The sequence below is a fragment of the Polypterus senegalus genome, chromosome 8 (genome assembly GCF_016835505.1).
Source record: "Polypterus senegalus isolate Bchr_013 chromosome 8, ASM1683550v1, whole genome shotgun sequence".
NCBI lineage: Eukaryota > Metazoa > Chordata > Cladistia > Polypteriformes > Polypteridae > Polypterus > Polypterus senegalus.
In genome coordinates, this window is record NC_053161.1 from 141,242,475 (window position 1) to 141,386,653 (window position 144,179).

General features: G+C 39.3%; 2 protein-coding genes across 5 annotated transcripts; one reads left to right on the plus strand and one right to left on the minus strand.

Annotated features, from left to right (window-relative positions):
* Nucleotides 1-51,214: 51,214 nt before the first annotated feature.
* On the plus strand, nt 51,215-104,964 carry amn1 (antagonist of mitotic exit network 1 homolog (S. cerevisiae)). Of its 4 annotated transcripts, none has more exons than XM_039761836.1 (7): nt 51,215-51,482; nt 63,434-63,566; nt 65,440-65,584; nt 66,596-66,813; nt 78,979-79,035; nt 96,308-96,419; nt 103,788-104,964. In XM_039761836.1, exons 1-7 carry the CDS (start codon nt 51,460-51,462, stop codon nt 103,859-103,861), a joined length of 762 nt encoding a protein of 253 aa, XP_039617770.1. In that variant the 5' UTR covers nt 51,215-51,459; the 3' UTR covers nt 103,862-104,964. The 4 variants fall into 4 exon arrangements, with proteins under 4 accessions (XP_039617770.1, XP_039617769.1, XP_039617772.1 ...); XM_039761835.1 differs by lacking the exon at nt 51,215-51,482 and adding an exon at nt 51,547-51,678; XM_039761838.1 differs by lacking the exon at nt 51,215-51,482 and adding an exon at nt 56,379-56,443.
* A 1-nt stretch (nt 104,965) lies between these two features.
* Nucleotides 104,966-119,765, minus strand: etfbkmt (electron transfer flavoprotein subunit beta lysine methyltransferase). Its single transcript, XM_039761839.1, has 3 exons — nt 119,020-119,765; nt 109,383-109,513; nt 104,966-105,687 (listed from the first exon to the last, which is right to left on the minus strand). The coding sequence occupies exons 1-3, from the start codon at nt 119,331-119,333 to the stop codon at nt 105,344-105,346; spliced, it is 789 nt and encodes a 262-aa protein (XP_039617773.1). The 5' UTR covers nt 119,334-119,765; the 3' UTR covers nt 104,966-105,343.
* Nucleotides 119,766-144,179: the final 24,414 nt, after the last annotated feature.

Genomic DNA, 144,179 nt, shown 5'->3' on the forward strand with positions numbered 1-144,179 from the left:
TATTCTGTTCACATTGCTGCACAGTTGTAGTCTTTTTATCATAATAAAATGGAATTAAATTGTATTTAGGTCTGAAAAGAACTTTAAATGGTCCAATGGTATTCTACTAAACATTATGTGTGGTAAAGCCTTTCCTGACATTTTAAAAGGGAATTTTGGTGTAGCCTGATATGTCTGCAAGATCTTTGCATTGAATGTATTGTGTTTCTGATATATACAGTATATAGGTTGTAACTGCGTTTGTCGAGGATTGTTCAAATTCACCTACCAGACAAGCATTCCAGCACTAGTATAATTCAAGCATACATAAAAAACTCCACAGTCCAGGTGTCTTCCTTTTAAATATCCATCCATCCAATATACAACCCGCTATATCCTAACTACAGGGTCACGGGGGTCCGCTGGATGCCTGCCTTATACACACGGTTTCTGGGATAAACTCTGGCTCTCTGCAATTCTGTAATGGATTAAATATGTTCAGAAAATGGACTGTTATGTTGATGGAGGAGCTGTATAATATTCTGAAAAATGGAAGAATGTTTAAGATCTCTTGTGACAGCTGAAAGTAAGGGTATATTTCTGATTTATACAATCTGACCCAGAAGAAAATTAAACAACATTCCACCAGTAAGTACCTCACACTTGTTCTGTAAAGCCTTTGAAGCCTGGAATGCACCCTCCTTGTTCATATCTCGTGCACAGGTGAAAGGCCAGTCCATTTTTTTAAAAATAACCAGATGGGAGTGCTGCTGCACACTCGGGCTCTGCTGATCAATGACAGTATCTTCAGATTGATCACTCAACAATAGCTGCTTTAAAAACACTCAAATGGCCACATTTGTCAGACAGTGGTATTAGCAGTGCAAAATGCAGAGTATGCTAGAGTGAAACATGGGTATTTTGTATAATTTTTAAAAACAAAAAATAAATAGATCAGTAAATAAATCAGTAAGTTGAGTTTCTATTCCTGTGTGACCCTGGTTACAGGAAAGCTATGGCTGCAGTAGACCTGCTCCCACTCCTTTACCCAAGAATGGGTTGCTTGACTTATCCTGGGCAATCCAATTTAAGAAATAAAACATTTTTCATTAAGTTGGCATTATGATTTTGGAGAAAACTCACTTTAACACCACATGAGGATTTCAACTCAGTACAGAAGGCTAGAATTTGAACCATTCTACACACCATCATGCCATCATCTGTTGTACAAACAGATGGAAATTAATTTATTTGTTATGCAGAATCCATCAAATTGCACTATGTGATGAATAATAAAGCAGTGAGTTCTTAGGGATATATTTATTTTCTCATGCATTTATATTGGGTATATCAGATCCAAGATTTAAGACATTGCACAATTGTTTGTCTTTTCATAGAAATGCATAAATATGTTATTGGGTTTTTAATGTGAGCACCATTTGCAGCTATAACATCCACTCATGAGTGAGTTCACATGCAGATACAATGAAACAGGTTTATCTTGGTCAATCTTGTTAGGGCGTCCGTTTGTCTCTAGTGAACAGTGTATCTGGGTGCAGGAATGACATGGAAGAGAAAAGAATGAAATGAAATTCCAAAAGAAATCCATGCTGTTTGGCATCTGTACAAGCATCCCTTTGGGTAAATAATAACTAAAGTATTCAGCTCTTCACAGAAGAATTCGGGGTCATTTACTGGAGCTACATATAGCGAGTGCTTCTGATTACAACAGACACCTCCTTCCAGGCAGCCAGGCTTCTTATATAGCACAAACTGATAGATAGATAGATAGATAGATAGATAGATAGATAGATAGATAGATAGATAGATAGATAGATAGATAGATAGATAGATAGATAGATACTTTATTAATCCCAAGGGGAAATTCACATAATCCAGCAGCAGTATACTGATACAAAGAAACAATATTAAATTAAATAGTAATTAAAAATGAAAAAAATAAAAATAAAATTACTACGTGCTCTCACTGGGTGATTTTTTGGAGCTGTGGCTGGTTATCACATACCTCGGTTGGGCTTGATTGAGATGCTCTGATGCACAAACTCAAAAACTGTAGTCCATGATTTTTATACAACCCAACATAAAAAAATTCTAATAATGTAAAATCAGAGATTTTTAGAGTAAAGGCTATTGCTCTTCCTATTCAGTTTTTAAATTTTCCTTTCCTTTTGTCAATAAATGAATTGATTCCTTGTTTTTTGACATTGTGTGTGTGGCGTTTTGAGATATAAAGCTTTGGTTTATCAGACCAGATAATCTTATGTAACTTAATCTCTTCTTTCTTTCATATGAACATCAGGCTTGGTATTATCAAGCTGCTTCCATCTAGCCATTTTCCATTGATGCTATACATGTTGCAGGGATAGCTCTGACCTTAACAGATTCTCTGATGTCATATGTCTACCCTATGCTCTTGGTTCTAATTGGTCCTTGGCCTTTGGTCCTTAAACTTTTCAGGAATTTTGATTTCATTTTGACATTGTAATGGTCTCCAATTATTTAGGATTATGTTTGGCTTTTAAAATGTTATTTTTATTTATATTTTTTCTTTGTTGCATCTTTGATCCCACCATCCATTGTTTGCATTCCACTGGTTACCACAGTATGGATGCCTTCCCATAGTAGTGTCAATTAGCATCACTAATGGGCAAGGAGTTTTAGTTGTTTCTCATCTCAACTTTACCATAAAAAATAAATGAAATAGTATATTTAATTAAACAATAAAGTATGTATTGCTAAGAATATCAGATTCATAATAAAACAACTCTCAATTACAATTCTTGTTTTGCCCCATTACAGAATTTAACATACGTATAAAAGAGAAGTAATTAGTCACAAGAATGGACCGCATTCACCACTGGGAAAAGGCTGTCCTGCTTATAGCGATGCATTTAATATTTATTGAACTTCACTGCTCCCTACAATATGATTTTAGAACCCTTAACCTACTATATAAAGCATAATCTGTTTGACTTTGGATGTCTCTTTTTGGTATGCACCCAGCAAAATGTAATCAACAATAATACGTTTTTAATTGAAAGACATTCTTGTTGTTCACAGGTATTATAAGGTTAAGTTAGTAGATTTCTTGGCTTTACAGATTATTGCAGTGTACCACCATAATTTTCCTTCTTAGGGGAATCAGTTTGTATTTTGCTGTTGTGGCAGACGGCCGGGGGCCTTGCCCAGTTGGGACACCCTTCTGAGCAGAGGAGTGGGAAGGAGGACATGTCGACAGCAGTACCTCCCCTGGAATACGAGAGGACAACCCCCCTGGTTTGCATCAGGGCCACATACTTGGAGCTTGCTGGGGCCCATGGCCACTGGCAGGGGGCACCTGAACAGATCCGGAGCCTTAGTCTGCAGCATTTCCGCCACATCTGAAAGTGCTGCCAGAAGAGGACCTCAGTTCCCATGCAGCTCTTCCGCCACACCCAGGAGTGCTGCTGGAAGATGATCAGGGTGCAATAGAAAAGAGACCACCTCACTCCATTCAAGGAGCCAGAGCCAGGAGGAGGAAGACAGAGCTTGTGCGAGAGGAGTGGAGGCGACGAAAGAGAAAGAGATATAGAAAGGAAGAGGAAAGAAAAGAAAAGAGAAGCAGGGACTGAGCCATATTGGGAAGAAGTGTGTGTATTGCATGATGTAAAGTAAAGAAAAAAGATTAAAGGGCATGTTGTGCTTGGATTTATTTCTCTCTGTGTTTGTCTGTGGGCAGGCTGATCTCCCACACTGTTTACTTTTTTAGCTTGCCCTGAATGTAAGGTGTAATATTTATATTTATGACCAATAAAGCTGAAAGCTGTCAACAAAGCAAAAGTAATGAATAAAGTGATCTTAAAATGGAAATTAGATTATTACAGCCAGTCTGAAAATAAACATCAGCCAAAGATCCTTGATGAGTAAAGAATGATAATTAGATTTGAATAACTTTTGACATTTATAATCCAGTATTATTAACAATTTTGAGATGTTCATAGCAAGGATCGTTTAATTTCATTTGTTTTTCCACAGAACTCTGCATAATGTGCAGGCTTAGGGCACTTGCACAAATTTGCAAATCTAATTCAGTAGCAGTAAATTATTATACCTTAAAATATGAACATACGTGAATATGTATGTATGCTAAATATGTATTGTGGAACAATGTTTTATTTCATGTATTATTTAATATTAGTTTAAACCTGTAAGTAACTGCAAATAGAAAGGTATTGCAGTTATGCAAAGAAGTAAAGTAATAAAATAAGTAATACATCACAATATAGTTTTCAGTATAAGTTTCTGAGTCATCTATTTGTCTATTTGTAAGGTCAGTATGTACTTGTGCTCTAGGCAGGAATGCATTTACATCAGGTATTTGCTTATATTGAAAGTTAAAGCCTTGTAATTAATTTTGGCATTGCTTTCTTCTGTTATAAAAATGTTAGCAGGGAGACACCCATTTGCTGGAGTGACTTGAGTTCTCCATATAAGAGAAATAAAGAGTTCATGGATAAACTGGTACAGACCTGGATGTTCACTGGCAAACTTAAGATGGGCCTGCCTAACTTTGATGTAATGTGTTTTTTCTGGATTTTTAGTTGATATACATACACACATTGACTTTTATATATATAGATAAACTCAATGAGCTGCCTTTTCTCTTCAGAGCTCAACCCTTTATCAGAGCAAAATACCAAAATTGCACCTTAGCATTTAAGGATAAGCTCAGAAGAGTGAGAAACTCAGCACAAACCCAGCAAGCAATGTAGCTGGTTTCCTTTACACAGCTCACCTACATTGGATGCTAGGTGCATACCGAACCAGGGTTCAAATTCAAATTCTACAAATGTCAGCATGTGTTCTTATTTGACTAGATACTTTTAAACAGCAAGACTATTCTTTTTTTTTTTTTTTTATTAATTTTATTACAATCCATACATAGCAATCAAGTTTTTACAAAAAGAAGAATTATGTTAAGAACAGATCGATCCCCACCCCTGAGAGAGAGAGCAAGCCAAACGGTGTAAAATTTAAGGCTTTTAAAAATACCTAAATCAACAAATTCTCTGTGCTTTATATAATCATTTCAAAATATTACTGATTAGATCCTGCCATGTTTTGAAAAAAGTCTGCACAGATCCTCTAACTGAGTATTTGATTTTTTCCAATTTTAAATAATATAACACATCAGTTTCCCACTGACTTAAAAGAGGAGAGTTTGGGTTCTTCCAGTTTATCAGAATAAGTCTGCGTGCTAAAAGTGTAGTGAATGCAATCACAATTTGTTTGTCTTTCTCCACTTTAAGCCCTCTGGAAGAACCCCAAACACAGCTGTTAATGGGTTAGGAGGGATTGTGAGTCCAAGGCTGTCTGAGAGGTAATTAAAAATTTTTGTCCAGAATAATGTTAATTTGGTGCAGGCCCAGAACATGTGACCCAGTGAGGCTGGGGCTTGGTTGCAACGTTAGGTTGGATCATGCCCTGGAAACATTTTGGAGAGTTTTAGTCGAGACAGATGTGCTCGATATATAATTTTGAGTTGTATAATTGTATGCTTTAGCATATGGAGCTCAGTGAATTCTCTGCATTGCTACTTTCCACTCCTTTTCTGATATATTAATTGAGAGGTCTTTTTCCCAGTGTCCTCTTGGATCTTTGAAAGGGAGGGATTGTAAAATGATTTTATATATTGTAGAGATGGAGTCTAATTCCTTAAAATTGAGCAATATTTTTTCCAGCGTGGATGAGGGTGCAAGATGAGGAAAATTTGGAAGGTTCTGTTTAACAAAGTTCCTGATTTGAAGATAGTGAAAGAAATGTGTAGCTGGAATGTTAAATTTGGAATGTAATTGTTCATAGGATGTAAAGACGTTGTCTATATAAAGATCTCTAAGCAAGTTAATTCCTAATTTTTTCTACATTGGTTCCAGATTCTAAGTGAGTGGAGCACAATTGGGTTTTAGTGTATTGCCAATAACGTGTGTTTATTGGAGCGCAGAGCAGGGAATACAAAGAAGTACTGCAGGATTTTACTTCTATTGTGGTCCATGCCTGTGTATGTTCTTCTATTTGTGTCCAGGTTCTTATCGCCTGTATATTTGCCGCCCAGTAATAAAACTGGAAGTTAGGTAGAGCCATGCTGCCTTCTGCCTTTTGTCTTTGTAGGGTCGCTCTTTTGATGCGTGGATGTTTTGAATTCCAAATAAATGAGGTTATTGTTGAATCTAATTGCTTAAAGAATGATTTATTAATGTATATTGGGATGTTTTGAAATAAAAAAAGGATCTTAGGAAGAATATTCATCTTAACAGTGTTAATTCTTCCAGCTAGTGTGAGATGAAGGGTTGACCATCTATGCAAGTCTTGTTTAATTTTTTCCATGCAGACGACGAAATTTTGTTGATAAAGAGCTTTATGTTTACTTGTGATGTTTACCCCTAGGTATTTAAACTGTTCTGCAATGATAAAAGGTAGGGTGTCTAATCTAATATTATATGCTTGAGAATTCACTGGAAAAAGTACACTTTTATTCAGATTAATTCTGAGACCAGAGAGCTTTTGAAATTCTGTGAGTGCTGCTAAGACTGCAGGCACAGAATTTTCTAGGTCTGAAATATACAGTACCATATCATCTGCATATAATGAGATTTTCTGTTCCAGTCCTTCTCTGCTAATCCCCTTTATCTGATCAGTATTTCAACAATGTATTGCCAGTGGTTCAATGGCAATGCAAACAGCAGCGGTGACAAGGGGCATCCTTGTCTGGTGCCACGTTCTAGTTTAAAGTAGTCTGAGCAAATGTTGTTGATGCAAACTGAAGCTTCTGGGTTAGTATACAGTAATTTAATCCATGCACAAATGTTCGGGCCAAACCCAAACTTCTCCAATGTAGTAAAAAGGTATTTCCATTCAATCATGTCGAATGCTTTTTCTGCATCCAATGATAATAATATTTCTGGGGTGTTTGATTTAGTTGGTGAGTATATTACATTAAACAGGCGTTGAAGATTTGAAGATAAGTGTCGGCCCCTAATAAATCCAGTTTGGTCTTGTGATATTACGAGGGGAGCACTTTCTCCATCCTTCTAGCTATGATTTTAGAGAGTATTTTAACATCGTTATTCAAAAGTGAAATTGGTCTGTATGATGCACATTGTAATAAGTCCTTATTTTGTTTTGGAAAGACAGTGATTAATGCTTGGCGAAAGGTTTGTGGAAGAAATTGGTTATCTCTGGCTTCTGTAAATGTTGCTAATAGGAGGGGAGCTAGCTGAGCGGAGAATTTCTTGTAAAACTCTGCAGGGTAGCCGTCAGGGCCTGCTGCTTTTCCACCTTGGAGTGACTTTATAGCATCTAGTAATTCTGATAATGCCAGAGGTTTATCAAGTTCCTCCACACTAAAAGCGTCAATTTGTGGTATCTGTAATGTATCCAGAAATGCATTAGATTGTATATTGTCTTCTTTAAACTCAGTAGTATATAGGGATTTATAGTAGTCTATGAAAGTGTACATTATATTTTTGTGTTCGATGATTTTATCTCCGTTCATGTTAGTGATTACCAAGTTTGCGTTGCGTACATCTTTCTTGTGAATTTGTTGCGCTAAAAGCTTATTAGCTTTCTCTCCATGTTCATAGTAATGATGTCTGGATTTGTAAATTAGTTGTTCAGTTTCTTTAGTTGTCAAGAGGCTTGGTAGTCTGGCATGTTCTTCATCTATTTTAGTAATTTCGCTTTTTATCTCTGCTACTTTCTTCGCTTCGGATTTATTTCTGTGGGAAAGATATGAGATAATCTGTCCTCTTAAGAAGGCCTTAAGAGTTTCCCAGAGTATTCCTGCAGAGATCTCAGGGGATGTATTTGTCTCTAGAAAGAATTTGATTTGTTTGGATATAAATTCAGTACAATTCTCGTCAGCTAATTTGAGGCGCCATCTGCGGGGTGAGTGTATGGGGCTTAGTAATTTCAGCTCCAAGATCATCGGAGCATGGTCCGAAATAACAATAGCATCATATTTACAAGATTTAATCTAAGGCAAGAAGTTATTATCTATAAAGAAGTAATTAATCCTTGAGTAGCACTGATGTACTGGTGAGTAGAAATAATATGTTCTTGAATTTGGGTTTAAAAACCTCCAGGGATCTGATAAGTTGTGATCAGTTATAAACTTTGTAATTATCTTTGCGGTGTTAGTTGCCGTTCCCCTATCTAAAAGTGGATTTAAAACACAATTAAAGTCTCCAGCCATTATAACTTTATGAGTGTTCAGATTGGGAATTGATGCAAATAAATTTTGTATAAATTCCTTATCATCAACATTAGGTGCATAAACATTTATCAAAATCATTTTACAGTTAGATAAGTCTCCCATGACCATTACATATCTCCCTTCAGGATCCAATACTACATCTGATGCTACAAATGGTACTGTTCTATGTATGAGAATTCCCACCCTCTAGTTTTCTTTGTAAAACTAGAATGGAACATTTGGCCAGTCCAGTCTTTTTGCAGCCGGAACTGATCCTTGATTAGTAAGTGGGTTTCCTGTAAAAAATACTATTTTAGCATTTAGACCTGTTAGGTGAAAAAGTACTTTCTTTCGCTTTGATTCATGATTCAGGCCTTTAACATTCCAGCTTACGAAGTTAATTGCCCCATCATGGAGACACTGATTCTAAGTTTTTTAATGTCATTTTATAGTCTTAACTGGAAGTGAAATAGTTTAGGTCTTAATTTCCTATTTCCCCAAGAGTTGTTGCCATGCAGCTTATTATTACCTTGATAGTTATAATTATAAAGATTGAGATGATAGATTAGGTATAGATCAAGCCTGCTCTCTTTCTCTCCCCCCACCCTCCCTTTTTGCCTCCCCAAGTGAGGCTAAAACCCACTTCACGCAGTCCCAGTCCTCTGACATACCAGAGACAGAGCACGTCCAAAGCACATCAAGCCCCCATGCAGTGGCGCTTTAAGGTTAAAAGATAAGAGATATCTGTTACCAATATAGTCTTTAAAAGAGAAAAAAAAGAATTTTGCACTTAATATATATATATAATCTTCAGCAATTTTAGTGCATTAAGATGATACCCCCAGATAATAAACCCAGGTGATGGTGTTAAATATGTGTCCAAAATAAGCATAACAAGTCTTAATGCAGTAATAGCAATAACAGTAAACCAAGGGTATGATATTGAACAGTCTCATTTAGGGTACACATGAAATAATTAGAAAAGAAAAAGAGACAATAAAACATAAACATATAGCGCCCTAGTAATACTAAGTAATAATAAGAATATATTAGAATATATGCTGATAAAAAACCCGTATTTTAAAACGAATAGATCAGACAGTAGATTATTAATCCTAGCATTATCATTTACCGCCATGACTCACTATTATGTATCAGAATAGTCCCGGGATCAGCTTTCTTAATTCATTTTCTGCTTCTTCCTTGCTAGCGAAGACATAGAAATGACCTTGCCATTCCACTTTCAGTTTGGCCGGATACAGGAGGCTGTATTTGGCACTGGCTTGCCGTAGCCGCTGTTAGCAAGACTATTCTAAAATAGCACAACTTACTTAGTCAGTCATTGAAGTCTTCCTATTGATGGATGGATGGATGGATGGATGACATCCCCTGATGTCTGTGCCTAAGAGAATGTTATTGAATCCTCTGAAGATAGCCATACAAATGTCAAACCCCACCAAAAAATCATAAGACAATGGTCCTATTGGTTTAATCAGTTGTTTTGTATATAGGACCAAATACAGCATTTAGAAGCAAGGTAAATATATCATTTCTTTTGCACCATACCTTTCTTGTCTTAATATCAACCTCTATGATTATTGAGGAGGAATATTGTCTGTCAAATATGATTTCTGAAAAAAACATATTCCTAGTGAGTATGTGCCACCTGCTGTATGAATGGAGGATGATGTCTTATGTAGTAATTTAGTCAACAGAAAGTATTCTTATTTGGTCCAATACTTTTTGTCTGAAAGGTCTAATGTAAAAATAATTTTAATATTCCCATGAAACATAAAACTTACCTATGAACTAACTGAAGGCACCTTTTCTTCCTATGCCTCCAATTCCCCTGAAGTGAACAAAGATGCTCATCACAGACCACACTACAGCAACATACTCATGAGTTCATGAGCTGCCTTAAGCTGTTTTCATTTGGGAGTATCAATGTTAAAAAGTAATTTATGTGTACCCTTTCTTTAGTGTTTTATGTCCAAGTTAAAATATCCACATTATAGGCTTTAGGAAGGAATATTTATTAGTTTTTCTTGGGCTGGGTCAGTGTGGGTTTGTCCGTGGGCTTACCAAAGCCATTGTCTTTAGCTTAACAACTGATTCTAAACTGGCACTGTGTTCATGCAGGGACCTTCTCACTGATTGGCACCCCGTGAAAAACTGGTTCTGACAGGATAGGCTCCAAACTAACCAAATTCAAATTCCACAAATGTCAGCATGTGTTCTCACCCACCATCCCAATCCAGAAATGCATTAAGTGGGTTTGAAAATGACAGATTAGTTTCTTTACAGATGCCTAGTTTGCCTAAGCAGCAATCCCGTCTCTTTAATAGAATGAATATACCTTGTGCGAAATCACAAGCCTGTTTTTTGGGAGGACGAGGGGTGTGTGTGGAGAGACTTGCTAGCATTATCCTTTAAAATTCCAAATTCTCTTAGTTTGACTCTTCGGTTAAGCCAATGAGCCATCCTTTCCTTTGGCAATCGACTAACAGAGAGTTATCACATTATTATGGTTTGAAATTATTGAATCTCTTTCTATCTCATTTTGTAATCATATTGAAAAGGCTGGTTTCTAGATTCAGGGTACAGGCATGTAAGTATTACAAAGTGTCAGAAAGGAAATAAATAAAGGAAATCAGAATAATAGCAGGAAACTATGCTAAATGCGAGCAAATGGAAAAGGAAATGACAACAAAAGCATGCAAAGGAAACAGAAGTAAATATAGATAATACAAACTGCATGTAGAGTCGAATTCAAATACTAGATACTCTAATGGTACAAATGGCTATACCAGTGTGTCAGCCTGTTTGACTAAATATCTGGCTTAAGCAAATAATTCTTACAGTTATCTGTAAAATTAAAGTTGTTAGTATTGAACTGTGCTGTCTTAGAGAGAGAGAAAGAGATAGCTAATTTGAGAGGACCAGGAGATAAACATAGTTAAATATTGGGCCAAAGCTATAACCAGGAAGTCTAACAGCACTGTTGTCAAAGCCAGATAGGAAAGTCAATAAATCACAAAAGTCGTAACTAGAATTAATAAACAAATGCAAAGTTTATCAAGTTACACATAATTACAGGATGCGCTAACTTTTATATTAGCTCATCCCAGGGTCCTTCCTGAAATGGTCACCATGATAACAACTTACATGAAAGTACACAAAATGGTGGCGCCCACAAAAAAAAAAGTCTTTACAAAGATGATCTACAACAAAATACATATTAACGTCAAATTCCTGCATTTCAGCTTACATATTAGACAGTGTGGCCTGCAGGAGGGCGCTCCAGCTCCCCATCCCAATACAGACAGACACAAACACAAGCTTAGAAGCACAATACAGGCTTTATTAAGCTGTGGAAAATGCTTTAAAACCATTGCCCACCTGTATAGCACAGTACAGCCAAGCTCAATGATAAAAGCAGTAGCACATTGTCTTTTCTCCGTCTCTGTGTCTTTTTCTCTCTTTCTCTCTGTCCTTCTCTCTGCTTCCACCTCCACTCCTCCTCCAGCAAGCTTTGTCTTCTCCCTGACGATTCTTGCTCTTGGAGCAGTGGCAGCAGGCTTCTTTTATCCTGTTTCTGGGAGTACTTCTGGTAGCCCATTATCGTGGTCTGGATGCACTTCCGGGTGAGGTGAAAGCCCGACCATGTAGGGTTCTGCAGTCCCTGTAGCACTCCAACTCCCATGAAGCCCTGTGAGAGTCTGAGGCACCACTGCAACCCATGGGGGCTGCCATCTACCAAGATAGGAGAGGTAATGCCCTGTGTTTATTTTCTCCCCCCACCCTTTCATTATTAAGGAGTCCTGGCCATCCACCACAACAGATACAAAAAATTAACTAGGGAAAGACAGGGAGAAAGAAAAAGAAACTGAACAGAAGTCCTGACTCTGAGAGAAAATAGAAACATAAAATTGCAATTGACATTTAGGAGCTGAGTAGCACAAGATTTTGGAAGCTTAATTGTAAATTTGTACATTGTAATGAGTACAGCAACAAAAAAAATTAACACACACACACGTAGATCACTGCAGGTTTCAGACATCGGAGAAGTGGTTACCAGTTTAGCAAGAAAGTACTGTTCACTTTTACCACTAGTTCATTAATGTCTTTGAATGCCAATGTATTAGTCTTATTTTACAGAAGGTTTTTCCCTAACTAGTTATGTTTATTTTTGAAAACATGCAGAGTGTTCTCCACACGTGCCACACATTTATATGTCTGAAAAGAGTCTTTTTAGGAGACTTTTCAGTTGTATATATAGCCCACCAACTCGGACACGACGACACAGAAAAAATGGTTTCATTTATATTCGTCTGTCGTAGAGGCCACATGCAGTGCAGGTCAGGTTAATGTCATGTGCATGTCATGCACCTCCGAGCTACGTTGACTGTTCATAGAGGCATGTTTCTCGCGGAGGTGAATCGCCATAGGCAGCGTGTGTTTGCGATGGGTTTCCCATGGGATCCTTAAAACAATCCTTTACAACTGAGGTTAAAGCACAATGAAGTAGGCAGTCTGTAAAAACCGACTTTTCTGTTACGACGCACGACCGCGTGCACCATAGCAAACTGTTTTACACGCTACATACAGCTATCCGCATCCGCGACAGACATGCGTCTTCTTAGATGCTCCTGCAGGAACACGGAAGACGTTTTCCTGCCCCCCAACACTCCTTTTTCAACGGCCGGCGTCTACCCTCGCTAAGAGTCCACATGCAGGTCTGAGCCACGCGGCATTTGTTATGCCGCAGGTTCACTTTTGTGTTGTATTTTGCTCTCTCCAGAGTTCCATCTTTTCATTCACTTACTGTTGTATTCTCACACCAACCCGTTTTAGACATTCGTGTCTTTCCAGAAATGTTTAGCATTCAATAAATAATTATGCATGAGATTGACCGTGTGTCTACCAGGCGCAGAGAGGCGTGGGTAAGCCGTTGAACCCCATTCGGGCTGCAAGCCGTGGAATTCCCACTAAGTGTGACTCATATGCTCCCACTCATTACGTCCCTACCTTTTGTGCACACCCCCCTCCTACTGTGGTCAGGTATCTTGGTGGATTATATATAGAAAAGCAGCCAAAACCGAGGGGTATCCCATGGGGTCCTTAAAACATTCCTTTACAACTGAGGTTAAAACACAATGAAGTAAGCAGTCTTTAAAAACCGAGTTTTCGGTTACGACGCACGACCGTGTGCACCATATCAAACTGTTTTACACGCTACATACAGCAATTCGCATCCGCTACAAACATGCATCTTCTTAGATGCTCCTGCACTTTGTTCACACACCCCTCCCACCTCGCTACTACCGTGATCAGGTGTCTTGGTGGATTATATATAGAAAGGCAGCCAAAAACACAGAGCAATGAAAAGTCTAGAGTTCCATCTTTTCATTCTCTTTCTGTTTTATCCTCGAACCCTCCCTTTTTAGACTAATGTGTCTTTCCAGAAGTGTTCAACCATCAATAAATAATTATGCGGCGTTTGTTATGCCTTGGGTTCACTATTGTGTTGTATTTTGATCTCTCCAGCGTTCCATCTTTTCATTCATTACTGTTGCATTCTCACACCAACCCGTTTTAGACAACCGTGTCTTTCCAGAAGTATGCATGACATGCATGAGCGTGTCTTCCCGGCGTGGGTAAGCCGTTGAACCCCATTCGGGCTGCAAACCGTGGAATTCCCACTAAGTGCGACTCATACGCTCCCACGGGTTGCGTCCCAACCCTTTGTACACACCCCCACCCACCTTGCTACTACCGTGGTCGGGTGTCATGATGGATTATATATAGAAAAGCAGCCAAAACCGCACAGAGCAATGAAAAGTCTACGTCAGTCACAGGTACATCTGAACTGTGTAAAGACAACGACTCAAGTGTCGAGGTGGAGGTGGGCACATGAGCGGGCAGTGCATACTGAACGAAAAATCAGCAGACTAGCATGACGGACGGAGCTGAATGGATGTCCTTCTCTCCTCCTGTTCCACACTCCACGCCATGCACCCCCATCCCTCCGTCTGGCAGGAGAAGGCGCCAGGACGGTCCGCCAGTTTTCAGTCATGGACGATTGTGTGTTGGTTCGTTCTGTGCATTGTTACAATGTTGCTTTTCTTGCTGATTTATTACATTACCAATTTTTCAAATGTTAATTTTCTCCCTGTGCTTAAAATAATTAAAAAACCGGCCTGATTATGCGACGTATGGTATGCCGCGTGTTGGCTAGTATTATTATAATATTTAAATTAGAAATTTTTAAGTAGAATCTATACTTTTGATAGATAGATAGATAGATAGATAGATAGATAGATAGATAGATAGATAGATAGATAGATAGATAGATAGATAGATAGATAGATAGATAGATAGACTGTCCAGCTCTGTGCCTACAATAGAGCCTGCCTTCCTCACCAGTTTGTCCAGGCGTGAGGCGTCCCTCTTCTTTATGCTGCCTCCCCATCACACCACCGCTTAGAAGAGGGCGCTCGCCATAACCGCCTGATAGAACATCTGCAGCATCTTATTGCAGATGTTGAAAGATGCCAGCCTTCTAAGGAAGTATAGCCGGCTCTGTCCTTTCTTACACAGCGCATCAGTATGTGAAATCAGTATTTGGGAAGGTATGAGTCCATGATTTTTAGAATAGTAATTGAGGCACAATAAAAGTATATCTCTGTCTCCACATTTTCTCAAAGTTATACTTATTATTATAAAGTAAGCCTGAAAAGTTTTTGTTTTTTTTTTTTAAATGAAAATTGCTTTAGTTATTTTATTATTTTATTATTATTACCATGCTTATTTTAACTTCAGTTGTTTGTTGTCTGGTACAAATCTTGTAATAGATATTTAACCCACTTCCTATTGTCCAAATAACTTGCACACTTACTCACTTCTGATGACAATACATGATTCAACAATCAGTTTTACTAATTAATCAATTAATACATGTTAATTAAGAAATTACATTTCCATATGAAGAATAATTAAAGATTTCACCAATAGATTGCGCTAGTAACAGATAGAAATATTAAAGGAAGTGTTAAAATATTGATTGCAAAATTATACTAAAACAAACCCAAGTCTAAAATGTTGAAAATAATATATATATATAAAAAATACTTTTTGAATACCATGCTTATATTAAGTTAAAAAATAAGTCTCTCATACATCACTCATAAAATAAAAGTGTGGGACTTATTTTTTACTTTTTTAGTAAACTATTTAACTTAATATAAGTGTGGTTTTTTAAAAGTATTTTTTTATATATATAAATTATTTTACTGACATCTGTGGTTTCAAAAATAATTCATTAAATGCTTCAGTAGCTCTTTACATAAGGGAAGTTTGTATTCAGGTATCCAAGTACCGTATTCAAACATAAAGTGAATATTTCATTTTCAATTTGGGAGCATAATAATATTGTGGTTAGCACTTCTTCCTTACAACTCTAGGAAGCTGTATTTTAAGTTGGTCATTGTCATGTGTAGGGTCTATATACCACCCCGTGTCCATGTGGGTTTGTCAAGGTACTTAATTTCCTCACACATCCCAAAGATGAGCCAGTTAGGTTCATTGGCAATTCCAAGTTGTTCTCAGTGTGATTGTGTGTGTATGGGTGGGCAATGGGATGGATTGGTACCTTGTCCTGAGTTGTTTCCTGCCTTGTGCCCAGTGTTTTTGGAGCAGTGATTGTCTGGGAGCTTGAGTTGAGAATTCAGGTTCAGGTTTGAGAATGTTATGAGTCCTTTATCAAAGCCTACTGTGGGAAACAAAAGCCTTTTAGGGGAGTTTTAGGTGTAATTGCTTAACTGGTCCACAGTGATCATATGTTGATGGATATGTAGAGCCACCTCTACATATGTTTTTCGTTGCTTATTTATTTATTTCATTTCATTTACGGCTTGAAATAAAACTGTCACTCTAGTTACCGATTGGTGAATCTATAGCACAAGAATTAATTAGAAAAATGCTTATTCCTGCAAGATTTATCGGAAGAAATTACGAAATGTTTTTCTGTTCCATCCTTTATTTATTTCATTTTGTCCGTAACATTCCTGCAAACTAATATTTTAACTGAGTGTTTGACCCTTGTTTTACGAGTACAAAGTCAGGTGCATAATAGCAGCTACTTTTTCACAAAACTCTACAGCTCTGATAACTGACAAAGTTGTTTAGTTCAAAATATTAGTTGGAGCTGCTTTGGGCATTCCATGTTAAAGTACCTAAACTAATACAGCCGTTGCAGCTTACCGTATATCAAATTGGCTCATTCGCCTTGTGATCGTCTTCCCCGATACACCATATAGATCTGCAATCTGTCGTACTTTTAAACCGCATAACAAGAAGGTGTTCTATTGACTCAGCTGGAATGTCAAAGGATGGATGTCCAGAGCAGGGAACTGCGTCACCTGAACTGGAGTGTAGTAGAGTCCGTTCCACCTGTTCTTTGACAATTTCAAAAATAGTTTCATCTACTGTATATCGGAATCTAAAAGGGCCAATAACATTGTAATTTCTTCTGATAAATCTTCAATTCTCTCTCTGAAATACGTAATATCTTCGGCAGAATCCATTTCATCGACAGTAGTAAGCATTTTTCTAATTAATTCTTGTGCTATAGATTCACCAATCGGTAACTAGAGGGCGTGTTAGAGCCCATCCTCTCAACTTTGACGAGTGAAAGTGACAGTTTTATTTCAAGCCGTAGTTCATGACGGTTTGCAGGAATGTTACGGACAAAATGAAATAAATAAATAAGCAACGAAAAACATTTCGTGACACATTTATTTATTTATGCTCTCATTTCATGACATATTTATTTATTTAGGCTCTTATTCATGACATATTTATTTATTTATGCTCACATTTCACAGTACTTTTATTTATTTACGCATTTATTTATTTACTTATTTAATTTTGTCCGAAATATTCCTCCATAACTCCAGGTCATATACATTTTAATTAAATTAATAAAGTAAATTGAAAAACTTAATATTACCACAAAATTCAATGAAATTAAAGTATAATGATTATCTTTAAACAGTCACACAAAATTCCTAATAATTGTATCCTTGCATAACTAAATAATTGAATATAAGTAGCTAACTAAATCTATGCATAAATTCAGACAGTTTTTCCAGTTAGAGATGGCCAATAGAGAACATTTTTAGCAAGGTGAGAGCAAAGCTCATAGATAGAGGTGAACAACAAAGAGCTGTATTTCACAAGTTTTAATGTAGACAATTTAGGAGAAGATTATAGTTTGAATGAACTCAGCTTTAGCAATACATTCAAAAGCTGCAGTCCTGTTGCCATTTTGATTCTTTCATTTTATTTATCTATCTATCTATTTATTTTGCTCTGTCTGTGACTTCTATACTATGCCGATTTGAGAATCATTATTGTTATTGTTGGATTATGATCTATGTTGTAAACACTTGATCATTTATGACAAGTCAATGTGCACGAAAGCAAAGCTAAAACTAAAAACCTGAATCTGAAGAAAATAAAGAAACATACTATGGTGCATCCTAGAATTTGGAAGACTACATATAGGTTGTCAGACCTTAAGACCAATAATTTGCGCAAGTAATATAAAACAATTTTATGGAACAGTCCGAGTATTCATAAGTTACAGTTTGTATTGTCTAAAGTAATGCTGCCCTCCCACACACATTCTGTTCCCCAAGATGTCCGCTTACTTCACCTAAATGTTAGAGCTGGTCCCGTGGATATGTATGTGCATCTTCACCAGCAACGAACTGGCATTTTGTCAGGTGCTAGTGTCTTTTTTTGTGAGTGCAGAAAATAAATTAATTTTTGTAATACAATACACACTAGTAAAGCCTAGTTGTCTAAACCATTCAAAAACTGCTCATCCAGGACTTCTGTGTGAATATGATCACTACAATCACTCAATGTACACAATGATACACAATAATTAGAAATATACTATGAAAATGAAGTACTTAACCCAGTTTTGAGCAGATGGGATAACTGAGACATAAACAGGACTGTGCCATCTGGTACCACTGGTCAAGAAAACTAAGTACACTAAAAGGCAACAAGTTTGTGGATACCAGGCCATCACAGTCATATGGTCTTGTTAGACATCCTATTCCAAAACCATGTGCATTAATATGGAGTTAGCTCCTTTTGCACCTATAACAGCCTCCACTCTTCAAAGGAAGATTTTCCACAAGATTTTAGATTGTGTCTGTAGGGATTTGTGTTCATTCAGCAAAAAAGAACATTTATGAGGTACTGATGTTGGATAAGAAGACCTGGCTCGCAATCAACATCAAAAACATGTTCAACAGGATTGAGGTTGTGGAATACAAATTACATATCCTCCTGTACTGAAAGGATTAACACATGGTCTGTCATATACTGGGCTGTTGAGCAAGAATATACTATGTGCTTAAAGTGCAAAATGCTCCCTAAGGACTTCTGTTTTTTGTACTAAAATAACAATATGACTTTTGCTAGATAAAAGAGGAACTTCTTTTTAAGAAGTAAACAAGCTCACAATATAAGGAGCTTCTCTCTGGCTTGCAAGCAGAGAACTCACAGCTACTCACCTATTCCTAATAAAGATTACTGACTGATTGATGAAGCTCCTGTCTTCCTTGGTGTATTTCTTTGACAAGGTCCGGGCTCTGTGCAGGCCACTCAAGTTCCTCCACACCAAACTCGTCAAGCCATGTCTTCATGGACCTGGCTTTGTGAACAAGTGCACACTCAAGCTTGAACAGAAAAGGGCTATCCCAGACTGTTTACACAAAGTTGGAAGTGCACAATTGCCTAAAATGTCCTTGTATGCTGTTAACAGATCCCCTACAGTAATCCCTCCTCGATCGCGGGGGTTGCGTTCCAGAACCCCCCGCGATAGACGAAAATCCGCGAAGTAGAAACCATATGTTTGTGTAGTTATTTTTATATATTTTAAGCCCTTATAAACTCTCCCACACTGTTAACATTATTAGAGCCCTCTAGACATGAAATAACACCCTTTAGTCAAAAGTTTAAACTGTCCTCTATGACAAGACAGAGATGACAGTTCTTTCTCACAATTAAAAGAATGCAAATAGATCTTCTTCTCTTCAGGAGTAGAGAATTTCAGAGGGAGAGAGAGAGAGAGCTCGCAAAGAAAAGCAAACAATCAAAAAATCAATACTTGTGCTTTTAAGTTTGCGCGGCATTTTAGAGGAGCGTTAATATCTTCTAAGCAAACAGCCTCTGTGCAAACAGCCCCTCTGATCACATCTCCTCCGTCAGGCGCAGAGAACGTCAGAGAGAGAGAGCGAGATTAAAGCAACAATCAAAAAATCAATATGTGTGCTTTTGTGCTTTTAAATATGCCGAGCACCGCAATTAAGCAGCATTTTTTTAGAGGAGCGTCAGTATCTTTTAAGCAATCAGCACCTCTGCTCACACCCCCTCCGTCAGGCGCAGAGAATATCAGAAAGGGTGAGAGAGAGGCAGAGACAAGCAAACAATCAAGCTCCGCGCGGGATGCATATCTTATAGCATTGAGGAGTTTTAGTAAATATGTAATACATGCTCTGATTGGGTAGCTTCTAAGCCATCCGCCAATAGCATCCCTTGTATGAAATCAACTGGGCAAACAAACTGAGGAAGCGTGTAGCAGAAATTAAAAGACTCACTGTCTGCAGAAATCCGCGAACCAGCGAAAAATCTGTGATATATATTTAGATGTGCTTACATTTAAAATCCGCGATAGAGTGAAACCGCGAAAGTCAAAGCGCGATATAGCGAGGGATTACTGTATACTGGAACCATGGGGCCTAGCCCAAACCGTGAAAAATAGCCCAACCATTATCCCCACTCCACCAAACTTTACAGCAGGCACTATGCATTCCAGAATGGATTGTTCTGCTAGCATCCTGGCAAATCCAGGTCCATCCATCAGACTGCTAGATAGTGACACCTCATTCATCAAACCAGTAAAGATGTTTCCACTGCTCCAGTTGAATGCTACACACCAATTCATTAGATGATTGGCATTGCACATAATGATCTTAGGCCTGTGTGCAGCTGCTTGACCATGGAAATCCATTTTATGAAGTACAGTTCTTATCAGTCATGTTGTACGATATGTGACAGAGGATAGGTGATTTATACATGTTATGAGCTCCCGCACTTAGCAGCCCTACTCTGCGAGTTTCTGTGATCTACTGCTTCATGACTGAGTTATTGTCAGGCCTGAGAAGAGGGGGCTGCAGCCGGTACATCGCACTGGGGCCTATGAAGCTCAAGGGGGCCCATGAAGCCCAATGTATCCCATAATTTTTATTATAATTTGAACATTTATTTATTTAATTCACTTAATTTTTATTGTATTTTTTAAAATTTTGCAAGTCTGATTAGTTTCAAAATTAAAAAGGCACGTGGGTCATAGGGTACTTAGCAGCGGTCAACAGTTTACAACTTAAGAGACATTCATGAAGGCCGCCCTGGGAGAGAAGTCATGTGGTCTACAAGGGTATTCCCCACTCGGTGGGAAGTGACGAGGAGGAGGGGGTTCCAGGCACAGCGAGAAAAAAGTCATCAGCCGGCAAACAAGTACATCATGTAGTCACCGCGTTCTGAGACACGAGGGCCCACACACCTTCTTTGCACCGAGCCCCAGATTTTTTCTCAGCGGCCCTAGTAGTCTTTGAGGCTAGCATGGCATGAACTACACAGATCCCTCTTTGAACCCGCCCCTGCACCTGATTGATTAAGCAAACTGTCAAGGGCAGTTTGATGGATGTCTGCCCCCTCCTTGAACCCACTCCCACCCCATGCCCCCTCCTTGGACCCGCCCCCACCCACCTGATTGGTTAAGCAAACTGTCAAGGGCCGTTTAATGGATGTCTGCCCCCTCCTTGAATCCACCCCACCCACCTGATTGGTTAAACAAACTGTCAAGGGCCGTTTGATGGATGTCTGCCCCCTCCTTGAATCCACCACCCCCACCCACTTCCTCATCCCCCTCTCCTGAAAACATGCCCAGACATGCCCAGGGTCTGCCTTAGCCCCCCATTTCCCAGCCCCCCTCGCCCGAACACGTCCGAGCACGTTCCTATCCATACCCTGCCGGTCCGCCCTACATGTCCCCGGCCTGAAGGACCTTCCTCGGCCCCCGGTCAGGCAACACCTGATGGCTGGCCTCCCCACACTTCCCAGTCCCCTCTCTGGAGGATGTGTTCCCCCTTCTGAAAGCCCTTCTGAAAGTGCTGTATAAAAAAGCGAAGCATTTTCTTTGGTTCAAAAGACTCTGAGAAGGAAATGGAATTTATTGCCGAGGCCCCAGTGTTACTGCCGGGCCGAGCTACCTTATAGCCGCTCCTGCCTATACTGCTTTGGGTAAGAACCCCTGTATCTATTATTTAAAATATCTATCTAACCTTTGCTTTATCACTTACAGGTCCAGTCTTTTTCCATCTCAAAGAAAGACAAGCAGCCCCGCTTTTAGCAACCTCCTGCAAGCATGCCTGTGTGCCTGGTCTGTCTCTCTCTCTCACTGTACACATTTGCTGCTGCAAGCTGACAAGCTCTCAGAGCGCAAACACGGGCTGTGCGCGAGTGAGTGAGCTGCGCTCTCCAGTGCCTGGGTTCAGACAGCATGTGCGCAGGGTGGGGGGTGTGAGAATACACACAACTGTTGAAGAGTATGCTCGGAACCTTTCACACAGTTGTAATCTCCCTCGCCCACGATGTCTCAGGAATACTTTGCGGTCCTTCTGGTGATAGAGAAAGGCACTTTAAAACACAAGGGTCGATTCACCCTTCAGCTGTGCAACTCAGGGCCTGACACTAAAATGTTCAGACCCTCGTTCACTGCTCTTAGGTTATGTACTAACCTCCACTTTGATTTATCACCTTTCAAGACATGGAGCAGTCTCGTGTTACAAACGCTTTGTGTCTCTTTTAACACTCCTGCCTGTAAAAGCCCTGTTATCATGCTCTCTATTCCTTCTTCTGCCTCATGTTTACATGTTGAGATGCCAGCCCATGCCTGTCGTCCCTTACACTATATAACATGTTTGGTTACTCTTTTTGTAAGTATAATATAATTAAGTTATTTTTAAAAGAAACACCACACTGCTCAAGAGAGACAGATTCCACGTGTGTTTTTGGATTTGCTGTGGCCAGTGATGATTTTTAATTTCTTGCTTAGCTCATTTCTATAACATACAGTAGGAGCCTTTTGACAAAGGAAAACTCTGTAAATACACTTGTACATTTAAACGGAGATTTATAAGAAAGCAGGTTTCTACCTTAGCCTGGTTACTCACCTCATCCCAGTTTTGTACGGGCATGTAAAAGCACTCACTGTTACACTAGCACAAAATTTAGATATTTTCTGTCTACTCAAAAAACTAAAATTATTTCTATTAACACAGGTGATAATTAGAAATCATGTTACTATTTTTAATTAAAAAGTTAAAAATAGAAAAGCCCAATTATGATTTTTGTTTTGTCATGGGAGGGTCCTAGGGTGACACTTTTCTCCTTTATACTCTTACTTATGTAGACCTTAACACATATTCTTACCAAAATAGCTCATCACTTCCCAATTCCTATAACTTCAGGTAATTAGACAGAGCCCCATAACGGGCATGAGAAAATTATAGGTCAAATGCACAGTGCCATAAAACAAAAGCAAAATAAAGTGTGAACACCACACAACCTGGTATTGCTAGATGTTTTGTTTTTACCAGTTGACTCATTTTTTGCGTTGCTTGAGGTATCAGCCATAAGTCAAGATCTTTCTTTTATTCTTTTTTGATCAGCTTTTATACTGATTTTATAAAGTAATCTAGGTATGATGTGGTCATCCTCTCTCCAAGACAACTTTTCCTTTATTACATTTAAATTTCTTGTTTCTGAAAATTTGTTCATAGCTCATACGCTTCTGCTCTTAGAGCCAGGAGGCTATAGTGAGGTGTGCTTGTTTAACTAGAGGCAGGGTTTAAAAGCACAGGCAGGTTGTGCATTAGCTCTGGCATAGTTAAGAGGTCAGTATTCTGAACTACATGCAGAAGGGCCCCATTTGTAAAATGCGTACTCTTTCGATTCCCACTGTAACTGGTTGTTTTCTGTACGGATCCGCCTGTTTTAAAAAGTCTTAGGTAACGAAACATTTTTACTTTATAAGCTCGCATGTGGATAACTAGTTGGAGACAGCCTCCAAGAGTGAACAGGATCCATGAGCATATATCGAAGTGAATGCTTAATAGACATAACTCAACTGTGTTTTCATTCATTTCGCTAAATGAAATGTAATTATTTTAATACAAAAAAGAGACTCCCACCCCACCCGCCTGATTGGGCCTCCTTTGTGTCAAAAGCATTTTGATGAATGTCTCCCATTCGGGTCAGTGAAATGTACTTCTGCATAAAAAACCTAAGGTCTCAGGAGTATGGTCACTGTGAATAGTTAATACAGAAAAGAGAATACAGAACACATGCCGCACTTGTCCTATCTCTTTTGAAAAACCCTAGGTGAATTTTGAACATCATGTCCTATGACTGGTTAACACTGCGGACACAGGCGCTAGATCTCCGTCATATTGACCTTTACAGAGTAAATATTATAGAATCTTTTGCAGTCTCCATTACATGATCCATAGCACCCGCAGGAAGTTTGACAATTAAGTGAAGACCCTTTAGTTTGTCAGAATCATGGGGGTAGCACTCAGGTCCATATTCTAAAATATCTTAGATTATATCTATTCAGTTAGCATGTCGGCACTGTTCATTTTCAATATATGTGAGTAGTATAATGTCAGGCGGCTTCTGTCAAAATTTAATCCAAATTTGATTGATGAGATTAAACCCCGCCCCTTTTTAATCGAAGACCGGAAGTCCCGCCCCTCACCCACCGGATGTTTTGTTGACCTTTGATGACCTTTATTCGGGTCCCTGTTGATTGATGACAGGAAGTCCCCTCCCCCAAACACCTGTTGTTTGTTGACCTTTAGCCCTGCCATCTGTTTTCCCCAGGAAACTGTCAAGGGCAATTTGATGGATGCCCCCACCCTCCTTGAACCCCCCACCACCACCCAGCCCCCTTTGAACCCATCACCACCCCACAACCATTTCCCAGCCCCCCTCTTCCGAAGACAAGTTCAGGCATGTTCCTATCCATACCCAGACAGCAGCACATGATGTCTGGCCCCCCTTCTTCCGAGGACATACACACACATGCTCCGGTCGGACCGATCTAACTTGTCGCCATTCCTGCCAATATTGCTTTAGGTAAGAATCCTTGTATCTATGTAACAATTATTTTTAAAATATCTATCTAATCGTTGCTATATCATTTGTAAACCCCCTTGTATTTTATCAAAGCCAAAACTGCCTTTTCTTCCCATCTCAGTGAAAATCCTTTCACAGAACAACAACTGACATCCAACTCACAGACTTGACATGTCAGGACACCTCTACGCAACCGGCTTTGTGCAACCGGCTTTTAGAAACCCCTGCGCGTGCCTGCGAGCTGGTCAGTCCCAAAGCTCTACGAGGCCCCGAACAGATACATAGCTGTAAGCTGCAACCTGTATGCCCCTGGAGCGCTGCTAAGTCATATGCTCGGGCGCTGACACGGGTTTAGTCAGACCCTACTGACGCTGTGAAGCGCAACTGCCTTAACACAGTGCTGTACTTTGAAAACCCATTACCCCTCCCTCCCGGCCAGCTCTGCGCTGATTCAGTCCAGGCGCGCGCATGCTTGTCAACAGCTGAGCGTAATACCCCCCTTCTACTATCCCCATGCGTTGGGCACACAGTTAACTTTTACAGATCCATCCGTCTTTGGAAAAGCTAAAGGTTTTCATGATAATGTGCAAAACACGAGATAACTAGTTCGCTATAAGCCCTTTAAAAATCACACAGTTAAATAAGATGCAGCAGTTCCCTTTTAAATCACGTTGGAGACGTCTAAATGCTAAATGAATTAATATATTTATAATTTGTATTTAAATCGATCTAAAACAATCCCTTGTTCTACCCATGTTAATCCTCCCATCATGAAGAAATGCGTTTAGTTTTTCTAAAAGTTTGAATGCCTTAATCAGATCGGATATCTCGGGCTAGAGAAAGGAACTTTAAAATACTCTTTGTCAAATCCGATCTTTCCAAAGCACATAGCCCCTCATATATACATACACACACACACACAGTTAAATAAGATGCAGCAGAACCCTTTTAAATCACGTTTGAGACGTCTAAATGCTATATTAATTAATATATTTATAATTTGTATTTAAATCGATCTAAAACAATCCCTTGTTCTATCCATTAACACCCCTGTTAATCCTCCCCTCATGAAGAAAAGCGTTTAGTTTTTCTAAAAGTTTGATTGCCTTAATCAGATCGGATATCTCGGGCTAGAGAAAGGAACTTTAAAATACTCTTTGGCAAAACAGCTCTTTCCAAAGCCCTCACCCCTCACCCTCACCCTCACCCTCACCTCCAAACCTAACCCCACCTCACCCCACCTCCGGCCGTCTGGAGTTGATAGGGGTCGCTGGTGATTCGGTGTCGATTCATACTTCCGCTGTTAGGACCCTAGCATGACAAAACAAAAATCATAATTGGGCTTTTCTGTTTTTAACTTTTTAATTAAAAATAGTGAAAATGTTTTCCAGTTATAACCTGTGTTAATAGAAATAATTTTAGTTTTTTGAGTAGACAGAAAATATCAATTTTGTGCTAGTGTAACAGCAGTGAGTGCTTTTACATGCACGTCCAAAACTGGGATAAGGTGAGTAATCTGTCTAAGGTAGAAAGTTCTGTTTGAATTTTCAGACACCGAGACAAAAACTACTTGATTGTAAAGCCCTTTTCAGTATGAAAAAGCTAATATTGTTTGCTTCAGTCCTATGAATTTGTACATTAATCGTCATACAGGCAGATAGATGGATATAAATGCTACATCTTATATTATACGCACACATGCGCGCGCTCATGCGCCATACACCATGCACGCACGCACGCACTTGAGAATAAACTTGGAAATTATTCATAGTAAGGATAAAATATAAGGGTTCATCCAGCCGTTTCTAAAAACGTACTTGTTTGGCGCATATAATAATCAAAATATGCCATACCGCGATCCTTGATGTTTCCGGCTTAGATTGGTGTCCTCTTTCAGTATTAACGGCATGCTGAGTAATGGACCGGTCTGAACACTTTTATATACCCAAAAAAGCTGTGTTTTTTGGAATGTGCCCCTGTGATCTGTAATATCAGGTGTTTTGCCATCATTTTGGCCGGACATCCGTGTAATGTCTGTTGTCCGGTGTTTAAAAACAACACCTTTGGATGGGTGATGAAAAGTCCAGAATTTGTTTAATAGATTCCATTGTAACCCAGTAGATTTGTTTAATCATCTACACGCATTTCCGTAAGACCTTTTTCACCTTTCGGCCACGAGGTTAAGGGTCATCAACGGCCTGACCCCAGTCCTAACAGCGGAAGTATGAATCGACACCGAATCACCAGCGACCCCTATCAACTCCAGACGGCCGGAGGTGGGGTGAGGTGGGGTTAGGTTTGGAGGTGAGGGTGAGGGTGAGGGGTGAGGGCTTTGGAAAGAGCTGTTTTGCCAAAGAGTATTTTAAAGTTCCTTTCTCTAGCCCGAGATATCCGATCTGATTAAGGCAATCAAACTTTTAGAAAAACTAAACGCTTTTCTTCATGAGGGGAGGATTAACAGGGGTGTTAATGGATAGAACAAGTGATTGTTTTAGATCGATTTAAATACAAATTATAAATATATTAATTAATATAGTATTTAGACGTCTCAAACGTGATTTAAAAGGGTTCTGCTGCATCTTATTTAACTGTGTGTGTGTGTGTATGTATATATGAGGGGCTATGTGCTTTGGAAAGATCGGATTTGACAAAGAGTATTTTAAAGTTCCTTTCTCTAGCCCGAGATATCCGATCTGATTAAGGCATTCAAACTTTTAGAAAAACTAAACGCATTTCTTCATGATGGGAGGATTAACATGGGTAGAACAAGGGATTGTTTTAGATCGATTTAAATACAAATTATAAATATATTAATTCATTTAGCATTTAGACGTCTCCAACGTGATTTAAAAGGGAACTGCTGCATCTTATTTAACTGTGTGATTTTTAAAGGGCTTATAGCGAACTAGTTATCTCGTGTTTTGCACATTATCATGAAAACCTTTAGCTTTTCCAAAGACGGATGGATCTGTAAAAGTTAACTGTGTGCCCAACGCATGGGGATAGTAGAAGGGGGGTATTACGCTCAGCTGTTGACAAGCATGCGCGCGCCTGGACTGAATCAGCGCAGAGCTGGCAGGGAGGGAGGGGTAATGGGTTTTCAAAGCACAGCACGGTGTTAAGGCAGTTGCGCTTCACAGCGTCAGTAGGGTCTGACTAAACCCGTGTCAGCGCTCCGAGCATATGACTTAGCAGCGCTCCAGGGGCATACAGGTTGCAGCTTACAGCTATGTATCTGTTCGGGGCCTCGTAGAGCTTTGGGACTGACCAGCTCGCAGGCACGTGCAGGGGTTTCTAAAAGCCGGTTGCACAAAGCGGTTGCGTAGAGGTGTCCTGACATGTCAAGTCTGTGAGTTGGATGTCAGTTGTTGTTCTGTGAAAGGATTTTCACTGAGATGGGAAGAAAAGGCAGTTTTGGCTTTGATAAAATACAAGGGGGTTTACAAATGATATAGCAACGATTAGATAGATATTTTAAAAATAATTGTTACATAGATACAAGGATTCTTACCTAAAGCAATATTGGCAGGAATGGCGACAAGTTAGATCGGTCCGACCGGAGCATGTGTGTGTATGTCCTCGAAGAAGGGGGGCCAGACATCATGTGCTGCTGTCTGGGTATGGATAGGAACATGCCTGAACTTGTCTTCGGAAGAGGGGGGCTGGGAAATGGTTGTGGGGTGGTGATGGGTTCAAAGGGGCTGGGTGGTGGTGGGGTTCAAGGAGGCAGGGGGTATCCATCAAATTGCCCTTTGACAGTTTCCTGGGGAAAACAGATGGCAGGGCTAAAGGTCAACAAACAACAGGTGGTTGGGGGAGGGGACTTCCTGTCATCAATCAACAGGGACCCGGATAAAGGTCATCAAAGGTCAACAAAACATCCAGGGATGTGGGAGGGACTTCCTGAAAGGTCATCAAAGGTCAACAAAACATCCGGTGGGTGAGGGGCGGGACTTCCGGTCTTCGATTAAAAAGGGGCGGGGTTTAATCTCATCAATCAAATTTGGATTAAATTTTGACAGAAGCCGCCTGACATTATACTACTTATGTGGTAAATTTCCCTGACCAGGGGCTTCTTGTCAAAAGGTTAAAATAAACCAGAGCTCCAAGATAGACTTATTGGAACAGCAACATTTGTTATATAGTGTAGAGGTTTGTCTTGCATTCTAATTCTTAAAGCTCTATCAAACTATCAATCATTTTGTTTATAACTAAATTAAATAAACCTTATAAATAGATCCCGGTGCTTGATAATACTTAACACTAATTAATATCATTAAATGATACTTCTGTGTTTTATTTAAAAATGAACTCTTTAAGACATATTCATATTTACTTCATAATTAACTTTATTTAATTAATTTGGCACAAATGTCCTTACCATCAAGACTACCAGTCGTTTTCCTCCTCTTTTTTTTTCTTTTCTAATTATTTCATGTGTACCCTAAATGAGACTGTTCAATATCATACCCTTTGGTTTGCTGTTATTAAGTATTACTGCATTAAGACTTGTTATGCTTTGTTTTGGACACATCTTTAACACCATCACCTGGGTTTATTATCTGGGGATATCATCTTAATGCACTAAAATTGATGAAGATTATATGTATATGTGTATGTGTATATGTATGTTGTAAGAAGAGGAGACCAGAGACGTAGAAAGGTTTGGGGCAGCCACCCGTTTAATTCGGTTTCCCGGCTGCAAAAGTCTTTGAGGCATATTTAAACAGTTGTTACACAACAGAGTCCAAAACAGAACTGCCTGCCTAAGCAAAGGCAGTGAGCTTTATAGCTCAGAGGGCGGAAATGATGTCGTCCTCTGGGCCGAACTGGAAGTGACATCACCCTTGGGGCCGGAACCGAAGTGACCTCATTCTTGGGGCCGGAACCGAGGTGGTGTGTCCTTCCTGGAAATGGCGGCTCCTGGTGGGATTTCCGGTAAGACCTGCAGAGAACTCAGAAAGAGCGCCAGCGCACCCCTGGGCAGATGTATAAACAGTATTGTCTAAGCCCTTCAGCTGCTTCCCATGCACACGCAGGTGACAAGACTCCCCTCAGCCCAGACCCGCCGGGTCGGGCGACCTGCACCGAGAGGTCGTGGGCCCGGAGAGGGCATCGGCGCTGGCATGAAGGGACCCCTGTCGATGAACGAGCGATATTTTTACTGCTGCAGGTCAAGAAACCACCTCGTGACCCGCGGATTGGACTCCCTGTGAAGGGCCATCCACTTTAAAGGCGCATGATCCGTCACCAGAGTGAACACGCCACCCAAGAGGTAGTACCGCAGCTGCGCCACCGCCCATTTGATCGCCAGAGCCTCCTTCTCCACCCGCGCACCTGGTCTCCCGTCCAACAGTTTCCGCTCAGGTACATAACGGGTGTTCAACACCGCCGACGCTTTGGCTCAACACGGCTCCCAAGCCTGTGTCCAAGCGTCCGCCTGGAGGACAAAAGGGAGAGAGAAGTTAGGGAGATTAAGATAGGTGCTGAAGTCAGAGCCCTTTTAAGTCACTGAATGCAGCCCCGCTTATCAGACCATACCACCGTATTAGGAGCTCTTTTCTTTGTCAAGTCGGTCAAGGGCGCGCTCTCTCGAGAAGCGAGGCACAAACCGGCGGTAGTACCCGCCAAACCGAGAAAGGATTGGACTTGCCGCTTGGTTTGGGACGGGCCAGGCCATTATGGCTTGCAACTTGGAACACTGTGGCCTCACAGTACCCCGGCCCACTAGGTAGCCCAAATATTTGGCTTCTCTCAACCCGAAGTAACATTTCTTGGGGTTGATGCGAGCCCGCCTCCCAATGTCCGTAATACTGCTGTGACCTGCTGTATGTGCTCCTTCCAGGTGCTGGAATAGATGACAACGCCATCCAGATAGGCAGCACAGAACGAAGTTATGGGGCCGGAGCACTTTGTCCACCAGACGCTGAAAAGTCGCAGGCCCGTGTAACCCGAATGGAAGGACACGATACTGCCAGTGTCCGCTAGGAGTGCTAAACGCGTTTTTCCTTCGGACTCCGCTAAAGGAACCTGCCAGTACCCCTTTGTCATGTCAAGTGTAGTCAAGAATTTGGCTGGTCCCAGTCTCGAGGAGGTCGCCCCGCGAGGCATGGGATAAGCATCAAATCGGAAACTTGGTTGAGCCGACGGAAGTCATTGCAAAACCTCCAACTGCCGTCAGGCTTAGCAATCAAGACGATGGGGCTGGACCAGGGACTACTACTTTCCTCGATCACTCCTAGTGCCAGCATTCGCTTGATTTCCAGTTCCACTTCTACTTTCTTTGCCTCCGGGAGTCTGTAGGGTCGCCACGGACGATCACCCCGGTCAGTCACTATGTCGCGCGCAATCAGAGAGGTCCGACCTGGTTGTTCACTTACCACCTCTGGGACCGAGCGGATAGCTGCTTCGAGCTCCTGTCTCTGTCTGGGAGATAGCTGTTCACGAAATTAAGGGCACTTACTTCCGCAAGAGAGAGCAGGGTTGTCCGGAGGAGGGATCGATCCTCTCCTTCCACGGTTTCAGCAGGTTTACATGATATATTCGCCAGCTGGTCGGCGATTGGGCTGTTTCACCAAATAGTCGACCAATCCCTTCCTCTCCTTAATTTCAGAGGGGCCTAGCCAATGTGCGAGCAGTTTAGAGTGTGAAGTAGGAACCAATACCATGACGCCATCCCCGGTTGGAACTCCCGGAGAGTCGTACACGGTCATACAGGCGGCCTGTGCTGATTGTGCCTCCTCGATATGACTTTTAGTATAGGTCTTATTACATCAAATCTATCGCGCAACTGGGCGATATACTCCAAAATGTTAGTGGAGGGCTGTGCCTCCCCTTCCCAGCCCTCTTTAAAATATCTAATAAGCCCCGGGCTGTCTTCCGTATAGTAATTCAAAGGGAGAGAACCCGTAGAGGCTTGAGGGACTTCCCGTAGGCAAAGAGGACAAGGGGAGGAGTTGGTCCCAATTCCTCCCATCCTTGCTGACTACCTTACGTAGCATTTGCTTGAGAGTTTGATTGAATCTCTCCACTAGCCCATCGGTTTGAGGATGATACACCGAGGTTTTTAAATGCTTTATTTTCAGTAACTTGGCAGTCTCCTTGAACGTTTCCGAGGTGAAAGGCGTTCCTTGGTCCGTCAGGACTTCTAGGAATGCCCACGCGTGAAAAGACTCCTACTAGTTCCCGCGCAATATTTTTAGTGGTAGCCGCGCAATGGAACGGCTTCAGGGAATCGGGTTGCATAATCCACGAGGACGAGTATATATTTATATCCTCGGCTGAGGGCTCCAGGGTCCTACTATATCCACCCCAATCCTGTCAAAGGAACGCCAATAAGGGAAGGGGAATCAGAGGAGCACGGTCCTTCCTAGGAATTTGCCGCAGTTGACACTCCGGCAGGAAATGCAAAAGCGCTAACCTCCTCATTAATCCCGGCCAAAAAACGGAGCTTAATGCGCTCTAATGTTTTATCGGAGCCGAGATGGCCTCCAAGAAGGTGAGAGTGGCTAACTCGCAAACCTGCCGTAGGTCCGCTGGACTAGCAACAACTTCCGACCTTCCCTCATGTTCAGCAACCCGATACAATAATTCATTATCCATGACAAAGTGAGGTCCCTGTGGCATGGGCAAATGCGTCGTTGGCGCTAACGAGAACCACTGCATTCTTTATGTGCTTCAGAGAGTCGCCATTCCACTGTTCTCTTGAAAGAAGCCGGAGTCGCTCTAAACTGAAAGTGCAACTCAGAGAGCGGGTCCGTCTGACCTCAAGGGGCGAGAATCCTCCTCGCTGCCGGGCGCTAGTGGATGACGTAGTAGCCCGCGACGTCCGGGAGTATCTTCGTCACTCTCTTGGCCTACCGCCCCACTCCCTGTCGGCTGATTACACGGTGTGGAAGCAGCTTGAGATGAGTCTTTATCATCTATAACGAGGCCAAAAGCTTTTCGGGGAATGCTTTCTAAACTACCGCGGTTACTGTCAGACCAGTCCCGCCCGAGGATTACGGGAAACGGAGGATCCGGTGTACCGCTACGTAAGCGCCAAGGGTTCCTCCGAGACATACGTAACACCGGGCGGTATTGTACGAGCGGATATCTCCGTATACATTTTAGACTGGTCTTTTTTAATCCATTGTTGCGGTAGAATAAAACGGCGAAAGCAACGACAGACACGCTACTGCCGGAATCAAACAGCGCTGTTATTATGTCCATTAATAAGAAGCTCCCCCGTATGTCTATCCGCCAGGGGATTGCTAAGGGCACACAAACAACCCCGCCATTGTCCCCTACGGTCCGCCTTGTTCCTCGACAGGTCAGCAAGCCAGACGGCCCGCACTTGAACAGGCTCTGGATTGCGTGGAAGGGACTGCTTTAGTAGGACATAGCTCCCGGTAGTCCACAGAGCGGCTGTTCTGCCTCCCAGGTTTCACAGCCGGCCTCTGGGTTTGCAAGGCTGTAGCAGCTCGTCCATAGAATGGAATTCCCCAGGCCGGCTGGGCAAATTCCTGGGGTAGCTTTTAGCAGCAAAAACAGGCCACTTGCTGCACTATTTGTAAGGGGTCAACTCAAATGGCGTAGCCACTCACCCACCTTTTGCCAGAGAGCCATAGCCTGCTCTGACAGCCCTTTGTTTGGGTTAAACTCCCAGTTTATTATTTCTTTCACCTGCCAGCCTGGGGACAACCCATCGTTAACAGGGACCTTGGTCCCGATGGGCAGCTCGGCTTTCCTGCCAAGGAGAGCATACTGAGCCACTCGTGTGTTCCCAGAAGCCAGCCCACGCCTGTGGGTCCCCTCTACCTTCTCCACGAGATGGGTGGTCAGCCCGGGTTATGCTCATGGAGCAGAGCCTGCACCGCCCTTCCTGACCCTCCGGCGCACTCCCTGCCCTGAAACTCGCCCCGTACTCACCCACCTGGTTCCATGAAGTTCGTGTCCCGGTTCATCGGGACACCATCCTGCCGACTACGCCACTGTAAGAAGAGGAGACCAGAGACGAAAAGGTTTGGGGCAGCCACCCGCTTAATCGGTTTCCGCTGCAAAAGTCTTTGAGGCATTTTAAACAGTTGTTACACAACAGAGTCCAAACAGAACTGCCTGCCTAAGCAAAGGCAGTGAGCTTTATAGCTCAGAGGGCGGAAATGATGTCGCCCTCTGGGCCGAACTGGAAGTGACATCACCCTTGGGGCCGGAACCGAAGTGACCTCATTCTTGGGGCCGGAACCGAGGTGGTGTGTCCTTCCTGGAAATGGCGGCTCCTGGTGGGATTTCCCGGTAAGACCTGCAGAGAACTCAGAAAGAGTCAGCGCCCCCCCCCTGGGCAGATGTATAAACAGTATTGTCTAAGCCCTTCAGCTGCTTCCCATGCACACGTGTGTGACAATGTATATGTGTATGTATATATATATATGTATATATGTATGTATATATATATATATATATATATATATATATATATATTAAGTGCAAAATTCTTTTCTTTTTTTTTTTTTTTTTCCTCTTTTAAAGACTATATTGGTAACAGATATCTCTATCTTTTAACCTTAAAGCGCCACTGCATGGGGGCTTGATGTGCTTTGGACGTGCTCTGTCTCTGGGTATGTCAGAGGACTGGGACTGCATGAAGTGGGTTTTAGCCTCACCTGGGGAGGCAAAAAGGGAGGGTGGGGGTTAAGGGGAAGAGAAAGAGAGCAGGCTTGATCTATATCTAATCTATCATCTCAATCTTTATAATTATAACTATCAACGTAATAATAAGCTGCATGGCAACAACTCTTGGGGGAATAGGAAATTAAGACCTAAACTATTTCACTTCCAGTTAAGACTATAATATGACACCAAAAACTCAGAATCAGTGTCTCCATGATGGGACAGTTAACTTCGTAAGCTGGAATGTTAAAGGCCTGAATCACGAATTAAAGAGAAAGAAAGTACTTTCTCACCTAACAGGTCTAAATGCTAAAATAGTATTTTTACAGGAAACCCACTTACTAAGTAAGGATCAGTTCCGCTGCAAAAGACTGGACTGGCCAAATGTTCCATTCTAGTTTTACAAAGAAAACTAGAGGGGTGGGAATTCTCATACATAGAACAGTACCATTTGTAGCATCAGATGTAGTATTGGATCCTGAAGGGAGATATGTGATGGTCATGGGAGACTTATCTAACTGTAAAATGATTTTGATAAATGTTTATGCACCTAATGTTGATGATAAGGAATTTATACAAAATTTATTTGCATCCATTCCCAATCTGAACACTCATAAACTTATAATGGCTGGGGACTTTAATTGTGTTCTAAATCCACTTTTAGATAAGACTTCCTCCACAGGGGAACGCAACTAACACCGCAAAGATAATTACAAAGTTTATAACTGATCACAACTTATCAGATCCCTGGAGGTTTTAAACCCAAATTCAAGAACATATTCTTTCTACTCACCAGTACATCATTGCTACTCAAGGATTGATTACTTCTTTATAGATAATAACTTCTTGCCTAAGATTAAATCTTGTAAATACGATGCTATTGTTATTTCAGACCATGCTCCGATGATCTTGGAGCTGAAATTACTAAGCCCCATACACTCACCCCAGATGGCGTCTCAATCCGCTTCTATTAGCTGACGAGAATTGTACTGAATTTATATCCAAACAAATTGAATTCTTTCTAGAGACAAATACATCCCCTGAGATCTCTGCAGGAATACTCTGGGAAACTCTTAAGGCCTTCTTAAGAGGACAGATTATCTCATATCTTTCCCACAGAAATAAATCCGCGAAGAAAGTAGCAGAGATAAAAAGCGAAATTACTAAAATAGATGAAGAACATGCCAGACTACCAAGCGAGACTCTACATAAGAGGAGGCAGGCTCTACATTCAGAATTAAACCTCTTGACAACTAAAGAAACCGAACAACTAATTTACAAATCCAGACATCATTATTATGAACATGGAGAGAAAGCTAATAAGCTTTTAGCAACAAATTCACAAGCAAGATGTATGCAACGCAATCTCGTAATTACTAACACTAACGGAGATAAAATCATCGAACACAAAAATATAATGTACACTTTTAGAGACTACTATAAATCCCTATATACTACTGAGTTTAAAGAAGACAATATACAATCTAATGCATTTCTGGATAAATTACAGATACCACAAATTGACGCTATTAGTGTGGAGGAGCTCGATAAACCTCTGTCATTATCAGAATTACTGGATGCTATAAAGTCACTCCAAGGTGGAAAAGCAGCAGGCCCTGACGGCTACCCTGCAGAGTTTTACAAGAAATTCTCGCTCAGCTAGCTCCCTCCTATTAGCAACATTTACAGAAGCCAGAGATAACCAATCTCTTCCACAAACCTTTCGCCAAGCACTAATCACTGTCTTCCAAAACAAAATAAGGACTTATTACAATGTGCATCATACAGACCAATTTCACTTCTGAATAACGACGTTAAAATACTCTCTAAAATCATAGCTAGAAGGATGGAGAAAGTGCTCCCTCAGTAATATCACAAGACCAAACTGGATTTATTAGGGGCCGACACTTATCTTCAAATCTTCGACGCCTGTTTAATGTAATATACTCACCAACTAAATCAAACACCCCAGAAATATTATTATCATTGGATGCAGAAAAAGCATTCGACATGATTGAATGGAAATACCTTTTACTATTTTGGAGAAGTTTGGGTTTGGCCCAACATTTGTGCATGGATTAAATTACTGTATACTAACCCAGAAGCTTCAGTTTGCATCAATAACATTTGCTCAGACTACTTTAAACTAGAACGTGGCACAAGACAAGGATGCCCTTTGTCACCACTGCTGTTTGCAATTGCCATTGAACCACTGGCAATACATTGTCGAAATACTGATCAGATAAAGGGGATTAGCAGAGAAGGACTGGAACAGAAAATCTCATTATATGCAGATGACATGGTACTGTATATATCGGACCCAGAAAATTCTGTGCCTGCAGTCTTAGCAGCACTCACAGAATTTCAAAAGCTCTCTGGTCTCAGAATTAATCTGAATAAAAGTGTACTCTTTCCGTGAATTCGCAAGCATATAATATTAGATTAGACACCCTTCCTTTTATCATTGCAGAACAGTTTAAATACCTCGTAAACATCACAAGTAAACATAAAGCTCTTTATCAACAAAATTTCGTGTCTGCATGGAAAAAATTAAACAAGACTTGCATAGATGGTCAACCCTTCATCTCACACTAGCTGGAAGAATTAACACTGTTAAGATGAATATTCTTCCTAAGCTCCTTTTTATTTCAAAACATACCAATATACATTAATAAATCGTTCTTTAAGCAATTAGATTCAACAATAACCTCATTTATTTGGAATTCTAAACATCCACGCATCAAAAGAGCGACCTACAAAGACAAAAGGCAGAAGGCGGCATGGCTCTACCTAACTTCCAGTTTTATTACTGGGCGCAAATATACAGTCGATAAGAACCTGGACACAAATAGAAGAACATACACAGGCATGGACCGCAATAGAAGTAAAATCCTGCAGTACTTCTTTGTATTCCTTGCTTTGTGCTCCAATAAACACACGCTATCGGCAATACACTAATAACCCAATTGTGCTCCACTCACTTAGAATCTGGAACCAATGTAGAAAGCATTTTAAGACGGAGAAGCTTCTTTCTGTGGCACCCTGCAAAAGAACCACCTCTTTCAACCCTCACAAACATATGCAGTTTTAATATCTGGAAAAATTTGGAATTAACTTGCTTAGAGATCTTTATATAGACAACGTCTTTGCATCCTATGAACAATTACATTCCAAATTTAACATTCCAGCTACAAATTTCTTTCACTATCTTCAAATCAGGAACTTTGTTAAACAGAACCTTCCAGATTTTCCTCATCTTGCACCCTCATCCACGCTGGAAAAATTATTGCTCAATTTCAAGGAGTTAGACTCCATCTCTACAATATATAAAATCCTTTTACAATCCCTTCCTTTCAAAGATCCAAGAGGACACTGGGAAAATGACCTCTCAATTAATATATCAGAAAAGGAGTGGAAAGTAGCAATGCAGAGAATTCACTCAAGCTCCATATGCAAAGCATACAATTATACAACTCAAAATTATATATCGAGCACATCTGTCTCGACTAAAACTCTCAAAATGTTTCCAGGGCATGATCCAACCTGTGAACGCTGCAAAAGCCCCAGCCTCACTAGGTCACATGTTCTGGGCCTGCTCCAAATTAACATTATTCTGGACAAAAATTTTAATTACCTCTCAGACAGTCTTGGACTCACAATCCCTCCTAACCCATTAACAGCTGTGTTTGGGGTTCTTCCAGAGGGTCTTAAAGTGGAGAAAGACAAACAAATTGTGATTGCATTCACTACACTTTTGGCACGCAGACTTATTCTGATAAACTGGAAGAACCCAAACTCTCCTCTTTTAAGTCAGTGGGAAACTGATGTGTTATATTATTTAAAATTGGAAAAATCAAATACTCAGTTAGAGGATCTGTGCAGACTTTTTTCAAAACATGGCAGGATCTAATCAGTAATATTTTGAAATGATTTTATAAAGCACAGAGAATTTGTTGATTTAGGTATTTTTAAAAGCCTTAAATTTTACACCGTTTGGCTTGCTCTCTCTCTCAAGGGTGGGGATCGATCTGTTCTTAGCATAATTCTTTTTTTTGTAAAAATGTGATTGCTATGTATTGATTGTAATAAAATTAAAAAAAAAAAAAAAAAAAAAGACTACCAGTCTAGTTCATATTCTAAACTCCAATATTTAATGTTCTTCCTGATTCAGGAGGAACACAAGCCTCACTTTTAGTTCCAGATAAGGTTCTAACAATAACCGGCTAATGTTAATTAGCATCATACTAGCAGATGTTAAATAATGTTTTCCCCAACTCTTTGCAACCCCTTGGAACTGGCTAAATAGATGACAGTTTAGCTGATAATATACAGTACCTCAGAACATGTAGGTTCTGTTGTAGTGTGCTATGAGCTTGGGGTGATCCCTTGTTGATCCGGTCTTAATATGTTTTTTTAATCTTCTTTGTGACTTAGTATTTGTAAATTTTACTTTTTACTATCTTATATATGATATGGGTGAGTCAATGTTTCATTTTGGAATAATAATGTCTAGCTTAACTCTGCCTCTGACTATGATTCCTGCACAAACCCTGGTCCTTTGACTCGTATTCAAGAAGATTGCAGACACTTGTTGACTCTTGGAATCACAGTTTAAACTTACATCCCCTTCATTCTGAATGCTACTAAAACCAAGGGTGATTTTTCACAAACAGAGGGAAAAGCAGTTTTCAACGATAGCTGTCCTATGTCACCTGTACCATGTACCTAAAAGAAAGAATAACCCTCACAATTTTAGTAAAATTATAATCCTTGTGCTAACGAATATAATAGATATGATGTAACTATTCACTGAAACATTTTCCATCCTGATTTGCGTAACGTGTCCAAAATAAGCCTAGTCATCAGCCCTGTAGTGTATAGGCTCCTATAACATACTTAACAATTTTTATTTTCAGGGGTTCATAACTGATGTAAAATGGAAGGCTATTACCAAGCATTAACAGAATTTCTAAAACTTTGTATTATACAAAGCACCCTGAGTTCCAAAGTGGTTATAGCCTGTTGATGAAAATGCTGTTTTAAATTAAAGCCTGAAGAAGATAACTGTTTTCTATTCAACATATAAAATGCTTAGTAAATAAAGAGACTAAACACAATTTATAACAAAAATGGAACACCGAGGGACAGCTGAATAACCAAGGAAATCTAATTTAGCTTGAAATGCCACAGAGTGTTTTACAAATAACCCCTTACAGCAGTTGTTGTCATACTGTGGGGCGGGGGCCCCTAGGGGGGTGCGAAGATGTGAAAAAAAGAAAACAAGAATCGAAAATATAAAAAATACATCTATTGAAAATAAAACAAATTAACTTAAACTACATTCTGATACTAGAAAAGTAAATATAGAGTTAGATAAATGTCGATAAAAGTTAAGTAGGTATAATAAAATATGCATCTATGATATATCATTTATTTAAAAAGGACATATTGGTATTAGTGGGGTACTTTCAAAAAACGTTAGGGGGTGCGATTAAAATTTTTATGAAAACTCGGCTCGCAAATACATAAAGGTTGAGAAACGCTGCCCTACAACCCCCTACAAAGAGAAAGGTCCAGTTGCAGTGGTGAGATGGATCCAAAGCTGACACATTGGTTGAATTGGTAAATTCAGAGCAGAGCTTTTAAAAGTGAGTAGTCTGGATTTTTGCACCATATGTTTAAGTTACTACTTACTACTGTCACAGAAACATTTTCAAAGGACTACTGAAGCTTACAAATATGTAGGGTATAACAGTTAAAAACCTTAAAGAGAATAATAAATGAACTGTAAGCAAAATGTTCTGGCCCACCAAAAATAAGGTTTACTGAACAATGCACAAGATGGAAAAAGGAGGTACCAGATTTAAAAAAGAAAGTGAAATCCTGATCCTCAATAGACCCTGACTAGTACTGTGTTAATATATTGGATACTCTGTGCCTGGTGAAGTAGCTTAAAACATACCCCAGTAACACACGCACTCAACCCTCTGCTGAAGAAGGCTCGTTGCACCGTTAAAAAAACTCAGCGATAGAAAATTATCGTTAAAAAGAAAAAACCTTTTAAATCAGAATGGTGGGCCTCTCGGAGCCCTATTAAGCTCGGTCATTCCTGCAAAATTCGATGGAAAATGAATACTTTATACGTCTGTCTTGCAAAGACCCCTGACCTTTGTGAAAAAAGCAAATAAAGAAACTGGTACCACAGAAAAATGCATGAAGTCACATACTTTTTAAAATCAGACAATGTAATCTCAGAACTGCTATGTATTAAGATACTAGCAAAATACCCATGCTTCGCAGCGGAGAAGTAGTGTGTTAAAGAATGTATGAAAAAGAAAAGGAAAGATTTTAAAAATAATGTAACATGATTGTCAATGTAATTGTTTTGTGACTGTTATGAGTGTTGCTGTCATCAAGGATTTGATTATCATTATTTCTTTCAATGAGGTTCGTATTTGGAGGATGTGTTGTGTTCAAGTTATATTCCGTGTTTGTCAACCGTTGTTAAGATAACAGGTTTCATTCATTGAAGTGTTCACTACCCAAATCGGTACTCGTGAATCTAAGATGTTTAACAGGCATTCCCGGTATTAAGTTTTGGATTTGCCTGAGAATATTTAGCAGCAGCGTGTCTATGAATTTAATTTAAACTTAAGCTTTACACCTTGCTTTCCTATTGATACTGTATGTCTACAAAGGCTTGTTCAGATTCAGAGGGTTGTTCCTTTCTTGCTGCATCAATAAACAGTTTGTCTTCCTCTTTATCTGAGACATCACACACTGCATGCATAGGTTTACCTTTCCCAGTCCTGCAAACTTTAGCGAAGTGGTTCAATTTACCACATTTTTTACACTGTCTTCCTTTAGCTGGACATTGACTTTTTCCACCGTGTGCTTTGTTTCCGCAGTACCTGCACTTATGAAAATGCCTGTATGCGTGACACGCTACATATTCTTTTGCTGCCTTCTCAATTGTGTAATGCATTTTTTGTTCAGCGCTCTTTGGAGGTCTTGCTTTTTGTGTGTGTACTGTGTTCACAGTCAGTTCACGTGAGCCACTCGGAGTACATGAAGGTTCTCAGCTTAGATTGTGCTATCTCGTGCGATTTTGCTTAAGGTTTACACCGTGCTTTGTTTCCGCAGTAGCTGCACTTATGAATATGCTTGTATGCGTCACTTGCTTCATATTCTTTTGCTGCCTTCTCAATTGTGTAATGCTGACGGACGGCCTTATATGGGCAGGAACTCAATTACATGGGAGGCGTGATGATGAGGGACGCAACTCCGCCTCACACGGCGACCAAGCTGCAGGCTATGGCCGTATATATGTACGTAAGTAGGTTCCAGTTATGACCGTTATGCGGTTTCGAAATGAAACCTGCCTAACTTTTGTAGGTAAGCTGTAAGGAATGAGCCTGCCAAATTTCAGCCTTCTACCTACACGAGAAGTTGAAGAATTAGTGATGAGTCAGTGAGTCAGTCAGTCAGTGAGGGCATTGCCTTTTATTAGTATGGATAATCTCCTATGCACATGTACATATTTATAATATTCATTTACCCCATGATTCAACAATATACTTGGTATGTCTAAAATCATCCGGACTTTGGGGCTACTAGTTTGTATTAAAATAATTACATTTCAATTAGAGAAATGAATGAAAACACAGTTGAGCTATGTCTATTAAGCATTCACTTCGATATATGCTCCTGGATCCTGTTCACTCTTGGAGGCTGTCTCCAACCGGTTATCCACATGAGAGCTTATGAAGTAAAAATGTTTCGTTACCTCAGACGTTTAAAAACAGGCGGATCCGTACAGAAAACAATCAGTTACAGCAGGATTCGAAAGAGTACGCATTTCACAAACGAGGCTCTTCTGCATGTACTTCAGAATACTGACCTCTTAACTATGCCAGAGCTAATGCACAACCTGCCTGCTTTTAAACCCTGCCTCTAGTTAAACAAGCACACCTCACTATAGCCTCCTGGCTCTAAGAGCAGAAGCGTATGAGCTATGAATGAATTTTGAAAGACAAGAAATCTAAATGTAATAAAGGAAAAGTTGTCTTGGAGAGAAGATGACCACATCATACCTAGATTACCTTTATAAAATCAGTATAAAAGCTGATCAAAAAAGAATAAAAGAAAGATCTTGACTTATGACTGATACCTCAAGCAACGCAAAAAATGGGTCACCTGGAAAAAACAAAACATCTAACAATACCAGGTTGTGTGGTGGTTTATTTTGCTTTTGTTTTATGGCACTGTGCATTTGACCTATAATTTTCTCATGCCCGTTATGGAGCTCTGTCTAATTACCTGAAGTTACAGGAATTGGGAAGTGATGAGCTATTTTGGTAGGAATATGTGTTAAGGTCTACATAAGTAAGAGTATAAAGGAGAAAAGTGTCACCCCAGGACCCTCCCATGACAAAACAAAAATAATAATTGGGCTTTTCTGTTTTTAACTTTTTAATTAAAAATAGTAACATTTCTAATTATCACCTGTGTTAATAGAAATAATTTTAGTTTTTGAGTAGACAGAAAATATCAAAATTTTGTGCTAGCTTAACAGTGAGTGCTTTTACATGCACATACAAAACTGGGATGAGGTGAGTAACCAGGCTAAGGCAGAAATGTGCTTTCTTATAAATCTTCGTTTAAATGTACAAGTGTATTTACAGAGTTTTCCTTTGTCAAAAGGCTCCTATGTTATAGAAATGAGCTAAGCAAAAAATTAAAAATCGTCACTGGCCACAGCAAATCCAAAAACACGCATGGAATCTGTCTCTCTTGAGCAGTGTGGTGTTACTTTTAAAAATAATTTAATTATATTATACTTACAAAAAGAGTAACCAAACATGTTATATAGTATAAGGGACAACAGGCATGGGCTGGCATCTAAACATGTAAACATGAGGCAGAAGAAGGAATAGAGAGCATGATAACAGGGCTTTTACAGGCAGAAGTGTTAAAAGAGACACAAAGCGTTTGTAACACGAGACTGCTCCATGTCTTGAAAGGTGATAAATCAAAGTGGAGGTTAGTACATAACCTAAGAGCAGTGAACGAGGGTCTGAACATTTTAGTGTCAGGCCCTGAGTTGCACAGCTGAAGGGTGAATCGACCCTTGTGTTTTAAAGTGCCTTTCTCTATCACCAGAAGGACCGTAAAGAATTCCTGAGACAGCATGGGGAAGGGAAATTACAACTGTGTGAAAGGTTCCGAGCATACTCTTCAACAGTTGTGTGTATTCTCACACAAACCCACCCTGACCACATGCTGTCTGAACCCAGGCACTGGAGTGCGCAGCTCACTCACTCGCGCACAGCCCGTGTTTGCGCTCTGAGAGCTTGTCAGCTTGCAGCAGCAAATGTGTACAGCGAGAGAGAGAGACAGACCAGGCACACAGGCATGCGCAGGGGGCTGCTAAAACTGGAGCTGCTTGTCTTTCTGTGAGATGGAAAAAGACTGGACCTGTAAGTGATAAAGCAAAGGTTAGATAGATATTTTAAATAATAGATACAGGGGTTCTTACCCAAAGCAGTATAGGCAGGAGCGGCTATAAGGTAGCTCAGCCCGGCTGGAACTCTGGGGCCTCAGTAATAGATTCCATTTCCTTCTCAGAGTCTTTAGAACCAAAGAAAATGCTTTGCTTTTTTATACAGCACTTTAAGAAGGGCTTTCAGAAGGGAGAACACGTCCTCTGGAGAGGGGACTGGGAAGTGTAAGGAGGCCAGCCATCAGGTGTTGCCTGACCGGGGGCCGAGGCAGGTCTTCCAGGCCGGGGACATGTAGGGCGGGTTGGCAGGGTATGGATAGGAACGTGCTCAGACCTTTGCTCGGGAGAGGGGGGATGGGAAGAGGGGGGCCAAGGCAGACCCTGGGCATGCCTGGACTTGTCGAGGGCCAAGGCAGCAACATGCCTGGGCTTGTGCTCGGGAGAGGGGCGTTGGGAAGTGGGTGGGGTTGGTGGTGATTTCAAGGAGGGGGCAGACATCCATCAAACGGCTCTTGACAGAAAGGAGGACCAAACAGGTGGGTGGGGGTAGGAGTGGGTTCAAGGAGGAGGCAGACATCCATCAAAATGCCCTTGACAGTTTGCTTAACCAATCAGGTGGAGGGGCAGGTTCAAGGAGGGGGCATGGGGTGGGAGTGGGTTTAAGGAGGGGGCAGACATCTATCAAACTGCCCTTGACAGAAAGGAGAACCAATCAGGTGGAGGGGTGGGGTGGGATTAAGGTGGAGTCTGGGAGGGGACAGGTTGTCATTCACCGATCCACCGCCAGGGGGCGGGGACTACCTTCACATCCACCAATCACGTGGAAGTGGTGAGGCCAGTATGCAAACCCACCCATCACATGGAGGGGCGGGGTTTAAGACCATTAATCAAATTATCATTAATCATTTTGATTGACAGTTTGACAGAAGGTGCCTGGCTAATACTACTCACTTGGAGCAAGGTCATGAGCAGAGTTCCTCATGAGTCACTGTACCATTACTTTGTATGATTTATATTGATGGCATTGATTCTAGTATAGGAGTTAATAAACTTGTGAAATTTACAGATGACATTAAATTTGGAGGAATGGCAGGTACTGAGGAGGCAGCAAAAAGAATTCAAAAAGACACCGACAATCTTCAGATATGGGTGAGCACCTGGAAAATGCAGTTTAATGTAGAAAAGTGCAAAGTGCTACATGTGAGCAAAATGAATATCAATTATAAATACAGAATGGGTGGAGAAGGACAAATTGACTGTAATTGACTTTACCACACTACTACCTTGGCTCAACTGGAAGAACCTGAGCCCACATGTTATAAGTCAGTGGGTAACTTATTGTATGTTACATTCTATTTGAAACTGAAAAAAATAAATTCTCACTTAGAGAATCTGTTCAAAACTTTTTAAAAATATTGCAAGATCTTATTAATCAAATCTTAGAATAAGCGTTTATATCAGGGGAAAATTACATTCTCGTTTCTTTGCTGTTTTTAAAGATTTGTTCTTGCTGTTGGCTTTCCTCTTTTTCTCTCAGTTGGAAGCTGAATTCTCATTTGTTAAATTTGACTTAAGGGTATGAAATATTGTTTTCTTCAAATAAATTCAATAAAATAAAAAATAAATACAGGATAGGAGACACGGTCTTACATACCTCTGAAAAGGATTTAGGGGTTTATGACACAACATTTTCATCTATTAAGCAATGGGCAGAAGCAATTTAAAAGGCAAATAAAATAGGTTATATCATAAAAATGGTTGAATTTAACTCAACTCATTATGCTCAAAATATACAATGCACTAGTAAGACCACATCTGGAGTATTATATGTAGTTATGGTCAACACGGTACATGAAAGACATAGCAGCACTTGAAGCTGTGCAGAGGATAGCAGCCGAGTGCATCCTCGGACTTAAGGACATGTGAAACTGTGACAGACTCAAGAATTAAACCTGTTTTGTGTCGAGCAGAGAAGACTGCTTGGGGACCTATTCCAGGTATTTAAAATCCTCAAAGGCATTGATAAAGTAGATCCAGCAACATTCTTTTGGCTAAAGGATGAATATGTACTCAAAGACATCAGTGGAAATTAAGGGGAAGTGCATTTAAAACTGAAGCTAGGAAGCAACTCTTTATCCAAAGAGTTGTGGGAGTCTGGAAGAAACTATTGAAACATGCAGTTGAAGTAGAAACCTTGACAAGCTTTAAGCCACCTAAGCAATAGACCTAAGTGTCACTCAGGCAATGGTATAGACGCGTCTCATATAAGACACGAGGTTTACTCGTGCAGTAAAAGTGCCAACAGCATTAGTGCTGAACATTACTTGGGCAACAGTGTAGGCATGTCTTGTATAACTGTCAGGCCCAAGCATTACCCAGGCAACACGTCTTCTCCTACCCTCATAATGGCGTCTCGTAACAAACACCTTTCATTAGCAGTGATTGACGAAGTGAATCTGTTTTCAGGCAGTGAAATTGAAACAATCAGTGAAACAGAAAGTGATGCTCGCGTACATATTATTATTAATATTATTATTAGTAGTAGTAGTATTAGTATCTATACTAATAAAAGGCAAAGCCCTCACTGACTGACTGACTGACTCACTCACTGACTGACTGACTCACTCATCACTAATTCTCTAACTTCCCGTGTAGGTAGAAGGCTGAAATTTGGCAGGCTCATTCCTTACAGCTTACTTACAAAAGTTGGGCAGGTTTCATTTCAAAATTCTACACATAATGGTCATAACTGGAACCTATTTTCGTCCATATACTGTAATAGACTGCAGCTTGATGGCCATGGGAGGCGTGATTGTAATTGAGTAATTGAGTGCCTGCCCATATAAGGTAAATATTCACGTGTTAAGGACTGTGTTTAGCATTTTCATACGTAAAAATATCTGAATCACAAACTGATGTTAATTATATTTTGTCCATGAATACTAATAAAATAATTCCAAATAGTCGGTCCGCTTCCTTTCATAGCTTTCCCGATGGTTGTGCTGCTTCCAGGCATGCATTTTTGTATTAAAGCATTTAACCAATCACATTTCAACAACAACAACAACAACATTTATTTATATAGCATATTTTCATACAAAAAAATGTAGCTCAAAGTGCTACCATCAGCCATCATTTGTTGCCAGGCAGAGAGGCCTTCGTTATCCGTTGTGCAGGCACTTTAACACAGAATAAATGTCGATTAACCTGTTGCTTCATACAATCAGATTTTGAATTGGTGTCAGTGGGGCTCTCTAGCAGGCGTACGGCAACGTCACCATATTCAGACCCATTGATTGGATAGAAGCCAATATGAGGAACTCTACGAGGCCACTGAACGCACCGCAAGCACTCTGAGTGCAAGATCCTCGCGCGCACTACTGCCAACTCCATGGCAGGATTCTGGACAATATTATTTGCCAGACACAGACCAGATTTCAAGACCACGAAAACCTGATGTTTGTCACACTCCTCAAGCCCCAGAAGTTTCGGGAATACAGGAAAAATTTCACGCATGCAGCCTTCTCCAGTTTAACACAAGAGCCACGGAGCGGTTTTTGATCTGTCTCGGCTAAAAACAGAACTAACTGTAATGTATGCCATGGATGATTTTGCAGGAAAATCTCCCACTGATCTCCTTGACTTCCTTCATCAGAAAAATCTGAATGAGAGCATGGGGCAGCTGTTCACATTGGTATATTTGGCGTTGACCATTCCAGTGTACACTGCTTCTGTCGAGCAGACATTTTCAGCCCTAAAGCGAATTAAAACTTATGCCAGAAATACAACAGGGCAGGTTCGACTTTCAGCATTAGCTAAGATGGCGATAGAAAGGGACTTTTTGATGGAACTGAAGTGCAAGGATAATCCGTATGACAGAGTAATTGAACTGTTTTTGAGGAAAGAGAGGAGGATGGATTTTGTTTACAAATAATCGGAATTTTTGGTGAGTAAAATGTTGCATTTTCCTAAATAATATTGCAAGTTTATGAGTTATTATTGATGTTTTTTATGTATGTCGCGGCTGTGGCTGCAGTAGAAAGGATCTTGCTCACCCCTGGTTTGTCTATTCAATAAAGGCATTTATTGTGGCTACAGGAGTTATCATATATATGTATATATCCCGATCTACATACTGTTAAATAAATGAACCACACGCCGTGGTACAACACAAGAGGCTTCGCCTATGGAGCCGAGGTTCGATTCCCGAGAGGGGGTGCAGTGAGTGTGTACACCTGATGAGCCCAGAATTAGGGCGAAACATGTTCCGCGTACTCTTTGCATTATTTCAGAATATATATTGTGAACTTGGACCCAGACACAGACAGACAGACATCTTTGTTTCCACCACACACTGTTTATTTACAATAATATTTACAATAATCACGTGCACATACCCCAGTGCCTCCAGCACCGATTCCCCCAATGTCCAGGCCACACAGTCCTCTGCCTCTTTTCCTCCTGGCCGCCTCCAGTCCTCACTCCAGCTCCGTCCTCTTCCACCGGACTTCCACTGCTGACTGGAGGGAGGTGGCCCCTTTTATAGGAACCCGGATGGGCTCCAGTTGCTTCCCGGCAATCTGTCGTCTTCCCCGACACTTCCCCGGTGTGGCGGAAGTGCTGGGCTCCCAGGATAATAAGGCACTGGGGCGCCTGGCGGTGGCCACGGGTCCCTACAGGGCTGGGCTTCCAAGCCCTTTACCCGAGGCCCCCAACATAACCAGGACGGACGCCCCCTCGCGGTCTGGAGGAGGCACAAGGCCTCCTCTCGTCCTCCTGGGCGTCCCGGCCAGGCTCCAGCCCCAACCGGGGACCACAATATATATATATATAGATATATATATATATATATAGATATATATATATATATACACACATATACATATATATCAGCGCTTCCCGATTCCTTTTACACTCGCACCCCCTGTGACGGACGATCCCGATTTCGCACCCCCTTGGTTTGAGAAGAAGTATGAAAAAATATGAGGTTAACGCAGAAAAACAGATCACCAATTGAAGTTTTATGAATAATGGATACTTTATTCGCCATCAATAATTGTTTTGGTAAAGCCATAATCAGTGTAATCCTCCTTCCATTTTCTAATTTTTTCGCGACTAGCCATGATTAAATGAACGGTAAAAAAGTAAGAGCTCGATGTAGTGTATGTCAAGTCGATCTAAAATGTGCGATCAGATTCGAAAAAATATATCTTTTCAAGTTCTATTTGGATATTTCGACAGAAATATCTTTGGTAGGAATGTAAGTTGAATTTAGTCTTTAAATTTCTATGATGAAGAAAAATTTATGCAATGATGACTACATTTAACTCACATTCTTACCAAATATATTACTGTCAACTAAATAAAAATTACTTATATTTAAAATTTAAATAGAACTTGAACAGATACGATAGTTCATAATACCCACGTAGCACTAAGTGCACGTACGAGCGGGAGACATCCGTTTTAACAAGCAGCGTATTGCACTGATACGAAATAGACTGCCCATTTAATTATTTAGCAATGGACAGATAAATTAAGATTTTGTACAAATAATGTTTTTCATTTTTCTTCCTCAATGGATTCTGGCACCCCCAGCAACAGCTGCCCGCACCCCAAAGGGTATATATATATATATATATATATATATATATATATATATATATATATATATATATACTGTATATATATGTGTGTGTATATGTATGTGTGTATATATGTATATGTGTATATGTATATATGTACAGTATATGTGTATATGTATATATATGTTTATACAGTATGTGTGTGTATATGTATATATATATCATTATTATTTATTCTACACTAACTTTGTACTTTTAGTGTTTTGCACATTTTACAGTAGAAAGATGAGATTTAATAAAAACGTAATTTTTCAAGCCAAACAATGCAGTGCTTTTTACATGTTTTTTGAGAAAAAAATGTAACCCAGAAGAAGCTGAGAAAAATCTGGATGAGATAGTGGGACAACTTAGCTATTAGCTAAACAAATGGGCTTCATGTACTGAATAGCCTCCTCTCGTTTGTCAGATTTCTGATGTTCAACGTTCTTATGTTCTTGATGCCAACTGAAAGTAATCTGGCTTGAGAACAGGATTTTTAGTGATTTAAGTGATCAAGGAGTTTGCTGCAAAAAATCTAGAAAAGCATTTGTCTGTGTTAATATACAGAATGTCCTATGCAGAATTTGATATTCCTGCTTTTGTAGGCATTTGCAGTATGCTTCTATAGTTGAGTTTTCAAATCTTGGTGCATGGTGGTTACTTGCCATTTCTGCAGCAATTGATGATTAAAGTTATAAGCTTTGATATAGCATAGTTTGTCTCTCATAAATTCAAAGAGTAAGCTCATTTTTTTCTGCTCTCTTCAGAGTCATTTCTGTTTTTCATTCATTTTAAAGCTACGGCTTTGTAGTAGACATTTACTGTATATCCCTCTATAAACCCTGGTTCGGTGTGCACCTAGCTTATGTTGAAAGGCTGAGCTGTTATTTTGGTATTATTATAAAGGTTTGATCTATTAAGAGAAAGGCAGAAACAACAAGGCGTCAAGGTATAGAGGAAATAATGTTAAGAAAAAGGGTATCAATTAAATTGTGCTTGCTGCATCTTGATGTCCTAAGGCTATGTTTGCTGTTGACAGACTGCCCGGACTAAAAAGGAAGCATGTGATAACTGTAAGGGCTCAGGACGGGGTGGACGTGCTGGGGCAACATGCATTAGTGCACTCTTAACACCTAAGGCGTGTAATCTTAGGTCAATAGAGCTGAGACTGTTAGTGCGCCTAGTGGATCAGATAAATTGTGACCATTCAAGGTATCAGTGTTCTGCCATGTCACAATGGGGCCAAATATTTAATTATTCCTCTTACATTTTTAAAGGCCGTGCATCGGGTTAGACCCATATAATGACTATAAGGATAAAGTGAATTGAACTGCATTCGATGTTCTGGTTCACATCGAAATAATATTACGTTACCAGTTAATATAACAAATCTTCCAATTCTGAAGTGACTAGTTTGCCGATAAACTTGCAGAGATGTAGCATCCACAGACTCGCATCATTAAGTTTCAGACACGAACCTCCTAATGATTCTGGTGGTCAGGTCGCTTAATATTCACAGATCTGGGCTAGTCGGCCTTTCTAAATAGATTAAAACGCACCACTTTAGAACAAACAGTATCAACTCCAGACAGAGGAGCAGCTTCAGCGACAGACTGCTGTCACTGTCCTGCTCCACTGACAGACTGAGAAGATCATTCCTCCCCCACACTATATGACTCTTAAATTCCACATGGGGGAGTAAACGTTAACATTATACAAAGTTATTGTCTGTTTTTACCTGCATTTTTATCACTCTTTAATTTAATACTGTTTATTTTTATCAGTATGCTGCTGCTGGAGTATGTGAATTTCCCCTTGGGATTAATAAAGTACCTATCTATCAAAGGCAGACCGGCCCCTATCCTGTCATCAGCTGAGCTCGTTGCCTAGAAATGATGTAAACGTTCGGAGGCCCGTCTATGAAAATCAAGCGCATGCGTGTCACAGATGGACATACAAGCCCCCAAAAATGTACAGTATAATGTAAACGAAAAAGTTCGTGGCTTTAGCGAAGTGAATAGAGTAGTGGTAAACAGTGACACCGTTTTTTGTTTTATTAACTGTAAGGGCTGCAATTCTCTTCGTCTCACAACTTATTTAACAGTACGTGATAAGTGTTGAAAGCTGTGAATTTTAAGACGGTCCCTTGAAGTCCTAAAGCATAAACAAGCAAGATGCCCAAGACCCTCCTGACGCTGTAAGTGCCTGCGTTCGCGTATAAGTGCACCCATTCTCTCCGGTGGCATTTGTAGCCCATTTGTGACACGGTGGTGAATTCGTTTTTCATGCTGAGAAAGGTGTATGTTCTCGAAGGAAGCTAAAATGGAAACGCAAGGCCGAGCAGGCTTCATTAAGGAAGCAGCGTGGCTGTCGTTCAGGGACAGCGGGAGCAGGTAGATTGTTAGGGCAACCAACCGACGATAAACCTATCGGAGACTCACTCACAGCTGCAGGGCAGTTTTCTCTTTGGGCTATTTTTTTTTTTTTAAACGCCCCATAAATGAAATGCATCTCCATCGTGTCCGTGAGCTGCGGAGTCGAGTCGGGTGGGCGTGCCGGGTGTATATATTAGGAGGCCGACCCTCTTTGGACGTTTTGTATTGCTATGGCAATGGACCGACTGGGTTATTAGACGAAAATGCTGTGCTTAACGCTGTATCGTCACACGTATCTCAAAAACAGTGACTTTTGGAGAAGCCTTTGTTAGAGCGTTGAGCAAATAAGGCCACGAATACTCGTGCGCTGGCACGGGGTGTGTCATTTGAAAGGTCCGTCCACGTAAAGTCATTTGAGGCCTCCCTCCTGACTGATCAGCTCCGATTTGCATCACACTTTATGGAAATCGCGTTGTCATATCCAAAAACTACTGTGCACAATTTGAGCCTTGTATCTTCATTAGTTTCTGAGATATGGAGGCTTTAACAATGGGATGGTGTTTTTTTTCTTTTTCAAGAAAGAGTGCTCCTTATGAAGTGAATGTTGCAGAAGTCAGAATTTTTGAACTGTTAATGTTAGCTGTACAAAGTTTACAGCGATTGTTATTTAGTTATTTGCCCATTTAAGACTAGCTAAAAACATAATTTTGTGCTGTAGATCAAATTTGGGCCTCTGTATTTCCACACTAAACCACAAGAGATCTTTCAAGTTTTGGTAGATATTGCTCATGTATGTTTTTCATGTCCACATTTCAAATGCATATTGCCCATGTTGGACAAATTCTCATTGAAACATCAGAATATTATATCCACACTAATTGAAATGAAAATGTTCATTTACATTACTGCTCTTACGTATCTGTCCTCAAATCAATTACCAAGCTTAACCAAGAACTATACCAGTGGTTCCCAAACTCACTGTGGTTGCAGATTTTTGTTCCAACCAACTTCCATTTTTCATTGGACTCTTAGCCTAATTAAGTGAGTCCTTTGAGTCAATGTAGAATTTACAAAACTAAGTGTGGTAGATTTTTATTAAAATATAATAAGCTGTTATATGGGGAATAGGTAGGTTTTTTTAAGTCATTAACAGTAACTCTTGTCCAGAGCACATTGCTGCAGGAGATACGGTCTTTTGATTAGATGCTCAATGGCAAACTGTAGTCTTGCACTGTTTTGTTTGGACAGCAAAGACTCTCTCCTGGCATGCTTTGCATCAAAGTCTAATTTGTGAAATCTCTTTCTGATTGTAGATGCATGCATTTTGAAACCAAATTTTACAAGATTTACCTGCAGATCTTGCAATGATGTATTGGTGTTCTTGGAAATTTTCTTGGGCTAAATTTGTGGAGCTGGCCAGACCTAGACAAACTTAACAATCTTTTAAAATGAATACTATTTGTAGATGATTTTCTTTACAGTAGAAAGATTGACTTCAAATAATTTTGCAGTTTTTTAAATCATTTGTCAGACTTTTCAGCATCCAAAACTTTCTTTCTGATAGCTCTTTTAGCTCTGATAGCTATACTTTTGATAGCTCTTTTGATCTTAGCATGATGACAGTGCACATGCCAGTAGAAAAGCTACACCGTACCCTAGACAACTGTGGTTTAAATAAGACTGGTTCTACCTACATACTCCCTAAAGAGGTTCTGATCATTAGCACCCAATCTGGAACGCCTGATTCTAAGTTAGAAATGGGGATAAATGTAGGGGTATACATACAGTGGCATGCAAGTTTGTGGACACCCTTTCTTCGTAGCTAAGTGAATAGTTAAGTTAACAGAAGATGAACTGATCACCAAAACGCATAAAGTTAATGACACATTTCTTTTCAGCATTTTATGCAAGATTAGTATATTGTTCACAGTCTTCATTAGGAAACCCCAGGTGATGCAAATTACAAAGCTGTATAAATTCTCGGACTCCTCAAACCTTGTCCCAACAATCAGCAGCCATGGGCTCCTCTGAGCAGCTGCCTAGCACTCTGCAAAATAAAAGAATTAATGCTCACAAAGCAGGAGAAGGCTTCAACAAGATTGCAAAGCATTTTCAGATAGCTTTCTCCTCAGTTCTTAATGTTATTAAGAAACCGTAGTTAACAGGAACTATTGAGGTCCAGGAAGACCAAGAAACATTTGTGAAAGAACTACTCGTTGGATTTCTAGAAAGGAGACTTAAAACCCCTGTTTGACTGCAAAAGACTTTCAGAAAGATTTCACAGAATCTGGAGTGGTGGTGCACTGTTCTACTGTGCAGCGACACCTGAACAAATATGACCTTCATGGTAGGGTCAGCAGAAGAAAACCTTTTCTGCGTCCTAGCCACAAAATTCAGCACCTGAAGTTTGTAAATGCATAAACACTCCTGATGCATTTTGGAAACAAGTCCTGTGGACTGATGAAGTCAAAATAGAACTTTATGGCTACAATGTGCAAAGGTGTTTTTGAAGGAAAAAAGGTGCTGAACGCCAGGAAAAGAACACCTCTCCACCTATTAAGCATGAGAGTGGATTGATTAGGTTTTGGGCTTTCTGTTGCAGCCACTGGTACAAGGAACATATTATTCATTGGTAGAGGAAAGAATGGGTTTAAATAAACACCAGAACACCAGCAAATTCTGGAAGCAAACATCACATTATCTGTAAAAATGTTGAAGTTAAAAAGAGGATGGGTCCTATAGCAAAGTAATAATCCAAAACACACCTCAAAATCTACAATGGAATACCTCAAGAGGAGCAAGCTGATGATTTTGCCATGGCCCTCACAGTCTCCTGACCTAAACATCATTGGAAATCTGTAGATAGGCCTCAAAAGAGCAGTGCATGTAAAATGGCCAAAGAATCTCACTCAATTAGAAGCCTTTTGCAAGGAAGATTGGTCAAAAATACCCCAAGTCAAAAGTGAAAGACTCTTAGCTGGCTACAAAAAGCATTTACAAGCTCTGATGCGTGCCAGTGGAGGTCTTACTAAGTAATGACCATGACGGGTGCCCAAACTGTTACTTCAGGCCCTTTTCATTTTTTGGAGTATTTTGTACCTGTGAATGATGGAAATAAAAATGTGATCTTGCTAAAAATATAAAGAAATGCGTTGTGCCTTTTGGTGAACTGTTCATCTTCTGCTTACTTAACTATTCACAGTAATACACCTTTTAAGCAAGGGTGCCAAAACTTTTGCATGCCACCATATTTTGCCATGTGGTAAATATGCACTTTTGATAATTCAACTTATGAGAATGAATACTAAAGATGAGTGAAAAAATGCTTAAACATTTGAGCAACTGGTTAGTGAAAAAAAATTGTATGTAAGCCCCACCCCTTTCTACCTGCATCTCAAATCACAATGCATTTTATGAAGAAAACAAAGTTTCAACATAGTCTCCTTGTCAAATTGTCGATCAATTCTATAAATCAGATGTGCTTGGATGAATCAAATGAAGTGTAACAACAAAGAAACTTCTGACAGAGTTTGATTAAATAGGTTTTGCAACCCTTCCTGGCTGGTCCCTATTAGGGATGCTCTGATCAGGTATTTTTTAAGGCTGATACCGATTTCTTGTTTCTTGATCAGCCGATTCTGATTTTTTTTTCCCCTTTAGAAAACTTTTTACACTAAGTGTCTGCATAACCAGGCACGTAGAAGTCTTATGTCTTATATCAAAGTATATTTTTATAGTTAAACTATAGACTACAGGTGTTAACTGTTCATTTTTAATTAACAAAATGAAATTCTGTAGGCTTATTGTTCAGTAACCATAAAAATATTAAAATATATAAAATTTTCTTAAAATGCTAACATTAAGTAATAATTACGTACAAAAATATGTATCCATAATATATATGGCATAAAATAAAATGCTTCTCATAATTACAAGCTGTCATACTGTTTAATTTTTTCTGTAATGTACCTATCTGAAACAAGGCTCACACAATTAATTGATATTGGCAATACAACACTACTTAAATGTAAATATACATTCATTTATAGGTTTTAATCATTTTAAATCATTAATTGTACTGTAGCTTTTTTGCTGTTAAAATTTACATTTCCTATATTTATACAGGTGTTTTTTTTTCCTTTCAGTATATCAGCTAGACATTTGTAATTCTTGAAGTGTAATTGTAAATACTGATTATCATTTTAATTATGTAGTACTTGTTTCTTACCAAATCGTTTGCTGTATTACACACAGTGTCAAATAATAAACACAGTATAAATCTTTAAAAATGATGCAAATGTATCAAACGTTCAAAAGTTGTTCATCAAGAAGACACAAGACTAACATGCTTAACAGGTTTATAAGTAAAAATGCATTTGCTCTTAAGCTAATAAGCCTATAGTTTACTAAACAACAATTTCAAATTTGTCTTTATTACTTTTCCAATTAAAAATATAAGCTGCCTCATTTTAAAAAAGCTCGCTGTCTAAATTCAGAGGTGTCCGTTTTAATTTAAAGGGCAAAATAAAAAGGTCTGAATTAATTTACTGTATGTAACTTTTTGCAATTTTTTTTTATTGCACAGGACAACCCCTTCAAATCTGTTTACTCAGTTTATTGCTCCACTTTCTGAAATGTAAAGGGTCTCATGTAAAATAAGCCATGACTTGCTGGTCTTTGTTTATGCTGTAGGGAAAAAAAAAGAAGTGTGCTGGTTCAACTACCGTAATACCTTGTGTAAAGGAGCACTACAACTAAATTACCAGAAAGCTTGGAAAAGCAGGTACTAAAAAGATTTTTTTTGTGATTGTCCAATTTACAGATCACAGATTACAGTCTTTTTATAGTGTAAATTGGCTGATTAGATTGGCAGCCGATCGATCTGAGCATCCCTAGTCCCTTCCTGTTTTGCATGCTCTAATGACACACATGATCAGAACGTATTAATCCAGTAAGTGCTCTTCTCCACTGGCAGTTGCACCCTTTATAACACAGGCAAAGAAGTGTTATTGAGGTTATTGTCAAGTAGTGAACACAGAAATTAGAGAGAAAGTGTAACTTAGTGAGACTGAGATGCTGACGTATAGTATGAGTCTTCAGACTAAGAGAAAAAAGTGTCAGAACTTTCTCGGGTAAAGGACAGAATATTATGAGCAAATGAGCAGTGTCAACCATCATTTATAGCAGATATTAAAGTCAGTGAGCATTTGGTGCTTTAACCATTTTAAGCACTGATAGTGTTACTTGCAGCTGGGCTGTATATTCTGCTATTCGGCACATCAGTAAGCTGGTTCTGTGGAATGGTATATTGTTCAACATTAAAATTTTCATACAAGCAGATTATGTGTGTTTTTAAAGCGTGTTTAAAACCAAAGGACTTTTGCTGAAGTTTTTTTTTTTTTTTTCCTTTCTCTTGTTTCCTACAGGAATGTCAACATGGCTTTTTGTGCTGTTTTAGTTGCCTCCATTTTAGAGTATGTAGAATCCCTCTGCAAAGGAGTGATAAAGTTGTAAGGTACTCTTTGTTCTAGCACAGTGGGAGCAAGAAAGCATGCATAAATAGACCCTATCGAACGGAGTAAAGTTCACCCCATCCACAGTTAAAAGTCCTTTTACTTTATTCACATTTCTGCCTTTTGAAGTAGAGAAAAGCCAAGCAAGATGACACCTTTTATTGGCTAACTAAAAAGATTACAGTATGCAAGCTTTCGAGGCAACTCAGGCCCCTTCTTCAGGCAAGATGTAATCAAGAAGGGGCCTGAGTTGCCTCGAAAGCTTGCATACTGTAATCTTTTTAGTTAGCCAATAAAAGGTGTCATTTTGCTTGGCTTTTCTCTACATTCATAATGGCTAACACGGTACAACAACCTAGTACTACAGACATGCCTTTTGAAGTGAAAGGGCTAAAAGCAAACAGAAGCAGTCAGAATCAAGCTACTTTATCAGTCACTTCATGTCTGCGTTAGCGTAGAACAAGCTAGAGAGAGAGAGAAGGAGAATGCAGAGCATTTGGCCAAGAGTATTAAAAACTGCTGGTAATGCTAAAGAAGAACACATGCTCCCATTGTTTAAGCAACAGCCACCGACATTATGTTTTTGTGACATGCTAGTAGACATTCTAGAGGCACAGTGTGGTCCTTGTGACCTTCCTGTACTTAATTACTCAATTAAGAGGTCAAGAATGGACGTGTATGTTATTTGGAACAACAAACTACAGTGTTCTGAGCAACTGAGGCCACTGCACCCTGAGTTTGTTTATAGTCCATAAATGATAAAGTCTGTTTGGGATCACCCTGTCTACCTTACTCAAAAAAGCCACAAAGTGCCTCTCCTTCTGCTCCGGGACAATGTTCTCACCTGAAAAGGCCAGACAACATGATCCAATTCCAGCAACCGGGGTACTGCCCTCTATCAATTAGGATCTACCCTCCAACCAATCTGCTTATCTCAACAAGGAGTAGCGGGCATTTTGGTTGCCCTTACATAAGGCATCCTAAGGAAACAGTAGATGTTTCATCCCAGATTACAGTGTACTCTGTCCTGCTTGTTGCCCTTCCAGGACAACCAGCATAATTACTGAACTTAGTGGTCCGTAGCAGTGCCCGTCCTTCTGCACTAGTATAATGACATACATCTCCTCTGCCACTGTGTGTTTTATTCTCTTTCTTGTGTATATACTAAGGCTTGTCCCATGATTTTTTTTCCTGCCTGGCGACCATTTATCCCTGAATATGTTATCCTCCTATATATTGACTTTCTAAGCCAAAGCATTTTTTATCAGTTTTTTCTATTAAATTCCAATGTCTGCTAAAGCATTTCAACCAGATGTTGTTTAGGAACATTTTGTTCTTTGACCTGCTGTTTTGTCTCCCAGTTTAGTACAGATGTTTAGTAATGCCTTAGCACAATGATGGCAAACCTTTTAGAGACCGGGTGCCCAAACTGCAACCCAAAACCCACTTATTTATCGCAAAGTGCCAACACAGCAATTTAACTCTTTGAGAGCTGAATATTTTTTCCAAAAAACTCAGTTTTCTGAAACGCACACATAGCAATGGTTTCACACATAAGTGAACATAAAACATCTGTTGCTATGTGCTGTGGCAGCTGTTAACATATGTTTGGCATCTCTGGCGGCAGTGGCTGCGTGGGGGCACGTCGATGGTCAGCAGGAATGCACGGTGGGCCAGCTGCGTGGCTGTCTTTGCACAGCAGGTGGGTGGTGGTGATCGCAGTGTGACGCAATCTGGTTTGTACCTCTTGACATCATAAGTGGTAGTCCTACCAGGCAAATGCTTCTGCAGGCGCATCAGCTGCAAAAAAGTGTTTAGCACCACAATCAGCTGGGGACCGATTAGATGATTCTGGTACCTCACTTTCACTTTTGATATCCATGTCCAGATCACTTGCATCATACTCGGAGTCCAACAAGTCAGAGTCCTTTTCAACGAAATTACGTAAAACGTCCATGGATTATTTTGCTTTGCACATTCCCTTTGGTCTCTCGCCAGATGTCAGTACCATTTTAGAGGTTGTTTGCTCTTCGCTACTTAATGCATGCTTAGGGAATCGAGGTTCAATCAGCAAAGCTATGTAACTTTTCTTCTAGCAAAGAGAGTCAAACTAAAATGTAAATGTGAGTTTTGTTTCAGTTTACAACTGATTTACCGTCCTCTGCTCCTGAATTTTGACAAATGTCGACATCAGCCCTGAAAGAGTTAACCTGAATACTGAGGTTTTAGTTTAGAAAAAAACAGTTCATACATTAACATCATTTGTCTTAAAAGAAAAACACAATAACAGAGTTTTCAATGATACAAACAACTTTTTATTGAAAGGTAAAACTTTGCATTTGGTGTGCTTTTGAACAATTAATGTGATTTTTGCTGTTGTATACATGCTGATAATTTGTCTAACCTTGGCTCATACTTAGTCAGTTTGAGAGCAACACATGCAGCACTCAGGTTATCTGTTAGTCTGTTTCTGGTGTCAGATTTGATATAATTCAAAGCTGAAAACAGCTGCTCACAAGCATAAGATGATCCAAACAAAGTAAGTAAAACAATCCCAAGTGCTTTCATTGACTTAAAATTATTTGGCAGAAAATTCCACACTTCAAAGATTTCATTTTCAGAACTAACAGTGCTGTCCTTTGTCATCCCTTCTATCTTCTCAAGTGTTTCACGCAGGTCTGCCCCATTAACCTCCATTCCTGTTCTTCTTTCTCATTCTCCTTTCCATCCGCCTCGCGCTTCTATTATTTATTACGGGGACGTTGATCAGGTGTGGCGATTAGCAGCTCCCGGCAACAATTACAGATGCAGATGACTCCTCACCTGTGCACTTAAGCGATGACCACCCGCATCACAAAGCTTCCGGGAACCGCTCTGGCCACACTACCATGCCCCCCTCTAAGCCGCGAGTGCAGCAATTATCTATTAAAACTGGCCTTTTCAATTTTGAGCTGTGGATCTGCTATACCAAATCCCTATCCAACCTAGCTCCTCTCCAACCCCATCACGGGAATCACCTTTGCCACAGACTCAATAGGCTGCCGTCGGCACCGCACCCTCATACAACATGTGAGCTGCCCGACATGAGAGGGAGGAAGCGCTCCCATTGGGCTTCTGGGCAGAGGGGTGGGTGATGTGAGAAATGTCCTGAGGTGCATGTGAAGAGGGGGAGGGGAGCAGACATGCTTTCTAGTAACAAACTCTGTGCTGGAGCGACAGAGTGCGTGCCATAGATTTGCCACCACTGCCTTAGCAGAAGACAGCCACCGGTGAGAAGTTTAAATTAATTAACATGATTTACAAATATTAAACATATTTTATACCTCTCTTGGCCTTGACCAGTGAAACTTGGCTACAATATACTGTAACTACAAAAAGTTATATTAAATGTGATTTTAACACCTTTAACACTATATCACATTGTATGTTTTCAGACTTAAAACTTTACAAAAAAGTGGATGTTTGAACCATTGGTTTAGTGATAAAAATCTCTACTGTATAGTAGATTCAAGTGGATTGTTTTTACTTACATATGAAATGTGACAAACAAGAGGAGACCATTCAGTCCATCAAGCTAATTTGTGTAGCGAAGAGCTAAGCTCACACAAGCTCATGTCCATTTTGACATGATGGCATCACACAGTTGCTGCATATTTGTCGGGTGCACATCTATGATGCAAATCTCCTGTTCCAAGACATTCCAAAGGTTATCTATTGGATTGAGTTCTGGTGACTGTGGTGGCCCTTTGAGGACAGTGAACTCATTGTCATTTCAAGAAACCAGATCGATACGGTGATTTGAGCTTTGTGACGTGGCATGTTATTCTGCTGGAAGTAGCCATCAGAAGATGGATACATTGCGGTCATAAGGGGATGGACACAGTCATCAACAACACTCAGGTATTTCTATGACATTTAAGCGATCCGCAGTTGGTACTAAGGGGCCCAGTGTGCCAAAACATATTCCCAACACCAGTACCCCACCACCATCAGCCTGAACCATTGATATAAGGCAGCATAGATCCATGCATTCATGTTGTTGATGCCAAATTCTGACCCTACCATCCAAGTGTCACAAAAGAAGTTGAGACCAGGCAGTGTTTTTCAAACCTTCTATTGTCCAATTCTGGTGAACTGTGCAAATTGTACCCTCAGTTCTTAGCTATCAAGAGTATCACCCGGTGTGGTCTCCTGCTGCTGTAGCCCATCTGCTTCAGGGTTTGACATGTTGTGCATTCAAAGATGCTCTTCTGTATACCTCGATTGCAACAAGTGTTTATTTGAGTTACTGTTGCCTTTCTATCAGCTCAAACCAGTCTAGCCATTTTCCTCTGACCTCTGGCATCAGCAAGGCATTTTAAGCCTATAGAACTGCCACTCACTAGATATTTTCCCTTTTTCAGACCATTCTTTGTAAACCCTAGAGATGGTTGTGTGTGAAAATCCCAGTACATGAACAGTTTCTTAAATACTTAGACCAGCCTGTCTTGCACCAGTAACAATGCCATGTTCACAGTCACTTAAATCACCTTTCTTCCCCATTCTGATTCTCTGTTTGAACTTAAGCAGGTCATCTTGAGAATGTCAGTCAGTCATTATCCAACCCTCTATATCCTAACACAGGGTCACAGAGGTCTGCTGGAGCCAATCCCAGCCAGCACAGGGCGCAAGGCAGGAACAAATCCCTGGGCAGGGCGCCAGCCCACCGTAGCGCACACACCCACACACCAAGCACACACTAGGGACAATTTAGGATCGCCAGTGCACCTAACCTGCATGTCTTTGAACTGTGGGAGGAAACCGGAGCACCCGGAGGAAACCCACGCAGACACGAGGAGAACATGCAAACTCCACGCAGGGAGAACACAGGAAGTGAACCCAGGTCTCCTTACTGCGAAGCATGTCTACATGCCTAAATGCATTGAGTTGCTGCCATGTGATTGAGTTATTAGGTATTTGTTTTAACAAGCAGTTGAATACGTGTACCTAATATAAAGTGGTCAGTGAGTGTACTGTAAAACCACTAAAGGCTAATTAATTATACTTTGCTTTCCAAGGATCGTCATGCTTAGGGAAGCATCTTTAAATCTTAAGCATACCAATCTTATTGAATTAATGCAGAAAAAAATTTCAAATAATAAGCAAATAGTGTCTACATTTAAATGTCTATAGAGTTACAATGAACTGAAGGTGAGTATACAATGTTGTGTTAGTAAGGTTTACACAATGAATAAATGGATAGGCCAGTTTTTGAGGAATGCATTTCTCGACAATTTTATTTGCTTTGTATATTTGTTGTTGTCACTATCTTTATATTTGGTACTGCTGTCTTTTTACACACTTATTTATTGCAGTACAGGTAAGGAGGAGTCAGGAGGCATTACTGCAACATTAAGCACCGCAAGACGCATCTCTAGAAGGGGTACCAGTTTACAGGGCAAATGCTTACTCAACACAGGCCAGTTTAGTGTCAGCAATCAACCCTATTGTGTACACCTTTCGTATGTGAGAGAAAGCCCAAAAGAACCAAGAGATCTTTGTTAACTATATACTCTTAGTCAGTCGCATGACTCTACTTAAAAACATTTATGTTAGGCAGAACGCCCAGTGAGGGCTGAGTGGTCTTTTGGCTAAACTGGAGTGTTTTTGTCCACCCTGGCCAACTAACCTTATCATTAGGCCATCATTTAGAGACTTAATTTTAAAAAAAAATTCTATGCTTGCAGTAGTTTATAAGGAAGGAGTGGATATTCTGCCATTGGTTTCTTGGGTATGCACAACTCAAAACGTTTGGTTGCCAGTGGTTCAGCTATGCCTCTATGTTCATTGACCACATGTAGAAAATACTATCACACCAAGACATCTCAGGATGTCACTTGCTTGTGTTTGAACAGTCTTTATCAGATTAGAACCAAACAGTGTAGTCCAGCGAGAGGCCCAGTAAGGGAAACTTTAACTAAAGTTTATTAAAAGAAAGGGCCTTGTAGTTTAAGTAGAAAACTAGAATGTCAGAGTAAAGCAAAAATGGACAGTGCCAGTCTTTCCTGCAAAAATATAGTGTAATGCATGTTTTCTGGAGAAGCAAAATAGGGAACACATAGAGGAATCTCATACTTACTAAACAATCTTCTTTAATCCTCACCAGGAAATGTGGATGGGCAAATAAGAAAAACAGATAAACATATGTGTTTTTAGACTTTCTTTATGTTAATGCATACTGGGCTAATTAAGTAATATGCTATTTTGTTTATTTGTTGCAGATGCCTGTGTTATATGGAAAGTTTAATGTCCAAGTACCATTTTGATATAAAGACACTACCAGCTAATGTCAAGGACAAGCTGATAAAAATAATGAGCACAAAAGGGACCATCAATGACAAAAATATAAGTCAGGTAAAAAAAAAAGTATTTGTCATGACAAAGAGACTAGCATTCAAATGTACAGAATACTTCAATTCTTTGCTTTGAGAAGACAGTGTGAACTTTGGATTTTTTCTTAAACACATTACCCATTCCCTCTTAAGACTGTAGTTAAATATTACTAGTAAAAATGTACACTGTAATGTTTTGGTAGTCATAGAGCACTTTTATTATTATGAAAGTGTTTATAACGTAAACTGAGCCATCTGCCCTTGGAATGGATCTGTTTCTAGGCAGGCAGCAATTTGTGTAAAGTGATAATAGTAGTAGGGTGATATACCATGTTAGCCATTCTGGATGTAATGAGACCTGAAGCAAAATGAAACCTTTTATTTGCTAACTGAAGAGATTGCAGTATGCAAGCTTTTAAGGCAGCTTAGGCCCCATCGTCATGCAAGTTTTATTTTAAGTTTTATTAGTTCCACTTGACCAAACTAACTCTGTCTGCTTTTCCTCATCTTCCTCGTTATATGACATATCACCCTCTTTTGATCAGTCACATCCATAATTGGCTGTTCTTCATCCTTCTTGTTGCCAAATTGGCTTCCTTACAGTACCCGGAGTCTTGAACCAAATTGGCTTCCTTACAGTACAGTCTTGAACCATCAGGTTTTGCTTGTTCTAATTATGTGATGTGGTTGAAATCCCCAATTTTCTGTTTATCAGGCTCATGTAGAGTGATAGCCACATGGCACTTACTGCTATATTCCAGTTATTTATTGTATTGCTTACTTTTCTGGCACTGGAGCAGAAGTACCATTCTACTCTTTGGTTAGCAGGCAAGATCAAAGCTCATAAAGATAAATAGACATCTAAGTAATCTGTTCTGATAGAGGAAGGTTAGACTTGCCTAGATTTATAGGTGAGTTATTTACAACTTGGAAAAGATAACAAGGATATCTGGTTACAGAACTTCACAAAAAACCTGTCATGAAAGTCACAAATTTGTATTTTTTTAAGTGTAGTGATTTACACACTCAAAGTATAAAGTTATCCATGGCTTAAAAAGTTAGCATGTGAGTAAAAGTGTTGTGTTTCCATTTTGTTTAGTTAGTACCACTATAATATGCTTTATGAACAGGGGAAACTCCACAGGATTTTCTAATAACCAGAAGATCTATGTAAGTAGCTAAGAAAGTTGGTGTCATTGGCACCTATGTTTAGTTTTAATTTTATGCCACACTTACTTTACAGTAAGTAATAAATACAATAAAAAATCTGAAGATGTAGATGTAGATTTTTTAGATTTTTAGACATATGAAAAGCTTAGGAAAAGTAGACAAAATGTAAAAGTAAAATAAAATTTTAAATATATTTTATATCACTATGGGTCCTGAGAATATATATCATTGTAATTGTATGTAGTATCTGTTAAAGGAAAAGCAAATTACAGAAGGCTGACAAGTCCAGTGTTTTGGATTCAGATCTGTGCTTGGGCACTTTTATATTGGAGTTTGTTTGTGCTGAGAGTATTAAAGCATACACACATATCCTTAAAATGTACAAACTCTAAAATGTCTCTGTTTGAACGTTTGTAAGTGAGGGCGTGCACTGAAATGGACTGGTGCCCCAGTATTGCACCCAGTGTTGGTAGGCTAGACTGGTGGCAACCATAGTCCAGTAATTTTCTCTTTACTTTTTAATATGTCTTTCTACAACATGAATTCATCTATTGTCTTTTCATAACGTAGCTCAAACATTTGGATATTCTGATCCAAGTTCTATCTTATTTCAGTACTCTTAAATAGTTAAGTAATGCTGAAAAGCATGCTAGTAACCACTGTTTGCAATGTAACAGCATAAAACATGTTTTAGTGTATACACCATTTACGGTATCTTTCTGTAGGTTTTACACTCTGGGATTCAGGAATTGCATCTTCAGAACTGCAAGTTATCCGACAGTGCTCTTAAGCAGCTTAGCAACTGCAAATTTCTTAAAGAAATACACCTGAATTCGAGGAAAGAAAATTGTTTCACTATATCTTCAGAAGGTAATTTTTTACTTTTTTTCCTCCATTGTCATTTCTACCTACCTCTGTAAATAGCTTCGTAGAAAGCTGCGACTAATAGAGTGCCAAAGTGTATAGGACTGTTACCTCACTTTTCTAGAGTCAGATTTTGGATCCCTGCCTTAGTGCTGGCTGTATGGAATGGTTTATTCTTCTTTCAGTACCCAAGGTTTACTAAAGACATGTGTGTTATTAATTTAAATAGCTACTTTATACTGGTTAGCAATAAGTATGGGTATGTGCATGATCCATGTTAGAATCCTGCCTTTTGCCCAATTTTGTCACCTGTTGCCGTGAAATGGAATGCTGTCAGTAATTCATCTTACGTTTCTTTGGTGAACTTTAACAAAATGTGATAACGTACTGTATTTTAATGCTGACATTCCTCAACTTCTTTTCTCTCATATTTTTAATGTTCATTTTTTCAGGTTGCTACTTTCTAATGAAAGTATGCCGGTGCAAAAATTATAATATAGCTGACAACCTTGAAATGAACCTCATAACCATCAAAACTGTGATAGACAAAATGAGACTATTCAGTCCACCAACGTTTTGTTTGTGTTAGTAACAGCTGAGATGTCCCCAAATCTCATCCAGACATTTTTAAACACTTAAGCAGCTTGAGTTTAATATTTTTTTTCTAATGCCATTCAAAGTCCAACTGTCTTCTGGCAAATTGTACATTGTCCTATAGAGCCTGTCATGGCAAAAATGTGTACAAAGTTTGAAGGAATATTGGATAGGAAGCCAGTTAATCACAGAGCAAGCACTCTTATGTACTATACATGTCCATTCTGGTTTGGACTCAGATCCTGGTCAACCTGTGTGCCTCACATCTCTATTATTTTTGTATATGTTAGGAATAAGTTTACAAATCTTTAAAAATAAAGACAATGTAGTTTTTATTTTCTTTATTTTCTTAAATGGTTTTGTCTACAAACTTATCGTCATACATTTTCTTTCTGATTCATCTATTTATACATTCCTTTGCAGGAATTAAAGCAATTGCCCTAGCATGTCCTTTTCTCTGTGTGATTTCTTTATGGAGGTGTTGTAAAGTATCAGATGAAGGAATCCTAGCTTTGGCTCACAATTGCAGACATCTACAGATAGTAACTTTGAGTGGCTGTTTGACCATCACAGATGCCTCTCTTTTAGCTTTGGGGCAGAACTGTCGTTTTTTGCATAGCATCGACTTTTCATCTACAAGGGTAAGTATGATTCAGTTTTATTATTTTGGCTGTGTCTCCATGCTCCTTTCAAAAAATCTAGAAGTGATTCAGTTGAGCAACAGCTTAATGTGGAGCCAGTTGCCAGTGATGTAGTGATGACATTCCTTTCATATTAAAGAGGACATAAGCCTTTTGGGCAAGAAGAATTAATTTTATAGAAGCAAGTTGTTTTTATAACATTTGTAGGAGTTGAGAATGCAATACTACAACTTTTGGTAACACTGCAATTTTTAGATCCTGGGCCCTGATGTTCAGAAATAATCTGATTCGATTTCAGATATTGGATTGAATCAAATCTTGAACACACATTGTGCAAAAGAAAAAAAGAATTCTGGATTATATCATGTAATCCAGTTTTGGTTTTGATCTAAATCAAACCATCAGTATATGTTGTTTAAAACTTTTCTGTAGGATTACATTGATTCCTTTGATCCAAACGATTAGGATTATCCAGATTCTAGCAGAAAAGTGAATTCGTGGGGGGGTGTATTTCAATCAAATAATGCAATATACAGTGGGTACGGAAAGTATTCAGACCCCCTTGAATTTGTTATATTGCAGCCATTTGCTAAAATCATTTAAATTAATTTTTTTCCTCATTAATGTACACACAGCACCCCATATTGACAGACAAAAAAAAGATTTTTTTGAAATTGTTGCAGATTTATTAAAAAGAAAACTGAAATATCACATGGTCCTAAGTATTCAGACCCTTTGCTGTGACACTCATCTATTTAACTCAGGTGCTTTCCATTTCTTCTGATCATCCTTGAGATCACCTTCATTTGAGTCCAGCTGTGTTTGATTATACTGATTGGACTTGATTAGGAAAGCCACACACCTGTCTATATAAGACCTTACAGCTCACAATGCATGTCAGAGCAAATGAGAATCATGAGGTCAAAGGAACTGCCTGAAGAGCTCAGAGACAGAATTGTGGCAAGGCACAGATCTGGCCAAGGTTACAAAAAAAGTTCTGCTGCACTTAAGGTTCCCAAGAGCACAGTGGCCTCCATAATCCTTAAATGGAAGACGTTTGGGACGACCAGAACCCTTCCTAGAGCTGGCTGTCCGGCCAAGCTGAGCTACTGGGGGAGAAGAACCTTGGTGAGAGAGGTAAAGAAGAACCCAAAGATCACTTTGGCTGAGCTCCAGAGATGCAGTCAGGAGATGGGAGAAAGTTGTAGAAAGTCAACCATCACTGCAGCCCTCCACCAGTCAGGGCTTTATGGCAGAGTGGCCTGTCAGAAGCCTCTCCTCAGTGCAAGACACATGACAGCCCGCATGGAGTTTGCTAAAAGACACCTGAAGGACTCTGAGATGGTGAAAAAATAAGATTCTCTGGTCTAATGAGACCAAGATAGAACTTTTTGGCCTTAATTCTAAGCGGTATGTGTGGAGACAACCAGGCACTGCTCATCACTTGTCCAATACAGTCCCCACAGTGAAGCATGGCAGTGGCAGCATCATGCTGTGGGGGTGTTTTTCAGCTGCAGGTACAGGACGACTGGTTGCAATCGATGGAAAGATGAATGCGGCCAAGTACAGGGATATCCTGGACAAAAATCTTCTCCAGAGTGCTAAGGACCTCAGACTGGGCCGAAGGTTTACCTTCCAACAAGACAATGACCCTAAGCACACAGCTAAAATAACGAAGGAGTGGCTTCACAACAACTCTGTGACTGTTCTTGAATGGCCCAGCCAGAGCCCTGACTTAAACCCAATTGAGCATCTCTGAGAGACCTAAAATGGCTGTCCACCAACGTTTACCATCCAACCTGACAGAACTGGAGAGGATCTGCAAGGAGGAATGGAAGAGGATCCCCAAATCCAGGTGTGAAAAACTTGTTGCATCTTTCCCAAGAAGACTCATGGCTGTATTAGCTCAAAAGGGTGCTTCTACTAATTACTGAGCAAAGGGTCTGAATACTTAGGACCATGTGATATTTCAGTTTTTCTTTTTTAATAAATCTGCAACAATTTCAAAAATTATTTTTTTTTGTCTGTCAATATGGGGTGCTGTGTGTACATTGAGGGAAAAAAATAATTTAAATGATTTTAGCAAATGGCTGCAATATAACAAAGAGTGAAAAATTCAAGGGGGTCTGAATACTTTCCACCCACTACCCACTATATATATATATATATATATATATATATATATATATATATATATATATATATATATATACATTTATTTATGTTTTGCACTTGATTTGTTTAAGCGTCGGAGTGATGAAGCAGACATATGGCTACCTATTAAGCCTTTCAGTGCAGTAAAGTTAAAAAAAAGATTTTATCCCCATAAAATAATCCCCCCAAGTAAAATTTAGATGGAAGAATCTGAAGGCCAGGAAAACAAAGGACCATGCTGAAGAAAGAATTACGCCAACAGACAAGCCCTTGTGAAGAATGGCCGGTATACTTACCTGACCAGGACATTCTTAAGAGGGAAGGGCAGGGTGAGACAGCTTACACAGGGCTTTATCTCCCCCAGGACACTAGATAGCAGTGAGCCCAGGCTCAGTTTCCCAAATGGGTGCTTGCATTGCATGCCAGGTATTGGGTCCCGTGGGGACCTCCAGAGGGAGCTGTAGGATTGGGGAGTCCCTGTATCATGGGGTTTCCGCCTCACCTGGAAGTGCAGACAGACCACATGTATGGAAGATCGGGAGCACTTCCCGGGGTGACTAAAATAAAAGGAACTGCCAGAGTCTGGAGGAAGAGAGACAAAGCTTGCCAATGGAGGATTGGAAGTGGAGTGAGAGAAAGTAGAAAAGAAACGTGCTTGTATTGTGCTTTGAACTGTGCCTTCTGTGAGGGGAATGAAAGAAAAGCATTTCCCCCTTGTAAATAAAAGGTATGTGTTGTGCTGAACTTTTGTCCACGTCTATCTTAATTCAGGTTTGGGGTGCTGGTACACCTGCTGGTCCTGGTGGCCACAACCTTTAGGAAAGAAAATTAAACAGAAGTGGTTGACATTACTGCAGGTGTAATCTCACAAGCTGTGTATGGGATTTAAAGTGTTTTAGGGGATGGTGAGCCCAAGATTGTGGAGTAAATCAAGCCAGTTCCTCCTAATGCAGAGGATATATTTATTCTCAATCTCCGCCCATTATTGATGAAAACATTGCATCCTCACTGGTAAAGCTAGTAGTTATTGGCATAGGAGCTCAGAAAAGAAGATTGAAGTGTTCTTTGCCCAACAAAGATGATGTGCCCATAAGTCACTTCTTAAACAAGATACCAAAAGAGGAACAATTCCCTATTACTATAGCAAACCAAAGCCAGACTTGAGATCCGCATATCTAAAAGCAGCAAAAAGCGGGTCTCTCCACAAATGACAAGAACTCTGAAAGTTCATTATTTTGTTTAAATTTTGACATTTAGCCTTTTTATGGTTTAAAACACATGTTCAAACACATGTTGTACTGTATTTGTGAATAATATATATTGGGTTATTTTTTTATTTATTTGTTGCATGTCAAATGAGGGGTCTGATTGTTTTAAAGAAATTGAAAAAAGAAGGTGATGTTTGCGTTATTTTATCACACTGTTCTCTGTGTCTTCAAATAAAAACACTTAAAGTGACCCCACACTGGCTATTCTGCTTGTTGTTTGTTACGCAGCCAGTAGCCTACATTGTGACATTTGGTCCCATTTAAAATATTGGTAAGCCGGATTTGATAATCTTAAAATGTGTGTATCTGGATCAGAGTGATCCAATCCAATGCTGCTTCAAAAACTGGCAAAAGAGTATGAAGGATTTCCTGATACTGGATAGTAAAACATGGGATTTTCAAATCAGGAACATTTAGATCCTGATTAAACTTTTTGAACATTGGGACCCTGGAGACTAAACAAGGAAATCTGACATGCCTTTGATTTAGTATACAGACCCTTCACAAGTAGAGCTTTAAGTAGATTTTCCTGTATTAGAATTCTGTTATGTCTCCCAGCTATAATTTTACAGCAAAGAAAAAAGCGGTAAGGACAAGGATGTTATCTGAAACAGCTATTGGCTTGGCTGATGCACATTATTGGGGACAAGAAATATTCTATGAAATGCAATAGTCTAGTGTCCCTTACTGCTAAAAGTAGTCCTGACATTCCTGAAACTTTTATGTATTTCTATGCACAGACAAGCATCCTCACATGAAAAAAGCATGGTGTCAAACAGACTTGAAGCATTTATAAAGAAGCTAGCACTAAACAATGCAAAACAAATGGCAACTGAAAACACAGAGTCTTTTAACATTAACCTTAACTGTCAGCTAACCAGAAACTGTATATTAAGTTCGTTGACATGATTTGACAGTCTAATGTTTTCAGAATGTATCCAGAAAAGTGCACACTCTCCCAGGGAATATGTACTTTTAAGAATTTCAGCCATGCTAAAACTAGTATATCCCTGCTGAGTAACCTCACTTGAGATATAAAATGAAGGAAATATGATACTAAACAGGGAATATACAGTATATAGCTTGCTTTTAAATATGTTCCACTCTCATATATAAGCAGGTGAAGGAAGACCATAGGACAATGCAGTCACCTTATGATGCTTGAGTGAGGTCTTTGACAATTGCTTATCCTTCTTCAGTAGAACTGGAGACATTTTCCTGGACACAGCAGTGAATAAGAATACTAATCTCCATAAACCTACATTAATCTTTACAATACTTTTTTTTTTACCAACACCGCAAATTAGTATTTTTCTCGGTCTCATTTCAATGAATATGTCTTTACCTAATTAAAAAAATAAAATATGACATTTGGGGTAATTACAAGTGTAAGAAAAAAAACACATTGTCCTCTACTGAAAAAACAGGAATTGCAAATTTACACTGCTGAAATTAGATTGAGCCTGAACAGCAGATGCAAACATAATTATCTCTATATACTAAAGTAATGACATTGCAGAATGAACTTACAGCCTAATGCTTTTAAATAAATGTACTTAGTTTTTATTTTTAAATTTGAGACCTCATTTGACCTTTAATTTTTAAAGGTTGCTAATTAAAGATGGTAAAAGAATTAAAATAAAATTAACAAAACACTGCGGTAGCAAAGAATGTAACAAATCTTGCTTTCCTTGTATTTCTATCAAATTGTTGCCAAGTGTCATACTTTTGAGAGTCAAACATTGTAGCAATGGAAACCAAAAGAAAAAGCCTCTAAAAATTCATGTTTTTCCTTTTTGGATTTATAAAGCAAGCACAAAATGATTAGATAAGTAGGAATTAGTACATAGATTGTCAAGACAAACATACTGTATTTCTTATAGAACTAACCTTAAAAGGCAAAGTCAGAGAAACCAAATAAAGAGAAATACTTGAACAACGGTATCTCATGCATGAAGTTGTTATAAACTGGCTCAAAATCTAAGACTCAGTAACTCGCTAAGCTCTTTCTTTTATACTCATGGGGATTAAACAACTGGAAGTTACATGTCACAGCCCATTTCCTATCTTTGACAAAAACACACAGTGAATCTGGCATTAAGAGTGTGTAATGAGGTCTAGTTCAACTACTGTCATGGGGAAAAGCGCTATCTTGAAAGAAGGTGTCTCAAAGCCCAGATAAGAAGTTCAGAAAAAAAAAATCTTTATTACACAGCAGTGTAACAAAGAGATTTGACCATGGTGCAAGTGCTTAAACTAGGAAGTACATTTGTTTCTATTACATCTCCTCCTCCCAGTTCTTCCCACCATTACCTAATGTCCATCACTTAACCAAAACTAGCCATCATTACTTCATAGCCTATGCTGGTGTTCCCATAATTGCACTGAAATGTATTCATTGAACAATTACACTATTTAGGTCAGGAATGGATATTGCTTATCTCTCAAGGTTGAAATCTTAAGCAGCTGCATTTCTAAAACAATGGCCTGCTTGTTTTTTCTCAGTTCTCATTGTGTAGAACTTCACTACATCATATTAATGATTGAGCACGCAAGTGAAAAAGCAGACCAGGCCATTGCATGCAAAAGCATGTTTAGCTTTAAAGCCATCATTTCAATATGCTTAATAACAAGAGCTATATTTTTACATATTACTGTGTAAAAGTCATTTTATATTAATTAAAAGGACTTTACTACTTACATCACTTATTCAAAGGAAACTGTGCAACTTGTGACAAAATTACATTATAAGAATGTACACATTTTGAGAGGTTCTCTTACTAAATTCAGAATATCTTTTCAGTACATGTGACAATGCAGTGATCCCTGCCTATCGCGGTAGTTACGTTCCAGACCCATCAGCGATTGGTGAAAATCGACGATATATAAAGACCATATAAATATTTTTTATATAAAGTCTTAAAATACCCCTCCCACATGCTTTAAACACATGTAAACTTTTTAAAACACACTTTGTAAACACATATGATATGTGGATGTCGGGCTAAGGATATGAGTAACATCTCTTTTTATTATAAAAAAAAATCTTGGTAGGGAGACAAGGCTTGATCTTCTCGGAAGACAATCTGACATCCTACGAGAGACATTTTAACGTCATGCAAGACAAGGCAGTGAGACAGAAGGACAGCTGCTGTACAGGCTTTTAAATGATCGACGCGCAGAGCGACAAGCAGAACAGGCATCTTGGCAGAAGCAGCACAAAGCCAGTAGCTGATCCGTCCGCTTCTCCTTAGCGTGTGTTCAGCTCCCCCCCCTTCACAACGTGAGCGGGCAAGACATGAAGTGGCAGGAGCGTAGCGTGCCTCCAGGAGGTTTAAACGAAGCCAGATCATCTCGGAGAGACACTTTGACGACACGCAGGACTAGACATTACAACCTTAGGAAGCAAAACCCGTGATACGGTGACTTTTGCACATCACGTCGTACTTACAAACAATTTAAAACAAGTTCACTGACATCTAATCTAGCAGTTGTTGGAATGCTTTTGGCAGACAAAGTTCAGGTGCTCCCAGCTCCTAAAACAACAACAAGCAGAACACTGCAGCTGCAGCAAGCCAGCAGATGATCTGAGCGCTTCTCCTTAGTGTGCGTTCAGCCCTTGTGTGTAAGACAATTATCACCTAACATGTCTAAAGTAGGGAAACTGAAAAGTACAGTTTTTGCCAAAGATCAGGCTTGCAGTGGTTCTTGACCAAAGGGGTTGTTCTATTTCCCTCTCTAAAAATAGATTTCTTCCTGAGTATCAGCAGAAAAATTTACCAGAATGTGGTTGAGTGTATTTTAAAAGTTTTAGCCATTGTTAGCCTGGGATTCTAGAAACTGATGGAACTCTGACTTTGTGTCTAAGCCCTCTCAAACCTTCAGCTGACTAATACACTCCTCTGTTTGTGGCTATGTGTTGGGTTGCATAGTCCTTCAGGGTAAACCAGGTGTCCTTTTGGTCGCAATCCTATTAACAATCCAAATATAGTTTTTCTGTAGGAGAGTGGTCCTAAAGTATAAAGTACATACAGTCATATGAAAAAGTTTGGGAACCCCCTCTTAATTATTTGGATTTTTGTTTATCATTGGCTGAGCTTTCAAAGTAGCAACTTTCTTTTAATATATGACATGCCTATTGGAAACAGTAGTATTTCAGCAGTGACATTTTAGTTTATTGGATTAACAGAAAATATGCATCTTGACAAAATTATGCAGGTGCATAAATTTGGGCACCCCAACAGAGATATTACATCAATACTTAGTTGAGCCTCCTTTTGCAAATGTAACAGCCTCTAGACGCCTCCTATAGCCTTTGAGTGTCTGGATTCTGGATTGAGTTATTTTGACCATTCTTCCATACAAATCTCTCCAGCTCAGTTAAATTTGATGGCTGCCGAGAAGTAATCAATATTGATCAGTTACACGCATTCAAATCAGCAAAATTACAAGGGTATCCAAATTTTTGCACAGCCAGTTTTTCACATTTGATTTAATTTCATACAACTGAATACTGCTTCACTAAAAATCCACCTATTATCCAACCCGCTATATCCTAACTACAGGGTCACAGGGGTCTGCTGGAGCCAGTCCCAGCCAACACAGGGCACAAGGCACGAAACAAACCCCAGGCAGGGCGCCAAGCCACCGCAGTTCACTAAAAATCTTTGTTCAGAAAACACCCTAATACTCAGATGTTCCTAGGAAATGAAAGACATACCACTGTTATCTTTTTTGTTGAAAGTAGAGTGAATTATTATGCAGGCTGAAAGGGTTTCCCAAACTTTTTCATATACAATACAATACAATTTATTTTGTATAGCCCAAAATCACACACTGCAATGGGCTTTAACAGGCCCTGCCTCTTGACAGTCCCCAGCCTTGACTCTCTAAGAAGACAAGGAAAAACTCCCAGAAAAACCCTTGTAGGGAAAAAATGGAATCCTGGAGACCTTAGCCAACAAGCTGCCTCCCCCACTTGTTCATTCCACAGCTGAAACTGCGCTGGGTCAGCCAATCCGATGAAAGGACCCCTCTACCCTACGATTCCTGCGATCCTCCATTAGGGATGACTTTACATTAGGCAGGCAAAAACAACTTGGTAGGTGGGCCGTGGCACCAAGTGCCACATTTGAGTGCTGAGAAGAGAAACAGAATAAGTGAGGGTTAGTAACAAATTATAACTATCATGTTACTTATGTTTTAGTGCTAATGACTAACAACAGAGATGCAGTCTGTACAGTTAATCAGCAGCTCTAGTCAGGATATGCTCAATTGAAGTAGTGAGTCTTCAGCTGGGATTTAAAAGCTGAGACTGAAGGGGCATCTCTTATAGTACCAGGCAGACCATTCCACAGTTTTTATTGGCCCTGTAACTAAAACCTCAACCTCCCACTGTTATTTTATTAATCCTTGGAATCATAAGCAGACCGGTATCTTGAGATCTTAATGTGTGCTCTGGTTTGTAAGTCATGATAAATTCAGACAAGTAAGCTAGACCTTGGCCATTTAATGCTTTATATATTAAAAGCAGGATTTTGAAATCTGCCCTAAACTTAACCGGGAGCCAGTGTAAGGATTTAAGAAATGGAGTTATGTGTTCATATTTTATTGTTTTTGTAATAAGTCTTGCAGCAGCATTTTGGATTAACTGGAGGCTGTATAAAGAACAGTTTGAACATCCAGTGAACACCACATTGCAGTAGTCAATCCTACTAGAAATAAATGCATGAATTTAATTTCTCAGAATCCTGTTTATTTAGAAAGCCACTTAATTTCCCAACATTTTTAAGATGGAAGAAACATGATTTGGACAACTTTGTAATATGCGCTTTATATGACATGCATATGACTGTATGACTTTGGAGAGAAGTGTCTGGCTCATAATTTTAAACTGTTAAATAAGTTGACAGCCTACAAGTCAGCCTGGTTTTACAAGGTCTTTTAGTATCATTGTTTTATTAAAATTACTTTATTTTGTGAATGAGTTATTGATGAAGTCATGGAGGTGTGGGTTAGTTTTGAGTAGATGAGATTTTTCTTCTTTTTAAACAGAGTATATGTAGTTGTTAATATATGTGTAAATGTCTATGCAAATATAGAAGATTCCCCTTGTGGATGCTGAAGTCGGAAACAATGGGAGACAAACACCTATTTAAAGTAAAAAGCAATTTCTTTATTCTTGGTGAGTCAAAGAGACTGCAGCCCCTCCCAGCTACAGCCTAACGTGGGGCCTCCCTCTATATACCTAGTTTGTGTATTAATAAAAAAAATATATATGGCAGTTCATTTTGAGGTTATACATAAATTATAATAGCTTGGGATTCCCTGAATTGGAATGTGTACATTGCCTCTTTCGGATAAAGAGGTTATCAGGGCACTCACAGTTTTAAGAAATATGCTGAAATAGTTTTAAGCAAGAATTCAGAAACTGTCATAACTGATTTATAATATCACAGGGTGTTCTGTGAGTATCAAGAGGTCAGCATTTTCTCATAAAAGAATGCAACTTAGTCCCTTATTCTGTGCACAAGCTTACAGTGGTGTGAAAAACTATTTGCTCCCTTCCTGATTTCTTATTCTTTTGCATGTTTGTCACACAAAATGTTTCTGATCATCAAACACATTTTACCATTAGTCAAATATAACACAAGTAAACACAAAATGCAGTTTTTAAATGATGGTTTTTATTATTTAGGGAGAAAAAATCCAAACCTACATGGCCCTGTGTGAAAAAGTAATTTCCCCCTTGTTAAAAAATAGCCTAACTGTAGTGTATCACACCTGAGTTCAATTTCCGTAGCCCCCACCCCCAGGCCTGATTACTGCCACACCTCTTTCAATCAAGAAATCACTTAAATAGGAGCTGCCTGACACAGAGAAGTAGACCAAAAGCACCTCAAAAGCTAGACATTATGCCAAGATCCAAAGAAATTCAGGAACAAATGAGAACAGAAGTAACTGAGATCTATCAGTCTGGTAAAGGTTATAAAGCCATTTCTAAAGCTTTGGGACTCCAGCAAACCACAGTGAGAGCCATTATCCACAAATGGCAAAAACATGGAACAGTGGTGAACCTTCCCAGGAGTGGCCGGCCGACCAAAATTACCCCAAGAGCGCAGAGACGACTCATCCGAGAGGTCACAAAAGACCCCAGGACAACGTCTAAAGAACTGCAGGCCTCACTTGCCTTAATTAAGGTCAGTGTTCACGACTCCACCATAAGAAAGAGACTGGGCAAAAACGGCCTGCATGGCAGATTTCCAAGACACAAACCACTGTTAAGCAAAAAGAACATTAGGGCTCGTCTCAATTTTGCTAAGAAACATCTTAATGATTGCCAAGACTTTTGGGAAAATACCTTGTGGACTGATGAGACAAAAGTTGAACTTTTTGGAAGGCAAATGTCCCGTTACATCTGGCGTAAAAGGAACACAGCATTTCAGAAAAAGAACATCCTACCAACAGTAAAATATGGTGGTGGTAGTGTGATGGTCTGGGGTTGTTTTGCTGCTTCAGGACCTGGAAGACTTGCTGTGATAGATGGAACCATGAATTCTACTGTCTACCAAAAAATCCTGAAGGAGAATGTCCGCCATCTGTTTGTCAACTCAAGCTGAAGTGATCTTGGGTGCTGCAACAGGACAATGACCTAAAACACACCAGCAAATCCACCTCTGAATGGCTGAAGAAAACAAAATGAAGACTTTGGAGTGGCCTGGTCAAAGTCCTGACCTGAATCCAATTGAGATGCTATGGCATGACCTTAAAAAGGCGGTTCATGCTAGAAAACCCTCAAATAAAGCTGAATTACAACAATTCTACAAAGATGAGTGGGCCAAAATTCCTCCAGAGCTGTAAAGACTCATTGCAAGTTATCGCAAACGCTTGATTGCAGTTATTGCTGCTAAGGGTGGCCCAACCAGTTGTTAGGTTCAGGGGGCAATTACTTTTTCACACAGGGCCATGTAGGTTTGGATTTTTTTTCCCCCTAAATAATAAAAACCATCATTTAAAAACTGCATTTTGTGTTTACTTGTGTTATATTTGACTAATGGTTAAATGTGTTTGATGATCAGAAACATTTTGTGTGACAAACATGCAAAAGAATAAGAAATCAGGAAGGGGGCAAATAGTTTTTCACACCACTGTAGATGATATGAGATGTCCTTGAAAGAGTTAAGAATCTGTGATAGGGGAATAATATATAAAGAGAAGAGTACAGGTCCAAGAACCGATCCCTGTGGCACTCCACGTGTCAAAGGAGCAGAGTCAGATGAAAAGCCAGCCACACCGACTGAGAAACTCCTATTTGACAAATAAGAGGAGAATCAGTCCAAAGCAATGTGTGTAAATGTGTAGAGTCCTTTAAGGTTGTAAATGGGAAATGCACTGTAGAAAAAAAAATGAACTGAACTGTGATCAGCAAAAGTATTAATGCCAGCATAAATACTTGAAATCAGTTTGTTGCTTTATTATCTCTGGTTTGTTAGAAGGATCATCCTGTACAGTTTTTTTCCATGCACTGGAAATACAAGAAGTTGAATTCCATAAATTAGAAAACCATGTATTCCCAATCCTTTACCTGATGCTTTGCTTTTAGCAGAAATGGGCATGCATGTATATGCAGAAAGAGAAACATACAATTTAACTTTGTGTTATTTTAAGTTTTTTCCGTTGCTTTTAAAAACGCTTTAGGTTACCCATGCCAGTGTAAAATCAATTATATTTTCTTTCCTTTAAGGTTACTGATGATGGAGTTATTGGACTTGTTACTGGTGTATGTTCTCAAAACATAAAGGTAAATGGAATTGCTTAAAAATATTAATTACTGTTTATATGTTAATTCTTATGTGAAAGGAGTTTACTTGTGATTAAATTATTCTAACAGTTAACTTTTTTGAAAATGTGCAATCTGATAATTTATTGTTATTGCAGTATCAATCAGAAGATTACAAGATGTAGCATTAGGAAGTTTGTATTTTCATATTGAGTGTTACAATAGCACCCCATATTGTATGATTTAAGGCATGTGGTCCTTTTCTGTTGTGGATGTGTAGAGATTTTCTTGTAAACATTTGGTGATCATCCTCTACAAATTAAATACACATTTGTGGAATGGGCACTTTCAGAAGTAGACAAGTACCTGGAGTAAGCAATATTATTTACTGTATTTTTTTGTGTGTGTGTGTGTGTTTTGTGTGGGTGTTTTTTTATGTTAATGCATTAAAGGCTTTATAAAATTTGCATGAGGATAAATTCAAAACTCCTTACTGACAGAAAGTAGTAGTTTAAAATTAAAAACTACATTAATATTAGACAGACATTTGGCAACGATGTATAACAAAAATTAAATAAAAGAGAGCAATAAACAGAACCAGCTGTTTTTAATATAACATAGAAAAACATGAAAGTGATGCTTTGTAAAAGAAGGGAAAAACAGAAAGTGTATGTTTTAATTTTCATGAAAATGAAAATACAGTAGCATAAAATATCAAAAACCCTCAAAGCAATGATATGATGAAAAATGTTATGTGCACTTTAATCAAATTAAACAATCTAAGACATACAACGAATTGTAAAAGAGACAATGAAAAAAGCCTCAAAAATGACCAATATATAAAAAAAAAATCAAAAGTACAATAATATTAAAAAGCAATTCTATGGAAAAAAAATATATTTCTGCATATACATTTGAATTTCTCCTTGAGGATTAATAAAGTAGCATGTCTAATTTTGTATAATTTAATCATCCTTTCTTACAGCACATTTTTATCTGTTTTGTGTTAGACATGGTGTCTTTTGTTGTGGTCATATAGATCAGATTAAGTGTTCTTCTAAAAATCTACAGGCTCATCGACATGGCCACATTAATACAAGCAGCAGTGCTATTGACCCTTGAATTCCATTGCTGCTCAGTTTTTGTCTTTTGAACATCTTGTTCCCAAGAGCAGGAAGGATAATCATACAGTATTTAATACATCTGCATTTAGCAAGAGTGAACATGGTCATGATATGTTTCTAGTTTTACATTGTTTATCTGTATGTAATCGGATTAGTTTCAAAAAATATTTTTTTAAATGCCCCCTAAAAAAGTTCTTTGTAAATTTTGTGAAATTTTGGGTTTGAAGATGATGATCTACAATCATGAATAATTATACTGTAGTTACTCTTAGTGCCTCTTTAAAAGTTGTTAATGCATTTGTTCCAGTTAATTATGTTGAATTGATGCACGCTTAACCAGCATGGCTATGACGGCCTTCTGCGGCCACACTCCATACCAGGGGTCACCAACTCCTGTCCTGGGGGACCCCAGTGAATGCAGATTTTCATTCTAAAGTTTTTCTTAATTAGTGACCTCTTTTTGCTGCTGATTTTGCTGCTGGTGTGCAATTACTGCTGATGAAAATAATAATACTGTCACTGTACTCATGTGTCTGCAATTATTAATTATGTAGACTACCTCAAGTGAAAGATATAGCAAACTTAAAGTTTGAAATTGACCCCTTAGTGATTTAAGTTTTAGAATGTACACGGGAGAATATGAGGAAAACCTGGAAGGTATTCTTAAGGCATGTTGTCACAATTAGTGGGTGATTAGATATAATACATGCTTTTTTGTCCTATATACTTTGATATTTTTATGATAACATCCCTTGTTTATGTTTTGTTGCTCACAGTATGGCACATTGGGGCCATCATTGAGCGTTTGATACATTTTATTACTATTTAGGTACATGAAGTTATGGATATATTAATTTAAGTTGAGGAAAGAACACAGAATACACCCAGCTCTCTTTGTTTTTGTGCAGAGTGAGACTAGGTAGGCCAGCTTACCACTGTTATGTTACAGCCAAGGTTTGTACCCTGGCTTATGTTTATTTTATGTTTTATTATTGTTTTTCTCCATGTGTATTTGTTTTTATGTTAATTTTATTAAAACATTTTATGTTTAGTAATTTAAGTATTGTGGACTAAAGTTTAAATCTATTTTTTACTTTTTGTGGGTGAAACCCCAAGAGGCACAGTCATCATGAGTCACTACGTTCAGGCAAAGTTAAGCTTTTATATTGAGGTTGGTCCCAGTAATTTGTCATTGAAGTCTGTGGAGTATAGCTCTTAGCCGTGAGTAGTGTATTAAATTCACAGGTTACTGTGAATGCATTGCTTGTGATTTTTAGACTTCCTTTTTAAGCATATCCTTTTGCCTCATTTTGGCCATTTTGCCTTGTTTTGCCATTTTTATTTCTTCCTTTGTTTATTTATTACATTCTATGAATTAAAAGAACCTAGAAAAAAACAGAAACCATGTAGATTGAAAGATATAAACAAAACTATGATGAGCATGTATTTGTGCATTTGGGATATTCTTGCATTTTCAATGCCAGTACCCCATTTTGGGGCTGAACAGGCCTGAAAGCCTGCCTCTTGAGTTTTGGGGTCTGGCTGCCTGGGGTGAGACCTGATTCTGTGGATAACCAGTGAAGTTCCTGGTCTAGCTGTTGATTTTTGAGGCTATGAACCTTTTAGAAAGACAAATACTAAAGAGAAGCACAACCAAAAACTATATTATTTCCTTCCTTTTATTGAGAAAAAAATTCTAGAAATATTTAACAACTATTCATGACTTTGCTACAAAAGAAGAACATGTTGGCAGTAATGTAGTGTTGTCATTCATTACTATATTTATTGAGTGTATGGGTTTTGAGCTGGTTGATATACCTAAAATGAACTTGCTTAATGGAAAAAATGTTGCTGCTATTCATGCTCAACTAATGAAAAGTTAAGGCTTTGAACTATTGTAATAATCCCCATCAAATTTCATCTTGTCAGTTCTTCCCCTAGCTTAGCACCTAGCTCTTTAAATTTGTTATGCAGAACTAGCAGTCTACCTTTATCTACAGTATATCACTAGTTCCAATGGTCTCCCCTCAGTGCACCAATAAGTCAAACACACAATATTACACTGCTTATTCCTGAGTGTCAATTTCATGCTAACTGATTTTCCTTCTATCAGTACTTCCTTTTTGTATTGGGCTGGTTTACTTTTGTCCAACTGGAGCTTAACTCAGCCAACACTCCAGAAGTGTCTGATCACTGTTTAGGCCCCGCAAAGTGTGCTCTTTTAACCCTGATCTTTTGTCCAACCATTACCTACCTGCCCAAATTCTCTAGACTTAGATTTAGTCACTGTAGGGTGCATGCTGTGTAGAGAACAATCAAAAGACAGCATTAGTAGTTTGGTGTGCTTTGTTAGACTGCAGAATTTGGCCTCACTCGGGTGATAAACAGAGCAAAAATACAGGACTGAAGGTCCAATTAAGCTTGTCTTAGTGGGTTGCTTCTTGCAGGTAGCATTCTCCTTCTGGTCATGTTGTTTCTTAAATTGGTCCTGGGGCAGCAACCCTACTCAAGGTGCTGGATTATCTTGCAAATCTTGTACATGTAAGCCTCCTGTAGACTAGCATTCAAGATGTTAAAATAAGACTGACATTTTATTGGCCTTATTTTAGTAAGTTGTTTGGGTCAAACAGTTTATATAGAATTTTAAATTGATTTGCTGTTTGATCTCTATTGACACTCTCTAATCACCTGTATCAGCTGTTGTTAATATTTTTAAATAATTTGGACTTCACTGTTACTCACACACTTGCTGTGGAGTATCTTTCAAATGTATGAAGGTCATCTCCTGCTTAACATCCTTTCTTCTGTTCATTTTCCAATTGGCCTGTCTTTCCTGATCCCCAAAAAAGATATTTCCTCTCCCTTTTACCTTCTAGCACAAATGCTACCTTCATTATATTTCATTTTATGTCCTTCCCATCATAGAATGTACTCTCTGCCACTTTGCTTAGTGTGTACACTCACCAGTTTTAACATGATGTAACTGACTAATGTAGTATTCTCTTGGTGTATTTTCTGCAATATTTTGTCTTTCTAAAGGATATACAGGTAGTCCCTGTATACGGTTACGGACATCCGACCTACAACTTACGAACAGGGCCACAGCTGCGACGCATGCACCTCAGTAACTGCCGCTCCGTCATTTTTGGCCTCGGGACACTGCAAACGGAGGCTGGAGGGGGGTGATTTCACTGCTTGCGCAGTGTAGTGTCCCTCAGGCGGCTCCCGGCAGCAAGCGGTGACCCATGGTCAATAGTCACCGGGTCCACAGCTACCGCTCGTGCGAAGGACTTGCTTGATGGAGTGGAGGGGGGCATTTCACTACCTGTCTTTGGCCGCACCGTGTCCTTTCGCGGTGGGCGGACGCTGCAGACAGCAGCAGAGTTGACTGTGTGGTGGGCGAATGGTGAACCACCCCTCAACACCCCCATTCATTCTCAATAGCAAGCCTGCTTGTACTGTTACACACATAGCAGGAAGTTGTCTCTCATTCGGTACATTAGACGTTCTGATTACGGATGCCTTCCTGCTGTGATAGCGTGTAAAGTGCTGTGCAGAAGAGCTTATCTTAAGTTTTTGTCTTCACCCCTTCAAAAATGTCTCTGAAACACAAATCTGATGCAAGTGCTGCTGATACAGTAAAGAAGAGAAAAACCATCACCATTGAAAATAAAGTAGAAGTAATAAAAAGGTCAGAGAGAGGTGAAACTCCATCATTCATTGGCAGAGCACTTGGTTACAGTTGGTCAACAATAGCAATTATTAAAATAATGTACCTGCTCCAACATACATACAAATTCAACTTAAGTACAAACCTACAGTCCCTGTCTTGTACATAACCCGGGGACTGCCTGTATATTACTTATGTAATTTGAGCAATGGAAATGCTGATGAATTACATGGCTTACTGTCAGCCTGTGTTGCCATGTATTGCATTTGCAGCAAAGTAAGTAAATGCCCCTTCAGACACTCATACCAACATATTCAAAGCTACTCCTGTGTGGTGACAAAAAACTTCTAAATGGGGAAAAAAGTTGTAAAAAGTCATGAACTGCCTTGTGGTATCAACCAAAAATAGTTATTCGTGGTTAAAATTAACATTGCACATAGAAATAACATTCAGCCTTTAACCACTAAAAAAAAACATCAAACATGCTGCAAATGCTCTGACATCAGGAGAATTTTGATAGTTTCTTTAGTGACTGCAGAGGGTTGGACTGGTAATTGTCATAAATACAGGTAAAGTATTAGAGAGCTTCTTAGGCTAACTAGCAATTGCGCATTTAGATGTGATGACTGTTTGTGAACTGCCCTTTAAATATTTTAAAGAAGCCATTGGCAAGTGCATGTGTACATTTAATAGAATAAATTATCATTTTAAACTGACTTCATTAAACAAAAATAGACTGAGCAGGAAGGAGAAGGCAGCTGGTAAAAGATGAGCTAGTGGTCATTAATGTAGTCAGTATGTAAAATACAGTGTGGTAACTATTAGTGCTCCACTATTGACTGATCAATGAAATATTAATCCAGTATCTTAGAATCTATACTAATAAAAGGCAAAGCCCTCACTGACTCACTCACTCACTGACTCATCACTAATTCTCCAACTTCCCGTGTAGGTAGAAGGCTGAAATTTGGCAGGCTCATTCCTAACAGCTTACTTACAAAAGTTGGGCAGGTTTCATTTAGAAATTCTACGCGTAATAGTCATAACTGGAAGCTATTTTTCTACATATACTGTAATGGAGTTGAGCTCGAAAGCTGTGGGGGCGGAGTTTCGTGTGACATCATCATGCCTCCCACGTAATCACGTGAACTGACTGTCAACGCAGTATGTAGAAAACCAGGAAGAGCTCCAAAAAGCGCTGAAGAAAACATGCATTATATAATTCAGAAGGCAGTGAAACAATAAGAAGCGAGTGAGTGACAGATACAACCATATTCATGAGTGCTGCTACTTCAGAAACAAAGCACGGTGTAAACCTAAACTTTAAATTAAGTTCATAGACAGGCTGCCGCTGGCGTTTGTCATGCCCACGGGTAATGCGGGATACAAGTTTAATGAGGACGCAGGATATAAACGAGAGTTTTGATCACTTTGTAACTAAGTTAAAATTGCAGGTGAGAGGCTGTGCTTATGCAAATTCTGAGAGACTGTGTTTGTGGGGGATTGACAGTTAAGGCGGGTTGGGGAGTCACGTCATCATCTCCCCTCCCATTCACCTCATTTCGCTCTGAGCTGCGCTCCGCAGCTAACGCAGTGTTCCGACTTTGTGACGCTGCCACCAAATACTCACAGAAAAATCCACAAGTTAATACACACGCTGTGTCTAGAGTTTCTCCACACTGAATCCTCCAGGCACTACTTACAAAAGGTTACATTGACAATCGTGTTATTTTTTAAATAGTTCCTTTTCTTAGCACAAGCACAGCTGAGAAGCTTCGATGCATGTGCTCCATAACGCGTTAAAAATCACGCATTTAATCACAAGCAAAGGGGAACTTCTGTCAATGCATGATTTCCTGGTACACGATTACATTAATCAGCGCTTCCCGATTCATTTTAGCCTCGCACCCCCTTGGTTTGAGAAGAAGTATGAAAATATATGAGGTTAACACAGAAAAACAGATCACCAATTGAAGCTTTATGAATAATCGATTCGCCATCAATAGTTGTTTTGGTAAAGCCATACTCAGTGTAATCCTCCTTCCATTTTATAATTTTTCCGCCACTAGCCATGATTAAATGAACGGTAAAAAAGTAAGAGTGAAGCGAGGGTGATTTATTCAGGCAGGCAGGCGACATTTGGATATAAGTAGCTTCTATTTAGTCGCCAGAAATATCTTTGTTAGGAATGGAAGTTGAATTTAGTCTTTAAATTTCTATAGTAAAGAAAAAGTTATGCAATGATGACTACATTTAACTATATAAAGTCAAAAATTGTATATATAAAGTCATTCGCGAATATATAAAGTCAAAACTTGATTATATAAAGTCACGTCGGTATATAAAGTAGCGGTATATATAAAGTCAATACTTGTTTCTGAATATATAAAGTCAAAACTTGAATATATAAAGTCAGCGCTGGAATATATAAAGTCAAAACTTGAATATATAGCCTAAAGTCATTCCCAAATACAAACCGAATTCCAAAAAAGTTGGGACACTAAACAAATTGTGAATAAAAACTGAATGCAATGATGTGGAGATGGCAAATGTCAATATTTTATTTGTAATAGAACGTAGATGACAGATCAAACGTTTAATCCGAGTAAATGTATCATTTTAAAGGAAAAATATGTTGATTCAAAATTTCACGGTGTCAACAAATCCCAAAAAGTTGGGACAAGTAGCAATAAGAGGCTGGAAAAAGTAAATTTGAGCATAACGAAGAGCTGGAAGACCAATTAACACTAATTAGGTCAATTGGCAACATGATTGGGTATAAAAAGAGCTTCTCAGAGTGGCAGTGTCTCTCAGAAGCCAAGATGGGTAGAGGATCACCAATTCCCACAATGTTGTGCAGAAAGATAGTGGAGCAATATCAGAAAGGTGTTACCCAGCGAAAAATTGCAAAGACTTTGCATCTATCATCATCAACTGTGCATAACATCATCCAAAGATTCAGAGAATCTGGAACAATCTCTGTGCGTAAGGGTCAAGGCCATAAAACCATACTGGATGCCCGTGATCTCCGGGCCCTTAAACGACACTGCACCACAAACAGGAATGCTACTGTAAAGGAAATCACAGAATGGGCTCAGGAATACTTCCAGAAACCATTGTCAGTGAACACAATCCACCGTGCCATCCGCCTTGCCAGCTGAAACTCTACAGTGCAAAGAAGAAGCCATTTCTAAGCAAGATCCACAAGCTCAGGCGTTTCACTGGGCCAGGGATCATTTAAAATGGAGTGTGGCAAAATGGAAGACTGTTCTGTGGTCAGACGAGTCACGATTCAAGTTCTTTTGGAAATCTGGGACGCCATGTCATCCGGACCAAAGAGGACAAGGACAACCCAAGTTGTTATCAACGCTCAGTTCAGAAGCCTGCATCTCTGATGGTATGGGGTTGCATGAGTGCGTGTGGCATGGGCAGCTTGCATGTCTGGAAAGGCACCATCAATGCAGAAAAATATATTCAGGTTCTAGAACAACATATGCTCCCATCCAGACGTCATCTCTTTCAGGGAAGACCCTGCATTTTTCAACAAGATAATGCCAGACCACATTCTGCATCAATCACAACATCATGGCTGCGTAGGAGAAGGATCCGGTACTGAAATGGCCAGTCTGCAGTCCAGATCTTTCACCTATAGAGAACATTTGGCGCATCATAAAGAGGAAGGTGCGACAAAGAAGGCCCAAGACGATTGAACAGTTAGAGGCCTGTATTAGACAAGAATGGGAGAGCATTCCTATTTCTAAACTTGAGAAACTGGTCTCCTCGGTCCCCAGACGTCTGTTGAGTGTTGTAAGAAGAAGGGGAGATGCCACACAGTGGTGAAAATGGCCTTGTCCCAACTTTTTTAGGATTTGTTGACACCATGAAATTCTGAATCAACATATTTTTCCCTTAAAATGATACATTTTCTCAGTTTAAACTTTTGTTCCGTGATTTATGTTCTATTCTGAATAAAATATTAGAAGTTGCCACCTCCACATCATTGCATTCAGTTTTTATTCACGATTTGTATAGTGTCCCAACTTTTTTGGAATCCGGTTTGTATATAAAGTCAAAACCTGAGTATATAAAGACAGCGTTGAAATATTTCGGAATATATAAAGTCAGCGCTGGAATCTATAAAGTCAAATTTTGAATATATACAGTCAGCGTCGGAATACAGGCTATAAAGTAAGCGCTGCAATATATAAAGTCAAAACTTCAATATATAAAGTCAGTGTCGGAATATACAAAGTCAGCGCTGGAATATCCATCCATTTCCCAACACGTTAAATCCGACCACAGGGTCACGGGGGTCTGCTGGAGACAATCCCAGCCAACACTGGGCGCAAGGCAGGAATCCAATCCTGGGCAGGGCACATGCATCATTTTCAAAACATTAACCGAACAGTGTTTTTTTAATTTATTTTTCTGAATACGTTTTTGTTAACTTAGTTCAGTTCAGAGTCGTTTCAATCAATAGATTTTGACTTTCACTTTATGTATTCAGGAGTGAGTTTATATACTCCGTTGTTGACTTTATATAATCAGGAATGACTTTATAAATTCCGAAACTGACTTTATATATTCAAGTTTTGACTTTATATAGTCAGAAAAAAGTTTTGACTTTATGTATACCGATCCTGACTTTATACAGTATATTCAAGTTTTGACTTTATATATTCAGGAATTACTTTATATATTCAAGTTTTGACTTTATATATTCTGACGCCGACTTTATATATTCACAAAATCAATTTATTTGGCTGTTTGGCACCCCATAGTATATGTGTGTGTGTATATATGTATGTATGTATGTATGTGTATATATATATATATATATATATATATATATATATATATATATATATATATATATATATATATATATATATATATGTATGCCAGCAACACTCATGACAATGACAAACAATTACATTGTCAATCATGTTACGTTATTATTAAAATGTTTCCTTTTCTTTTTACTTCTCCGCTGCCAAGCGCAGGTATTTTGCTATATATATATATATAGATATAGATATCTGCGGTGGGTTGGCACCCTGCCCAGGATTGGTTCCTGCCTCGTGCCCTGTGTTGGCTGGGATTGGCTCCAGCAGACCCCCGTGACCCTGTATTCGGATTCAGCGGGTTAGAAAATGGATGGATGGATATAGATATAGATATAGATATAGATATAGATATAGATAGATAGATAGATAGATATATAGAGATATGACAACAACACTCATTTCAAAGACAAAACAATTACATTAACAATCATGTTACGTTATTTTTAAAATGTTTCCTTTTCTTTTTCATTACTTCTTTAACACACTACTTCTCCGCTGCGAGGCGCGGGTATTTTGCTAGTATGCAATAAATTAGCTATGAAAACACCATAAGGTAAGGTACTGTATTTGTGTCCTAAGTAGGTGAATTGCATCATACTCGGATCCGCTATCTACAAACAAAATCCATGCAGTCTTGAACTTCTGATCAAAGTCATGTAGACCAGACACTTTTCATTATACCTCTGCATATAGACACTGTGTGTGTGCAATGTTAAAATGTTTATTTCATCATGGGAGTTAAAGTATTGTACCTTGTGAACCAATTTGCAACCCTTTCACAGACCAGCACTGCACCTCCAGTTAGTTATGAATGCAGAAGGCAGAAGAAGCATGCTAATTTCAGGATAAAACAGTGTTCCTGTATAAAGTGAACATTCACAGTACAATGGTATTACCAATCTCCATGATGTTCTGCTTTCCACTGTCACACTGTTCTAAATCACTAGTGGTCATTTGGAGCTTCTATTTGTGCATTTTCCTTGAAAGTCTCTACCCCGTTTCTTGAAATCTTTTGAGGCTACTGGGTGGATGTGCCTCCTTTCCCTGCTGACCCTGCCTGTGACAAGTTAGCAGATAGCTGCCCTCCCACCTAACCTGTCAATAGTTGTCTACCAGCTGCTATAATATTTTGTTGCAAACCCAATAGTAGACATAGAGTTATTTACAGCACCATAGCATGATTTTAAAAATCACAGTTTTGATGTTCACAAGGTCAAGGGGGGGTGGGGGCAGTAGGCCAAAAAGATTAATGACAGACTATTCCTTTTACATTTACATGTACTGTATTTATGTAGCAGTTGTTTTTATCCTGGGTAACTTATGAATTATACTTGCATAAATATAAATAAGTGTGAGCTCTTTAAGTACATTGGTTATGTTAATCCATAGTGCCGATCGAAAAAGTACTTAGGAAGTTAGTTTAGTCCACTAATAAAACATTGTTTTGAAAAAAATAGTCCGTCAATGTCAGATTCTAGATTTAATCATTTGAATTTTCAGTCCATTACAACTAAAGATGTGTTCTTTTTCATCACTTTCATGCCAGTGCTGAGTAGTTGAGTGGTATATTTGCTAACTTGCAGATATGGCATCATCAGACAAACAAGGAAGACAGACTTCGGAGAGCTTGGTGATGCATGTAATGTAAAAGTGGAATTGGAAGTTCACTGAGCTCTTTCATGTAGCCACCCAGCAAGTTAAAAAGAGAACTTTTAATCTGTTTAATGGAATTGACCCAAAAGGCATTAGCCACTATTTGTAAAGTGCTGTTTTGTTTTGTTTTTTTTTGTTTTTTTTACCAGTTTCCAAAGAAAATGTAGTTTTCAGGACAATGAAATAAAGTCATTTAGTTTAACCTTTTACTCTAAATGCAGGTCAAATATAGTCACTAGCAGGCCATCTCAGAATATGTTAGGGCTGAGCAGGCTATTGTCAGGTAAGCAGAAGTAAACAGCAGATTAAAATAAATCTTATGCAGGGTTGGCCAGTTTGACTATATAGTTATAAATGCCTTGTACTCTCATTTTTACTTTCATGTAAGTAGAAGCTGAGTAATGGGGTCAAAAATTCGTTATTTAGTTCAGTTCAATTTCTGACTGTACAATTTTCAAAACATTGGACATTGGCAATAAGCTACCCTGTCTATCAATACAGCTTACTTTATTTGACCCAATGTTTTCAGTTTCAAATGAATTAATCAATTAATTGAATTAACAACAAATTAAATCTTATTTAAGATGTTCAATTATTCAATTTCCTGTTTATTTTACTCTGCATTTATTTGTGTACATATTATTACACCAGTTACTGTGCCTAATTCTATATTATTGCACAGTACAATTGGTTGTATTGTATTGTAAAATCCTCTGTTGAGTAATTTCCTGTGGTATCACTAAAATGTAATCTGTATGAAAGTACTGTATGGATCATTCCATACTGATTTTATCAGTTGTTGTCATTTGAATTTATTTTAACTGTTTTGGGTAATAGTTCAAAAATGACCCTGAGTTATTTGGAATATTCTTCTTAGATAGCAAAATTAAGAGGCTGCAAGTTTAGTTTTTAAATAATGTATTAAACAACTGCTTTAAACAAACAAAACAAACAAGTTGTGTTACAGAGAAATCATGGTACAGGAATGGATCTTTGGTCAAAAGGAGATCACCTTAAATAAAATCTCTTTACCTTACAGTACCAAAATGTGATATGACCACTTAAAGTCTTAACCCTGGTTATATACAGAAAGGCTAGGAAAGGAAAAAATAGATTTCTATTGTTACTTTATTGATTCAGTTATATCCTCGCTTTCATTAGTAGTTAATTGTATTCACAGAGTGTGTCCTGAGACTTTGCAAGCAATTTATTTTTGCATCTGTTAGTGACTGCATAATTTCAACTGGCAAGGAGTGCAATTTATAACTATTTAGGTACATCATGCATTAAAAAACAGTTGTTTAATTATCTGTTTAACTGTTTGTGATAAAATTGTCTCTGGTAATAGCAATGATTTTCCAACTCTTTGCTGAATTTAATGGAAGACTAGGGGGCATTGCTCCCTGCTCGCTTCGCCAACCCTTAACCCCGCCTGAGCTTCGTGCCATTGTGAAGAGGGGGGCTGAACACCCCCCAAGGAGATGCATCCGCTCCTCCGAAACCACTCTTAAACGGTGATACAATGGGATACAAATACATTTTTTTTTAACTCCTCTTTGCTCGATCAGCTGTTGGCTTGAAGTAAAAGAGAAAATGCATGTTTTCTTGAAATATTTAAACAGTCCAAATTGCAGTTGTCATAATGATCCAGTTCTTAAAACAGTAATTGGGCTTGTCAAATCAGTTTTTCCCTTTCTCAACAGTTTTTTTCATCACTTCAGTTTTTTTTTTTATTGCTTACAGTGTAATCAGTTCTTTTATTAGAATTGATAAACTGTCAGCTGTCCTTTTAGTAAATCCAGGAACAAATTACAAATAAGTCATTGGATAATAACATTTTTGTTACACGCAAACAAGATGTTTTCTTCATTCTATTGCAGATATTTCAGTTAAGAAAAATTGATATACGTTTCGAGTTTGTTCTGCAAAACACCATGTAGAAATAAGAATTTAACTTAATATATGATAAATTAGAAGGTTGTGAGTACTAAAGATGTGGAAGTTTCAAAACTGGCTTGAATCAATTGTATGTTCATACCGGGTAGTAAAGTGAAAAAACTAAGTTATTTTAAAGAGTAGTTTAATAAATTGATTAGTTTTAAACTAAGAAGCTGCACCATACTAAGTCGATGCCGCAGAATAGACTTCTCTGGCCAAGGCGATAACAAGGACTACACTTGGGGTGAATTCTTTAAAACTCACTTTATAAACCCTCCACAGGTTTTATACTAACAAACTATAACATTTTTCAACAATGTCCACAGAAAGGGACTTCACTTTTTATTGACATATCACAATTCCAGTGGGTCTCAAGTTTACATACACTTTGTTAATATTTTGTAACACTGCCTTTAAATCATTTCACTTGAGCCAAATGTTTTGGGTAGCCTTCCACAAGCTTATTACAATAGGTTGGTGGAATTTTGGCCCATTCCTCCAGACAGAGCTGGGGTAACTGGGACAGATTCGTATGCCTCCTTGCTCGCACACTTTTTAAGTTCTGCCCTCAAATTTTCAATCAGATTGAGGTCAGGGCTTTGCGTTGGCCACTCCAATACCTTGACCTTATTGTTCTTAAGCCATTTTGACATAACTTTGTTATGTCCCTGTTTTTATGTTCTGTCTCTCTATTCTTCCATCCATTATCCAACCCGCTGTATCCTAACTACAGGGTCACAGGGGTCTGCTGGAGCCAATCCCAGCCAACACAGGGCGCAAGGCAGGAAACAAACCCCAGGCAGGGTGACAACCCACCACAGGACGTGCACACACACACACACCAAGCACACACTAGGGACAATTTAGAATTGCCAATGCACCTAACCTGCATGTCTTTGGACTGTGGGAGGAAACCGAAGCACCCGGAGGAAACCCACACAGACACGGGGAGAGCATGCAAACTCCTAACTGCAAGGCAGCAGCACTACCCACTGCGCCACCGTACCGCCCCCTCTATTCTTGCTGGATCCATTTCTGATCTTTTTCTGTTTTCCTCTATTTCATCAACACCAGATAGTCTTGTTGACTGTTATAACTCAGCTCTTCATTCAGCACTAGATAAAACAGCTCCTTTAAAAGATAAGGAGGTTTCTTTTAAGTGTTTATCTCCATGGTACAATTCAGAATTACAGTCTAGGAAAGCAGCCGGCCTGCGCCTTGAGAGAATGTCACATAAGACTGACACCACTGTGCATATCCAGGCTTTCTCTGACCACCAGAGGCTTACAGAGATGCACTAACTGCAGCCAAGAACACACATTATGACAAAATAATAGAAAGTGGCAATGATAACCTGAGGCTTTTGTTCACCGTAGTTAATAAACTACTTCAACCTGCATCTGACCCAATTATGTACATCACTGATGACTGAAAAATTCCTCCACTTTTTCCGTAATAAAATTAAAGATCTAAATAATTCAACATAAATCCATCATCTGTTTATATCTTCCCTTGTCTTCCCACTGCATCCAGCTTCTTTTCTAAATTTTCACCAGTCACATCTGCATGTGTTAATGACCAGCATTGTAAGATGTGGCCTACTATTTGTGTACTGGACCCCATCCCCACTACACTTCTTAAATCCTGCCTTCATACCATAATCCTGACTGTTACAACAATAATAAATACATCCCTCAACTCTGGGTTTGTACCAGCCACTTTTAAAATTGCTTCTGTAACTCCAGTGTTAAAAAGGTCTGGTCTTGATGCTGACAATCTTAACAATTTTCTACTGCCCAATCTCTCACTTACCTTTCCTGTCAAAAGTTCTAGTACGTGTTGCAGCCTCCTACCTCAACAATTACTTAACTTATAATACATTTATTGGAACCCTTTTAGTCTGGTTTCAGGGCATAGCACAGCTGTGAAACTGCTCTTCTTCAGGTAACTAATGATTTGCCTTTGGCAGCAGACTCTGGACAAACCAGCATATTAATTTTGTTAGATCTGAGTGAAGGATTTGACAATGACAGACATGACATTCTACTGTCCAGAATGGAGAACATGCTGGGTATCTCTGTCACTGCCCTCCAGTGGTTTAAGTCTAGTCTCACTGACAGGCAAGAGTTTGTTAGTCTTGGCAACAGCAGGTCCAGCTCAGTGCTGGTCATACAAGGGGTTCCTCAGAGCTTTGTCCTTGGCCCTCTGCTCTTCTGTATATATATGCTTCCCCTTGGTGATATTAATTTGTAGCTATGGACCGCGTTATCTTATTTTAATGCAAATTTCAGTGAAATTTAAACCTGGATGGAGCAGAACTCTTTAAAATTAAATTGCAACACATCTGAACTCCTGCAAATTGGCACTAAAGCGCAACTTAAGCAAATTAGCTCCTTCTCCGTCAATTTTGACGGTGATCTCATTAGAACTTCTTCTAATGCAAGGAATTTTGGTGTCATACATAATGTTTCCACCACCAGTGTTGATGGTGAGTATGTTGTTCTTTGGCTTGCAAGCCTCACCCTTTTTCTTCCAATATAACAATGGTCATTATGGCCAAAGAGTTCTGTGTTGGATTCATCGCACCAGAGGTAATTTCTCCAGAAGATAAGATCTTTGTCCTCATGTGCCACTACAGACTGCAGTCTGGCATTTTTATGGAGGCCTTGGAGCAGTGGCTTTTTTACTTGCTGAGCAGCCTTTCAGGTTATGCCGATACAGGACTCATTTTACTATGGACATGGAAACTTGTCTGTTTCCTCTAGGATCTTCACAAAATCCTTTGCTGTTGTTATGAAATTAATTTGTAATTTCTGTGCCAAAGTATGTTCTTCTCTAGGAGACAGAATGTGTCTCTAGGTATGAGAGCTATGTGATCCCGTGGTGTTTATATTTGCATATTATTGTTTGTACAGATAATCGTAGAATCTTCAGGCATTTGGAAATTGTTCCCAAGAATGAAGTAGATTTATGGAGTTTCATATTTTTTTTCTGAGGTCTTGGCTGATTTCTTTTGCTTTTCTCATTATGTCAAGCAAAGAGGCAGTGAGTCTGATGGTAGGCCTTAACCATACATTCACATGTTGACTCTAATTAGGCTATCAGAATTGAATTGTCTAATTGCTCAAAGACTTGACATCATTTTGTGGAATTTTTCCAAGCTGTTTAAAGACACAGTACACAAAGAGTATGTAAACTTTTGACCCACTGGAATTGTGATATAGTCAATATAAAGTGAAATAATCTGCCTGTGAACATTATTGGAAAGAATTACTTTTGCCCTGCACAAAATAGATGGCACCCTGCCCAGGGATTTGTTCCTGCTTTGCGCCCTGTGTTGGCTGGGATTGGCTTCAGCAGACCTCTGTGTTAGGATATAGCGGGTTGGAGAATGACTGACTGACAAAGTAGATACCTTAAATGATATGCCAAATTTATAGTATAAAATCTGTGGAGGGCTTATTAAGTGAGTTTTAAAGAATTCACCCTAAGTATCTGCAAACTTGTGACATTAGCTGTATCTGGTGTGATCTCATTAATAAAGTTTCTGTTCTCACTTTTATATTCTGTTGTTATGTACTATTTTATTTTAAAAACATTTCATAGTTTCAATATGCACTCACCTTGGTTTAGTTCATGATGCATAGCTGGTAAACTGACGTTCTTTGAGGTTCTGTGTTTCTACAGCTGCTTAGTTACATCCTGAAGGACATGGTCTGTAGTCAGCAAAAAGGAGAAGAAAACAACCGTTTTACTTTCAGAGTGACTTAATTTTCTAGTAATAACAATTTCACACATGGTTTTCCTGGTCTTGATAAAGATTAATAATGTAAGACACATGGACAGAATAATCCAAGAAATTTTACCAAACATAAATGTCCTTTGGAATCTGAATCACTCATTTTATTGATTGGTTATAATTATTCACTAATTTTTTAGTTTGTTTTTCTTGTTGCAATCCACAGTATAATTCAGTTGATTGAAGTATATTGGTGTTTCTGAGAATCTGAGAGAATTCTGAACAGATTTCAATGTAATGTCCTCATTTGCTTAATGCCTAGGAGATTCACATGGGCCGGTGTACCAATGTGACAGCCGAGGCAGTGGAGGCCGTCCTTACCTGCTGTCCCCAGATTAAGATTTTACTTTTCCATGGATGCCCCTTGGTTAAAGGTTAGTGAGAATGATTAAAAAGTTCATTACTACTACATATTCAAAAGCTCCATGTTTCAATGCTGTGAGAGATGTTGTTTTTTTTTTTATTTTTGTTGTGTTTGAACATAGAAAATATTCTTTTGAACAAGTTTAGTAGATTCATGAATTCCAATCTGACAAACTACTCTGAAGTTTTGCACTTCAGAACAGAAATCAACAAAAATTGAATTTCTTCCAGATGAAATAGTGGTGCAGCTCCTAGTGTTGCCTTCTTTGTTGGAAATACCTTCATGCAAGCCTTTCTCTGTTGTCTGACTAACTACACTAGTAGATGGAGAAATGTTTGTCCATAAATCTTCAGTGATTTTGTTTTCAACTGTTTAAAGTTGGATGTACATTTATGAAACCTCTCAACGTTTGACTTTACCCAAAGCACTGAGATCTGAGCTATGGTACAATTCATCTATTCCTGGAGTTTTATTTGAGACATTCTGTATAATTGAGGAGTTTGTGGCACGTGATATCATCTTCTAACACAAAGAGTTTTGTTTTAAGACAGGAGTCAGGAAGCACTTTTTTTAAGAGAAAGATTCATGGAAATCTGGAACAAAGTGTGAATTGATAATGCTGACACAGAAACCTTGAGAACTTTTCAAGTTTATCTTGGTGAACTATTGGAAGAACTTAGCTATTGGCTCACTAATCAAGCTTGATGGACTGAATGATCTTCTCTCTTTTCTCAAACATCTCGTGTTAATAATGGCAAGATGCCCACATCTTGAAGCAGCACATAACATAAAATATTTCCACTGCCATTCTGGTATATAGCCCTTCTCTCCAAAGGTATTTCTGGTGAGGTCTGGCATAGTGGCAAAGTAACTCTGAGCTGTCTGTGTAGAGCACGTTGTTCTATGGTCACATGATTCTCCGCAAACTGCAGCCGTGCATTTATATGTTTTACAGAGCTGAGGCGTTTACTTTTCTCATCTCCTTTTTAGACCAAGTTTGCAAAAACTTTTTTTTTCTCACAACTGACTCTTTAAGTTTGAGGATAACTGTGCCAAGAGATCATTTTAGATCCGTTGATCAATGTGGTCTCTGCATTAAGGGCATGTGGGACACTGACTCAAATCTCCCAGCAGATGGCATTAAGTATGTGTTAAATTCACCTCAGCAATTTCACATATTTTAAAAATGTTTTTAACAAACTCAACTTGGTCATAATATTCATATTTTTCTACTTTCTGTGATGTGCTCAATTGAATTTCTTATTTAAAAAGAAGACTTCTTTTTCGATCATGTAAAAATGTTGCTTGTGCCTGGCACCTCTTGCCTATATCTGTCTGACTTGGTCAGGTCCTTCAAGTCTGCAGTGTTCTTGCCATGCCATTGCTCGTGTGTGCGCATGTGCAGCCTAAACTTTTCAGTTCCACCTTGGAGCCTGAAGACTATAGCTCTTTTAACACTAGAATTACAAGAGCCTACGAGAAAACTCGTAAATCCGGCCCACCTTAAATCCGTTCGCACCTCTCCGTCAGCGTCTTTTGTCCTGTAAATGTGCCGATTCAGAAAAGCAGCCTGCTATTCCATCCCTGCACCGTTGCAAAACTTTCACAAACTTCTCCCAGCTAATGCCTTGTTTGATTATTTGGGAGTGAACTGCTGGAGTTTTAGAGTGGAAATAATAGATCATTATTTGGAACACATGCATTTCATGAGTGTTCTGTTTCTACAGTAATCTGTGTAAACACATTGTTAAAACAGAAACTCTTTCATATTTTAGTAATAAATGTTACAAAATGTAGGCATAAACTATAGAATTTGTGAAGCCTGAAGTCCAAAAGTCAAATAAACCATTTCACAAATGGTTCAAGGCTGATACAACAGTTTCCATGGCGTAGCGGTAAGATTTGCTGATTTACTTTATGATGTTGATAGATCTTCAGTTTTTGTGTGTGTGTGTGTTTTTTTTCTTTCCTTTTTGCCATTATTTGCCTGACATTTTACTATAAGTGATGCTGGTAGCCTAATATATTATGAAACACAATATCCATTTACATTTACTTTATCCAAGGTGACTTACAACATTTATGATACAACTAGTTACGTTTGTTTTGGTTTTCCAGTTGGAGCACAGCCAGGTCAAGTGACTTGCTCTTGGTCACGCAGTATCAGTAGTGGAATTTGAACCCACAACCTCAGAGTTTGAAGCCTTAACCACTACACCACACTGCATGCTTATCCCTTCCTCATACCCTCATGTGAGATTTACCAGATTCCTGTTTCCTTCTCTGCCCCCCTCCTACACCACTGACACTGTTCTGATCTTCCATAGCTCTTTCCATGTGGCACATCCATAATGCTTACTCTGCCTCACACCACTCACTTGTGTTCAGGCGCAACTCCATCTACACTCACATTTGTCAATTCTGTGCGCCAAACAAAGGCAGAATACTTCCGAAGTTCATCTGCAAACCAATGGATTTAAGCAGAAGAGCAGGCCGTCTTTGAGTATCTCTCTCCCTCAAACACACACTCACACCCTCTGAATTCCTTCTCATGATGGCTTTACAAATTCTGGTAGCATCTCTGTCCCATGTCGGTGTGTCTCCACCACACTTTTCATGCCAAAAACAACACTGCTTTCGGTGTGTTAGCCTGTGGTTTTTGGAGAGACCTTCTTTGACCCGCTTTTGGTAAGCACTAACAGCATTTGGTGTGATGATCTGCTGTTAGTGATCTGCCATGTTTTCCATTTGCCCTTAGATCATTGTGCTGTAGACTGGCCTTTAATTCTTATGTAATTGTTTTTAACTCGCCTAGTGCACTATTTTTAAGGCCCCTAGGAACTTGATTGCTCTTGGTGTAATATGTTAGCACTTACAGTGGGATGCAAAAGTTTGGGCAACCTTGTTAATAGTCATTATTTTCCTGTATAAATCGTTGGTTGTTACGATAAAAAATGTCAGTTAAATATATCATATAGGAGACACACACAGTGATATTTGAGAAGTGAAATGAAGTTTATTGGATTTACAGAAAGTGTGCAATAATTGTTCAAACAAAATCAGGCAGGTGCATAAATTTGGGCACCACAAAAAGAAATGAAATCAATATTTAGTAGATCCGCCTTTTGCAGAAATTACAGCCTCTAAACGCTTCCTTTGGGTTCCAATGAGAGTCTGGATTGTGGTTGAAGGTATTTTGGACCATTCCTCTTTACAAAACATCTCTAGTTCATTCAGGTTTGATGGCTTCCGAGCATGGACAGCTCTCTTTAACTCACACCACAGATTTTCAATTATATTCAGGTCTGGGGACTGAGATGGCCATTCCAGAACGTTGTACTTGTTCCTCTGCATGAATGCCTTAGTGGATTTTGAGCAGTGTTTCGGGTCGTTGTCTTGTTGAAAGATCCAGCCCCGGCGCAGCTTCAGCTTTGTCACTGATTCCTGGACATTGGTCTCCAGAATCTGCTGATACTGAGTGGAATCCATGCATCCCTCAACTTTGACAAGATTCCCAGTCCCTGCACTGGCCACACAGCCCCACAGCATGATGGAACCACCACCATATTTTACTGTAGGTAGCAGGTGTTTTTCTTGGAATGCTGCTGTTCTTTTTCCTCCATGCATAACGCCCTTGTTATGCCCAAATAACTCAATTTTAGTTTCATCAGTCCACAGCACCTTATTCCAAAATGAAGCTGGCTTGTCCAAATGTGCTTGAGCATACCTCAAGCGGCTCTGTTTGTGCTGTGGGGGAGAAAAGGCTTCCTCTGCATCACTCTCGCATACAGCATCTCCTTGTGTAAAGTGCGCCGAATGGTTGAACGATGCACAGTGACTCCATCTGCTGCAAGATGATGATGTAGGTCTTTGGTGCTGGTCTGTGGGTTGACTTTGACTGTTCTCACCATTCGTCGCTTCTGTCTATCCGAAATCTTTCTTGGTCTGCCACTTCGAGCCTTAACTTGAACTGAGCCTGTGGTCTTCCATTTCCTCAATATGTTCCTAACTGTGGAAACAGACAGCTTAAATCTCTGGGACAGCTTTCTGTATCCTTCCCTAAACCATGATGGTGAACAATCTTTGTCTTCAGGTCATTTGAGAGTTGTTTTGTGACCCCCATGTTGCTACTCTTCAGAGAAAATTAAAGGAGGAGGGAAACTTACAATTGACCCCCTTAAATACTCTTTCTCATTATAGGATTCACCTGTGTATGTAGGTCAGGGGTCACTGAGCTTACCAAGCCAATTTGAGTTTCAATAATTAGTTCTAAAAGTTTTGGAATCAATAAAGTGACAACGGTGCCCAAATTTATGCACCTGCCTGACTTTGTTTGAACAATTATTGCACACTTTCTGTAAATCCAATAAACTTCATTTCACTTCTCAAATATCACTGTGTGTGTCTCCTATATGATATATTTAATTTACATTTTTTATCGTAACAACCATCGATTTATACAGGAAAATAATGACTATTAACAAGGTTGCCCAAACTTTTGCATCCCACTGTATCAGTACAGTATTATAATGATGATAAAAGAACAAAATTCTCAAACGAATGTTAAGCTTGGACCCTCTGCATAGTTCTGGAGTAGCATGCCTATGATTGCATCTGTTGATGGAAGATTAAGACAAGGAATGGTGTAATCACTTTTTCCACCCTAGAAAATGCATTTCTGATTTCTTGTTGGACTTCTTGAAAGTATAAAATTTTACATATTTGTGAATCACTGTTGAAACTTGTGCTAGTGTTAACTGCCATTGTTACTGATTTTTTGCCTATTTGAAAACATTATTGCATAATTCAGACTAAGCACTCACAACAAGCCTGATGTTTACAGCAATAACAAGTCTTATTTTATAACTTAATCCATTTGAACACTTATACACTTGTTAAAATGTTTGGAAAGCCTTTCTTTGTCAAATAAAATGTTTTATCTAATTTGGGTAAACCCACTTCTGTACCTGAGTGAACATTTTATGATATAGCATGACCTACTCAGGTAGCCATTCAGTTTGGGGAACTGTTGGTCACACTTGGCAAGGTATGCAAACAGAGTGGGCAGTATTGTCACATTGCAGCCATAAAGATCTGTTTTGACTTGTTTCCAAAAATGCATCAGGCTTGTTTAGATGTTCATTTGCAAACTTTAGATGCTCAATTTTATGACGAGGTTGCAGGAAAGGTTTTTTTCTGCTGACTCTACCAGAAGGTCATATTTGTTAAGGTGACCCTGCACAGTAGAACAGTGCACCACCACTCCAGAGTCTGTGAAATCTTCCTGAAGATCTTTTGCAGTCAAACAGGGGGTTTAATGTGCCTTTCTATTAATCCAATGAGCAGAAAGTTTTCTTTGTCTTCCAGACCTCAAATTGACCTCCACTGTTCCTGTTAACTGCCATTTCTTAATAATTTTCTAACTACAGACTGCAAAAACAGTTACCTGAAAATGCTTTGCTCTCTTCTTGTAGCCGCGTCCTGCTTTGTGAACATCAATTATTTTATTTTCAGAGTGCTAGGCAGCTGCTTAGAGGTGCCCATGGCTGCTGATTGTTGGGACAAAGTTTGAGGAGTCAGAGAACTTATACAGCTTTGCAATTTGCATCACCTGGAGTTTCCTAAAGACGACTGTGAACACGCCATAGTCCTAATGGGCTAATGAAGGTCTGAGACCTCAAATATCTTAGGGTGGCCAAACTTTTGCATGCCACTGTAATTCAAATCCTCCTTCCCCATTGATTGCAGAGCATTTCACCAAGTTCAGCAAAGTTCCCAAATATTTTCTTGATTTTGACAAAAACTGAAGACACAGCAGACTCCACATGGTTTGCTCATTGCTCATCTTTATTGGACACTGCATCCTTCAAGCTTACAGCATTGTGACGTCCGCTAGTCAGCCTAATAATAAGACACTTTCTTCTGATCATTGATACACATTTTTTCTGCTGACCTTTTTTACACATTAGACTATTTTCCATTAATCTCAATGAATACACTTTTCTGCTGACCATTGCTTCATGTTACTAACCCTTTTATCTGATCGAGTGCAGCACCTTACCTAGCTGGAAGGTTATAATGGATGAAGTGCACTGATGGGCTGGCTGGGATGATTTCCAGTTCTCATCCCAGTCATGGAGGCAGAATAATGGATGGACAGGGAAGACTCTATATTAGAGACCGATCATCCCCCAGTACAATAGGTGGCAGTGCTCCTCTGACATGGTCCCAGTTTGGGTACCCACAGGGTTGCAGTCGACTTCACAGTACTTTCAAAGAGCCACCCCATTGTGGTCCCTTGGTGCCGCCAGAGGGTGTTGCCGGGGTGAGGAAGACCCTCCTGTTTTGTGGAGCTTCCACAGCCTGGAAGTGATCCTACTTGCAGTGGTGTTGTATTTTGAAGTACTCCTGGGTCCAGTATAAAAGATGCCTGTCTGCCTCATTCGGGGAGTTGGAGTCGAGAGGTGGTGGACAAGGCTGGCCTGGAGGAGAGTGGAGGAAGAGAATTGCGATTGTGCTTTTGGAGAAAGAGCCCGTTAAAAATTACGTTTAGTACCTTAAAATAGTCGTTATTTGAGCTTGTGTCTGGAGCTTTGGGGTGTCCCCCCTGCAGTCACTATACACACGTACACACATAAACAAGGTATATACAGTGTATACTGTTCGTATGTAAATCAGACCTATTTGCTTTAAAATTAGTCAGGCTCACAGAGACGAGTTCATTACTAGTTATCCGTTTTCACAAAAGGTTTTCACCTTTTATTGTTACACATTAATTCACAAGTCATTTATAAAATGTAAATTAATTCCATTGTGCTTAAGTGTTCTTTAATAATAAAATGTAAAGACATCCAATAGGGTGAATACTTTTTATTGATACTGTATAGAAAAATATTGTTTCGTTTATTGTGCTATTCAAGAACACATTTCTAGTCTTTAGCATGGATTGAAATTGAAATTAAAGGCATTGTTGCTATGCCAGCCTAATATTCAATAACAACAATAAAAGGCATTCCCTGCTCTCCCTCCTGTACACTTATGGTTCTGGAGTAACTCCTACTGCAGTTTATTCTGTACAAATGGCTCCCAGCAGGAGTACTTAATGGCCCCCTGGGTTCTTGGTTTGAGTGCAGTCTGCATTTTCATTTCCTGGGTGCTCTGCCTTTCCTCCCGCCTCAGGGCGTAGGCCCTGTGATTGACTGGCACACCTTTCTGGCCTGAGTCCGACTTTCTTCCAGGACCTGCTGGGGTAGGCTCTGGCCTGTCATAACCCTGAACTGGATTGAGTGGGTCTTGTGAAGAGAATGTAAGATGCTACAAGTTGAACATTAGTACCGTAAATGTATACAGATTAATATATGTGCTTGTTTTTTTACAGATCTTTCAAGAGATGCCCTGGAACAGCTAGAGGGACTGAAAGAAATTGAGCAAGTGACCTGGACCGTCTACTGAATAGAACTAATATGTTTGACATTAATCGTGAAAAAAAGGGCAGTGTACCACCATGATCGAAAAACAAAAGGTCTACTGAAGCTTCAGTGCTCCTGTTGAGTACAGTAGAACCTTGATGGCTGGAAGGTATCCACTTTCCAAATGTGGCAAAACTCAGAGTTCATGAAACAGAGATATGCAGGTGAATCATTTTTCTAAAAATGAGGCAGCTTTTTATGCTCTACAGTCAGAATTGTTTGAGATCCCTCTATTAAACACACCTAACCTTAAAGCCAGTTCAACTCCACAGAGCGTTTCCACAATGCTGGACCACCAGACTACAACTCCATGTGCCTTCTGGCCTTTTCACCAGAGAGAGGTGTCCCCTGTCCAACTTGCTTTACATTACATAGCGCAAGGGTGACCCCGTGTGGTCAAATCTAGACATTAACTGCATTTCATTGTATTGGAAAGATTTTAGTAGAACAAATATTAATACTCCTCAGATAAGCACCCATCCTTAGATATTTTACAGCACACATTTTTTAGTATTTTTAAATAGAATTTTAGCTCTGTTTGGTTTGCTACATCACACATACAGCAGGACAGCCACTGTTAGTCCACCATAATGTGAGGCAGCCTAGGAAACACACCATGGTCTTGGATAAGCAGGTCACATAATCTGGAGAAATCCGAAACGTAACACGATGGCAGCATCTCATTCTGTCCACACACCTCAGTTGCATTCCTTTAAATTCTTCTTCCTTGTGGAGACTGAATGACAGTCCCACCATTTTGAAAGCCAGAGGTGCTGATGTGAGACACGGGTGACACAAATTTTAATACAAAGTGACATATAAGTGCATGCTAAATGTGAGACACATGCATTGTGTGTTGGTATGTTTTTGTTATATAGAGTTTCAAAGATTTTTTTCACACAAGTGACCAAAAAGCAGTAGTTTGTGTTTTGTATTTTTATGTAAGTCACAGAGTTATACTTAACAAACAACATACTTGTGTGCCAAATAATTAATTAATATGTGCATTTCTGATGTGAAGAATATGAGTGTGTCTTTACTGTGTTTGAATTTAATGTGTATAAATAAATACATAAAAAAAACAAAGTTGTTACTGAATATCTCTTTATAATGGTTACTAAAGGAAATGCTTTATTAAACAAGCAGAGGTGCAAATGGGACAAAGTCAGCTGTTGGTTTCTGTAGTGTTTGCATTAAATTGTTATCGCTAAGTTAGTAAACAAAACTCAAATAAAATAAAAAAGGCAATTAAAACAATACAAGAGAGACAGTTATGAGTTCTGAATCTCAATCAGCCATGCTGGCTATAAATAAAAGCTGTCACTCCTTGTGCCTTACAGTCACACTGGTGGTGGCTGAAGTGGGTCCCCACTGTTTATGTAAAGTGCTTTATAAATGAAATACTGTATAAATGTATTTTTTTTATTATCATTACAAGTGTATACTGCCTAATGCCATAGAGCTTTCAAGGCAAGAACTCCCAGACTTTGCTAGACGTCAGTCCATAATTCTCTTCCGTGACACAAAGGGGCAGCTCATAGTGTGCTAGTTCACACAGCCATTTCTGAATTTTGTGATTTTCAAAGTTAGCCCTTCCTGGGTCTCCGATGAGGACTTGTGTTCTGTGAGTGCTGACACATTGCTTCAGCCAAGAATGCAAACCATCTGAAAGCTTGGTGTCATAAAACATGTCTCCTAAAAGGATAAGATCCCAGTCCTCTGATTTGGTCCCAATCAAGTTTTCTACTGACACAGATAAAGGTTTCAGGTTATTCAGTTCACAATTCATCTTGATAGCTGTAGTTGCCACTAAAATAAAAGCAAATTAAGATGTATTAATAACATGGGTTTTTTTTTGGTTTTTTTTCTGAGAAATTGACAGGTAGAAAACTACCTACGGTGTGTGAAAGTTTGTGGTGGCACACTGACGTTATAAACTCTTAAAAGTAAAAGTAGCCATGCAAAATGTGAAGTGTTTGCAGCTTTAAGAGTAATGAATAGACAAAATAATTTCAATTCCAGAATTATATTTCAGAGTGAATGTCCTACACTACATTATTTTTTCTTGGACATTCGCTAGACAAGGTGACTTAAGCTAATAAATGACATGCAGTTTGTGTGTACTGATGGCTCTGCTGCTGAATTAGACTTTGATGATAAGAGTGTGCTGGAAGGCCATTCATCTTAGCTGAGAAGTGAAAAATTGGAAAAAAGTATGTCCAATTGTTGGCTATTGTATCACTCTTTCAGCTAAACTACAAAGTAAACATTTTGACATATAAAATGTGTTAGTTACTCTTACTTGTCCCACCCTATCGGTGCTAAACAGTCAGTTTTAACTAATTACCGAAAAAGAGACAACATCCTCAAGATGAGAACAGAAAGATACGTGTTTGTTCCAGTTAGAGTCGAGCTGCGTCTTTATCAGTGATGAAGGAAAGACAACTTTAGGTGGGAGTATATTAAGACAACCCACTCTATAACTTTAACACCAATTGAGATTTTCAAAGAGGCCTGCAGTATTTATTTTATTTCATGCACCATTACGACAAGTCATCCAGCAGCGCCCACCAGCCAGTACTTGGCGCATTTTCTTACAATGGACGTGTCTGACCTAACTGCTATTGCTAGATTGACAAAATGTCATTTTCCTCATTGGGTGACAAATGTAGAAGATGTAAACAAGATGCATTTGGGTGAAAAAGTGAAATGTGTGTGAGAGTATGGGGTGCATTTGAAAATGGAGGTGACTTGTGTGTTGACAGTGTGCCCCCTTACAAGTCTACTGATACATCACTATATGTATGCATATACACTTATGTGTGTCTATACAGTAATATGCACTCCGATGTGCACTTTGCATATATAAAGGAACGGGGGAATCATTTGCATAGTTTTTGTTTATGAAATGAATGTGAGAAAATTATAGACACTGACAGAGTACGAGTACAAAATAATCTTGCAATCCAAATCTCCTTCTGAAATTTCTAGTAATTTTAAGTTCTTTGTAATTACAAAAGTAACTAAAAATACTAAAATAATTTTTCTTTTTTTTTTTATTCAAAAAATTGCCTTAAAAATGATCCCCCCAACTGGTATAATTTTCAAATTGTGGCTGCTACTCAAAACTATGTCAATCACTGGTGAAATTAAGATGTCCGTCTGTCTGTGTCCGGTTCAAGTCCACATATATATATATTGTGGACTTGAACCCGGACATAGACAGACGGACATCTTAATTTCACCACACACTGTTTATTTACACTAATATTTACAATACTGATGTTAGTCCCGTGCACTCCCCAGTGCCTCTTGCACCGATTCCCCAAACGTCCAGGCCACACAGTCACAATACCTCTCTCCTGGCCACCTCCAGTCCTCTCTCCAGCTCCATCTCTCTTCCACCCGACTTCCGCCCTCGACTGAAGGGAGGCATCCCCTTAAATAGGAACCCGGATGGGCTCCAGCTGCTTCCCGGCACTCCTCCGCAGACACGCCCCAGTGTGGCGGAAGTGCCGGCTGCACACCTGGAAGCCGTCCGGTGTCCCCTGTCGTCTTCAGCCCCAGCACTTCTGGTGTGGCGGAAGTGCTGGGCTCCAGGGATATTCAGGCACCGGGGCGCCGCCTGGCGGTGGCCACGGGTCCATACAGGGCTGGGCTTCCAAGCCCTTTACCCGAGGCCCCCAACATAACAAGGGCGGACGCCCCCTCGTGGTCTGGATGAGGCAGAAGCCCTCCTCCGGTCCTCCTGGGCGTCGATGCCACAATATATATACACAGTGCATCCGGAAAGTATTCACAGCGCATCACTTTTTCCACATTTTGTTATGTTACAGCCTTTTTCCAAAATGGATTGAATTCATTTTTTTCCTCAGAATTCTACGCACAACACCTCATAATGACGTGAAAAAAGTTTACTTGAGGTTTTTGCAAATGTATTAAAAATAAAAAAAACTGAGAAATCACATGTACATAAGTATTCACAGCCTTTGCTCAATACTTTGTTGATGCACCTTTGGCAGCAATTACAGTCTCAAGTCTTTTTGAATATGATGCCACAAGCTTGGCACACCTATCCTTGGCCAGTTTCGCCCATTCCTCTTTGCAGCACCTCTCAGGCTCCATCAGGTTGGATGGGAAGTGTCGGTGCACAGCCATTTTAAGATCTCTCCAGAGATGTTCAATTGGATTCAAGTCTGGGCTCTGGCTGGGCCACTCGAGGACATTCACAGAGTTGTCCTGAAGCCACTCCTTTGATATCTTGGCTGTGTGCTTAGGGTCGTTGTCCTGCTGACAGATGAACCGTCGCCCCAGTCTGAGGTCAAGAGCGCTCTGGAGCAAGTTTTCATCCAGGATGTCTATGTACACTGCTGCAGTCATCTTTCCCTTTATCCTGACTAGTCTCCCAGTTCCTGCCGCTGAAAAACATCCCCACAGCATGATGCTGCCACCCCCATGTTTCACTGTAGGGATTGTATTGGCCTGGTGATGAGTGGTGCCTGGTTTCCTCCAAACGTGATGCCTGGCATTCACACCAAAGAGTTCAATCTTTGTCTCATCAGACCAGAGAATTTTGTTTCTCATGGTCTGAGAGTTCTTCAGGTGCCTTTTCGCAAACTCCAGGCAGGCTGCCATGTGCCTTTTACTAAGGAGTGGCTTCCGTCTGGCCACTCTACCATACAGGCCTGATTGGTGGATTGCTGCAGAGACGGTTGTCCTTCTGGAAGGTTCTCCTATCTCCAGAGAGGACCTCTGGAACGCTGACAGAGTGACCATTGGGTTCTTGGTCACCTCCCTGACTAAGGCCCTTCTCCCCTGATCGCTCAGTTTAGATGGCCGGCCAGCTCTAGGAAGAGTCCCGGTGGTTTCAAACTTCTTCCACTTATGGATGATGGAGGCCACTGTGCTCATTGGGACCTTCAAAGCAGCAGAAATTTTTCTGAAACCTTCCCCAGATTTGTGCCTTGAGACAATCCTGTCTCGGAGGTATACAGTCAATTCCTTTGACTTCATGCTTGTTTGTGCTCTGACATGAACTCTCAACTGTGGGACCTTATATAGACAGGTGTGTGCCTTTCCAAATCATGTCCAATCAACTGAATTTACCACAGGTGGACTCCAATTAAGCTGCAGAAACATCTCAAGGATGATCAGGGGAAACAGGATGCACCTGAGCTCAATTTTGAGCTTCATGGCAAAGGCTGTGAATACTTATGTACATGTGCTTTCTCAATGTTTTTATTTTTAATAAATTTGCAAAAACTTCACGTAAACTTTTTTCACATTGTCATTATGGGGTGTTGTGTGTAGAATTCTGAGGAAAAAATCAATTTAATCCATTTTGGAATAAGGCTGTAACATAACAAAATGTGGGAAAAGTGATGCGCTGTGAATACTTTCCGGATGCACTGTATGCAGAAATATAGAAAATTCTAAAGGGTTCACAAACTTTCAAGCACAACTGTGTGTATATGTGTGTATGATTTTAGTGATGCATTACATACCTGGATCTATGTCATTAGCCAGAACGTGCGAGGCACCACTGAGGCTGGCAGCCATTGCCGAGGCACCACATCCACTTCCAAGATCTAAGACCTTCTTACCCCTGCTAGTGCCTGGATTATCAAGCAGAAACCTGGTAAAAACAAAAGGGGGCGACATTTTTAAAAATGAAGTTGATTGACAATTTCACTAGTTGTTACATCCATATACATAACAAAGTATATATAGCTCAATATAGCCCAATATTATAAACTCTCAAACAGAATAACAACATATTGTACTGAAAAGCAAATTTGAGGATGCAGAATTTCACTTATTTCCAGTAATATGTCATATAAGCCGTTATATAGTAATAATGATTTAGAGATCAGGAAAAACAGACATGAATTACAGACTACTTAACCAAAGTGACTGCAGTAGGAAAAAAACTTGTCTAGTAGCTCTTGCTTTTAGTAAACATTGTAAATACCACAGGAGTTGGACGGGCATCCCGACCAGAGAAGGGGATGGTTCCTTACCTGGACAGGAGGCTCAGAGCAGACAGATGGACATCCCGACAAGAAGAAAGAAAGGAGCCAGACCTGGAAGTGATGGCAGGAGGGGATGGATGGAAAGCCCACCAGAAGACGATATTGGGGACTCTTTATTCCCCCAAAATGCTAGATGGCAGCAGTCCTCCATATTGGCGCCCATTTTGGAACCAGCAGGGAATGCTGGGAGATGTAGTCTGGCAACACAGCCCTGCTGGTGTCCATAGGTACTGCTAGGTGTGGCTGTTAGGAGATGTGCTCCCCAATTTATAGGACTTCCGCATGACCCGGAAGTACTTTCATTGGGCGGTGGCCCTGGCACCAGAAGTACCCCCAGGTCCTCAATAAAAGGGAACACACTCACTTATTTAGGTGAGTCAGGGCTGGGAAGACTTGGAGCAACACAGCTGGAGGAGGGCAGTGTGGTGGTGAAAGGAGAGGTGAATTGTAGAGAGAGAGAGATAAAGGATATTGGTGCTTGTGCTTTTTGTTACTTTATGGAAGTATGTTTAATAAACACTTCTTCATTTGAACCCGGGACTCTCTGTGTGATCATGTTTGGGGCTAGCTGATGCCCCTGGTTCTATCACAATAGTAAGGTTTCCATGATGGTAATGTGAATAAATGTGTTGTACTTCATTGAGCTTTGGGTAGATTGTCTTTGCGTAGAGTAATTTACATTCCTGTTCTGTCTGCTTGGTGAAGCTCTGACATTGTCAACTTTAATCAATCAGGTTATTTAACTGTCTGCCTCAAAGACACATCCTGTGTGCTTGAAAATTATCTCACTTTTTACTGATATGGGACATGACGAGGAATTCAGCTGAGCAAAGTGTAATGCCTGAAAGGTCTACGTGGAGGACATGTTGTGGAAAAGCCTGGGCCGAGTCATAAAAAGCATTCTGTGACAATTGCAAAATGCCAGCTATGCATTTATAGTCTGTGAATCCCTTCACTGTTCCTTTTATTACTGTTAATGAAAAGGCTTAACGTTCTCTCTCCTAAACTACGATTGAAGCTCATTTCATCCACAGTGGCAACTGAAAGACAAAGTGTTGTTACTCGGGCGAGTGTGGACTTTGATGATAACAAAAATTCAAGTTAACATTATATACAACATTCCAGTTTTGACATTTCTGTTGTCATTATGGTTTTGAACTAATAATCAAGTTAGAAAAAGTATGTACAATGTAAAATTGAGTGAGTTTGGAGACTTTGTTAACAATTTTGAAAGCTGGAGCGTTTAAAATTATATTTGTTGCTTAATAATCCAGACAAATAACATTTTTGTGACAGCAAGTGATTTTGGAAAAATAACAGCAGTGATGCAATGTAACTAAATAGGTCAGTAGAATAAATACAGTAATAATATGTGTGTTTTTAGCATTATGCAGTAACATGTAGTTAAAAAATGAATTCAAATATGCTTGTGGTGACTCAACAGCTTTCACAGACAGCAGACTGAGATTCAAAGGCTATAAAAATGGCGCTGACTGGATGTGCTGTTGTTAGCTGCTGGTCGTGGAGTGTCGAAGGTCTGTCTGTGTCTTAAGTGTAACTTGTAAAACATTTGAAAGAAGCAACATTTGTTGAAGTCATCTTTGTTGTCTTAATGTAGAATTGTTGTCAGCAGCAGACCATAATGGAGAGCACATCTGGGGCTTTGTCAGAATAATCTTGAATGATTAAAAGGTGAAAAAAAAGCAGCCGTGAGGTCGTATTTTTTTTATTAAATCAAATAACATTCCATACAAATATATCAAGTTTTCCAAAAAATAAACAAAAAGGTTCAAAACAAATCACCCCCACCCCTGAGTAAGAGAGCTAGGCCAGCAGAGTAAAATTTTATGCTACTAAAGACAAATGAATAGATAAAAAAATAAATGAATAAAGATAAGTGGAGTAAAAGAGGGGAGAGAATCTACTTCCTTAATTTAAATAATTATTCTAAAATATTACTGATTAGATCCTGCCATGTTTTGAAAAAGTTCTGTACAGATCCTCTAACTGAGTATTTGATTTTTTCCAATTTCAAATAGTATAACACATCGGTTTCCCACTGACTTAAAAGAGGAGAGTTTGGGTTCTTCCAGTTTATCAGAATGAGTCTGCGTGCCAACAGTGTAGTGAATGCAATCACAATTTGTTTGTCCTTCTCCACTTTAAGCCCCTCTGGAAGAACACCAAACACAGCTGTTAATGGGTTAGGAGGGATTGTGAGTCCAAGGCTGTCTGAAAGGTAATTAAAAATTTTGGTCCAGAATAATGTTAATTTGGTGCAGGCCCAGAACATGTGACCCAGTGAGGCTGGGACTTGGTTGCAACGTTCGCAGGTTGGATCATGCCCTGGAAACATTTTGGAGAGTTTTAGTCGAGACAGATATGCTCGATAAATAATTTTGAGTTGTATAATTGTATGCTTTGCGCATATGGAGCTCGAGTGAATTCTCTGCATTGCTACTTTCCACTCCTTTTCTGATATGTTGAGTGAGAGATCCTTTTCCCAGTGTCTTCTTGGATCTTTGAAAGGGAGGGACTGTAATCCTGAATCATTAAAACATGAAGATAATGCAGCCGTGAGGCCGTTTTTGAAGTAATGTACTGTAAATAGTGAAGATATGTTTACTCACTGTATGCATAAAATGTCACTGAGCCACACTTAGGAAGCCCCATTCCTGTTCTGTTAATTTCTACATAAATTGTAGGACTTTTTGCTTTCTATACCTACATTTACTTTCATGGTCCGCTGTAACAAAGTCTCTAGCCATACTGCTGCGTAAATGATCAAGGTAAGATAATAAATAACAAGCTAGTTAAAGTTACAGATGACACCACAACTAGGTGAATATACAGAATTGTTTGTGGTTAATGATATATTGAAATGAGAATTAAAATTAAAATAATTACAAGATGCAAAGTATAAAGTTACATACAAATTAAAACAATTGAGTTGTGAAGGGCAGATAATGTAAATATGTCAAGTTACTACAAAGAGACTTTGACAAAATACAGGTTTGGCCAGATTGTTGGCAGATGAAATGCAATGTAAATAAATGTGATTTTAATATGACTAGAAAGTACAAATGTTAAATTTGAATACATAGAAGTCCTACCGGACTTGTCACTACATCCAGGCAGTGCACAAACGCCATCAAGAAGGCTAATAGCACGGTAGTTTATATAGTGTAGAGTCAAAAGACATTTATGCTTAACTTGTATAATGCACTAGTGTGCCAGTTTTGTTCTCCATATTACAAAGATGAAATGGCTGCACTAGGAGAAATACAGAGAAGAGCGATCAGAGGGATTCCAGGACTGCAAAGTAAGAGCTCTGAGGAAAAAATTAAAGGAATTGAACATTTTCAAATTAAGCAAACTGAAATTAAAAAGTGACAAGCCTGAAGTGGTGCTGAAAGCAGGGTCCATGTCCTGGGTGTTCCCTGCATGAATTCTGCAATGTCCCCCAGGTCATGTATGGGTTTCCTCTCACAGTCCAAAGACCAAGCTGTGCTGAATTGTAGAAGCTAAACTGTGTGTGTGTGTATATATGTGGGTGTATATGTGTGTGTTCACCTGATGATGGACTGGCATCCTGTCGAGATATGGCTCCTGCATTGCTGCCCCACAACCCAGTCTTGAAAGAGCTGGTTAGGAAGATGGATGGATGATTGAAGTGTTTAAAATTATGAAGGAAATTGGTAGATTCCAGCTGTTATTTTAAAATAAATCTGCAAAGCTCGAATTGACGGTAAGCAAGTTTTTTGGGCTGAATGTTCTGTTCTTGTCAATACCATTCTAATGTTTACAGGGAGAAGAACGTTGCCATGCGAAGCCATATCAAATATCCCAAATAGCATTTTGAGCACTTAGAAATCGATTCCATTTCCAATTTGTGTGTGTTTGACCAAAAACAAAATGTAAGGAAAACCTTTTAACCTTCCAGTCAATCTTTCACAGTTTAGAAGCAGGCCACTGCAAAGTGCTTTAGAAAGCAAATGACAGAACGGCAGTAAAAAGAATGAGTTTGTTTCAGCATTAGAGAGGCAAGTCCAGTGAGGCAGTCATCAGTGCTAATTGTATGTACAGGTGCTGGTCATAAAATTAGAATATCATGACAAAGTTGATTTATTTCAGTAATTCTATTCAAAAAGTGAAACTTGTATATTAGATTCATTCATTACACACAGACTGATGTATTTTAAATGTTTATTTCTTTTAATTTTGATGATTATAACTGACAACTAATGAAAGTCCCAAATTCAGTATCTCAGAAAATTAGAATATTGTGAAAAGGTTCAATATTGAAGACACCTGGTGCCACACTCTAATCAGCTAATTAACTCACCTGCAAAAGCCTTGAAATGGTCTCTCAGTCTAGTTCTGTAGGCTACACAATCATGGGGAAGACTGCTGACTTGACAGTTGTCCAAAAGACGACCATTGACACCTTGCACAAGGAGGGCAAGACACAAAAGGTCATTGCTAAAGAGGCTGGCTGTTCACAGAGCTCTGTGTCCAAGCATATTAATAGAGAGGCGAAGGGAAGGACAAGATGTGGTAGAAAAAAGTGTACAAGCAATAGGGATAACCGCACCCTGGAGAGGATTGTGAAGCAAAACCCATTCAAAACTGTGGGGGAGATTCACAAAGAGTGGACTGCAGCTGGAGTCAGTGCTTCAAGAACCACCACGCACAGACGTATGCAAGACATGGGTTTCAGCTGTCGCATTCCTTGTGTCAAGCCACTCTTGAACAAGAGACAGCGTCAGAAGCGTCTCGCCAGGGCTAAAGGCAAAACTGCTGCTGAGTGGTCCAAAGTTATGTTCTCTGATGAAAGTAAATTTTGCATTTCCTTTGGAAATCAAGGTCCCAGAGTCTGGAGGAAGAGAGGAGAGGCACAGAATCCGTTGCTTGAGGTCCAGTGCTTGAGGTCCAGTGTAAAGTTTCCACAGTCAGTGATGGTTTGGGGTGCCATGTCATCTGCTGGTGTTGGTCCATTGTGTTTTCTGAGGTCCAAGGTCAACGCAGCCGTCTAACAGGAACTTTTAGAGCACTTCATGCTTCCTGCTGCTGACGAACTTAATGGAGATGCAGATTTCATTTTCCAACAGGACCTGGCACCTGCACACAGTGCCAAACTACCAATACCTGGTTTAAGGGCCATGGTATCTCTGTTCTTGATTGGCCAGCAAACTCGCCTGACCTTAACCCCATAGAAAATCTATGGGGTATTGTGAAGAGAAAGATGCAATACACCAGACCCAACAATTCAGAAGAGCTGAAGGCCACTATCAGAGCAACATGGGCTCTCATAACACCTGAGCAGTGCCACAGACTGATCGACTCCATGCCACGCCGCATTGCTGAGTGCTGTACATGCTCATACTTTTCATGTTCATACCTTTCAGTTGGCCAACATTTCTAAAAATCCTTTTTTTGCATTGGTCTTAATTGATATTCTAATTTTCTGAGATACTGAATTTGGGACTTTCATTAGTTGTCAGTTATAATCATCAAAATTAAAAGAAATAAACATTTGAAATACATCAGTCTGTGTGTACTGAATGAATCTAATATACAAGTTTCACTTTTTGAATGGAATTACTGAAATAAATCAACTTGTCATGATATTCTAATTTTATGACCGGCACCTGTATTGTCATCAACATCAACCCCGAGGGAATTCTTTACAGTAAGACTGCAATCCATCAAGTCATATTATTTGATCTTGCAACATTTGTCCAACACAGCCAACAATATTGTATATGGCAAAAAGAAATAAGCCATATGAAGATTTTAATGTTCAGACTCGCAAGAAAGGGCAGCATGGTGGTGCAGTGAGTAGCGCTGCTGCCTTGCAGTAAGGAGACCCGGGTTCACTTCCTGGGTCCTCCCTGTGTGGAGTTTGCATGTTCTCCCTGTGTCTGCGTGGGTTTCCTCCCACAGTCTAAAGACATGCAGGTTAGATGGATGCATTGGCGATCCTAAACTGTCCCTAGTGTGTGCTTGGTGTGTGTGCGCCCTGCCCAGGGTTTCTTTCCTGCCTTGCGCCCTGTGTTGGCTGGGATTGGCTCCAGCAGACCCCCGTGACCCTGTTGTAGGATATAACGGGATGGATGGACTTGCAAGAATGAACTAAGCAGTTTACAATTCAAAACCAAATCTGTAGCCTTTAGAGAATATCCTGAAACTAACACTACGTAACACGGCAGCAATTTGAAAACCTGGACCTCCTGACTTTCTTTAAACAGTGTCTCCTTAAACTGTAAACACATTCTTTTTAAATGACTGCTAGAGATTGATTTTCTGTATGTTTACTGACTTGAACCTTGTATCTTTTAAATCATTCTTTTATGATTTCTTAGATACTTTATGTAACGTATTAGCCTGGGTGAATTAGGGTCCAAATAAACAAACAGCCTGAAAAAGGCAAACACTTGTAGATTAAACTTGTAACCATCATTAATTCAACTTGGAGTGAGGCCTTTGACTTTGAAATGCAAGATGCACAGAAAAAAGAAAGAGCAGAACAGGAACAACAAAAGAAAGAAGAATCCAAAGGAATTGGGAAGTCTGAACAACAATCTGAAGCAACACTTTAAAAGACTCATCTTCCATCACCTTTGTTTTCTGCATACGTATTTTTAAAAGGACTTTCAAATACATTTCCTAAACTTTCAAGACTCTTTTCAAATATATTTCCTACTGTTGCTACCATTGATTTTACACTATTTGATTGAGTCAAGATGTAGTATTAAGAGCACTGGTGTGCGTGACTGCCATATTCCAACAGGGGTAAGCTGTCTTCTTCAGTTTCTGGGTGCACAGATTGCCCACCGCCTGCATCCCCCAAAAAGGCCCAGCGAAGGCTGTTTCACCTCATGAGGCTAAAAAGCTTTGAAGCGAAAAATAAACTCCTGGTGAACCTGAACCTCTACTGCTGCCCCACTGACAGATTCAGCACAGTGTGTGTTGGTAACCTGACTTGCCAGAACTGCAAGTCCAGACTCAATTAATCAGCTTTTAAAGTGCAAAACCACCAGGCAGCATGATCCCAATACACTGTACAAATTAGAAGAATACATGAAACTTGATATAAAATAAGCAAATAAAGTAGAAATTAAAACAACATCAATGTTAAAGGAATAACAACTAATAAAGTTGGAATAAAATAACATTAAAAGTTAAGGTACAGTATGTCAACAAAGAATATAATGAGGAACATTTGAAGGATGACTGAATTCTAAGGCATATTGTAATGAAGGGAGTAAAGGCAGGTTTTAAGTCTTCATTTACTGACATACTGCTTTTAAAATCATTGCGGTGTGCCTTCCACAGCTTCATACCATCTATTCCGGCTGCTGTCTGAGGAGAACTCAATCCATCATTACTAATATGAGCCGTCTAGCTAATCCTGTTTTCACTCCTGCCCTCTAGTAAACGCTATCGGAGCCTTACCACGTGCAACACCCGATTTTGAGACAATTTCTGGGAGAATAAGGTGACTGAACTCTAGATAAATCTAAATATACTTGAGTCCATGAAATAATGTTATCATGTCAAATTGTTTACCTGACTTCAGTTTCTCTTTTCTGGATTTATAAATGCCCAGCTTGGCCTGTCCAACGAGGAAATTACCAATCTGACACTCATCTTGATTATTCTTATTTCCATTAATACCATAAATAAATACACAACCATTAAAAGGCAAATTAGGACTGCTAAAAACTGAGGTAAGAACATTTAAAAGAGGCCAAAGTCTAGCACAGAAAACAGTGAAAAAATGAAATGATCAATGGTGGTCTATATAGTGGATGGTAGATAGAAAGAAAGAAAGAAGTTCAGCTCTCTAATACTACAGAAGATCTGTGCACAAACCTATGGTGGGCTGAGCACAGGTGACTGGATTTGAATTATTTCTCAAAGCCCAAGCTAAAATGCAAGATCAAGGTGTACTAAACTGATTGAGACCAATCCAGATAGACTTGCTGCTGGAATCAAAGCAAAGGGTGTGTCATGCGTTTTTAAACAGTGTTCACATATGTAATCAAGGTTAATTATCTCTTCAAAATTTTTTGCATCCTGTGATCTTATCAAAAGCGATCAAGGCTGCAGTTTAAGTGCACCAACAATTTGATATGCAAAAAGTAAGTCGTAAGTAAAGTTTATTTATAAAGCACCTGTCACAGACAAGAAAACACAAAGCGCCATACATAGGCAAAGAAGATACACAGTATAGTAACAGCTAACAAATACATTAAACAAATTAAAATCAGTCAGTCAGTCATTTTCCAACCCGCTAGATCCTAACACTGGGTCACGGGGTCTGCTGGAGCCAATCCCAGCCAACACTGGGCGCAAGGCAGGAACAAACTCTGGGCAGGGCGCCAGCCCACCGCAGGACACACACACTAGTGACAATTTAGGATCGCCAATAACCTGCAAGTCTTTGGATTGTGGGAGGAAACCCACGCAGACACGGGGAGAACATGCAAACTCCACGCAGGGAGGACCTGGGAAGCGAACCCGGGTCTCCTTAGTGCGAGGCAGCAGCGCAAAATAAAATACAATAAATAAGACTCTAAGCAAAAGCCAGGCTAAACAAGAATGTTTTTAAAAGAGACCGCAGAGTAAGCCATACGAAATCCTCGGCGCGCACGATTACAAGGGTTCTGTCCCCACTTGGTTTTAATCTCGCTCGCGGAACACCTAACAGATTTTGAGCCTTTGTGCGAGAAGCAGAAAGTCCGAGTAGGAGATTGGATAAATAGACTGGTGCTTTTCCGTTGAATGCTCTATAAGCAAATACCAGGATTTTAAAACGAATCCTAAAATCCACCGGAAGCCAATGCAGAGGATATAAAAGAGGTGTAATATACTCTCTCTTTCTAGATCGCGTAGTAAACCTGGTCGCTGCATCTTGACTTCACGAAGGGGTTGATTTGTCCAAGCCAGTAAACAACGCTTTACAATAATCTAAGGAAACAAATACATGAACCATTTTTCCAGCTCCGGTGATAAAACTGTAGAACGCTGTTTTGAAATGTTCCTTAAATACACACACAGAGCCAATAGCGTTTGAAAATAACATTAATATTAGTAACAGTACCTGGTCAGCGCCTGTCCTCCGGGCCAATAGATTGCCCAGTACGGGTCGCTAAAGGGCCAGAGCTCCGGTCGGGCTCTCCAGAAGCGGCACTTCGGGGTGAACAGTCTCATCTTGATCTCCGGAGTAAGATGATTTCCTTGTACGACTTCTGTGTTTTCAACAATAAACTTTCTAATGTCACTTTCTGCTGAGAAGCATTCTACGGTATGATATTTTGCTAAAACCAAAAAGCGTGTATGCTGTGCAAATCTGATCGGCATGACACCCGGGAATGTTGGTTTGAAACGAAGAAATCCTTGTGTTAAAGTTAACATCGTGTGTTTTAGCTAGTATCGTTACATAGTGAATCAACTGATGTGTCTCACGGAAAAAATGTAAAACAACATTAAACAATTCGAAACTGTTGGAAAAAGTACTATTTGAAATCAATGCATTTCTTCGTTACAATAAACGCTTTCATTTACTACACGTGTAATTTGTAATGTACTCATTAATAATAATGTCTTTCGATTTAACGTCATAAATACACAGGCTTGATCAGTTTAAGCAGTTTAAATGATGTGAACTTCGGCAGCCCACGTGTGTACAGTACATCCATTATGCTCCATGCCGAATGGTCCCTCTTTGTTTTTGTTCCTCCATGCCACAAAGACACGTGAACCTCTTTTCCGGGCAGTGATTTCATTATAAAGGCGTTATCAAAAACAACAAACGGGTAAAAAAAATAATAAATAAACCTTGCGGTTTTTTTCCTTCATTCTTCTGCCACTTTATTACTTAAAAGTACTAATTATAATTATTTTTTACAGGTCTGCCAATTGTGACAAAAATGGTAACGTTGTGATGTAACAGCAGAGGGCGCTCCCGTGCTTTCTACTGTGACTACATTACTACCGTTGCGCAGGCGCAGGAACAACCCGCCAATTGCAAATACACTCCGTATAATTGCAATGTCTGTTATGGTTAGGACTTTTTGAAGCCGTTTTAATCAGTGTGCAAAATAATACCAAAACTGAAACTGCAACAAAGATTATACGTGGGAGCAGACTTCAGAGAGTCGTCCTTAGTTTGAGTGTTATGAATAGCCAGTTTATCGTGGATTGCCGTTGCTCTTGGAGGTAATTTGGTTCAGCCCATTTGACGAACATATGTTAGATTCTAACAGTAAAATGATTCCTTAGAGTTTTTTTTAATAATTGATCATATCTAATACTTTAATCTTAACTCCGGTGCCTGCTCGTTGGAAATAACCTGATGTTTAAAAGATTAAAAATAAGACAAGAACAGTACTGTAATGTCAAAACCGGAAAGCTGATCTCTTTGAGTTAATAAAGTAAATGCAGAGTACAACAACGCAAAAGGCTTCATCGCAGAATCAAATAAGTATCAATTTGTTTTTTATTCATTTTGAATTTGGTGTATGCTTTCATTTGTGTAACATCTGGACTAAGAACAGCAAATTGGATTGGACCTCTTCATACACTTCTGAGATCCCAGGTATCCTAGATGTTTTTAAATTGTATATAGTAAACATAACTAACATCAGGTTTTATGATGCAGAAAAATAAATAATCATCTTTATTTTATATAGTGCCTTCTTAAAGAAAGTGCCTTCATGTTGCAGAAATACACATACAGTAAATACTATAATTTTTTCATCTATTTTTACTGTTAGAGCACAGGTTAGGTTCATTTGCTTATAGTCTCACAGTGAGTCAGAAGAAGAAATTGAACCGGCAGCCTTGTGGTTTAGAGTACAGGCTTTTTCCATTAAGCCACATTGCCACTTATGGTTCTATAAAAGCAGTTACCACGTTTGTACAACAGGAGCACCAGTGAGCCAAGAGACCCACTCAGGGTCACACAGAATCGGGGATGGTTGGGGACTGAACCACTAGCCTTGTGCGCTGCAGTCTATTGCCTTAAAGGATAAGTTTTTATATTTTTCAGGTCAGGTGTGGTTGGGGAGCATTCATTGCTACAGGGCAGAAACGCAGTCCACCATCTGGAAATGACCATCTATCTGCTGTAGCCAGGTGATACGTGGGCATTCCCTTGGCCTAGTCCAGCCACTTGGGTATTCAACAATGAGGATCCTATGATCCGGATCACCCTCAGGGAATCGCACAACATGGCTGTAGTGCAGTAATTGACGCTCCCTCCCAGTACTTCTAATGTGCTTCATTTGGGACTCTGTGAGCAACTGCTTGTTCAACACAAAGTCAAACCAGTGGTGCCCAAGGAGGCAGAGTACCAAAGGCGCCCAGTCTTTGTCTCAGGTCACTTGGTAGTATCCAAGTCTTGCAACCATATAGCAAAACAGTAAGCACCAGGACTCTAAAGACTTTGACCTTCATCTTTTTGCAAAGATTTTGGGAACGCCACACATCCCTTTCCAGAGACCAAATGATCCCCCATGTTCTCCCAATCTGTCAACTGACTTCATAGGAAGAATCACCCTAGACATGAATGTTGCAGTTGAGGTAAATACTAAACCTCTTAACATGGCTGTGCCCAAGAGGTCATTGAAGACTTGAATCTTGGTTTTTATCCAGGACATTCACAAACCCAGACACTCAAACTCCTCACTCAGTGCCTTGAGAACCCTGATCAGAGCCTCCATTGACTCAACGAATATCACAGCATCGTTGGCAAAGTTAAGATCAGTGAATCTTTCTTCACCAACAGATGCCCCATAGCCGCTGGACCCCGCGACCTTGCCCAACACCCAGTCCATACAAGCATTGAACAGAGTAGGAGCAAGAACACACCCCTGACGTTCTCCAGAATAAACTAGGATAAACGCAGAGGTTCTGCCTCCACTCTGCGCAGCACTCACAGTACTAGAATACAGGCCAGCCATGACATCCAAAAACTTCGGGGGGATCCCACAGTCTCAGGATGTCCCACAAGGCAGTTCAATCAACTGAGTTGAATGCTTTACGAAAATCGACACAGGCTGCAAAGAAACTCTGCTGATATTCACATATTTGCATTTGCACTCCATGAGAACCCTCTGTGCAAGGATGCGGTCGATGGTAGACTTCTTAGGCATAAAACCAGACTGCTCCGGTCGCTGGTAGGTGAGCAAGGACCTTGCCTGGCACCGAGAGCAGTGTTATCCCCCTGTAGCTGCCTCAATCCAGGCGATCACCCTTCCATTTCCAGATATGGACGACAAGTCCCATTTTCCAGTCAGCTGGGATGATGCCAGTCTCCCAAATGGAAGCAAATATTGTTTCCAATGCCAGGAGGACAGCCCTACCACCAGCATGGAGAAGTTCACCCTAGATACCAAAGATCCCTGCAGCCTTCCCTAACCTCAGCTGGTTTACTGCCTGTACAATTTCAGTCAAATTGGGGAGTTCACAATTAATTGGAGGTTTAAGAACCATCAACCCAGAGATATCCAAAGTTGTAGCCGGAGGATCATCTTTAAATAGCTGCTCATAGTAGCCAGTCCAGCGGGTCACAACTGCAGTGTCATCCGTAAGGACAGTTCCATCTCTCACCCTGACTGCAACTCTCTTACGTCTTGTTTCTTCACAATCAGGGTATACATATTAGTTTACCACATGAAACCGTGTTCTAAAGTGAAGACAGGGTATCACCATCTATTGCAAGGCCCAGTATTTTCCTTATGGTGGTCTGTACTTCTCCACATTTAATTTGTGACCAGTCCCACCCCAGTATTTCTGGATAGGGTGGAATGTGCATGACAGCCACCCGGATCTTATAGGGTACTATTGATAAATGACTATACAAGAAGCAGACCTGTACCATTGAGATTCCCCATGGATATAGGTTAGACTGGCAGAAGCAAGTAATGGTATGCAACAATGGAGGTGCTGCTGCCAGTATCTATAAGTGTGGTTATTTTGGGCCCATTGACTACATTCACCCTGGTGTAAGGGAGGAGCAAGAGACTGGCAGTGAAACAATACCTTCTCCTCACGGCCACCTACAGTCTGTCAGTTCACTAAAGCTGGGACTTTTTGTGTTAGTATGGCCCATTTCCCCACACTTGAAACAGCGGGGAAGGAGTGTGTACTTCTCCTTCAAGTTGACCAATATTTCCGTCTTGCGACAGATGAACTCAGAAATAGTAACAAATTCTATCAGAAACTTGTGGCAACCAGCAGACCATTCCAAATACTCAACTTGTGAGGCTGCCCAGTGGCACTTGTCGGGTGCTATGAGGACATCCATGGAGTGATTTTCTTGTCGCTGGATCAGCTGGGCAAGGAAATTCGGGAGCACGTTCATTAGGATGTCACACATCACCAGTTCAAACATCCTTTTTTTATTGACCCCTGGTCTTAACCCATACGTGACTCTGCCCAATAATTCAAATACCTGGGTCATATACCTAGGTCAAATTTCCACTCCCAATGGGCCCTAGCCTGCTGATCCAGACAGACACTATATATCAGTCACACCTCGGCTTTGTGATAGTTGTAACAGGGTGCTCATCAAGGTCGTAATAAGCCCTCTGAGCCTGTCCCATCTAGAACGGTGCCAGTATATGCGCCCAGTTCATATGCTTCCAATGATGATGGGTAGCAGTACATTCAATTACTAAAAAAGTCTCAATATTGCCATCAGAATGTAGTGGCAACAATACCTGGGACAATCCGATCCCATTGGATAGTGACACACGTGCTTGGTTACGTACCTCCTCCTCAGCAAGCTGTGTCCGTTGTTCCCCAACCTGAACCTTGATTGCCTGGAGTTCTGCTGCCATGGCCTAGATGAAGGTCACCACGTCCTGTTGCTCTGACATTTTCACAACAAATCCTACCTACTATGCCACTGTAAGAGATAAGACAGACCACAATAAAGAGTTGGGGTACCGCCCGGTGATCCCATATAATTGAAAATCAGTAGATAATTAAACAAGCAGTAATTGCAAAATAGAAAACCTTTTCAGACAGGAGGTCCACAGTGAACTAACTTCAAAATGGCCAAACTTCTGGTCATATGTTCTGCTAGCAGGAAGAGACAGATCCAGGTGGACAAAGTCATGGCAGTGACGTCAGAGGTGTTACAGCTATCAATCATCTGGTCTGCAGAGGAAGGAAGAGAAAAGACATTAGAACATTAGAACACAGAGATGGTTTACTCCTTGAACCCAAAGCTGTCAGGATGGGCAGGTTAGAATAGATAAATATATCGGTTTTATAACAGCTGAAATGTAAAACACAATTGGAGTTGTGGGTGATATTTTTGGAATATTTGGAAGAGAATGTGTTACTCTTTATGCAAGTTAGGAAGAAAGTTGGCATATTTTTGAAACTTAAATTCCTCCCCTTCGCTACGTCACTCCACATTCACTGTTTTTGTTAGAATTCTGGTGTTGCCCTTCGGGTTAGAGAAAGAAACTGCTGAACTTATGTAATCTTTAAGTGATGTATTTTCATATGCTGATTGAAATACCCAGATTTCAAAAAAATAGATGACTCTATTCATCTCTGTTCATCTAGATGACTCTGTTCATCTGTGTTTTATTTTTCAACCATCCTATTCATACAGATTTGCAATAAGCTGGTGCCTATCCTGGCAGCAATGCTAACAAGGTAGCAACTAATCCTGGATGTGATGCAAGTCTATCATATGGCGCATTCTTCTCACAGTAAGTTTATTATTACCTTCAGAGAAATTTTTGTGCAGTTAGAAGAAACCCTTTTGAAACTAGATAAGATGGCCATTGTCTCCATGTACCATATGTTGGAGACATTAAAAACTGTGCCACTGAACCACCCTTCTCTAAAATATGTATTTCATATCCAATGGATATATAGGAAAAAAAAGATTGGTAAGCAATTAAAACACAGTCCTTATTATTATTACCTTTGGCATTTTTCCGTCTCTCATTTGAAGTTAATGTTATATCTCTGACGATGATAAAACTGTCTCCTGAGTATTTGGTGAGGTACAAAAGCACCTGTGTGATGGGGATGAGTTTCATTGGTCTAACAGTGGAGATTTATTTTATATGTGCTGTGGGAATCACAGAGGGATAACACACATTAAGAAGAAAGGATTCCTTTGAGAGTAGATCTGTATTTATATTACATGAAATCAATAAAACGGTCTTTGTTTTAATGTGTAACATCCTTTCTTAACACCTTCTGATTTGTGGCATTTTTTGTGTATAGAGCTATGTGGCCTCCAACATCAGTATGTGGACTGATATTTCCATATGTGAAGGACTTTAACCACACACAACACTGGCACCAGTTCAAACTTCCTGTTTCATCCTAATGCTAAAAGGTTTAGTAGCAATGGTGCAATACTGTTGATACAGTAATAAGATTATTTATGGCTGTTTTACACCAAATTATTCTTGTTTAAATTTTATCATGTACTATAGGGTGGTCCAGATCTAATTATGCAATTGTCATTACGCTATAACTTATTAACTTTATTACATAGAAAATCATCCGAAAAATCCCGGACTGATGTCATGAAGAATAATCTTTGCGCTGAACTGGAATCCCCCCACAGAAATCAAAGTCATCCAGACAAACTGAATCTGCATAATCAGATCTGGACCACCCTGTACAAATTCTAATGTTTTATTTGATTGGAACAAACTCTCTCTTGTTCCTGTAAGTATTTACAACTTTCAAAGAAGAGATTAATTTAGAAGAACTTGTTTTATCTGGCCTTTGATGGTAAAATAAGTTTATGTCACCAGTTTGGAATTTCCTTCTAGAACTCTCTTATACAGTATTATAGGTCTTTTTAACATTGTCAGACCTTGTTCAATTGTTATACAGCATCATTGGTTAACTTGTCATAAAGTCTTGTACAGTCACAAGAGAGAGAATAACTTTCTTGTTTAAAAAGCATACTTATTCTGCCAGCTTAAACTTGAGAAGTCTTCATCCATCCATTTTATATACACTCTTTTTGATGAAGAGCTGGGGCCTATCCTGTCAAGTACTAGTACAAAGGGAGGAAGACCTTCTGACAGTGCTTATTATAAGGCAGAAACAAACACTGTTTCATTTATAAACAGCATTTACATCTTTGAAATATGCAAGAAAACACCACATTATGATTAGCCTGAGAATTCATTCCTGGAGTAATGTGCCATTGTGCTGCACATTCTAAGAAACAGGGAAAAAACCTTACAATAATACCCGTCTGTTACAGCAAAGCTTGTATTTAAAAGTTATTACTCCAGAAACTTTATATAAAAGGAGGATACTTGATAGAGTGGTTGTTGAGTGTCTAATTTATTAGATTAAAAAGGTGATTCATTGTGAATCTCTAGAGGGCTAGAAACTGCTTGTGCAATGTGTGACATTTTAAGTCTTCACCTCTTATGTTATCCTAATAATAACACTAAATATCTGATGCAAAGTACCACTTTCCAATCCTCCACCTCTGCATAATTTAAGTTAATTTTTTCCCTCTGTGAGCTGAAGCATCGCATTAAAAATGTTAGCCACATCTCAACTGTGATTGTATAAGACAGGAAAAATAGAAACTTGTGTGATATTTAGACACATGGAAGCACACATGTGTATTTCAATATGCAGTAATAGACTAACAAAAGATCTCTATATATTTTGCCTTTCATCCTTAAACATAATTTTTGTAAACAAAGCAATATTTAACAATTTAAGACACACAAGAGAGTAAATTGAATTCAGTTTATCAATTTAAAAATAAAGCTGTGGGAAATCAATAACTTTTTAGAACATGCAACATAGCACAGACTGGCACAGATAACCTGTCTACAGACCCACATTGTTTTGAAAAACTTCACAGACTTCAAAGGACTTTGTTGGACAGTTATCTTATCAAAAGATCTTGACCATACATTGTTCTTCTCTCTCTTGTTAAGTTAATCTTAGCCTGATTGAACCTATTAACTTTTTACATTTAAGATTGTTCATTTAAAGATTTACCAATGTTGTTTCTTGTCCTAGTGTGTGTATATAAATATGGGGTACTCCAGTTTCTGTATTACATCTTGGCTGAAGAAGGGGCCTGAGTTGCCTCAAAAGCTTGCATATTGTAATCTTTTTAGTTAGCCAATAAAAGGTGTCATTTTGCTTGGCTTTTCTGAATATGCAACATGAAATTGTGGCTGACCTAGGTCAATGGGTGGTTTAAGCACTTCACGGGCACTTAATAATTACAGTACAGTCAGATCTGAGAACCTATAGATTCATTTGTAGTAAAATAAATTTGTAATATTTGCACATTCAGTTTGTTTTTGTTTATTCTGATTTGTTTTTGTATTTTCAGATTTGTGTTTGTGTTTCCAATTTATTTTTCTCTTTTCTGATTTGTTTTTTCATGATTTTAGTTGTTTTGTGCATTGCCCCATAAATTTCAGCCATGGGAGTTCAATATCTGAACAATGCTGAAGTAAAATGCATTAGTCAGCCATTTTCTATTACTAAACAGTCAACATGTGACTGTGGGCTGAGCAGATGATCATATTCGTGTGGAGTTTTTGCTGTTGCTGGCTTTAATTTATTTCCATCAGCTGTTTCTCTCTGTCTCTTACTACCACCTTATAGTTCTTTTAAAAAGGTTGATACTAAATTTCTTACTTTTTCTCCAATGTTTTAATTTATCATACTCCACGCTACAAATTTTCTAATTTTCTCTCTGCATAGTGAACCAACGCTGATAACATCCTTTTCCTTATTAACTTCAGCATTCTTGTTGACTGCCCATCTGTTTCTCTGACTACCTGAGTCCTCATTCCTTTGGATTCATTCAGAGAGTTTGCACTTCTACTCATTGTGCTGGACACACAGTCATGGTCACCTTATTCTTCTTCTTTTTCTTTCGGCTGCTCCCTTTAGGGTTTGCCACAGCGGATCATCTTCTTCCATATCCTCCTGTCTTCTGCATCTTGTTCTGTTACACCCATCACCTGCATGTCCTCTCTCACCACATCAATAAACCTTCTCTTAGGCCTTCCTCTTTTCCTCTTCCCTGGCAGCTCTATCCTTAGCATTCTTCTCCCAATATACTCAGCATTTTTCCTCTTCACATGTCCAAACCAGTGCAATGTCGACTCTCTGATTTTGTCTCCCAACCGTCCAACCTGAACTGACCCTCTAATGTACTCATTTCTAATCCTATCCATCCTTATTATTACATACTTATTTCCATTTCCATTAAATCTTCTGATCTCACAATATCTGACTACGTTTTGAAATCTGCTGAGCTTACTCTTCCATGATATTACTCCCTTTTTAATACAGCCATCACCAGTAGTGAATTCTAACCAAAATATTCATTTGGAGCCTTTCCCCTCCTCTCCATACCATCTACTGTCAGAGAAGCTATTCAGATTTACTCTTATGTACTCCTTGCAAAGAGGAAGGTGTCCGCTGGATGGGAAGAAAAATTAAATGAACAGGAGTTAGAAGGAGCAGGCAAAATTGTAGACAGATAACATGTTGGGATCAAAGGAGCCATAAGGAATCTACACACACAGCCAGAAGCACTGAATTTCCCCTTGGGATTAATAAAGTATCTATCTATCTATCTATCTATCTATCTATCTATCTATCTATCTATCTATCTATCTATCTATCTATCTAAACCAAAATCAAACTCAAAATATCATAGCAAAAGTCCTTACACTAGTTTGTTTTAATTGCTCCTAACTAACAGTAATATGTTTGTTAACAGTACAAATCCAAATGTTTGGTTGGCAGAAGCTGTGCCCCACCATTTTAGACAAGTGGGACAAGATAACACAACACATCATGTGACTTCTGTGTCATATGGATAGCAACAGTCATAGCACATGTAAATGATATTATCACGGCCCTGCAAAGATCAACATAAAATGGTAGCAACCGTAAAAAAGACAATGTCAGAATATGATTAAAAATATTAAACAAGAAGGAAAATAAGTCCAAAGCTCAGATTCATTATAGCTGCTACCTGTCGGAGTATGTACAGAAGGTAGTGTCTTGTAATGAAGCCAGCTTACTACTGCCTCTCCTCTGCAGAGACCCTAAAGAGTTAGTGCTTAATATCCACATGCTGCCTCTAAGCTACCTTTGTCGTCAGCATGGTTTCATGTTTCCTACTTATCTATGTAGTATGATACCCAGCTCTGCATGAAGATCTGTCCTAGTCAAACAACAAACTTGCCTAAATGACATCTGTATATGAATACCTAATAACCTCCCACACCTGAATGCAAGAAAATAAAAATAAAACTGCTTCTTGTAGGATGTGAGGATCAATTAAATGCCTTTGATTTCATGTATCTCTACCTCAGTTACTTCAAACTGCTCTCTTTATTCACTGTCTACTTCATTCACTTTGTGTTTTGAATACCACATTTCTGGCATTGTCAGGACAGCTTTTATTGTCACTTATGGAAAAGTTCTACAGCTCAAACTGTTCTCTCCTCCTGTAAACCAAAAAATACCATCATGCTTTAATCACTCCTTGACAGGATTAATACAATTTTGATTTTAATAGCCTTCCTCTTCAATGAATAGATGGAGTGAAGGCTCTGAGGCTAGGTTGCCAGTTCAAATCCCGTAAACGTTGGAAGTGACTCTATTCCGTTGGGCCCTTGAGCAAGGCCCTTGACCTGCGATTGCTTCATCCTAAGTATGACGTTAATCTGCATCCAATTTACATGGAAAACTTTAGGGTTGGTGGTAGGACTGTCACTCCAGCCACTATAAAAAAAACTCACACTGTTTTCAATGTGGTGCTGATGTGTCACCCACTGCACGCGGGTCCCAATCCAGGTGGTTCGTCATGTGGTTGGTTTACCATTGCACTATCAGTGTATAACTCCAACCTCTCTCCTCAATGAATCAACTGACTGCAGCAACTTTAAAATTTTACTGGCAGAGTTTTGACAAAGACTAGACGTAATGAGCACATCTAGCATGATAAGAATGACAGATAAAATGTCTGCCTGTATGGTACTGGATTAAGGTTGGGATGATCATTTTGACCCAATGTCTGTTAATTTCCCAGACTACCTGTCATCTTTAAATGTATCTACCCATTAGAAAACCAAGAACCTCAGATGACAGCCTTCTCTTAACTCCAAGGACATTTTTAGATCTTGTTGGTGTTCATTCAGGTATATGGATTCTATTCTGTAATTCTTGGTCCATTTATGAAGGTTCATTAGTAGTCTCATTCAAATCTCACTTAAAGACTTACCCTTTCTCCCTTGCATTTAAATCTACTAAGCTATGACTTGATTTTTATGTCATCCTTCTAATAACTTTACTAATCCTAATCTTGCCAACTGTCATTTCTGGTTATTTATCTATATATTGTATATATTTATCCATATTGTTTGCTGGACTTGTTTTACTAGTTGCTAGCCTTGATTGAGATTAGATTTTATTTGACTTCTGCCTTCTCATTGATAGTATCCACTAGAAATAGGATAAATTAATTTTAAATGGATTTTAATCTCACTGATGATCTGCACTCAATGAAAACCCAGTTGCCATTTCATCTCAACTGGCCTTCAAACAGGCCATGAACTTGGGAGAGGTCGTGAAGAGGATCAGGATGCTAGCTTATGTCTGCATCACCTGAGAACATTAGAGAGACTGAGAAAATACAATGGGGTGTATGAAATACTCCTGTAATCACCTATTTGTGCCCTGATTGTAAGCGCCTAAGCAGCTTAGTTTCACTGTACTGCAAGACTATTTGCGTGAAAATGAAAAGTGCAAAGTGTTGGCTTGAGAATAAAAACAAGGTAAAAAGGTGTTAGAACTTACCTGTGTACCATTGTAATGTTTGATCACTCTTAAATAAAATGGATGAACTGTATGCTCTTATAGAAGGTCATGATGCATATGGGTACAGTGGCATTTTGTGTTTTACTGAGAGCTGGTTTAATTCAAGTATACCAGACATGTTTTAATTGTTGGATAGATTTCATTTTATTCGAACAGACAGAGACCCAGTGTGGTGTGGTAAAATGACAGGAGGAAGACTGGTCATCTACAGTACATGACTGAGGAATAGTGTAAAATTAGCATATCATAGTTAAAACTATAGTTTGTAATTCAGACATTGAAATTTTGGCTTTCGAAATTCATCTATGGTATTTTCCAGGGAGATAAGGTACATTATACTTGTATTAAGGTGGAGTGGTGGCTCTGAGGCTAAGGATATGCGCTGGTATTCCGAAGGTTGCTGGTTCAAATCCGTGTCATGGCCAAAAGAGATCCTATTCTGCTGGGCCCTTAAGCAAGGCCTTTAGCCTTCAATTGCTCCAGGGGTGCTGTACAATGGCTGACCCTGTGCTCTGAAATAGGGGTATGAAAATGAAAGGGGTATGCGAAAGCTAACAAATTCCTAATACAAGAAATTGTATAAGGCGAAATAAAGAACAAAAAAAAAATATATATATATATATATATACTAGCAGAATAGTGTGTTAAAGTAGTTACGAAAAAGAAAAGGAAAAATTTGAAAAACAACGTAACTTGATTGTTAATGTAATTGTTTTGTCATTGATATGAGTGTTGTTCTCATATCTATCTATCTATATATATATATATATATCTATCTATATATATATATATATATTGTTTTCATATCTATCTATATATATATCTCTATCTATCTATATATATATATGTTGTTTTCATATCTATCTATATATATATCTCTATCTATCTATCTATCTCTATATATATATATATATATATATATACAGCTTGGCAGCGGAGAAGTAGTGTGTTAAAGAAGGAAAGAGAAAGAAAAGGAAACATTTTGAAAATAACGTAACATGATTGTCAATGTAATTGTTTTGTCACTGTTATGAGTGTAAGCTGTGATATATATATATATATAGCAAAATACCAGCTTGCGATGTCATGTGTTAAAGAAGTTATGAAAAGAAAAGGAAACATTTTAAAAATAATGTAACATGATTGTCAAAGTAATTGTTTTGTGTATTTGGCGGCAGCGTCACAAAGTTTTTAGTCTAGCTGCATCAGAAAATGTACCACAACGTCTGACATGCCTCCTTTTTAGTGTTTTCTCACAGCTTGGATTGCTGCTGTCATATATATATACACACACACACACACACACACACACACACACATACATACATATATATATATCTTCACATACATATCTATATACACAGGTATATGTATAGCTTTGGTCACTGAGTGCAAGGGAAAAATAATAAAATATAGTCTATAAGTTATTAAACAGTAAAACATTAACGTTTTAAGAAGTACAGGTACATTGAGCACTACTGGAGTGGTTTCAGGTAAACTACATTTTAAAGACTGTGTAACACAACAGGTAAGTAACTAACAGCAGCTAAAATGTATATGGATCATCTCTCGGTAGTAGATCCCTTTTGAAAGGCGCTACACGACGGCTGTGGTATAGAAATTACATTTTCTATGTGAGCGTTCAAATTTGTGCCTCTGGTAATGTGCCTTACCGGCATTTAAAGAAAATTAGTTTTGTGTCCTCTGCAGTGTTAAGAGAAAGGCTTTGGTTTGGGATAAAAGGAAAAAGGTGTAAAGAAAGGAAAGTTGCCTTTTCTTTTATATAGTATAGAGATGTGTTAAGCTGGCGTTATGATCGCCTTGTGTAGACTGGTGAGGCGTCCCGCCATTAATCGGCTGTGATGGCACTGTCAGTCCTCCACTCGTGTGCGTGTTTCATAATCCGAGGTGAGGACCTCATAATCGTATCGTGCAAAAGAAAGTGTGAATCGCCTTAATATTATTTTGCCGTGGTGTAGAAAAGGGGTCCGTGTTTGCACTTGTCTGGGCTATAGCGCGGGGAGGATGAAAAAATTAAAAGTGCTCACTTTGACTTAAGGCAGAAGCGCAGTCAGCGTCTCAAAGGCACAGCTATGCGCGCTGGCTGCTCGACTTTTGCTGGGCAGGAGACCACAGTTTTGCAGACACGTTCATGATATCAAAAGTCTCAGCGCTCTTTGGAGGTCATTCATATATTATATATATAGCAAAATCCCGCTCTACTGCGGAGAAGTAGTGTGTTAAAGAAGTAATGAAAAGAAAAGGAAACATTTTAATAATAGCGTAACATGATTGACATTGTCATGAGTGTTGCTGTCATATATATGCCTGCCTAAATAAGTCACCCTCGCTTTGCTCTTACTTTATTTACCGTTCATTTAATCATGGCTATTGGCGGAAAAATTATAAAATGGAAGGAGGATGGCTTTACCAAAACAATTATTGATGGCGAATCGATTATTCATAAAGCTTGAATTGGTGATGTTTTTCTGTGTTAACCTCATATTTTTCAGACTTCTTCTCAAACTAAGGTGGTGCGAGGATAAAATGAATCGGGATGCTGATCAATGTAATCGTGTACAGTACCAGGAAATCATGCATTGACAAAAGCTCCCCTTTGCTTGTAATGCAAAGTGTGATTAAATGCATTATTTTTTAGCGCGTTATGGAGCACATGCATCGAAGCTTCTCAGCTGTGCTTGTGCTAAGAAAAGGAAAGATTTTAAAAATAACGTAACACGATTGTCAATGTGACCTTTTGTAAGTAGTGCCTGGAGGATTCAGTGTGGAGAAACTCTATAGAGACAGCGTGTGTATTAACTTGTGGATTTTTCTGTGAGTATTTGGTGGCAGTCTGACAAAGTTGCTTGGAAGACGGCATTAGCCGAGCTCAGCTCAGACCGAAATTAGATGAATGGGAGGGAGATGATGGCGTGACTCCCCACCCGCCTTAACTGTCAATCCCCACAAACACAGTCTCGGAATTTGCATAAGCACACCCCTTCACCTACAATTTTAACTTAGTTATAAAGTGATCAAAACTCGTTTATATCCTCGTCCTCTCATTAAACTTGTATCCCGCATTACCTGTGGGCATGTGAAACGCCAGCGTAGCCTGTCTATGAACTTAATTTAAAGTTTAGGTTTACACCTTGCTTTCTTTCGAGGCAGCAACACTCATGAATATGGTAGTATATGTCACTTTCGCTTGCTTCTTATTGTTTTTCGCTGCCTTCTCAATTATATAATGCATGTTTTCTTAAGCGCTTTTGCAGGTCTTCCTGGTTTTCTACGCACTGCGTTGACAATCAGTTCACGTGATTACGTGGGAGGCGTGATGATGTCACACGAAACTCCGCCCTTCCAGCTCAACTCCATTACAGTTAATGGAGAAAATACCTTCCAGTTATGACCATTAGGCGTAGAATTTGAAAATGAAACCTGCCCAACTTTTGTAAGTAAGCTGTAAGGAATGAGCCTGCCAAATTTCAGCCTTCTACCTACACGGGAAGTTGGAGAATTAGTGATGAGTGAGTGAGTGAGTGAGTGAGTGAGGGCTTTGCCTTTTATTAGTATATATATATATATATATATATATATATATATATATATATATATATATATATATATATATATTTATATATATATATATATATATATATACAGTATGTTTATATTCCCCCCTCTGCAAATAGGGACTCAGGAATGGAAATGATTTACTCTGTCACCAACACTTTAATGATGGGTCATTCTAGATGCTAGAAAGTCACTCCAAGGTGGGAAAGCAGCAGGCCCTGATGGCTACCCTGCAGAATTTTACAAGAAATTCTCTGCTCAGCTAGCTCCCCTCCTATTAGCAACATTTACAGAAGCCAGAGATAACCAATCTCTTCCTCAAACCTTTCGCCAAGCACTAATCACTGTTTTTCCAAAACAAAATAAGGACCTATTACAATGTGCATCTTACAGACCAATTTCACTTCTGAATAATGACGTTAAAATACTCTCTAAAATCATAGCTAGAAGGATGGAGAAAGTGCTCCCCTCGGTAATATCACAAGACCAAACTGGATTTATTAGGGGCCGATACTTATCGTCAAATCTTCAACGCCTGTTTAATGTAATATACTCAACAACTAAATCAAACACCCCAGAAATACTATTATCATTGGATGCAGAAAAAGCATTCGACATAATTGAATGGAAATACCTTTTCACTACATTGTAGAAGTTTGGGTTTGGCCCGAACATTTGTGCATGGATTAAATTACTGTACACTAACCCAGAAGCTTCAGTTTGCATCAACAACATTTGCTCAGACTACTTTAAACTAGAGCGTGGCACCAGACAAGGATGCCCTTGTCACCGCTGCTGTTTGCGATTGCCATTGAACCACTGGCAATACATTGTCGAAATACTGATCAGATAAAGGGGATTAGCAGAGAAGGACTGGAACAGAAAATCTCATTATATGCAGATGATATGGTATTGTATATATCGGACCCAGAAAATTCTGTGTCTGCAGTCTTAACAACACTCACAGAATTTCAAAAGATCTCTGGTCTCAGAATTAATCTGAATAAAAGTGTACTCTTTCCAGTGAATTCTCAAGCATATAATATTAGATTAGACACCCTACCTTTTATCATTGCAGAACAGTTTAAATACCTTGGGGTAAACATCACAAGTAAACATAAAGCTCTTTATCAACAAAATTTCGTCGTATGCATGGAAAAAATTAAACAAGACTTGCATAGATGGTCAACCCTTCATCTCACACTAGCTGGAAGAATTAACACTGTTAAGATGAATATTCTTCCTAAGCTTCTTTTTTTATTTCAAAACATTCCAATATACATTAATAAATCATTCTTTAGGCAATTAGATTCAACAATAACCTCATTTATTTGGAATTCAAAACATCCACACATCAAAAGAGCGACCCTACAAAGACAAAAGGCAGAAGGTGGCATGGCTCTACCTAACTTCCAGTTTTATTACTGGGCAGCAAATATACAGGCGATAAGAACCTGGACACAAATAGAAGAACATACACAGGCTTGGACCACAATAGAAGTAAAATCTTGTAGTACTTCTTTGTATTCCCTGCTCTGTGCTCCAAAAAACACACGTTATTGGCAATACACTAATAACCCAATTGTGCTCCACTCACTTAGAATCTGGAACCAATGTAGAAAGCATTTTAAGACGGAGAAGCTTCTATCTGTGGCACCTCTGCAAGAGAACCACCTCTTTCAACCTTCACAAACATATGCAGTTTTTAATATCTGGAAAAATTTGGAATTAACTTTCTTAGAGATCTTTATATAGACAACGTCTTTGCATCCTATGAACAATTACATTCCAAATTTAACATTCCAGCTGCACATTTCTTTCACTATCTTCAAATCAGGAACTTTGTTAAACAGAACCTTCCAGATTTTCCTCATCTTGCACCCTCATCCATGCTGGAAAAAATATTGCTCAATCTTAAGGACTTAGACTCCATATACAGTGATTCCTTGCTGTATCGCGCTTTGACTTTCGCGGTTTTGCTCTATCGCGGATTTTATATTTAAGCATATGTAAATGTATATTGCGGATTTTTAAGCTGATTCGGATTTCTGCGGACAATGGGTCTTTTAATTTATGGTACATGCTTCCTCAGTTTGTTTGTCCAGTTGATTTCATACAAGGGACGCTATTGGCGGATGGCTTAGAAGCTACCCAATCAGAGCACGTATTACATATTAACTAAAACTCCTCAATACTATAAGATATGCCTCCTGCGCGGTGCTCGATTGTTTGCTTGTCTCTGCCTCTATCTCACCCTCTCTGACATTCTCTGCCTGGCGGAGGGGTGTGAGCAGAGGTGCTGCTTGCACAGAAGCTGTTTGCCTAGTGGATACGCGATTTAAGAAATCGAGGTGCGTTCAAAAGCACACTTACTGATTTTTGATTGTTTGCTTTAATCTCGCGCTCTCTCTCTCTCTCTCTCTCTCTGGCGTTCTCTGCTTGCGGAGGAGATGTGAGCAGAGGGGCTTTTGCACAGAGGCTGTTTGCTTAGAAGATACAGACACTCCTGTAAAAAATGCTGAAAGGCTACCTTCGCATTGATCCCTTCATTGCCGCTGCTTTATCGCGGTGCTTGCATACTTAAAAGCGCAACAGCCCTATTGATTTTTCATTGTTTACTTTACTCTCTCTCTGACATTCTCCGCTCCTTACGCGCACTTTGAAGAGGAAGATATGTTTGAATTCTTTTAATTGTGAGAAAGAACTGTCATCTCTGTCTTGTCATGGAGCACAGTTTAAACTTTTGACTAAAGGGTGTTATTTCATGTCTAGAGGGCTCTAATAATGTTAAACGTATTTAGAAGGTCGTAAACAGGTTTTCAATACTCTAACTGCGAAAATATTAGATTTATAAATAAAGAATCCTACTTCGTGGAAATTCATTTATCTGTCTGGAGCGGATTAACCGCGATAAACAAGGGTTTACTGTATAACTGTGCGGAGAATATTTATAAACAGTGTGGGAGAGTTTCTAAGGGCTTAAAATATATAAAAATAATCATACAAACATATGGTTTCTACTTGCGATTTTCACTTATCACGGGGGTTCTGGAGCATACCTTGATCGAGGAGGGATTACTGTATACAATATATAAAATCATTTTACAATCCCTCCCTTTCAAAGATCCAAGAGGACACTGGGAAAAAGATCTCTCAATTAATATATCAGAAAAGGAGTGGAAAGTAGCAATGCAGAGAATTCATACAACTTAAAATTATATATCGAACACATCTGTCTCGACTAAAACTCTCCAAAATGTTTCCAGGGCATGATTCAACCTGTGAACATTGCAACCAAGCCCCAGCCTCACTGGGTCACATGTTCTGGGCCTGCACCAAATTAACATTATTCTGGACAAAAATTTTTAATTACCTTTCAGACAGCCTTGGTCTCATAATCCCTCCTAACCCATTAACAGCTGTGTTTGGTGTTCTTCCAGATGGGTTTAAAGTGGAGAAAGACAAATTGTGATTGCATTCACTACACTTTTTACACGCAGACTTATTCTGATAAACTGGAAGAACCCAAACTCTCCTCTTTTAAGTCAGTGGGAAACCGATGTGTTATATTATTTGAAATTTGAAAAAATCAAATACTCAGTTAGAGGATCCGTACAGACTTTTTTCAAAACATGGCAGGATCTGATCAGTAATATTTTAAAATAAGTTCATGAAGCACAGAGAATTTATTAATTTAGGTATGTTTACAAGCCTTAAATTTTACGCCATTTAGCTTGCTCTCTCTCTCAGGGGTGGGGATCAATCTGTTCTTTTCTTTTTGTAAAAACTTGATTGCTTTGTATGGATTCCAATAAAATTAATAAAATAAATAAAAAAAAAATGTCATTCTGACCCTGCAGTTATAATATGTGGGGACATCAACCATGTAACTTTGAAAGGAACAATGACAAACTTTCATCAGTTTGTGTTTTGTTCCACTCAAGGAAATAACATGCTGGACCTACTCTATTAAAATGTTAAAGGTGCCTTTACGTGCAAACTACTGGTTTCTTTTGGCAGATCTGACCATAACCTGATTCATCTTATTCACAGTTACAAGCCTACTATTAGACAGTATCCTGTTAACTCCAGGGCAGTGTCAAAGAGGAGCCTGTAGACTGAAGTAACTTCAAACTGATTTCAAATGACAGACTGGGAAATGATGTGCAAGTCACATGGGATAATACTGATAGTCTCAGCCACTGTGTCACAGACTATATTAACTTTTGTGTTGACATTATGGTACCCATAAAGACAGTATGTTGCTTGTCAAACAATGAACCCTGAATTACTAAAAGCTAAAAAGTCTCCTGAATGAGAAAAAGAGAGCATTCAAATCTGGTGACAAAGAGGCTCTGAAGGATGCCCAGCAAGTGGTGGAAAGAAAGCTTACAAAGCCAAAATAGAAAACAAACTGACTCAGAATAATCTGCAATATGCCGGGTCCAATGACCAGCCCTCCACATCATCCCTACTACATCAACAACTAGTAACACTTGATCTGGAATGTTCAGTGGTGAGTCCTCCTCTGGCCATCAGTAAGAGTTGTTCATAACTGAAGACCAAGTGAAGAGAGGAAGCTACAAACACGAAAAGCCACGAGACCAGATGGAGTCAGTCCTCGCGTTTTTAAGGCTTGTGCTGACCAGCTTTAAGGTATCCACTAACACCTGTTCAGTCAGTCCCTAAAGCTCCAGAAAGTGACGCTGCTATGGAAAATATCCTCCATTGTTCTTTTTCCTTCTATCTGTCTATGTACACATTTATGCCTAACATGGTAAATATATTAAAAGCTCTTGTATTTACTGTTCATTTTGAAATTCACTATGATTTTCTATTATAAAAATAAAGTATATTGTGATGGTGTATTGGCGGCATGGTGGCACAGGAGACCTGGGTTCGCTTTCCGGGTCCTCCCTGTGTGGACTTTCCATGTTCTCCCCGTGTCTGCGTGGGTTTCCTCTGGGTGTTGCAGTTTCCTCCCACAGTCTAAAGACATGCAGGTTAGGTGCATTGGCAAATTGTCCCTAGTGTGTGCTTGGTGTGTGTGTGTGTGTGTGTGTGTGTGTGCCCTGCGGTGGGTTGGCGCTCTGCCGGGGTTTGTTCTTGCCTTGTGCCCTGTGTTGTCTGATATTGGCTCCTGTGTTAAGACATAGCGGGTTGGATGATGGATGGATGGTGTATTTGATGAATGGTGCTTGTAGAAGGAGAACAGGCCTTTCGTCTCAGTAACAGCTTTGTCCTCATCTCATCCAGGATGCCCATTCTCCTCTTACATGCTATAGAAAATACATTTTGATAAACAGACTGATTTTTCATTTAGGAGTGAGCTAGTAAATAAAATATGTTGTATAGGGTGGTCCAGATCTAATTATGCAGCTACAGATTTGATTAATGCACGGAAAATTCCATTTCAGCACAAAGACAATTTTTCATGTCGTCAGTTCGCACACTTCTCGATGGTCTGGGATTTTCTATGTAATAAACTTAATAAGTTAAGTCAGCGTTTCTCAACCTTTAAGTATTTGCGACCTGAGTTTTCATAACAGTTTTAATCACGCCCCCCCCTAACATTTTTTTGAAATGTAGATGTATATTTTATTAGACCTACTTAACTTTTATCGACATTTATCTAACTCTATATTTATTGTTCTAGTATCAGAATGTAGTTTAAGTTCATTTGTTTTGGTTTCAACAGATGTTTTTTCATATTTTTGAGTCTTGTTTTCTTTTTTCATATCTTCGTGCCCCCCTTTTTGTTACTTCGTGCCCCCCATAGGGGGGCCTACCCCACAGGTTGAGAACCACTGAGTTATAGTGTAATGAAAATTTCATAATTAGATCTGGACCACCCCATACAATTCTATAGAATTATGAAAAACTGAACACTAAAGTAGAGAATTAAGAAAAAGACTTCCTAGTTCAAATACCAAATCATGAGACAGAATTTATAATTAACTTAAGGACAGATATAATGGAAATAGCTGAATTAATAAGCTGTTTTGGATACCTGAGATTCTCGTTCAAATTTTCATTGGCAGAGTTGTTGAGCTGCTCCAGCACCTGTCAGTACTGCAACAGTTAGCTGCTTTAGATTCTTTTAGTGACAAATCTCCAGTGCCCTGGAAACTAACATTGAGAATATACCATAACTAATAAATACCCATTTTCATTTCAACTGTTATGTGCTTTTCTTTATACTTTATTGTTTTTGATACTAACACATTTCCATCATGTACATCATCTCAGGGAATTTAACAGGTATGTAAATGTTTTTCTGTTTTTCTTCACCTTAAGCCCCAGATTAACTCGGGATCTTAAAATCCAACATGTTAGCTGCCCCACCACACAGCCTGCCATGTTCTGACTAAGATATTTTTAAATTACTATTGTGCAGATCTGCAGATCAAACGTCAGCTGCTGTGAAGTTGCATACCCCATAGCAGTAGCTAGTTAGATTTTTTTCACAATGAATGATGTCAGCTGCTCATTAGAGATCTGTGCTTAAAATACACATGCTGTGAAATTCATTCATTCATTTCCCTAACCTGCTATATCTTGAGAAGGGTCACGGTGAAGCTAGAGTCTATACCAGCAAGCTTATGGTGTCAGGCCATTGCAGGATGAATGTGCAGACATGTACTCAATTACATACACACAGTACACTAGGGCCAAATTAATATTGCAAGTCCACGTAACCTGCATGTCTTTGAACCAGTGTACCTAGAGTAAACCTATGCAGTCCAAGTTCTTATGCAATATTCAGCCAAACACTGATGTCTGGGGATACTAACGGGTTTGAAGCCATAACTGTCCTAGTTTAAATCACAGAGAAGGCCCACAGTAACTTGACAGCTGGAGAAACTGATATTCCTAGATGAATGTGGTTTTCAATGATGCCCACTTGACTGAAAAACCTGGGTTCTGAATTTTTAAATTAGTTACAGTCAACTATGAATGCAGCTCCATAACAAAGACCACTGCTGTTTAGTAAAAAATTAGTGCATGGTCACTTGGGAAGGCTTACTTCTCGGCTAATATCAGTTTCTGGGCAGCACTGTAACATAGTGGGTACCACTACTACCTTACAGCTGCAGAAACACCAGGATGTAAATCCATTCCAGCTTCTGTCCTTGTAGAATTGACATGTCTTCTCCACATCTGTGTCTATGCTCAGGCTACTCTGGATTTCCTTCCACATCTTACTGTGATTTCAGAAAGTATTCAGACCCCTTCAGTTTCTGTGCAATTTATTGTGTTTTAGACTTAATTTTAAATTGATACATTTTCTATTTTTGACCAACAGCTACTCTCATAACTCATAATGACAAACTGAAAACATGCTTTCAGAAAGGTTTGCAAATGTATTAGAAATCAAAGCCTGAAATCTCTCATTCAATTAAATATTCAGACCCTTAATTCTTTATTTTATAGAAGACCCTTTGGTGGCAATTACAGCTCTCAGTCTTCTTAGGTAAGTCTCTACAAGTCTCTACTTTAGAACTGCAGAGAACCAACTTAAACTTCTTATTCCAGGTTCCTCTTTAATACTGAATGGGTTTCATCTGAAATGATCACAAGTGGAAAAAGCAGGAGAGGACTGGAGATTTATGTGAATAACCAATGGTAAAAGAGTAAGCGCATTACAATTAAAACTGAATGTGTGATCTAGACATTGGAATGCTGACTGAATTTGTCTATGTTACTGCCCAGAAAGATAAGTTACCTCACCCTGACCAACTTGGCAACAGAAATGATTCACTCTGTTGCAGAATGATGAATCATTCTGACTGTAGAATGCTGTCTGCTTACCCATACCCACCACGTGCCATGCTACAGTTCAGCTGTGGGGCACCGAGTAGTCATACTGAGGATAAACTACAGTAAGGTGAGTGAGAGAGACACAGACAAGGTGTTACAAAGATAAAGTTTTTTAATTATAACTAGATGATATCAAAATGTCAGTTCTTTACAAAAGCTGAATGGACCATCAAAGACTTTTGGAGTCCGTAAAAACAATAACAACCCAGCAACCCATTTCTCTTTTTCATCTTCCAGGTTATCCAAAGGACCCAAAGACATTTTAAAAGGAAAAAAAAAACTTAAGTCATACCCATGCCCTATCTCACCATATTATCCCCACTTCTCACTTCACTTTATTTTTTCTCCAGCCGTCTGGAGTTTTTTTTGTTTTTTCTGTCCCCCCTGGCCATTGAACCTTACTCTTATTCAATGTTAATGTTGATTTATTTTGTTTTATAATTGTGTCTTTCATTTTTCTATTCTTTAATATGTAAAGCACTTTGAGCTACTGTTTGTATGAAAATGTGCTATATAAATAAATGTTGTTGTTGTTGTTGTTCTCAATGCTCTAGGAGATCATAAAAGGGTATGCACCCACTTTTATTGTTACTTAAGGCTGTGCAGGAGTGCCGTGGTGTATCGAACACTAGAGGCAGACATTTTCTGAAATGAAGACGCCCTCTGATGCTCCTCTTCCCTTAATTATACGCCCTTGAAATCCCTTCCACCAATCCCAATGGACACCTGACTTTTCTCACTCTAATTACTAAGTGTGTCTTATCTTTACTGCTGTGCACACTGTAACCTGGAAGGATTCTGAGACCCACACTCGTGTGCACAGGATTCATCATGGATGCTCCAATTCTCGATTACCCTCTTGGAAGTAATCACTTTCTATCTATTGCTCAAACCTTTTCTCACTCTGAAACATCTCTGCTAATTTTAATCCTTTCTCTTGCAGCTTGGTACCATGGGCCTGGATGCTTCTTCAGGTGCACTCACATTGCACACTGTAAGACCCTCATTGCTCTACCATAGACGAGAACATCCAAGCAGCTTGCTTACTGCTTCCTACTCTCTTGTTGGCACCACATGAACACGCTCCACATAAGTGCCATACTGTACTGTATAGCTATTTAAACTTCAAAGTAAATTCTATAAACAGTTACACACACACACACACTTTATAAACTCAAGCAAACAGTGTCATCATAGTGTGATTTACCATATGGTGGTGACTTCAACTGATGGAACAAACTTCAATTAGCATGCTCCAGTTGTGGACACAACAAACTAGACCTTAAGAGCGGAGTTTGGGGGTGGCAAGTGGGGAGACCGCCACCATGCCCCGTGCCTAAGGGGGCCCTGCTTTTTAAGTCTGCGTGTCCCATTCGAGCGGATTTGTCAAGTTATATTCTCCAGTATATATATATTTGAGATGCTTCTAAAAGGACCCCTTTTAAAATTCCTCTTCAAGGTCAAATTCCATAAATGTATGTCTTTGACAACATTCCATAGTTCAAATATTAATGCACAAAAACATGTATCGCTAATGATAACCGGTTGACATGACATCAACGTGAGTTATGACTATGACATCCTTCACATCGAGACTCAGAGTATACTTTTCTAGAAGAGGCCCTGCTAATTTCCACATGACACCACATCGCATTTCGGTATTGGTATTGTCATGAATTATGAATTGCACTTTTTTAATAGATTATATTGTTATATTTTGATTAAGTCCGCATGTTATCTTGCAAAAATTTTGCTGAATACTGTAATGAGAAAATCTGGTGTATGTTAATATTATTTTTATTAAATTTACGCGCAAGTTTGTACAGTCCACACATAAACCGGTACCAGGGTTTGACGTAACCGGCCCCACGTGGGGTTGGTCAGCCCTTGGCCCAGCATACCCCTAAGTTTGCCTCTGCTGGACCTGCACTATTCAAATGTATTTTAATATTAAACCTGTGGTACAACTGTGTAAGTCTGGCC

Coding starts and splice junctions, on each gene's coding strand:
- amn1 (XM_039761835.1), top strand. CDS start 51,587: ATGTTCTCGAAGGAAGCTAAAATGGAAACGCAAGGCCGAGCAGGCTTC. Junction 51,679..63,433: donor TTCAGGGACAGCGGGAGCAG/GTAGATTGTTAG, acceptor TATTTGTTGCAG/ATGCCTGTGTTATATGGAAA. Junction 66,814..78,978: donor TCGACTTTTCATCTACAAGG/GTAAGTATGATT, acceptor CTTTCCTTTAAG/GTTACTGATGATGGAGTTAT.
- etfbkmt (XM_039761839.1), bottom strand. CDS start 119,333: ATGTTAACTTTAACACAAGGATTTCTTCGTTTCAAACCAACATTCCCG. Junction 109,514..119,019: donor GGAGGACAGGCGCTGACCAG/GTACTGTTACTA, acceptor TGTTTTTACCAG/GTTTCTGCTTGATAATCCAG. Junction 105,688..109,382: donor GGCTAATGACATAGATCCAG/GTATGTAATGCA, acceptor CTTTTATTTTAG/TGGCAACTACAGCTATCAAG.